Source organism: Malaclemys terrapin, chromosome 5, assembly GCF_027887155.1.
Source record: "Malaclemys terrapin pileata isolate rMalTer1 chromosome 5, rMalTer1.hap1, whole genome shotgun sequence".
In the NCBI taxonomy this organism is placed as follows: Eukaryota; Metazoa; Chordata; order Testudines; family Emydidae; genus Malaclemys; species Malaclemys terrapin.
In genome coordinates this window covers 60,994,373-61,132,886 of record NC_071509.1, presented here as the reverse complement: position 1 = coordinate 61,132,886, position 138,514 = coordinate 60,994,373, and the positions used below count along the sequence as shown (strand labels likewise).

Sequence of the window (138,514 nt, the reverse complement as noted above, 5' to 3'; positions counted from 1 at the left end):
GGCTGTATAATTATGAACTTTTCTTTGTTATAACTGGTTCACATGTGTCATAACTATAAAGGGAAGGGTAACAGCCCTCCTGTGTACAATACTATAAAATCCCTCCTGGCCAGAGAATCCAAAATCCTTTTACCTGTAAAGGGTTAAGAAGCTCAGGTAACCTGGCTGACATCTGACCCAAAGGACCAATAAGGGGACAAGATACTTTCAAATCTTGGTGGGGGGAAGGCTTTTATTTGTGCTCTTTGTTTTGGGAGTTGTTCGCTCTTGGAACTGAGAGGGACCAGACATCAATCCAGGCACTCCAAATCTTTCTGAACAAGTCTCTCATATTTCAAACTTGTAAGTAAACAGCCAGGCAAGGCATGTTAGTTTTTATCTTTGTTTTCTCAACTTGTAAATGTACCTTTTGCTAGAGTGTTTATCTCTGTTTGCTGTAACTTTGAATCTAAGGCTAGAGGGGATTCCTCTGGGCTCTTTGTTTGATTACCCTGTAAAGTTATTTTCCATCCTGATTTTACAGAAATAATTTTTACCTTTTTCTTTAATTAAAAGCCTTCTTTTTAAGAACCTGATTGATTTTTCCTTGTTTTTAAGATCCAAGGGGGTTGTATCTTGATCCACCAGGAGTTGGTGGGAGAAAAAAGGGGGATGGTTAATTTCTCCTTGTTTTAAGATCCAAGGGGTTTGGATCTGTATTCACCAGGGAATTGGTGAAAAGTCTCTCAAGGCTACCCAGGGAAGGGAATTAGCATTTGGGAGTGGTGGCAGTGGACCAGATCTAAGCTGGTAGTTAAGCTTAGAAGTTTTCATGCAGGTCCCCACATTTGTACCCTAAAGTTCAAAGTGGGGAAGCAGCCTTGACAACATGTAATAAATAAGGTCCATAAAAGAAAAGTAACAGCGTTAATGCTTAATAGACTACGAAAGTGATGATGTCACACTCCAAGCGGGTAACCATGAGGAAGGGGATTACTTTCCAAACAACTGGTGTTGGGGTATAACTTTGAAAAAGGTCATTTTGTTTCTGTGTAAACACTGTAACTAATTGTTTTAAATAGGTAAGTGAGTGTATGTTACTAATCATTGAACCTTTAAGCAGTGAAAAGACGTGTTGGGATGCCTGCAAAAGAAGAATATTGGCAACAAATATTAGAGCGTCTGATTGCTTTAGTGAGAGTTCTTGTTGGGCAAAATTTAGCATTCTGTGGCCATGGTAGAAATGAAAAATTATACACTCCAGGTAATGGAAACTTTTAAAAATTTGTTGAATACCTAGCTTTGTTTGATCCAGTCATGAAGGATCATCTACGTAAAATAACTGATCATGAAACACCGGTTCATTACTTAGGAAAAAATATGCAGAATGAACTGATTCAAATCCTAGCAAATCCCATTAAAAAGAAAATTGTAGAAGCTGCCCATTTTGCAAAATACTTTTCAATAATACTGGACTGCAGGTGAAGATAATGTTGAAGTGCTCATAAAGGAACATTTTTGTGAAGGAGACGGCCCAAGGAGACGACTGGAGCATTTATGATTGAAACTATTCTACAAGAGCTTGAAACAATGTCATTATCTGTTGAAAACTTACGTGGCCCAGGTTATGATAATGGGAGTAATATAAAGGGTAAAGACAATGGTGTGCAAAGCAGAGTGATGGAAATCAATCCTAGGGCCTTTTTTGTTCCTTGCAGTGTGCATTCTCTGAATTTGGTTGTCAGTGATGCTACTAGATGCTGTTTGGAGGCAAGCAGTTTCTCTGACCTGGTGCAACGTGTTTGTGTTTTTCTCAGGCTCAACACGCCGTTGGGAGATTCTGACTCACCATGTGAATTCTCCAACTGTGAAACCACTTAGTCAGACAAGATGGGAGAGTCACATTGATGCTTTGAAGCCTCTTCGCTATGAACTTCGAAACATTTATGATGCCCTAATTGAAATTTCTGATGATACTACCTTTACTGGATCGTCTGGCAATACGGCACGTTCAGATGCAGAAGCTCTCGCAAATGGCCTTTCCAAGTTCAAATTTGTGACTTCACTTATTTTGTGCTATAATATCCTTTTCGAGATTAACCTCACTAGTAAGCAGCTTCAGGAAAAGAACTTGAACATACATTCTGCTATTCAAAAACTGCAGCAAACTAAAAACATTCTGGAGGAATTCAGAAGTGATGAAGGGTTCAAAAGAACACTGGTAGATTCTCTCGAGCTTGCTAAAGAAATAGACTTTCCGACAAAATTTGAACCAGAGCCAGTTCACACTCGGCAAAAGAAATAGCAGTTTTCGTATGAAGGATGAGACAGAGCTATTCAGAATCCAAAACAAAGGTTCACAGTGAATTTCTATTTTGCGGTCCTTGATACTGCTATTCACTCAGTTGATGAAAGATTTCAACAGATGCAGCAGCTAGAGTCAAAGTATTTGGCTTTCTATATGATATCCACAGCTTGCAGAAGAAAACCGCAAAAGAGATAAGAGAATTTTGTATAAAAATGGAGTTGGCATTGACTCACGAAAATTCAAAAGACGATGCTACAGCTTTGTGTAGTGAGCTTCAGGCTTTTTCAAGATGACTTAAGAAACATTCCACTCCTGAAGAAGTACTGAAGTTTGTTTGTGAAAATAAACTCTCAGACACTTTTCCAAACATTTTTATAACTCTACACATTTTTTTTAACTTTGCTAGTTTCTGTAGCTAGTGGGGAATGTAGCTTGTCAAAGTTAAAATTGATAAAAACATATCTGTGTTCAACAATGGTGCAAGAGAGACTTGCCATGATGTCAATAGAGCATGAAATAGCTGGAAAACTGGTTCTAAAAGAACTAGTGACTGAATTTTCAAAACTTAAAGCAAGAAAAGTCATGTTTTAAGAGCACAGAGTGTTTTTTATTTGGAGTATTTTGTAAATACAGGTTAAAGTTCATTGAAGAGTTTTCTTATTTCTTTCTATATTGGATGTGGTGGTAATGGCAGTTAAAGCAGGATAGCGTAATGGATGATTTTGGATTTGTAATAAAAATTATAATTAACATTTTTAATGCATATGTATTTGAAATCAGACTGAAATATCTAGCTGTTGTGTACAAATCTATTCTGAAAATTTCATGTCTCTATTTTATCTGATCTCAGAAACATTGGTTGGACAGATGGACGGACGGACAAACAGAATAATTAAGCCTCTTGTTTTTAAAAAAAAAACGCTGAAAAAACATTAAAAGGAAAAAGGGGGCAAAATGTTTCTCAGTTTATCAAAAACCTCAGCCTAGATCTGCCCTTGGGGGTGGGGGCACCAATTGCATTTTTCGCCTAGGGCGTCAGTTGCTGGCAGCTAGTCTAGGGCCGCCCCTGCTCCTGGTTGCCACCCTTTCCTGGAACCAACTCTCCTTTTTAAGCTTGCTTCCTCCAGTTGGAGCAGGCTCTGCAGGTATGGCTCTTTGGTAGGGACTGAGCCCAGAGGCACTGGTTAGCCTTCTCCTGATTGGGGTAGGTGGTGTGCTCCAGCACAAAGCTGAATATGGTAAGCCCCTTAAACCTCACATGGTAAGGCTCATTTTCCAGCCCCTGAATCACTTTTATTGTCATCTTCTGAGCTCTCACCAGTATTTCCATGTTATTCTTGAAGTGTGAACACCAGAACTTGATGCCATAGTCTAGTAGTGATCTTACCAGTGCTGTGAATGGAGGCAAGAGCACTTCCCTATTTCTGTTTGCTATTCCCATTTTTATACACCCAAGGAATGCATTAGCCCTTTTTGCCTCAACATTGCACCGAGAGCTCATCTGGAGGCAATTTTCTACCATGACCAATAAGTCCTTCTCTGAGTCACTGCTTTCAAAGACAGTCTCTTCCATCCTGTAGGTATAGCCTGCATTCCTTGTTCCCAGATGTATTATCTTGCATTTGGCTATATTAAAACACATTTTGTTGGATTGTGATAATTTAAATAGGTGATTCAGATTGTTTTGTAATGGTAACCTAGCCTCCTTGTTATTTACGACCCCACCAATGTTTGTATCACCTGTAAACTTTACCAGCAAAGATTTTATATCATCGTCTACATCATTGATAAAAATACTGAATAGTATTGGACCAAGAACCCATCACTGGGTTGTCATAGGTGATAGGATGGAGAGACATGAATTGGGTTGCAATCTCTACAAGTGCAAATGAAGCAGTTTTCCTAGTGAAAAGGATCCCTTCTCATATCCTGTTTTTGAGTCCTGGGTGACTCAGGTTAAGACATGGATGAAGCAGGTTAGGCTGTCACAGTGGGAGAAAAGGAGTAATCATGACATGTAAATTAGGGTGGATACTGTCTTCAGATTATCAGGGGCTATCTGGAATATTTACTTAATTATAGATTATACATGTCATGAATGTGTAATTGCTAGGAGTAGGCTTACACATACGGGGTGGCTGGATGAGTGTGTATCTGATTCATGATAAATATTAGCACAAGGGACCACATATATATTAGTATTATGTTCTATTCTGTTCCATTCTATATAGGTTCTCATGTCACCCTCATCACTGTAGTATCCGAGCACCTTCCAGTACTGCATTAAGCATCGTGACTATGACTTGTCACATGTTGTTCACAATATCAGAAGTGGGTGATTGTATCTGGAGATTTGGAAACAATACATAATTATTGGAGCGTCACAGCACATAGGCTGTGCGCCTCCCCATATATTAGTACTACAGCCTAGCACTTAGCCAACACTTTACAAATATTAACAAATGACTCAGTTAAACCTTCCTCCACCCATTTAAGGTAGGCAAGTAAATATCCCCATTGTACAGATGGAGAAACAGAGAGGTCAAGAGAGTCGCCCAATGGCACAGGGTAATTGGATTAGTATTCCGGGAGTTCCTGACTTCAACTCTTTCCCTCATTCCTCCAAACTACAATTGGTTAAACTGTTTGTTACCAGTACTTAACAAAAATTCACTATGAATTAGCCCCACTTTTTGGCTAGGGAATCATTTGTGAACCCATCCTGATTCTCTTTGAATGTATTCATTATTCTTACACATTTGGTGAACAGTTCGGAAGACTAAATTTTAGAATCGGAGTTGTTTGCCCCCCCTTCACTTTGACTATTCCATGTTTGCTATTTGTTCCTGGTGCTATGTTAAATTATATGGTATTTATGTTAGGGTGATGGTTAGGATGACAGGTGTTTTTAAACAGGAGAATCAAACTTCTAGAATTAAATTTTAGAATAAAAATGTGTGTAACTTGGGATACACAAACATTTTCTCAGATACCAGCAGTTGTCAAAATATTCACATATAATGAATAACATCATCCCACAAATCACAGTAACAATGTTCACTTGGCATTTGTATTCATGAAAATATACCCAAATCCATTTTTTTTTTTTTTTTACTATTTGACCAGCTCTTCTCTAAACTATGCTGCGTCTCAGGGACTCATGCGTCCCACATAAATCTGGACAATGGTTTCAACCAGGTAAAAGAGAGTTGTATCTAAAGGAGGAGGAAGCTATAGATATAGGCACATTATATTCTATAGGTCATTCCTTCTGTTGACTTCAGTAGGCTTTGGATCAAGCCCAGTTAGCACACTGTAGCATTTTATCCCAAATACATTCCATTGGCTGCTGTGTACTATTCTGTATAATGAGCAGCTGGCAATAACCATTGTTTTATAAATCAATTACATAGAATCGGATGTGTACAAGCTGCTTTAACAACATGTAAGAAGACATGATTCCACCTCCCAGTAACTTACAGAGCTAAGGGCTAGATTGTACTAGCTTTAAGTGCCTGTGCACAAGTGGAAGGGAGTGTAAGACATCATCTTATTCTCTTGCATGGGATACTTATTCCACTAGTTGCAGCCCAAGAGGGAAGCAGGAGGAGGTGGGAAAAGGTCAGGGACTTGGCTCTGCACCCTCAATGCACTGGCCAGAGTAATGAACGCTGCACCAGTTGAGGCCTGTCATAGTTTTCTACTTCCCTGGAGCAGAGAACAGCTCAGAGGTACAGTCTGCTTCCCTAGCTGTTCCTTTCCTGGAGCAGCACAACTATACGTGACACCCTTTTCCAGAGCAGATTGTAAAGTTATAATCCAGCCTTAAATTATACAGATAAATAAGGGCCATGAACAAAAGTGGGGACAGACAGAATGAAGAGAAGATCACCATTGTAAGGCTAAGTCAGCAGGATGATGTGATTGCTGTCTATAAATATACTAGGGATAAATACTAGTGAGGGTAAATAGCTATTTAAGATAAAGGACATGTTGGCACACGAAAAAATGGGTATAATCTGACCAAGAACAAATTCAGGCTGGGAATTAGAAGAATGTTTTTAACTATCAGAGGGGCGAGGCTCTGAAACAGCCTCCCAGTACTAGTTGTGGGGGCAAACAATTAGTTTTAAGAGAGAACTGGACAAATTTAAGAGTCCAATTGTCTGACAGGGTTGCTTGTGATGTTAGGGTGTAGGGCTCAGGCTCACTTCCAGTTTTTGTCATTATATGCCTAAAAGCTCATGCTTCAGGATTTTTGCTGTTCACCTAATTGGGATTTCCCCCTAACTCCCCAACATATCCTTTGGGGGTTTTTTTAATGTCCTTCCTCTGGCCAGAGCTGAAGATGGGACACCAGACAGGGAGGGCCACACCAGACAGGAAGGGCCAGGTCTGTGAGGTGGCACCAAGCATTCTCTCGCTTAGGTGCTTGGCTGGCTGGTTCACACTCAGGGTCTAACTGATCCACAGCTGTGGGGTTGGGAAGGAATTTTTCCCCATGTCAAATTGGCAGTGACCTTTGGGGTGTTTCACCTTCCTCTGCAGCATGTGGGTGTGGATCACTGGCCAGGATTATCTGGGTAGATCTCACTTAATCATTTCCCTATCTCTGCAAGGAGTACAGAGCACTAGTGTACTTGGTCCCTGCTTTCTCTGCCTGTGATGCGTTGTAGTCTAGTCTCCTGTGGGCTATAATACTTTGGTCTAATTTCCCTTGTTGGGTTTAGTGTGTGGGTGCCATGTGGTGTTGGTAGCCTGTGATATGCAAGAGGTCAGATTAGATGATCTGGGCTTAAATGCTATCTTGGCCAAGATGTTCCAAAGCAATTTATGATTTTGGTTGCCTCAGTTTTTGAGGCATGATTTTCAGAGTGCTCAGCAGTCTATGAGAGTCAAGCCCCATTTAAAGTGTCTCCAGCTGAGCACAAAAAGTTGAGGCAATCATGACTTTGTTTCAGTGGGACCTATGGAATGAAACTTGCTCCCCTTGGCATGGGTCTCAGCCCATCCCATCTCGCTTTATATATTCTTTTTGCATTTAGACCCATGATTTTTTTTAAAAATTACTATTCTGGTCTCCTTACCTTTGTGTGTATGCATTTACATTTGGCTTGCACTAACAATTTCCTCCTATGGAGAACTATATGAAATATGCTTTGATGAGGATCCCAATAAGCATCTTGTATCTTCTGGGCTCAGCTGTGCAGTGAAACCAAGCCACTAACCTAAGCACCCTAGTCTCTTCTCTGCCTGTTGGTAGGACATGTGGTACATCAAAGTGTATTGTTGAAAGGAACCCCACCAAAATGAATCTGGTAAGGATAAGTGCTAATTACTCATGTAGTTTTTCAGGCCAGTGTCACCATGCACATAGTTTATTTACAGAAGTGGAATGCAGAGAAGAGCTTGGATCAGATTTTCAGATGTACTGAACTCCTGGAGCAAGTGGCTGCAGCCAAAAGGTCAAGAGTGTGTGTCAACAAATTTTAAGGGATTGTGAATGGCCTTGACATGCAAAAAGTTTAAATTATAGGTTCCAACAAGGTTGGAAAACTGTAGCCAAGTTTGAGCCCTTCAGTTCCCACAGTAGAGTCCAAAATTCTGATGACTATTCAGGCATGTTTTATAACATGTTGTTTTACAATACAATGTTTCGGTAGGTTTAATTGTTAATATCCATTGAGAGGAAGCAAGTTCCCTGTGCAAGGGGCTCATTCAATTTTTGACACCACCTCCCACTGCGACCCTGGTCGAGTTACCTAGACAAAACTTTTCAAACTGGGTGGCCTAGAGTTAGGCACCTAGTTCTATAAGGGCTTGATCCTGTGCAGATTGAAGTCAATGGCAAACCTTTCACTGACTTTAATGGTGCAGGATCAGGCCTTAAGTGCTGAGTACCCGTAGCTTTCACTGATTTCTGCTTAATGCCAGTTGCAGGATTTGGTCCACAAAAAAGAGAACATCCATAGCAGTTTAAAATGCCTTTTTTGTCACTTATCTTTTATTGAGCTCGCTAACGTGCAGTGGTTTCTTTATCCAATGGTGAGGCGTGTGCAATAGTAATGAGACAAAAACTGATGCACTTTTGAGTACAGATACTCTATAGTGATCTGCATACTTTATAGAGGTACCTACAATCATTAGTCTCTTAGAAATCTTGGCTGTCTATCTTACTCAAAAGCAATCGATACCACACCTCACAGGAAAAGAAAAATATATGTTTGGAATCCAAGTAGCCATAATCCCTTGGGTAATGCTGGGCCTACGTACACCCATAAAAGGAGTATTATGCTGAAGCAGGCAAGATTATACAAAAAAGAAAATATTGTGTAACTGGGTCACCAGATTTGACGGTCTGATGGCACCATCTTTACCTATAGAATGCTGCAGGCTGTCCCATGTAGGGATCTGTGAAGTTAGCATGTCATAACACAAATGACTGGATGACTTGGAGTATGTCCATGTATTCACTACTATGCATTAGCAGATCGCATTGCTGTGGAATGCAGACTACTAGAGTGCAGTGTGTTAATGCCTTGCCATACTGGGATAAAGTAACCAGGTGAAGCAATTCGCTTTGCTGATCTTTTGTTGTGTGTTTGTGCCTTTTATGGATGACTGAATAACCTTTGGACAACCTGAGTTGTAGTATGATCAAACTATTATCATCATATAGTGATATCAGAACTGTGTCTTAACATTCGGGTAATGCCGCTAACTGCATAAAAATAGTTGATACGGAAGCCTTGTACATACAGGAGCCACTAAAAGTTGCTCTTATGTCAGAGAGTGATACTGTGTTTAATCAATGCTCCTCGGTCATCTGTCCGGTGGGAAATGTTGATAGGTTGGGAATTTTTGGGTGTTTCATGATTAATGTGATGTTCTTATGTTCAGGGACCAAACGGAAAAGCTAAGAACAATAAATTAAGGTTGGGTGAAACTGCAGCGTTTCAGGTTCTCACTTCAATAAGAAAAAAAAATGTGTTTCAGAAACACTGCCAGGTGGTGTTTCCAAAATGAAATGTGCAATTTATACACTGTCACTCAGATATTGTTCATAACTTTGCAGTATGGTTGACTGCCTATTACAGAAGTACACGTTGCTTACAGTTGTTTAGAAATGTGATCAGAAATAGCACAAAGATAGTAATCATATACAATTACACATCTCTTATCTGTGGAGCCTGCAAATTCACTGTCTGTGCTCGAGAAATACTTAGTGAATATTATTAGCTCTGTGCTGTCACCATTACATGTATTACTGTTATAGCCTTCTCAGAATAATCAGACAAACTCTTCCGTTATTGTCATGCTTACTGAAGGTACTGAAATGCAGGTAGAGTCAGGTTAAGGATCCTGGCATCCCTTTATCTCTGTACTTTTAGTGGCAGAATGGGTGCAGATTAGGACCTTGCATTAGCAACACATGGGGTACGTCTACACTTACCGGAGGGTCCGGCAGCAGGCAATCGAAGTTCTGGGATCGATCCCGGAAGTGTTCGCTGTTGACGCCGGTACTCCAGCTCGGCGAGAGGAGTACGCGGCATCGACGGGGGAGCCTCCCTGTCGCGTTTGGACCCGCAGTAAGTTTGGACTAAGATACTTCGAATTCAGCTACATTATTAACGTAGCTGAATTTGCGTACCTTAGTCCAAAGTGGGGGGTGAGTGGGGACCAGGTGTCATGACCATGCCCAGGTTCCATCATTGTCATTCTCTCTTAGCAGGGCTTGTGACATTGGATCCCTGTTACTACTGCATTCTAAAAGTTTGTTTGTTCATTGTTTTGAGCAACTTTGAGCATAATATGCCCACTTTATGGTCTTTACAGCCCCTTAAGAAGTAGTACATAGATTTAACAGATTGTAACGCCAGAGGGGACCTGTAGCACAGTGGCCTTTTTCTGCATCCCAAGCACCCCTTTGTGGGTGGAGTTGCCTCGGTGGCCATCAAACCTCTATTTCCCCTTCATGCAGACCCCCATAAGAACTCATTGTCCCCACTGATCTTCCCAAACTCAATCCTTTAATTCACTCTTCACCAGTTTGCCTCAGGCTGGTAACAGAGTTTATCAAAAATAGAACTCAAAAGTCCAAAACAACACAAAGTTTTCAGTTCATCTTCCCTCCTATTCAGAGGCTTTAGCTAGCTAGGGCCCTATGCTCCTCATAGCTGCCCCTTCCATCTGCCCCCAGCTTACAAGACTGTCTACCTTTGGCAGAAATAACTATTCTCTCAATCACACCCCAGCTGCAGCTCCCTGCTGTCTTTTATATTGGAAGCACCTGATTTATCTCAGGTGGGTATCATCTTGTAATGAGGGCTTACATAGGCCTGGGCTCTGCTGGGCATAGGCAAGCCACCTTGTTACAGGGCCAGTTTGATCATTTAGTTTTAAATTCCTGCACAATACGGGCTATATGAGTTCCTTGAATTAATTCCTGTTTGATCGAAAGCATATCTATATCACCTCTATACAAATTGTTCCAACAAGCCAGCCCTTAACCTTCTCTTTGATAAGCTAAATAGATTGAACTTCTTGAATTTTTCACTATAAGACAGATTTTTTGATCTGTTAAGCAATCTTGCGGCCCTTCTCTGAACCCTTTCCAATTTATCAGCATTTTTCCTGAACAGTGACACCAGAATTGGACACAGTAGCCATTGTACCAGTTCCAAATACCAAGGTACTAGAACTTTTTCACTCCTACTCCATCTTCCCCTGTTTATGCATTTAAGGATTGCATTTGCCTTTTTGGCTGCAGCATCGCACTGAGGGCTTGTGTTCAGCTGATTATCCACCATGACCTCAGTCTTTTTCAGAATTACTGCTTCCCAGGATAAAGTCCCCCCCTTCTGTAAATCTGACCTGCATTCTTTGTTCCTAGATGTGATTTCATATTTAGTTGTACACGTTGTTTGCTGACACCTAATTTACCATGTGATCCATGTAGTTTGTTGTCTTTGTCAATCCCTGTCATTGGGCCAGGCTTTGTCCTATGTCCAAAGCATGCACTGCTACACCCAATCTTTTGCAAGGCTGTTTATTTTTCTAAAGAGAAGTTAGTGAACAATCAGAAAAACCATCTTAACTCAATCTTTGGCTCCAGGCTGCCCCTCCCAAGCATCTCTGGGCCTGGCACTTCTGCTCCTGGCAGCTTCCCAGGGTTTGTCTACAATTATTGTGCTGTAGTACTTATGCCAACAGGAGGCCTGCTGAACCTTTAGCCCACTTGTTAGGGCACTCACCTGGGAAGTAGGAGACCTGGCTTCCAATTCCTGCCCCAAATCAGGCAGAGTGGGGATTTGAACTTGTGTTTTCCACATCCCAGCCAAGTACTCAAACTATTCATTATTCAGTATTAGTAGGGCCTTGTATACATCATGATTTTCATATTTTTTTTTTTTTAGAAAATTCATGACAGTGTAAATGATAAAGTATTGAATTTCACGGATTTTGCATGGAATTAATTTTACAAGTACTGCTACTGAATTTCTAGGACGGAATTAAATTTAGAAGTAACCTTAGTCAATTTTGACTAGTTACTTGTAAAATTAATTCCATCCTTAAAATTGACTAGCTAAAATAATTATTGTATTAAAGACTTTGTAGCCATTTTTCTTAAAGGAGGAGGGAAAAAAACAAAGAAAAGATCACAGTTTGGGGGCATTTTCATAGTTTCCATGCCTTCCAGAAATTTAGACAGGGCACTGATTGTAAAGGAAGTAGCACACCCCTCTCCCCCTTTTTGTGTGGTTGAGTGTGCACACAGCACACTTACTGGATCAGGCCCAGATGAGGAAATCAGTGTGTGAATCCCACTAGGGCTTAGGTGTGAATTAGTTGCTGAGCAGCTTGGTGGTGTCAGGACTTAGATTTGCACATGCCCACTGACAGAAATGTAGGGGACTTTACCAGCAGAAAGGTAGGCATCTATAGGGTCAAGCAGCAGCCAGGCAGTGGTTTCATGAATGCTAGTGGTGCCTAGATGTTAGATTCAGGCACCTAAGGCTATGCCTATACTGCAATTAAAAACATGAGGCTGGCCTGTGCTCTCTGACAGGCTAAGTGTCTGTTTAATTTCCAATGTAGATATTCAGGCTTGGGCTGGAGCCTGGGTTCTAGGGCTCTCTGAGGTAAGAGAGTCCCAGAGCAGGGGCACCGGAACAGGGGGGCCAAGGGGCAATGGCCTTCCACTTTTTGCCATGGTACTGGTCTCCAAGGCCACACCCGCAGGCCAGAAGCCAGAGCCAGGTTGGGGTAAGAGCCACATGGGCAGATGCAGGGAGCCCTGGACCCTCCTCCAGCCCTGGGCTGGGGGGGGGGGCAGAGACACAGGCCGGGGGCTGCTCTTGCGTACCCCCACCCCAGTCAGGTGAAGAAGCCTGGGTTCCCTGGCCTGGCTCCAGCTTTGGCTTGGGTCAGACATGCAGGGGAAGCAGAGGGGCAGGGATGGGGACATGGAGGTGGTGGGGCCTCGTGGCCCTCCCCCCACTTTTAGGAAGAATCCATCGCCGCTGCACTATCCCAAGTCCCCCAAGTCAGATGGCCTGGGCCAATCGCAGATTTGTCATTGCACTGTAGAAATACCCTCAATGGGCATTTAGGCACCTAAGTCCCCCTTGTGAATCTAGCCCCACAACTCAGAGGAATGTCTACAGGTACCAAGCGACAACAACAAAAGTTAATGGGCCAAATTCATAGGTTTAACTCCATAAGTGTCAGTGGAGTTATACAAGGGATGATTTTGGCATAACGTGGTTCAAGGGGTCATACAGGGGAAGTACATGTGGTGACTGAAAGATGAAAGGTTGGAACAGTTGACTTGGCTGAGCTGGCAGCAAGCTGCCTAGCTTTCCCCATCTTCTTGTAAATAAGCAATAGTTGCTACACACCTAAAGGATATGGCAGCATTATTTCATTCAGGAAGATTTCTCTCCTTTTTCTGTCTGAGTTGTCTGACTTTACATTGGTGTCTCACATGAGTCTGACTTGGCAAACCCTATGGAGAATCAGGAGCAACAAACACTCACCAGCCCTCCCAGATGGTGCAGTCGCAGACAGCTCTGAAACCTCCTCAGGCAGCAAAGGCAACAGCACAAGTGAGTTATGTGGCAGCAGTTCACACCTGCTTTTCCCAGTCTGATCCAACAGCTCCCAACTGACTGACTGCTCCTTTCTCACATGAGCTGCCTTCAGTCACCAGAGCCTTCTTCCCCAGTCCCTGTGACTTCACTCCCAGCTGTTCCAGACAGGCACTCTGCCTCTTACATAGGGTTGTGCTACTAGGTATGTTTGCACAGAGTCTAGCACACTGGGCCCACTCTCACCTGGGTGTGTAGGCACTGCTGTAATACAGTTAATACTCATACACATAGATGTGTGCTGGTGTACTTTGAGATGCTCAGGCAATGCATGGCTGCCCACTGCCCTGTTTGGCTCATGTACCTATGCTCGTCTATGCTTCCTGTGGTGGCTCTTTTGGCTCCGTGGATCCATGAGTCACAATGGATGCTGGGTCTAGAGAAACCAAGCTGGGGTCAGTGACTTATTTGGTACAGGTATAGGGCCAAAGTCTTTACTGGTGTAAAGTGTCACTGCATCACATTTCAGCACCAGCCCAGCCACCCCGGCTACATTGTAGCGAGCTCGGGCGGGGGGAGGCAGCCGCAGAAGGTGGTGGAGGGGTCGCTGCTGCCCCCGCAGGCCGGGCGGACTGCGCGCCCCAGCCAAGCCCTCAGGACCCCGGGGAGGCTGGGCCCAGCCAGTGGCTCAGGCTTCCCTCACAGGTGGGGACCCCCTGGCCACTGGGGGACCCTTCCTGCAGCCCCGTCGCCCTGTGTGGCTCAGAACCTGGCGCTGCAGGAGCTGTTTCCAGAGGGGACAGACAGGCCGGGGAACATGCTCGGCAGCAGCATAAAGGAGGCTGCGGCGCAGGGCGGGGAGTGTGGCATGTGCCGGGGCTGCAGGGACCCGCGCTGCCCTGGTCACTGCTGAGCGTCCGAAGCCCCTGCTAGGCAGAGGCTGCTGGGTGAGTGGGGAGCAGGGGTCACAGAGGCTGCAGGGCAAGGGGGGGTGCAGAGGCTGCAGGGCGAGTGGGGAGCGGGGGTCACAGAGGCTGCAGGGCAAGGGGGGGTGCAGAGGCTGCAGGGTGAGTGGGGAGCGGGGGTCACAGAGGCTGCAGGGCAAGGGGGGGTGCAGAGGCTGCAGGGTGAGTGGGGAGCGGGGGTCACAGAGGCTGCAGGGCAAGGGGGGGTGCAGAGGCTGCAGGGTGAGTGGGGAGCGGGGGTCACAGAGGCTGCAGGGCAAGGGGTGGTGCAGGGAAGCACTTAGCAACCCCCAACCAAGATCTGAGCAGGAGGGAGGAGGGGAAATGCGGGGTGCTCAGAGGAGGGGGCAGAGTTGGGACAGGGACTTTGGGGAAGGGGTTGGAATGGGGATGGGGAAGGGGCAGGGTTGGGGCAGGGCCAGGGGTGGGGAAGGGGTGGAGTTGGGGCAGGGTCAGGGCCCCCATGGAGTGTCCTATTTTTTTCAGTGTTGAAATATGGTAACCCTATTGGTCCCTGCTCCCCTCTGTAATATTGCCTGTGTCCTGAACCTATTCTCAGTGTTGCCCACAAGGCTGGGAGTTGTGCCTTGGACACTGCAGTAGCTGAGTGAAAGATGGTTTGAGCCCTCTCACTATGAGCAGCGGTAGTTAGGGTCACTGACAACTACCAGATCCCAGGCTGCTTAGTCAAAATCTCCTTCTTTGAGAAAGTAACGGATTTATTAGATAAGGGAAATGCGGTGGACCTAATATACCTGGATTTCAGTAAAGCGTTTGATACTGTACCCCATGAGGAATTATTGGTTAAACTGAAAAACATGGGGATCGATATGAAAATCCAGAAGTGGATAAGGAATTGGTTACTGGGGAGAATGCAGCGGGTTGTATTAAAGGGTGAACTGTCAGGTTGGAGGGAGGTTACTAGTGGAGTGCCTCAAGGTTCGGTTTTGGGACCCATTTTATTTAATCTATTTATAACTGACCTCGGAACCGATTGCAGGAGTGGGCTGATAAAATTTGCGGATGATACGAAGGTGGGAGGCGTTGTAAATTCGGAGGAGGACAGGGATATCCTGCAGGGAGACTTGAATGAGCTTGTGAATTGGAGTATCAGAAATAAGATGAAATTTAATCGTGAAAAGTGTAAGGTGATGCATTTGGGGATGACTAATAACAATTTTAGTTACAAGATGGGGACGCATTGGTTAGAAGTTACAGAAGAGGAGAAGGACCTAGGGGTTCTTGTAGACCGCAGGATGACTATGAGTCGACAATGTGACGTGGCGGTGAAAAAAGCCAATGCAGTCTTGGGATGCATTAGGCGAGGTATATCTAGTAGGGATAAGGAGGTCCTGCTTCCGTTGTACAAGGCGCTGGTGAGACCTCATTTGGAGTACTGTGTGCAGTTCTGGTCTCCCATGTTTAAAAAAGATGAACTCAAACTGGAATGGGTGCAGAGAAGGGCCACTAGGATGATCAGAGGAATGGAAAAGCTGTCGTACGAAAGGAGACTAGAGGAGCTTGGGTTGTTTAGTCTGACAAAGCGAAGGCTGAGAGGGGATATGATTGCTATCTTTAAATATATTAGAGGGATTAATACAAGGGAGGGAGAAGAATTATTCCAGCTTAGTACTAACGTGGATACCAGAACGAATGGATACAAACTGGCCGTGGGGAAGTTCAGACTTGAAATTAGACGAAGGTTTCTGACCGTCAGAGGGGTGAAATATTGGAATGGCCTACCGAGGGAAACGGTGGGGGCGACGGACCTGTCTGGTTTTAAGATAAAGTTAGATAAGTTTATGGAGGGAATGGTTTAATGGTAAAACATAGTAGTCAAGGAAAGCCAAGCAATGGTGGGTAAATAGTATAATGGCTAACGGGGTCGGGCTGGAGACTCTTGCCTATATGCTTGGGGTCTTACTGATCGCCACATTTGGGGTCGGGAAGGAATTTTCCTCCAGGGCAGATTGGCTGAGCCTCTGGAGGTTTTTCGCCTTCCTCCGCAGCATGGGGCAGGGATCTCTAGCAGGAGGGTCTCTGCCGATTGAAGTCACTAAAAACAGGATTGGGGACTTCAACAGCAGAGTCCAGGGAAGGGGTAGGGACGGTTTTATGGCCTGCAGCATGCAGGGGGTCAGACCAGATGATCATAATGGTCCCTTCTGACCTTAAAGTCTATGAGTCTATGAGTCCTGCAGATCCCACATTACACAGTGAGAATAAGGGCAGCCACAGATCACAGCAGCATTTCCTTCCCCAGGGGTACTGAGAGCCATTGAACCAAACTGTATATGAAGGAAACCACTTCAAGCCAGGGGGTGCAGCAGCTTCCTCAGCACCTACCTCTTCTGCTGCTCTGCTCCCTCCTCATGCAGCCTCTGGGGATCCCTCCTTCCCTCCCACTCTTTTGTTCCCGGGCCTCTCCCCCACCCCCGCACACCCCACCCCTGGGCTCTGCTTCCCTTGGTTGCAGCCGAGCGAGAGCCCGGGTTCTACACTCGGTGCAGCACCTCGGGACTGCGGCTCAGTGCACGCCCAGCGGCCGGGCTCGGGGCAGCGATGGGGGCTCTGCAGCTGGCTCAGGACGGGGACCGGCTGCTATACTGGGGGGCCGGAGTTGTCAGTCTGCTCTTCGCGCTGCTGGCAGCCTTCACGTTCCGCCTGCTGCTGGATTACCTGGGGAAGTGGAAGGCACTGAAGTCGATTCCAGGGGTCAGCCCCTGTTACCCTCTGCTGGGAAATACTGTGTTCTTGGTGCGCAAAGGGGAAGGTAACGGCTGCCCAGAGACATAGCGGTAGCTGTCTGCAAAGCTAGGGTGACCAGATGTCCCGATTTTATAGGGACAATCCTGATATTTGGGGCTTTTTTTAATATGGGCTTCTATTACCCCCCATCCCCTGTCCCGATTTTTCACACTTGCTGTCTGGTCGCCCTACTGCAAACCCATCTCCCTCCTGGAGCTGCTGCCTGAAGCACCCTCTCTCCAGGGTGACCACAATGCCCTGGGGAATCAGCCTCGGCCACAGGGCGTACAGCGGTGTAGACATTTGTTAGGTGCTCGGGAAGTGGCTGGGGATTTCCTGGGGCTGTATAAGAAGGAGCTGGACTGGCCCCATCACTAATTATTGTTGTAGAATAACAGAGTAGGAATGAGCTGTTTTTATGTTAAAGACTTTTCCCCCAAGTTGAAAACAAAAACAAAACAGTTCAATACTTGGCATCCTGCTGCATTTCTAGATCCGGGCAAAACAGCCAGGCAGTATTACTGAGACTCTACTTCAATCAACCAAAACCCCCCAGAAACCAATGACAAGTCTTTATGGTTCCTGAGGTATTCCCCCCCCCTCGCTATTTCCAAAGAGTTTATAATTTGATTATAATTTGTTTCTTGAAAACAAGCTCTTAATTGTGATGTCCTGTCCCTTTAACTCCACAGTGAGATAGTAAAAATATCAATGTGCATGGATTTCTGTGCTTATTGTACCTGTGCAAATATGGGCTTTTGTGCTGTATTATTGAGCCTTGATTTTTTAACAAAAGGGATCTTTCAGGTAAGTTATACCTGAAGTGGAATGAAGGAAAAGGGTTATTTAGTTGCTTTAGCTTTGCTGCAGGGTGGGTGTGGTGGTTGTGCTGAGGAAGACAATACTATAAATGTACAGGGCCAGTTTCTGTCATAAAACTTAGAAACAGTCAACTATTTTTGGAAGAACAGGCATGATTGTGACAGAGGGCTGTTTGTAGATACAAAACATTCTATGCATTCTATGATCCATTCTATGCATCTGAAGAAGTAGGCTGTAGTCCACGAAAGCTTATGCTCAAATAAATTTGTTAGTCTCTAAGGCTACGTCTACACTACGGTGGGGGGGATCGATTTCAGATACGCAAATTCAGCTACGGGAATAGCGTAGCTGAATTCGATGTATCTGATCCGACTTACCCCGCTGTGAGGACGGTGGCAAAACGACTGCTGCGGCTCCCCCGTTGACGGTGCTTACTGCTACCTGGGCTGGTGGAGTACGTGCGTAGATTCAGGGGATCGATTATCGCGTCCTGATGAGACAGATAAATCGATCCCCGAGAGATCGATTTCTACCCACCGATCCGGGCGGGTAGTGAAGGCAAGCCCTAAGGTGCCACAAGTACTCCTGATCTTTTTGCGAATACAGACTAACATGGCTGCTACTCTGAAAACAATGAGGAGTACTTGTGGCACCTTAAAGACTAACAAATTTATTTGGGCATAAACTTTCGCATCTGATGAACTGGGTTTTAGCCCACGAAAGCTTACGTCCAAATAAATCTGTAAGGATGGCACATACACAGTGTGGTCACACAAAGGAGCTGTGAGGAGATGGAAGATGCTGTTCCGGTCGCACACAGGAGCTGTGAGAGACTCAAGCATGCTCAGTGAAAAAGGAATCTTCAGAGATTTTTAGCTGTTAAGATCTAGCAAGTCTCTACCGAACAAGTACAAAACGTTTTTTTCCTAAGGCTAAAAATGATCAAATTAGTGGGATGGCACAAGCAGGACCGGCTCTAGATTTTTGCCCCCACCCCCAGCAAAAAAAAAAAAAAAAAGACTGCCCCTCCCCCCCCTTTTTGTGGCTTTTACACATGTTTGCACGTTGCAATGTTTTTGTTGGTTTGGTTTGGTTTGTTTTTTTTGACTGGGTGCGGTACTGATGCAGCATTGGGCAACGACTGCATCTGAATCTGCTTAAGCTGGGTGTATCTGCCTGAATTTCTTATTGAGACAGAGGAGCTGAAAAGCCCCATGGGCCACTAGAGCGCCTGAGTAATTTGTGCCGCTTGTAATATGTGTGGAGGGGAAATACAGAATAGAGATGACATTTCAAGAGGCTTAAATCACCGCATGCTTTGCTGCCCCGGTGTCACGTCTGGATCTCTTGAAGGAAGGCTATGGGGTTGTGCAGCCCCGATCGGAGAGAGCCCTTGGCTTTCCTGGGCATGCTCTGTATTTCAGTCTTACTAGGAGCTGGGCTGCCGCTTCTGAGCGCATTCTGCTACTTTCGCTCATTTAAAATGAGCCTGACGTTCCCCAAATCATTAACTGAAATGGGTAAGGAGCGTGCTGGAGAATTGCCTGCTGTCTGACGGGTGCTAATTCTGACACTGCCACTTGATCAAAGGGTCAGGTCATTATCTTTAAAAAGTTGTGCCCGAATGAAAGGATTTCTCCTGGCTCAGATTTGTTTCCAAGGGGGTAGGGGAGGGAGAGAAGAAGGGGAAAGCCAGGCTAACCCTTGAAGGGGTATTTCATGGCACTGTCTCCCTGAGCCCCACCGGCTGTACTGCAGCGCAGGGTTACCTGGCTGGTGGCACTGACGGTGTTATTGGCCACTGGGGGCTTCCTGCCTGGCCCTGGTAAGTTCTCGGCGGCTTTCTCGTTGTTCCTCGGGGGATTCAGGCTGTAGGGCTTTAGGAACGTGAAGTTGCTCTTGGTGGACTCTGGGGCCAGGCAGACTTTGTAGCAGTAACCCGGAGGGCCACTGCCCGCCATGTCCAGGCAGTTGTTTGACACTTTGTTGCCTGAGGAGAGCTGGGGCTTGATGTTGGAATTTTTGAAGACGTCTGCCGGAATGCCACCCCTGGAAATGTGTGCCCCAAGCACGTGCTTGCTTTGCTGGTGCCTAGAGCCGGTCCTGGGCACAAGGTACATTCCTGACACACAGTCCACTCCCCTGCATGGAGGTGTTAAGGCATTTAAAAGTAAAGGTCTCAAGAATTTTTTTAACATAAGCAAAACAACAACATATTTTTTAAAAAAGAACAGGAGTATTTATGGCACCTTAGCGACTAACAAATTTATTAGAGCATAAGCTTTTGTGGGCTACAGCCCACTTCTTTGGATGTAGCCCATGAAAGCTTATGCTCTAATAAATTTGTTAGGCCTGGTCTACACTACGACTTTAATTCGGATTTATCAGCTTTAATTCGAATTAACCCTGTAACCGTCCACACAACGACGCCATTTAATTCGATGTAAAGGGCCCTTTAAATCGATTTCTGTACTCCACCCCAACGAGCGGAGTAGCGCCAAAATCGATTTTAGCAATTCGAATTAGGGTTAGTGTGGCCGCAATTCGATGGTATTGGCCTCCGGGAGCTATCCCACAGTGCATCATTGTGACCGCTCTGGACAGCAATCCGAACTCGGATGCACTGGCCAGGTAGACAGGAAAAGCCCCGCGAACATTTGAACTTCATTTCCTGTTTGCCCAGCATGGAGAGCACAGGTGACCACAGATACCTCATCAGCACAGGTAACCATGCAGGCTGATAATCGAAAAAGAGCACCAGCATGGACCGTGAGGGAGGTACTGGATCTGATCGCTGTATGGGGAGAGGATTCAGTGCTTGCAGAACTTCGTTCTAAAAGACGAAATGCAAAAACTTTTGAAAAAATTTCCAAGGGCATGATGGAGAGAGGCCACAATAGGGACTCTGAGCAGTGCCGCGTGAAGGTCAAGGAGCTCAGACAAGCCTATCAAAAAACAAAGGAGGCAAACGGTCGCTCCGGGTCAGAGCCGCGGACATGCCGCTACTACGCCGAGCTGCATGCAATTCTAGGGGGGGCTGCCACCACTACCCCACCTTTGTTCGTGGATTCTGGGTCGGGGATAGTCTCGACGCCTGAGGATTCTGCCGATGGGGTAGAGGAGGAGGAGGAGGAGGATGAGCTTGCAGAGAGCACACAGCACTCCATTCTCCCCAACAGCCAGGATCTTTTTCTCACCCTGACTGAAGTACCCTCCCAAGCCTCCCAAGCCAGTACCCAAGACTCTGACCCCATGGAAGGGACCTCAGGTGAGTTTACCTTTTAAAATATAAAACTTGTTTTAAAAGCAAACGGTTTTTAATGATTACTTTGCCTGACTTTGCATTCGCGGTCAGTTCAGCTACTGGAAAAGTCTGTAGCTACTGGAAAAGTCTGTTAACGTGTCTGGGGATGGAGCGGAAATCCTCCAGGGACATCTCCATGAAGCTCTCCTGGAGGTACTCCGAAAGCCTTGCCAGAAGGTTTCTGGGCAGTGCATCCTTATTCCCTCCTCCATGGTAGGACACTTGACCACGCCATGCTTGCAGCAAGTAATCTGGTATCATTGCCTGACAAAGCCTAGCAGCGTATGGTCCCGGTGTTTGCTGGCATTCAAGCAACATCCGTTCTTTATCTTGTTGTGTAATCCTCAGGAGAGTGATATCACTCCTGGTAACCTGGTTGAAATACGGGAACTTAATTAAGGGGACAGAGGTGGCCGTTCCTACTGGGCTGTTTGCCTGTGGCGGAAAATAAATCCTTCCCTGCAGTTAGCCAAGCGCAGATGGGAAATTGGCCCTGAAGTTTTCCGCGTTTGGCTAGCAGGGTTCTTCCCTGTTACCAGCCACGCGGTGGGGGGAGGGTACCGTGATCATCCCAGAGAATTCATGGCGAGGGGGGGGGTCGGCGGCGGGGGGGTGGGTAGTTTGGTGCCTGCAGGGATCTTCCCTGATACCAGCCATGCGGTGGGGGGAGGGGTACCGTGATCATCCCAGAGAATTCATGGCGGGGGGGGGGTTAGTTTGTTTTCTGGTGCTGCTGAATGTTAACAGAAAAACCGCAGCACTCTACTTGCCTGAAGGGGCCCAGACAAGCCCCCCCACACTGCCCCCCCCCCAACTGGCTGAGATTGGCCAGGCTTCTGCAGCACTCTACAGGCTATGCTTGGTATGTGGGAAAGGAGGGTGCAGAAGCTGTAAAACAATGGCTTACCATGGCCGCATGCAAGCCGAATTCTGTTGCCCAGACCTGTGATCTCTAGCAGCAAAGCCACAAGCACTCAGCATTAAGAGGCAAAATGCGACCTTGCACAGAAATCACATGTGCTATGTAATGTGAACAGTGTTGGTCACCGTGAAAGAGTATAAGCATTGTTCTGCAAAATGTAGCTTTTAAAACAATTCTCTCTTTTTTCCCCTCCCTACAGCAGCTGCAAATTCCTCAAGCCTCCCTCCTCCATCCCGAAGGTTATCACAGATAAGGCGTCGTAAGAAGAAGACGCGGGAGGACATGTTTTCTGAAATTATGCAATCCAGCAGGAGTGACAGAGCTCATCTGAATGAGTGGAAGGAAACAGTTTCAAAGTATAGGAAAGAAGTCAGTGAACGTGAGGAGAGGAGGGACCAACGTGAGGAGAGGAGGGACCAACGTGAGGAGAGGAGAGACGATCGAGATGAGAGATGGCGGCAGGAAGACCAGAGGATGAAGGATGCAACGCTGGGGCTGCTCCGGCGTCTGGTGGAGGTTCAGGAACGGCTGCTGGAAAACAGACTGCCGCTTCAGCCCCTGTTCCACCCTCCCCCCTCCCCATGTTCCGTATCCTCCTCACCCAGACGTGTAAGAACGCGGGGGGGGAGGCTCCGTACACCTTCCCATTCCACCCCAGTAGACAGCCCAAGCAAAAGGCTGTCATTTTTTTAACCTTTTCTTTGTGGCTTTTTCCTTCCCAGCAATCCTCCTCCCAAATACCACCCGGGTTCCCTCCCTCTTTTTCTAATCTATTAATAAAGAATAAATGATTTTTAAATGATAGTGACTTTATTTGGTTTGAAAGAAAGCTGGGGGAAGGGGCAGGGTGGGTTCCTTACAGAAAATCAGTCAGTAAAGGGGGAGGGTTTTCATGAAGGAGAAACAAACAGATATTTCACACGGTAGCCTGGCCAGCCATGAAACTGGTTTTCAAAGCTTCTCTGATGCACAGCGCTTCATGGTGTGATCTTCTAATCGCCCTGGTGTCTGGCTGCGCGTAATCAGCAGCCAGGCGATTTGCCTCAGCCTCCCACCCCGCCATAAAGGTCTCCCCCTTACTTTCACAGAGATTGTGGAGCACACAGCAAGCAGAAATAACAATGGGGAGATTTCTTTGGCTGAGGTCAGAGCGAGTCAATAATGAACGCCAGCGACCTTTTAAACGGCCAAATGCACATTCTACCACCATTCTGCACTTGCTTAGCCTGTAGTTAAACAGCTCCTGACTCCTGTCCAGGCTGCCTGTGTATGGCTTCATAAGCCATGGCATTAAGGGGTAGGCTGGGTCCCCAAGAATAACTATGGGCATTTCAACATCCCCAACGGTTATTTTCTGGTCCGGAAAGTAAGTCCCTTGCTGCAGCCCTTTAAACAGAGTAGTGTTCCTGAAGACGCGAGCGTCATGAACCCTTCCCGCCCAGCCCGCGTTGATGTTGGTGAAACGTCCCTTGTGATCCACAAGTGCTTGCAGCACCATTGAAAAGTACCCCTTGCGGTTTATGTACTCGGTGGCTTGGTGCTCCGGTGCCAAGATAGGGATATGGGTTCCGTCTATTGCCCCACCACAGTTAGGGAATCCCATTGCAGCAAAACCATCCACTATAGCCTGCACATTTCCCAGAGTCACTAACTTTCGTAGCAGCACCTGAGTGATTGCTTTGGCTACTTGCATCACAGCAGCCCCCACCGTAGATTTGCCCACTCCAAATTGATTCCCGACTGACCGGTAGCTGTCTGGCGTTGCAAGCTTCCACAGGGCTATCGCCACGCGCTTCTCAACTGTGAGGGCTGCTCTCATCTTGGTATTCTGGCATTTCAGGGCAGGGGAAAGCAAGTCACAAAGTTCCATGAAAGTGCCCTTACGCATGCGAAAGTTCCGCAGCCACTGGGAATCGTCCCAGACCTGCAACACTATGCGGTCCCACCAGTCTGTGCTTGTTTCCCTTGCCCAGAATCGGCGTTCCATGGATAGAATCTGCCCCATTAACAACATGATCTCCAAAGCACCGGGGCCTGTGGTTTCACTGAATTCTGTGTCCGTGTCCGTGTCCATGTCCTCATCATGCTTGTCGCTGCGCTGCCGCCGCCGCTGCCTCCTCGCCTCGTTTTTCTGGTCCTGGCTGAGCATAAACTCCACAAGAACGCGCGAGGTGTTTGCAATATTCATGAGTGCTGTCTTGACCTCAGCGGGCTCCATGCTTGCCGTGGTATGGAGTCTGCAGTGTTCACCCACCCAGGAAAAAAGGCGCGAAAATGGTTGTCTGCCGTCCGTTGCTTTCATGCAGGGAGGGAGGGAGGGAGGGAGTGAGGCTGTACCCAGAACCACCTGCGACGATGTTTTTTGTCCCATCAGGCACTGGGATCTTAACCCACAATCCCAATGGGCGCAGGAGACTGCGGGAACTATGGGATAGCTATGGAATTGCTACCCACAGTGCAACGGTGCAGAAATCGACGCTAGCCCCGGTACTTGGACGCACACCACCGAATTACTGTGCTAGTGTGGCCGCACTCATTTCGACTTTATACAACCTGTTTCTCAAATCCGAATTATCTAAATTCGGATTAATCCCGTAGTGTAGACATACCCTTAGTCTCTAAGGTGCCACAAGTACTCCTGTTCTTCTTGTGGATACAGACTAACACGACTGCTACTCTGAAACATATTTTTACTTAGCCTTGTTCCTGAAAACAACTGAATGGTTTTGGCTGAAATTTGGCTTGTGGTGAGCACCTGGCATGGAAAATTGCAACCCAAACTGTTAAAGTTTGGCAAAATTATAAGCAACTAAAAATGAGGCCGTATAGTGGAAAGTGTCAGGCAACGTTAATAATAGGTGGTGACCCTCTGGTCTTTTGTGTAGAAATTTCTCTTGAATGTGGACTCTAGCATTATTGTGGAATAAGAACATAAGAACATAAGAAAGGCTGTACCGGGTCAGACCAAAGGTCCATCTAACCCAGTATCCTGTCTACCGACAGTGGCCAATGCCAGGTGCCCCAGAGGGAGTGAACCTAACAGGCAATGATCAAGTGATCTCTCTCCTGCCATCCATCTCCACCCTCTGACAGACAGAGGCTACGGACACCATTCCTTACCCGTACTGGTTAATAGCCATTAATGGACTTAACCACCATGAATTTATCTAGTTCTCTTTTAAACTCTGTTATAGTCCTAGCCTTCGCAACCTCCTCAGGTAAGGAGTTCCACAAGTTGACTGTGCGCTGCGTGAAGAAGAACTTCATTTTATTTGTTTTAAACCTGCTGCATGAATGATTTATTAATCTGCACAATCTGCACAATCTCATTTCCCCTTTTATCTAAGATGCTCTTGGAGCCATTTTAGAGGGTCTCAGTTAAGGTCTTTAAAGTCAATCAGTAGAGGTTCTCTTGTACTTAATAGATGATCCTTACCCCGCAAGGATTTATATTCCATCTATCATGTTGTTCAGAAAAATTAATCAGTGTGAGGATGGGCTTGTGCTAATGCACTGGGCTGGGAATCCGGAGAAATGAATTAAATTCCTAGCTTTGCCATAGACTTCCTATGTGACCTTGGGCAAGTCACATAATCTCTTTGTGTGTCAGATCCCCATCTATAAAAGGGGGATAAAAATATTTCCTTTATACTCTTTCATTTGTCCCTTCTATTTAGGTTGCAAGGTACCTGTGTCTGTACAGTGCTTATCACAATCTCGACTGGGACCCCTAAGTGCTACTATAATCAAAATAATAAATAAGTGCAAAACATACTTGGTTTGTCACAGTAGCAAAACTAACACTGCAGTGAACTCATGATCAATTACATGATTACAAAAGTTTTAGTTTTGGCCTATTCAAATTGATTTTTTCCACCCCACAGATTTCTTTAATCAAATAGTACACATCTTCAAAGAATACAGGAATCTACCCCTGCTAAAACTTTGGATAGGACCATTGCCTTTTGTGATTTTATATCATCCAGATGCTGTGGAGGTGAGTGTTCCTATCTCATGTTTAATAGATTTGTTTGTATAAGTCATACAATTTATGACAGTTATTCTCTAATTTGAAAGTTTGTGTTTGTTTCATCTCCAGATTTTATAGTAAACATTAAAAATGGCTGGTCATGAAGGACACATGCCAGTCACCAAACTTCTTGTTACATCTAGAGCTTAGGCTTCATGCTGGTCTCCTCCTCCCTGCCTGCCTGCCCTCCCTCCCTACTTTAGTGCAGATGTTTTATAACTCTAGGCACTCAGGGGAGCACAGGGACTGCATGTCAGATGCTCCTCCCAGTGGTATGTTGCATGAGCTAAAGGGATGACACAAATCATTCCCAGTCAGTGCAACTGAGACACAATACCCCTGGTGTTCTCTCTGCCGGAGTGAGTACCATCCCCTTTGCTCTGGCAGGTGCAAATAGTGCAGTCTAGCCCTGCATGGTTTGTAGTTCGCTTAGAGATAAATGCAAAATTTCTTCTTCTGTGTCTTTACATTGATTAAAAATACTTCTGTGATTCTCAACTAAGTGAGAGGAAATGTTGATCCAGGTTTTGGACTGTGGAAAACCTTAAACTTCACTTCGCATTATCAACATAACAGGTTCTGAATGCAGATACTGTGTTAATGATCCACTAGTTTAAAACATCAGTGTTGTGCTATTATCTTCGAGGTACAGTTGTTTTTTTATTATCAAGTGATATACGGGTGAGATACATTTTATTGTATTTATTAAATAAAGTGCATACAAAGAAATCTCTCAACAGGACTTGAGGACTGATGGAAATGATATAATTTGCATCAATCTGATAAAACTGAGAAAAGTGTTTTAATTAAAACCATAGGCATTATTTTATAAAGGAGGATGCATTATTTAAGGCAACTCTGTTGTTCAGGTATCTCTTCTGCCACTGATTATCAGGACACTTGTTTATGTATTTCAGTATATAAAATCTGCCCACTACATCAGCCTCTAGGTGTGTATGTAATTCAGTCTTTAAATATATGCCCAAGTAATTCGGTCTTTAAATATATGCTCCTAGGGGTGAAATATATGCTCCAATGTCACCCCTAGGAGCCCCTTCTACCCTATGCCATGGACTGGAGAAAATCTGCCTCTTCAGTATGCTCCCCCATTCCTCCTGACCCCATGGAAATGCCTCTGGGGATATATCAGTTCTGTGGACTTAAGAGGGGTAGTTGAATAAGCTGCTGGGGGAGTCCCTGGAAGCACAGCACCGGCTTAAACCTGCAGAATTCCTATAGAAATCTACTAGTCCAACTAAAAATCCAGGAGGCTGACAAAATGACTTACCTTACTGGTAATAAGAGTCTGTGTTTGTCCCTGACCCTTTCCCAAGAAAGCAATCAATTTTTTGCCTCTGAAAAGACTCTTCTTCACAAACTTGTGGTTATCGCTCTCAGCTCCGCTTCAGAGACTGACCTCCCTTGTCTGGGAAGATGTTGCTGCCTTGGTGTAAACCATCCAACCAGAAATCAAGTTATCTTCACAACCCGATGGGCTAGAAACTTAACTTTAAAAATGAAAGCTTAGATTCTTCACAAGATGGTGTCATTCCCCAAGAAAGACTCCTACTCTAGTTGGGCAAAGATTGTAGATGTATTACATAAATAATTATATTCTGTGTCTCATGTTTAATATTACTGTTAAGTAGATGTACTTTTACCAGTTACATGAGAGAGACAGAACCTCTGCTGCAGTTCAGGTTGTCAGTCCAAATATCCAGCTTACCTTTGGCCTGGGAGATATTGCAATATATTAAAAAGGAATGTCACATTCATACTATTGACTATTACAATCCATTGGAACATTTTCCTGCTCTTACAGTGTAGTATCAAAGTGATGTACTTTTATTTTGATAAATATTTCCTTGTTAATGATCTCTCCTGTACCTCCAGGGTTTGTAAAGTTGACTGAGCAATACAAAGCTATCTTTGATTGTAAATGGGTGTTCAAGTTTATAGGAGAGCAGTCATAGCTTTGAATATATTTTGCAAATACCCTCCTCCTAAAAAATGGAATGAGTATACAGTGTTATAGTGTTACCAACTTCTTCTTTTAAAGAGATATTTCCCCTCTGTCTTTTCTCCTGCTGGTAGGTTGTTCTAAACAGTTCAAAGCACATAGAAAAATCTTTTCCGTACAAATTTCTACATCCATGGCTTGGCACAGGACTTCTAACAAGGTATCGTAATATATAAATAGAGTCATGTACCTTTAAAGTTATGCAAAGTTTAATTCTAAGATATATATATTTACTGCCTAGATTAGAATGTGTTATATTTTATTTGCTAATAAGCAGATAAAAGCATAATTATGGTCTGAATATTAGAATCTAAAGTACGGATGCCCAAAAAGCAGCTTTAGGCCCGTATTGCTGGCAGGGCCATAAAATGGGGTCCTCCTGCTACCATCTGGAGTCTAGAAATGATGAGTTCTTGAAAGGATCGTGCGCTGTGAGGACTGTAAATGGGACTTTAGAGCAAACGATGTAGCAAGACCTCACTCGGATGCACCGAGCTCGAGTTTTCATAATTGATAGAAAGAACTTTTAATTCCTCAGCAAAAGAATATCAGTCAATTATAATCCAGCAATATCAAATATTCTCCCCACACAAATGACACATTTAGTCTCATTGATGTAGCCCTCAGCTGTCCTCAGACTCAACTTCATGAACTTCAAGGCGAGCCATGTGCAAGGGCACCCACTCGAGGCTCCCAACTCCTCTCCCATCACTTTTTCGTGTCTCTCTCCTTCCTGATGGGGTTTTTCTAGGCTGCACATTTCCCTGCCTATACTGTGATATTCCCAGCAAGCCAGACTGTCTGAACAGGCCAGTGTCTGTGTTTTGCTTTTTCTCCAAAGGCTATAGACAGTTTAATTGCACACAGTTATAAGTTCCCACACAGCTCTTTCTAAGCAGGCACATTTATTTTTAAGGTGAAAGGATTACAGGGAAAACATATTAAAAAGAATAAAAGAACCTACACACATGCTGGAAAGCTTACCAAAGATGACAGCCATCACGCTCTACTCCAGCAGGGGCTTTGGTATGAGTCAGTCCTTCCAATCCACCAAAGGGTTTTTCTGTAGTTACAAGTTCATTACAGCTTTTGCTCAGAACAAGCACACCCATGCATAGGTTCATCTTTCCTTTACACCGCTTGGTCCTTTGATCTTGGGATTCTGGGATTAGGGAATCACCTGATGGTAGTCCTGTCCTTAGGGTGCAGTTGCATAACCATGGGTGGGGTGGGGGTGTGTGTGTGAAATTTGCTTTCACTTCCCTCTAGATATTTCCCAGGAAATCCATTTCACTGGTATTATCCCAAAAATCCATTTTTGTGTGCCACTTTGTTCAATATAGTCATTTGATCATCCAAGCCCACAACCATTCATTTAATGCAATGGACCCTAAAGATATGTAAACTTAATTCAATAAGGTCTCCCAAGTATATTGCGGGAAATTGCCATATCTGTCACACTTGGGTTAAACTAAAGTATTTCAGTCCTCAGGAGACTAAACTGTTGTGTGCTACAGGCAGAGAACAAGAAAGACTAAGGTGCTACCAATATCCAAGGCCCTTGCAATGGCAGGGAATTGATTAGGTAAGCTACGCACAAATGATCTTGGTTGGTGATCCACACACTGTGCTGTTGAGGATGGCAAAAAATGCCCAAGTACCCTTCCCATCTGACTTGGTGATTCTTTCCTGACCCCAGATCTGGTGATCAGTTTGACCCTGAGCCTGTGTGCAAGATACACCAGCCATAGTCTGAGAGAGAGGATTTTCTGTACCACTCAGAGCAGTGGTCCACCCTGTCTGGTGTGCTGTCTCCAGTAGTGGCCAATCCTTAATGTTTCAGAGGAAGGTGAACCCCAGACGTGAAAGTAAGCCGGTCCGGTCCTGTACTGCGTATACAGCCGACCGTACCGGCAGGGGGCAGCTTCCCCGCCTGGCAATTTAAAAGGGCCCTGGGCTCCAGGCAGTAGCCAGAGCCCCTGGCCCTTTAAATCGCCACCAGAGCCCCGCTGCCGGAGCCCTTGGGTAGTGGCCGTGAGGCCCAGGGATCTGGCGGTGATTTAAAAGGCCTTGGGCCCTTTAAATCACCGCTGGAGCCCCAGGGTCCTTTAAATCGCGATTTAAAGGGCCCAGGGATCTAAAGGCCTTGCCCCTTCCAGTTGAGGCTCCTCCCCCTGCTCAGGATCCTGTCCCTGCTACCAGTAAGTCCCTTAATTTACTTTCACCCCTGGTGAACCCACACCGTCCCCCCACAAGAAATCCCCCAATTGTGCAATGGGGAAAAAATTCCTCCCTGATGCTTACAGGTGACTGGCTGAAACCCCGAAGAATGAGTTTTGATTATAACCATTGTCTTAACACAGAGCTGTAAATGAGCATGCTAAGGGCAATGCAGACACACCTGTTCTCCCCATCATCCATGAAGAAAAGGGACAAAGGGTGGGATTCATAAATTCACAGATTCTGAGCTCTTAGAACCTCATTGTTCTTAGAACTTAAGTGCAGCTGCTGGGGTGTAATGAAAAGTAAGCTTGCAGACAGAATCTGACTCACAGTCAGCTTGGATTTATGTGCTATATCAAATACATAAACACACCACCTTTATCCATTATGCACACTTATCACCTCTGCTGAAGGGATAGTCTCCTATTATTATGAATCATGATTATTAGGGGAATGCCAAGGGACCAACCAATATCTGGGCCCCTTTTTGCTAGGCACCATACACATTCACAGCAGTAGATACTCCCTTCCCTGAAGAGCTTACAGTATAAGTAGACAAGACAGACACATGGTGAGGGAAAGGGATATGAGACACAAGCGAAGTGAATAATGTGGAAGCACAAATGTCATAGTAGAGCTATGATTTTTTCTGAAGGGGGGTAGGAGGAGTTTCACACAACAGAAAAGGCAGGAAAGGAGAGTGATGAGAGGGATAGAGCAGATGAGAAGAGGGAAGGGAGGAAGGTATATGGGGCAAGTCAGATGTGGAGGGAAGCTGAGGTATAGAGACTTTGGCTGTTTGCTCCAGTCCCTTCCCCCAGTCAGCACAAGGCAAAGAAAGTCCAGTCAAAGCTGTGGAAAATATTATCAGTGTTCATGGGTGCCTGCTTCAGTTGCTTCTACTGCTGCTCTGCTAGCTTTGGCCTCTGGCTGGCTCCTCTCTGCTGTTTTTGCCCCAGAGGACATGTGTCTGGGGAGGGAAGGCACCTAATGTCCACTGTGGATGTCTCCCCTGTACAGTTCTGGGGATGTCATTCATTTGGGAGGGCTGGCCCTGGCTAGGCCCAGGGCTGCTCAGAGGTGGGGGGCAAGTGGGGCAATTTGCCCCAAGCCCCACAGGGGCCCCACAAGCCCTGACCAAGAATCCCTTTCCTGGCTAGAGGCGCCTTTTTACTTACCCGGTAGCGGTCTGGGTCTTCGGCGGCATTTTGGCGGCGGGGGGCCCTTCAGTCGCTCCGGGTCTTTGGTGGCATTTCAGCGGCGGGTCCTTCAGTGCTGCTGTTACCGAAAGGTACCGGGTTTGCCGCAATTGGTAATGCTGCCGCAGGGGGTGGCCGTGGTTTAGGGCAATACATGGGGGGGGGGATATCCTCCCAATAATCAGCCTTGTGAGGGGCAGAAGCTTTTGGGAATAGAGGGGCATGAATTTGTACCTTCTTTAAGCGACGATGAGCCTTATCGTCCCACAAAAACCAATAGTCCATTTGCCCTGGTGCTTGGTTTTCCAGTGTCAGGTGCAAGTGGATTAAATGGGTAGGAATATTAAAGGAGCCATACTCGGGCCATGCAGTCCCCAGGGCTGGCCAATCCTGGGTACAAAGTTGTAAAAAAACACGTTTTTGACATCCCTTTTTGAACACCGGGTAAGGGCCATTTGCTTAACATATAATTCAAAGGACTATTCTTAGAGGAACAGGAGTACTTGTGGCACCTTAGAGACTAACAAATTTATTTCAGCATAAGCTTTCGTGGGCTGCAGCTCACTTCTTCAGATGCATAGAATGGAACACACAGACAGAAGATACAGAGAACATGAAAAGGTGGAAGTACGCATACCAATTGTAAGAGGCCAATCAATTGAGATGAGCTATCAGTAGCAGCAGAAGAAAAAACTTTGAAGTGATAATCAAGATGACCCATAGAAGGTGTGAGGAGAACTTAACATGGGGGGAAAAAAATTCAATGAGTGTAATGACCCAACCATTCCCAGTCTCTGTTTAGACCTAAGTTAATTGTGTCTAATTTGCATATTAATTCGAGTTCAGCAGACTCTCTCTGGAGTCTGTTTTTGAAGTTTTTTTGTTGCAAAACTGACACCTGAACTCGAATTAATATGCAAATTAGACATCTCTATTGATTGGCCTCTTACAATTACAAGTACTCCTGTTCTTTTTGCGGATACAGACTAACATGGCTGCTACTTTGAAACCTATTCTTAGAGGGTTTAACCAGAGACCCACCCATCTGCTTGCTGACACTCTAACAGAGAATTACACAGAGAACAGAGGGAATTATGGCCTAATAGGATCCTATTACAGGGATTTTTACTAATATTGACCGCTACAGGGGATGGGACAGAAGGATCCCAATTCGACCTCAGAGCTTCATCGCACGCGATGGCTTTCACTCTGAGGAATTACGAATGAGAGGCTCAGTTCCGTCCACATACTTAACGCCCAAATGTATAAGACAGAAATTTATTAACCGGTTAACCAGAACAGAACCAGACCAGAACCAGATAGTGTCTCCTTATCCTATTAGGACTCACCTTATCGGAACACGAACCCTAGGGGCCGCGGTGAAGCAGAGAAAAGGGGCGAAACACCCCGTTGGCGCCGTTCCCTGTTCGCTGCAGCCATCCGAAGTCCAATGTCCGAGCTAGGAGGGTCCTGGCGGAGTCGCCAGTAACTGTCACCGAAATATCGGGTCCACCTAGCTGAGAGCCAATTACAGCCAGATAGGGATAAGGAAGAGTTGCTTTATTTTGCAGAAGAAAGGAGAGCTTTGCACCTTGGTACAAAGACTTTGTCTTACACACATTTTACAGATCTTTTATACACATTCAGACAAAGGCCCTTGCCATGTTAACACTTAATTGGTGGTTGTCAGAGCCATGCTTTTGCTATCTGGTTAGTGAAAACTGGCTTGGGACCAGCTTTAACTACCTTAAGACCTTGAAAGGGAAGACAGTTGAAAAATTTAGGCTACTGGGTACTTAAGGTGTTTGCTTCCCCCTAATGGCCGCTGGCTAACATAACAGCTACTAGCTGTTAAGGCGGGGTACTAGTAACTTTTACACTGCCAAAGACGCAGAGCGACTGAAGGACCTGCCACTGCACACTCGGAGTGCTGCCTGGTTAGTATGTCTGCTCCCCCGCTTTACCCCAGGCCCCCTGAATCCTCTGGGTGGCCCTGGCTAGGCCCCACTTTACTCCTCCCCCAGTGCAATAGTACCTACTTATGCTATTCTGGAAGCACAAGTCTAAAATAGGTATCTGCCATTTCTGATCTTTTGTAAATATTTTGGTGATTTTTCCCCATAATTTTTTGCTATTTAGAGACTCAGAATGAACTAACACTGTGGCTGGATCTCAGCAGGCTGCATTCCTGACTTTGACTCTATAGACAAAGGAGGGTCAGTTCAAGAAAATGATCAGTTTGGGGACATTTAAAAATAGGAGATTTTGGGGGAGGTGCAGTTGTGAGCTCCCTGCTCAAAACAGGAAGATGCTGTGTTCCCAGCTGAAACTATCTGAGGCCTGGTCTACACTATGAGTTTAATTCAAATTTAGCAGCGTTAAATTGAATTAATCCTTCCACCCGTCCACACAACGAAACCATTTATTTCGAAATAAAGGGCTCTTAAAATAGATTTCTGTACTCCTCCCCGATGAGCGGAGTAGCGCCAAAATCGATATTGTCATTTCAAATTAGGGTTAGTGTGGCCGCAATTCGATGGTATTGGCCTCCGGGAGCTATCCCACAGTGCACCAATGTGACCGCTCTGGACAGCAATCTGAACTCGGATGCACTGGCTAGGTAGACAGGAAAAGCCCCACGAACATTTGAATTTCATTTCCTGTGTGCCCAGCACAGGAAAGCATAGGTGACCACAGAGAGCTCATCAGCACAGATAACCATGCAGGCCAATAATTGAAAAAGAGCACCAGCATGGACCATACAGGAGGTACTGGATCTGATCGCTATATGGGGAGAGGATTCAGTGCTAGCAGAACTTCGTTCGAAAAGATGAAATGCCAAAACTTTTGAAAAAATCTCCAAGGGCATGATGTAGAGAGGCCACAATAGGGACTCAGAGCAGTGCCGCGTGAAAGTCAAGGAGCTCAGACAAGCCTATCAAAAAACAAAGGAGGCAAACAGTCGCTCTGGGTCAGAGCCGTAGACATGCCGCTTCTACGCTGAGCTGCATGCAATTGTAGGGGGGGCCACCACCACTACCCCACCTCTGACCGTGGGTTCCAAGGCGGGGGTAATCTCATCAGCCACACCTGAGGATTCTGCGGACGGGGAAGAGGAGGAGGAGGAGGAGGAGGAGGAGGATGAGCTCGCGGAGAGCACACAGCACTCCATTCTCCCCAACAGCCAGGATCTTTTTCTCAGCCTGACTGAAGTACCCTCCCAAGCCAGTACCCAAGACCATGACCGCATGGAAGGGACCTCAGGTAAGTTTACCTTTTAAAATATAAAACATGGTTTAAAAGCAAGTGTTTTTTAATGATTAATTTGCCCTGAGGACTTGGGATGCATTCGCGGCCAGTACAGCTACTGGAAAAGTCTGTTAACGTGTCTGGGGATGGAGCGGAAATCCTCCATGAAGCTTTCTTGGAGGTACTCCAAAAGCCTTTGCAGAAGGTTTCTGGGCAGTGCAGCCTTATTCCGTCCTCCATGGTAGGACACTTGATCACGCCATGCTAGTAGCAAGTAATCTGGTATCATTGCATGGCAAAGCCTGGCAGCGTATGGTCCCGGTGTTTGCTGGCATTCAAGCAACATCCATTCTTTATCTTGCTGTGTAATCCTCAGGAGAGTGATATCAGTCATGGTAACCTGGTTGAAATACAGGAATTTAATTAAGGGGACAGAGGTGGCCATTCCTACTGGGCTGTTTGCCTGCAGCTGAAAATAAATCCTTCCCTGCAGTTAGCCAAGTGGGGGGGGGGGGGACGGGAGAGGGGAATTGGCACTGAGCTTTTCGCCTTTGGCTAGCAGGGATCTTCCCTGATACCAGCCACGCGGTGGGGGGAGGGGTACAGTGATCATCCCAGAGAATTGGATGGGCCGGGGGGGGGGGGGGGGGGATTAGTTTGTTTTCTGCTGCTGAAGGTTAGCAGGAAAACCGCAGCAGTCAACGGGCTTTGCTTGGTATGTGGGAAAGGAGGGTGCAGAAGCTGAAAGACAATGGCTTACCATGGCCGCATGCAAGCCGAATTCTGTTGCCCGGACCTGCATCTGTGATCTCTAACACCAAAGCCACAGGCACTCAATATTAAGATGGAAAATGCGACCTTGTACTGAAATCACATGTGCTATGTAATGTGAATAGTGTTGTTCACCGTGAAAGAGTATAAGCATTGTTCTGTAAAATGTATCTTTTTAATAACTTCTCTCCTTTTTTCCATCCCTCCAGCAGCTGCAAATTTTTCAAGCCTCCCTCCTCCGTCCCGAAGGCTATCTCAGATAAGGCAGCGGAGAAAAAGGACGCGAGACGAGATGTTCTCGGAAATAATGGAATGCACCCGCAATGAAAGATCTCATTTGAATGAGTGGAAGGACATGGTTTCTAAGTACAGGAAAGATGCCAGTGAACGTGAGGTAATGAGGGACGCTCGAGATGCGAAGTGGCAGGCTGCAACGCTGGGGCTGCTGCATGATCAAACGGACATGCTCCGGCATCTGGTGGAGCTTCAGGAACGGCAGCAGGATAACAGAGTGCCGCGGCAGCCGCTGTATAACCTCCCTCCCCCCTCACCATGTTCCATAGCCTCCTCACCCAGACGTGTAAGAACGCGGGGGCGGGGGAGGCTCCGTGCACCCTCCCACTCCACCCCAGTGGACAGCCCAACCAAAAGGCTGTCATTATATTGAATTTTTTCAGTGGCCTTTTACTTCCCTCCTATCCTCCTACCAAACCTCACCCGGATTACCTTGTCGGTTCTCTCCCTATGTTTATAACCAATTAATAATGAATACATGATTTTTAAACGATAGTGACTTTATTTCCTTTAAAAGCAAGCTGTGATTTAAGGGGGGAGGGTGGTTTGCTTACAGGGAATGAGTCAATCAAGGGGGCGGGTTTTCAACAAACAGAACTTTCATACCATAGCCTGGCCAGTCATGAAACTGGTTTTCAAAGCATCTCTGATGCGCAGTGCTTCCTGGTGTGATCTTCTAATCGCCTTGGTGTCTGGCTGCGCATAATCAGCAGCCAGGCGATTTGCCTCAGCCTCCCACCCCGCCATAAAGGTCTCCCCCTTACTCTCCCAGAGATTGTGGAGCACACAGCAAGCAGCAACAACAATGGGGATATTGGTTTGGCTGAGGTCTGACCGAGTCAGTAACGAGCGCCAGCGACCTTTTAAACGGCCAAACGAACATTCTACCACCATTCTGCACTTGCTCAGCCTGTAGTTGAACAGCTCCTGATTCCTGTCCAGGCTGCCTGTGTATGGCTTCATGAGCCATGGCATTAAGGGGTAGGCTGGGTCCCCAAGGATAACTATAGGCATTTCAACATCCCCAACAGTTATTTTCTAGTCCGGGAAGTAAGTCCCTTGCTGCAGCCGTCTAAACAGAGTTTAAACAGAGCCATTTAAACTGAGGACACGAGTGTCATGAACCCTTCCCGGCCAGCCCACGTTGATGTTGGTGAAACGTCCCTTATGATCCACAAGTGCTTGCAGCACCATTGAAAAGTACCCCTTGCGGTTTATGTACTGTGTACCCTGGTGCTCCGGTGCCAAGATAGGGATATGGGTTCCATCTATCACCCCACCACAGTTAGGGAATCCCATTGCAGCAAAGCCATCCACTATGACCTGCACATTTCCCAGAGTCACTACCTTTCGTAGCAGCAGCTCAGTGATTGCTTTGGCTACTTGCATCACAGCAGCCCCCACAGTAGATTTGCCCACTCCAAATTGATTCCTGACTGACCGGTAGTTGTCTGGCGTTGCAAGCTTCCACAGGGCTATCGCCACTCGCTTCTCAACTGTGAGGGCTGCTCTCATCTTGGTATTCTGGTGCTTCAGGGCAAGGGAAAGCAAGTCACAAAGTTCCATGAACGTGCCCTTACGGATGCGAAAGTTTCGCAGCCACTGGGAATCGTCCCACACCTGCAACACTATGCGGTCCCACCAGTCTGTGCTTGTTTCCCAGGCCCAGAATCGGTGTTCCACAGCTATAACCTGCCCCATTAACAGCATGGTCTCCAAAGCACCGGGGCCCGCGGTTTGATAGAATTCCATGTCCATGTCCTCATCACTCTCGCCACCGCGCTGCCATCGCCTACTCCTTGCCGCCTGGTTTTGCAGGTTCTGGTTCAGCATAAACTGCACAATAATGCGCGAGATGTTTATAATGGTCATGACTGCTGTCTTGAACTGAGCGGGCTCCATGCTTGCCGTGATATGGCGTCTGCACTGTTCACCCAGGAAAAAGGCGTGAAATGGTTGTCTGCTGTTGCTTCCCTGGAGAGGGGGGAGGATGTACCCAGAACCGCCCACGACAATGTTTTTGGCCCCATCAGGCATTGGGATCTCAACCCAGAATTCCAATGGGCGGAGGAGACTGCGGGAACTATGGGATAGCTATGGGATAGCTACCCACAGTGCAACGCTCTGGAAATCGACGCTAGCCCCGGTACATGGACGCACACCGCCGAATTAATGTGCTTAGTGTGGTCACATACATTCGACTTTATACAATCTGTTTCCAAAATTCGAATTATATAAATTCAGATTAATCCCGTAGTGTAGACATACCCTGAGACACAGGCTAGGACTCCTCTTAAGATTGCAGCAGGGATTCAGCATAAGGAGCAGACAGGCTAGAGTAGCTAAGGAGAGAAGGCCCACTGACTCCTTTGGCCAGGCTGTGTTGTGATGGTGCAATATTAAGCACATCCATACCTCAAAGACTAGCAGTAGTTGGGAGAGGGGACTGGAGAAGCATCAGTGACACCCCACTAGACACCCCAGCAGAGGGGGAAGGTGGAGTAGACTTGGCTCACCCCAGAATGAGCCAGATGGCTTGGGAGGCTGGGACCAAGCACCCTGAAAGAGCTTTATGGGAAGAGGGAGAGTAGTTGGTCTCACTGCAATAGAAACAGCTATTTGCAGGGGACAGGGACCACAGAAATGTATACTTGGCCAGTCTCCGTCCCATTACCTTAACAGCTCTGTGGGAGATGAATCCTCTTCTCTGAGAAATGTTTGGTAAATGATACCGATGTAATAAATTGGACATTAAGCAGTAACTATCCCTAACCCTCACTTTTCTACATAGTGGAAAAATGAGAGAAGCCACCATTTACAGTTCTCAGTGAAGGTGGGCTTAGCCAGAGCTGGGTTGCTAAATATTTAACAAGGGCTTTTTATTTACCCTTCTCCTCATCCACTTACAGCTCAAGTGCCTTCTCAGTCAGCCCTTGCCTTAGGATAACTTTTTGTTCACAGTATTTGTCTTGCAGCAGCTACAGTTAGCACCAAGCTGTTAGGAGCACTGTGTGATTAGAAGAATTTTGTAGCAAAATGTACTTCCACTTTGCCCCTTATAGTGAGTGGTGCTGGCTGCAACTACCGACATTAATTTATGTATAAAAAATGTTACAAGTCATTAGAGCCACTCTTTACTGTCATCAGTGAAGATGGACTGACAAAGACTACATTGTCCACTGGCAACATTTGAAAAGATTAGCTCTAAGAATCTATCTACCAGTTTTAACTACTCTGGTGAAAGTAATTGTATATTCACTGAGCAGTTCCACAAACAATTCATTGTTTCTTTTTTGGTGAGGTTTTTTATACTTAATTTCCAACTCTTTATTTTGTAGCACTGGAGATAAGTGGCATTCCAGAAGGAAAATGATAACTCCCACGTTCCACTTCACAATCTTAGCTAATTTTCTAGAAGTTATGAACGAACAAGCCAATATTTTGGTTGATAAACTTGAAAAGCACGTTGACAAAGAGCCCTTTGATTGCTTTCTAGACATCACTCTCTGTGCACTGGATATAATCTGTGGTAAGTCCTGGTGATGATTCAACAGTTGCTATAAAAGTGCTGTAAATGATGAGGAGACTACAGCTGTCCACAATGCTACAGTTTCATTTGTTGAGATAATTGACAAAAAAGTACTGGTCTTCCACAACTACTTTTGTATTATCAATAATGAACACATCTTTTCTGTTTTAATTATGTTTGTATCTATCTGAACAATCAAACATTGTGTTATGGGGTGGAACAGGAATATGGAATCTAACCTGAGGGAGAGTTAAAGGAACAGGAATATTAGGGCTAGTCTCACAAAGAGACTACACATTCTAAAAAAAGAGAAACGCCATGAGATGAGGATGTAAATGGCTGCAATGCTTTCATGCAACACCTGGCCGTATGTTCTCAATGTACTTCTGGCTTTCCACCCAGCTAACGTATTCTTAATACGTTTCTCTTTTCTCTTTCTAGAAACTGCGATGGGCAAGAATGTCGGTGCACAGAACAATAGGGATTCTGAATATGTCCGTGCTATTTATAGGTAAGTGTAGCTCTTTCAAGTCTGTCTTATAGTTTTGTTGATGTAGGATTGAGAATGCCAATGCCAGCTATAGCACCTCAAATTTTTCTAAAGCAAAATCCGGTAGGACAACCAGGCCTGCACAAGAGCAACAGTTCACCTACGCACAAGGCCCGCTGTGCAAGTTAGGTCTTTCATTGCCCATGTGTGGGGATTGGGGAGTGTATATAGAGGTAGAGTGGCAGGAGGATGGTAGAACCTATGCAAGCTGTATGTGCACAGATGAGACCTCTGTAATGGCTCCACAAGGCCAGCTGCTATAATGTGTGAACATGTTGCAGTTGCAAATCAGCCCTTCCATAGCTAATATTGGATGGACTAGTCACCATAGTTCCTTTGAGCCTTCTTTGGGGCGGAAGCAGAGGAGCGGGGACACTGAATCTACATAGCACATTGGGCCCAACTCACTGTTGTTTTGCACCTTGTATACACATTTACAGAGTGCAAAGTGAGTGTGAAATGGTGTCAGGTTAGAATGGTAATGTTTTTCACTCGTCGTGTGTTAGTGTAAAAGACTACAGGAGGTGCAACACAATAGTGAAGTAAGAATAAATTAGTCACACCCTAGCAGTGTAAAGTGACCTTACATTGAGTGTAAGTGTAATTTATTCTAATTCCAAGGCCCCTTTTTTTTGCCACAGCAGTATAAAAGCGCGTTAATGACCATAGAATCAGACCATACGGGTCTACATCAGATTATATTAGAACAAGCATTGCATTGGTAATACAATTATTTGTTTTGTGACTGATCCTATTGGAACGCAGATTAATATTGTGGACTTCAGTAGAGTTATTCCAGATTTACATAAGTGTGACCAAGAGAAAAAGTTGGCCCTAGGTTTTTTTTTCATATTGGCAAACTTCTTGGATTAATACTGATTTGTATGGGAAAATAGATTTCACTGGACAGAAGCATTTCTATAAATAAAAATGTGAAAAGTATTATAGCCGATACTGAGCATTATAATTAATTAAAAGTGGATTGAGGGCATCCCTAAAGATTAGACAAAATGGTTTATGTCTGCTACGTCAAGTAGTACTTGCATCATTCTGTCCAGGACCAGGAAATTTGTGAATGTGGTGACAGGAAATTTAGACTTTATTAGGCTCTTGTGGACATGTTGTGAATATGTTTTTAGAAATAAATATTATAATGCTATTTTTGTTACCCTAGGATGAGTGACCTCATTCACCATAGACAGAAGTCTCCTTGGCTTTGGTCTAACTTGATGTACCCTATGTTCCAAGAAGGAAGGGAACAAACTAGAAACCTCAAGATCCTTCACAGTTTTACTGACAATGTAACCCGTTATTCCTTTTTTCTACTGTGTTCCCATCAATAAGGAGAAATAATTTAGTAAATATAGAGATTCCAAATTGTGAAAGTGGTGACAGAGAATCAGCCATTGGGAACATCACCTTATCTGTGGTACATATATAATAGGAGATCTGAATGTTTATGATAATCAGTCCCTAAAGAAGTCCTCTGAAGAGGAGAGAATGTGACTTAGAACTTGTTGCTTGAGTGTTGGTTTTAGCCAATGGGTCACCCTCACATGGTAAGAGTATAACTTAGTTGTAACTGGTGGTAAAAAAAAAAAAATCACATAGAATCATTCTAATTGCTTTAACATGCAACGTTCTGAACATTTTACAATAATCAGATCTCTACACCCTAAGGCCTGTAACAGCTAAAATATTTTAAAATGGCATTCTGCTTTGTTCTGGTGCTTTGCCCAGTACTTAAATATTTCAGTTCAGATCTGAATTTTGAGAAAATGATAGAAATTTAGACTGCATGGAAAACTTAAAAATAAAAACCCCAATGAATACACTTTAGCAAGGAAAAAATACATGGAGATGACCTATTTTTTTATAAAAGTCCACTATTTTCTCTTAATTTTAAATCCATAGAAGTAACATCTGATTTTAATTCATTTTCTCGAGCTACAATGGTGTGCTTAACATGGGTTACCATTCAAATCCTTTCTTTCTACTACAGACACGGTATTGAAGACTCAGAAATGAAGGACAATCAAAGCAAAGAGCCAGCATGGACTTAAAAACTCAGATTCTACATGATTCACAACCCTGACCTGTGCAAACTCAGTGTACAATAGGAAAACAAATACTAAGGGAAATACTAAGGGGGTGGGTATAGATGTTGCTTAATATCACCAACCAGTGCATAGTATGGAGTCAGCGGTAGAGTCAGTCTTTAAATATCTGGGATAAAAGTTATTTTAAAGTACGTGTATTTTAAAATACGTGTATTTAAAGCAGTGGCCACACACTTAGATTGTGGTATCTAAACTGTGGAAAAAATAATATATTGATTTATTTATATTTAAGGTTATTGCAGAAAAAGCCCATGAAATAGAGAATGACACACAACAGAAAGATGACTTCGATGACAACTGCGAACAAAGTGCGCCCAAAAGGAGAAGGGCTTTTCTTGATATGCTTCTCAGTACAACTGATGATGAAGGGAACAAACTGAGCTACATGGATATTCGAGAGGAAGTGGATACTTTCATGTTTGAGGTACTCCATCTAAACTGAATGGTCCCAATCTCTTCCCACAATGAATCTCTTTATACTTCTAATCGTTTTTGTCAGCTGTCTTTGGACCCTTTCCATTACACTTATATTGGTTGGGATACAGGATGACTGGAAATGCTCACACTGGGTGTGGTTCCCTGCCGTACTGCTCCAGTTTTTTGCTGCTGTAACTCCGTACTCCCAGAGGCAATGGAATTAATTGTACTGTGGTTGCTATTACTCTATGGCATAATTAGAGTACATTTGATTAAAATTAAACTACTTGTACTAAAATCTGTTGCTAGTGAACATTCTCTTGTTTTCTTTAGCATATAGTACCTGAATGGCTGAGTTTTATGTTTGTAATATATAATCTTAGCAAAATTAAATTGCTTTGCCCTCTTCTGGTAATTGATGGTAATACTGTATATTTTGTCATGGGATAGTAAAGATAGTGAGTAACTAAAAAGTCAGGTATATTTACATTTCATTATAAAGCGGTGAAGAAAGGCAAATGCCCTTCCAACAGTTGACTGAGGAAAAAATAGTGACTTTAAGATTGCTATACAGTGTTTAAATTATTGTGACTGTCGAGAGAGATTTAGTGGGTCAACAAGTTTATGACTATAAGGAAGCAATAGTAAACCTCTTCCTCATAGAGACTGAATGTAGAGGAAGACCCTTAACCGAGCCAACATAGAAAAGCTAAGTAATAGAAGAGGGCTGGCTTCTGCTTATTAATTATTATGATTTGTTTTAGATTTTTTCTTATCTTAGTCTCCATCCATTCTATTACATAACTGGTTATTTCTTGTTCAGTCTTGGGTACCAAATTGTTACATGATTCATATAGTCTTACTTTTTCTTCTGTATCTATACAGTTAGACTACACCACTATAATATCCCGTATAATATCCCTAATTCTTTGTATATATTTATCTTCATGTGCATGAGGATAATGGAGATCTGAACATCTGAGTAAATCTGTACTCTTAGGGGCATGATACAACAGCTGCTGCTATGAACTGGGCCATCTACTTACTTGGATGCCATCCTGAAGCCCAGAAGAAAGTTCACAGAGAATTGGATGAAGTGTTTGGTAAGTGTCTACTCTTTTCTTGGATGTGGGTGTAAGATTGCATGGTACAGTATATGGTTTACATATTCATTTCTGTGTAGAGGTTTAAAAAGGCAAATAAACCACAGTACTGCCACTGTATGTGCTGTAACTCTTATGTGGCGATATCAATGTCACTAGGACTTGGTTGGATGCTAAGGGAGTTGTAACAGATTTCAGTACTTAGATTGTAAACTTTTTTGGGCAAAAACCATCTCTTATATATTTGTACAGTGCCTAGCACAATGGGGTCCTAGTCCATAACTGGGGCTCTTCAATGCTATCTCAATACTAATAATAGTTTAAGGACATCACAAGAATGAAAATTGAGATAAATGATTCAAACTCATAAGCACAGTGGTGCAGTTGTAGTTTGGTCATCATTTAGAATCATAGAATCATAGAATATCAGAGTTGGAAGGGACCTCAAGAGGTCATCTAGTCCAACCCCCTGCTCAAAGCAGGACCAATTCCCAGCTAAATCATCCCAGCCAGGGCTTTGTCAAGCCGGGCCTTAAAAACCTCCAAGGAAGGAGACTCCACCACCTCCCTAGGTAACGCATTCCAGTGTTTCACCACCCTCCTAGTGAAATAGTTTTTCCTGATATCCAACCTGGACCTCCCCCACCGCAACTTGAGACCATTGCTCCTTGTTCTGTCATCTGCCACCACTGAGAACAGCCGAGCTCCATCCTCTTTGGAACCCCCCTTCAGGTAGTTGAAGGCTGCTATCAAATCCCCCCTCATTCTTCTCTTCTGGAGACTAAACAATCCCAGTTCTCTCAGCCTCTCCTCATAAGTCATGTGCTCCAGACCCCTAATCATTTTTGTTGCCCTCCGCTGGACTCTTTCCAATTTTTCCACATCCTTCTTGTAGTGTGGGGACCAAAACTGGAAACTGGACAAGTTTTTTATCCCACGAAAGCTTATGCCCAAATAAATTGGTTAGTCCCTAAGGTGCCACATGGACTCCTTGTTGTTTTTGCTGATACAGAGGCCTGGTCTACACTGGGGGGGGGGGTGTCGATGTAAGATACGCAACTTCAGCTACAGGAATACCGTAGTTGAAGTCGACATATCTTATTCTGACTTACCTCCCGTCCTCACGGCGCGGGATCGACAGCCGCGGCTCCCCTGTCGACTCCGCTACCGCTGCTCACTCTGGTGGAGTTCCAGAGTCGACGGGGAGCGCGCTCGGGGATCGATATATCGACGCGATATATCGATTCCCGATAAATCGATCGCTACCCGCTGATACGGCGGGTAGTCTGGACGTACCCAGACTAACACAGCTACCACTCTGAAACTTATAACCATCTTATCTTTTAGGTGTCTGCAAATTGGGGGAGGGATAGCTCAGTGGTTTGAGCATTGGCCTACTAAACCCAGGATTATGAGTTAAATTCTTGAGGGGGCCATTTAGGGATCTGGGGCAAAAATCTGTCTGGGGATTGGTCCCCCTTTGAGCAGGGGGTTGGACTAGATGACCTCCTGAGGTCACTTCCAACCCTGATATTCTATGATTGCTTAATTATTTGCTCCATTATCTTTCTGGATACTGAAAAGGATATATCCTTTCTGTTTAGATTGCAAGCAGGGGAGTGGATCTTCCTTTGTGTCTGTAGAGTGCTTTTCAGATTAAGGCCATGATTTCTGTTGGGACTCCTAAATGCTACTGTAATCAAAATAATAAATAAGTGCAAACAAACCAGCTTTGTTAAAGTAGCAAATGTAATACTACAGTGAATTTATAATCAGTTAATCACAGAAGTTCTGGTTTTGGCCCATTCAAACAGATTTTCTCTTCCAGATTTCTTTAAGCAAATGATGCAATACTATGAAGATTTCAGGAATCAACCACTGTTAAAACTTTGGTTAGGACCATTGCCTTTTCTGTTTTTATATCACCCAGATACTGTCGAGGTGAGTATTCCTGTCTCGTTTTTAATAAATCTGTTTGTACAAGTCATGCAATTGTAGCACAAAACATGTCAGAAATTCCCTTAGTGTAATTTATCAATCAGGAGTGTCAAAATATTTGAACTGATGTAATTTCAAGGTTCAAAGGCAACAATTTGTGAACCGGTGCTAATACATTTTCAATATAAAGAGCAAATTGCCAAGGAAAATTCCAGTATAAAAATTTAAGAAATGTATTTAATGTTTTTGCCATGAGTGGGTCTCTTTCCCCTTTATTTCTATGTGTACTGTATGTGCCGCTGACTGAAGCTTATGTACATGTCAGTGGAAGACAGGACCCCTAAAATGTAAACTGCAATACTGAGATAATCTTGTTTCACTTTTTTTTGTTTTGTTTCCTCTTTGCTTGAGTGAGCAAATCTGAGCACATTCAGGGATTTAACTAATCATTATAGTTATTCCCTAATTTAAAATTTTAAGTTGCTTTATCTCCAGAATTTACAGAAAAGATTGCAAATAGCTGGCCATGCAGCACTGACACCAGTCTTAAAAACTTCTTGATGGGTCTAGAGTCTAGGCTTCATGCTGGTCCGCCCCCAGCTTCCCTTTACACAGGGGCATTATAACTCTAGGTGTAACCCACACACCTCTTGGGTGTGGTGTTCTGTCCCATTTAGTGGCACCGAGACCACTTAGAGAAAGATATTAATAAGTCTGCTCTACAGACTTAGCTAAGAGCCATATGGCTTTTAGCTCATGCAGTAGAGGCTCATGCACTAAACTCCAGAGGTCCCAGATACGATCCTGCCCACCAACGACCGGGGTCTGTCTGTGTTACGTAGGCAGGTAGTGGAGCACAGGGACTGCATGCCAGATGCTCCTCCTAGGAGTATGTTGCGTGAGCTAAAGGGATGACACAAATCACTCCATGTCAATGCAACTGAGACACAATACTCCTGGTGTTCTCACTGCAGGGGTGTGAGTACCATCCCCTTTACTATGGCAGCATGCAAATAGTGCAGTCTAGCCCTGAATGGTTTGTAGTTTGCTTGGAGATAAATGCAAAATTTCTTCTTGTATGTCTTTACATTGATTAAAAATACTTCTGTGATTCTGTGATTTAGTTGGGGATTGATCCTGCTTTGAGCAGGGGGTTGGACTGAGGTCCCTTCCAACCCTGATATTCTATTATTCTTGACTAAGTGAGAGGAAATATTTATCCAGGTTTTGGACTGTGGAAAACCTTGAACTTCACTTTGCATTATCAACATAACAGGTTCTGAATGCAGAACTGTGTTAAGGATCCACTAGTTTTCAAATGTCAGTGTTGTGCTATCATCTTTGATGTACAGTTGTTCTTATTAGCAAGTGATATATGGGTGAGATACATTGCACTTTATTAAATAAATAAAATAAATACAAAGAAATCTCTGTACAGGACTTGAGTATGGACAGTCTATCTCAGCGGTTCTCAACAGAGAGTCCGCAAACCCTTTCAAGGGGGCTGTGGGGCCCTGCGACTAAAACCGAGAGTCCAAGCCCCAGCACGTCCCACAGGGCTGAAGCCAGGACCCACAGGGTTAAAGCCCCAATCACCGGTGCCCTCCGCGGGGCTGAAGCCAGGATCAGTGGGGCTAAATCCCAGAGCCCTGCCCCACAGTGCTCCCCATGCAGCAGAAGCCCTGAGCCCCTGGGCAGAGTTGGGAGGCACAGGGGTGTTGCCCCTGCCCCCCAAACTACACTGCAAGAGCAGCGCAGTCACGGAGCAGCTTCACACACCCCCTCCACCTCCTTCTCTCCTCATCCCCTGGCCAGGTCAGAGGTGGGAAGACAGAACTGGGCAGTGCGGGACACCTGCTGCTCTGGCCGGTGCCATGGAGCAGGCAGCCATGGCATTCCCTTGTCTCCTGCTGGTGCAGGGGGTTGAAGCTGCTCCTCTGCTCCCAGCCCGCTTTGCTCACGCAGCCAGTAAGAGTCACCCGGGTTGGGGGACCCAGCTCCATGGCTGGCAGAGCCCTTGGAGAACAGAGAGGCTCCAGGGGAGCCCTCCCAGCACACAACCCCTAGCTACCCCCCGGCCTGCACCCTGAGCTACTCCTCTGCCTGCACACAGCCCTTAGGTATCCCTTTCCCTGCACCCTGAACTGTTTTCAAACTTTTTGAGCTGAGTCCCCCACCTTTGAGTTATAACACTGGTCTACAATTTTTGAGAAGTCATCTGCTTCAAAGATAAAATGTGCTATTTATTATGTATTTTGATGTGCTGAATTCAAATATGACAATTAAAACAACTGATTGGCTACTGTTTCTAAGATATTTAAGTTTTTACATTTTATGTCTATGTATATTGTGTAGATAGTAGAGTTTTAATCATAAATTGTAAACCTAGGTATTTTCATGTGTTTATGGTTGCTTTACATGATAATATTTCACCTGTCCTGTTTATGGAACACTTTAAAAATCAGCAAAAGGGTTATATAAATAAAATTTATTATGAAACAAAAGGCAAAAAACTATTATGTACATAGTTTAGTCCTATTCAGTGTCTACTCGGCGCTTCTTGGCTTGTCTCTTGTATTCATTAAATGGAGCATCTCTTCTCACTGTCCAGCAATAGTCTGCAAGCATTGATGGGCTCCATTTGCCCTGATAGTGTTTCTCCATTGTTGCAATGTCCTGGTGAAATCGCTCGCCGTGCTCGTCGCTCACTGCTCCGCAGTTCGGTGGAAAAAAATCTAGATGAGAGTGCAAAAAATGAATCTTTAGTGACATGTTGCAACCAAGGCTTTTGTATGCCTTGAGGAGGTTTTCCACCAACAACCTGTAGTTGTCTGCCTTGTTGTTTCCAAGAAAATTGATTGCCACTAACTGGAAGGCTTTCCATGCCGTCTTTTCCTTGCCACGCAGTGCATGGTCAAATGCATCATCTCGAAGACAACAAAGACACCTTCCTTTATCTTAGCTTCACTTAAGCTTGGAAATTTTCCACGGAGGTACTTGAAAACTGCTTGTGTTTTGTCAATGGCCTTGACAAAGTTCTTCATCAGACCCAGCTTGATGTGTAAGGGTGGTAACAAAATCTTCCTTGATTCAACAAGTGGTGGATGCTGAACACTTTTCCTCCCAGGCTCCAATGACTGTTGGAGTGGCCAATCTTTCTTGATGTAGTGGGAATCTCTTGCACGACTATCCCATTCGCAGAGAAAACAGCAGTACTATGTGTATCCAGTCTGCAGACCAAGCAAGAGAGCAACAACCTTCGAATCGCCACAAAGCTGCCACTGATGTTGGTCATAGTTTATGCACCTCAAAAGTTGTTTCATGTTGTCATAGGTTTCCTTCATATGGACTGCATGACCAACTGGAATTGATGGCAAAACATTGCCATTATGCAGTAAAACAGCTTTAAGACTCGTCTTCGATGAATCAATGAACAGTCTCCACTCATCTGGATCGTGAACGATGTTGAGGGCTGCCATCACACCATCGATGTTGTTGCAGGCTACAAGATCACCTTCCATGAAGAAGAATGGGACAAGATCCTTTTGACAGTCACGGAACATGGAAACCCTAACATCACCTGCCAGGAGATTCCACTGCTGTAGTCTGGAGCCCAACAGCTCTGCCTTACTCTTGGGTAGTTCCAAATCCCTGACAAGGTCATTCAGTTCACCTTGTGTTATGAGGTGTGGTTCAGAGGAGGAGGATGGGAGAAAATGTGGGTCCTGTGACAGTGATGGTTCAGGACCAGAAGTTTCATCCTCTTCCTCTTCCTCATCTGACTCAAGTGAGAATGATTCTGGTGCATCAGGAACCGGCAATCCTTCTCCGTGGAGTACTGGGCGTACTGATGGAATGTTTGGATAATGCACAGTCCACTTTTTTTTCTTTGACACACCTTTCCCAACTGGAGGCACCATGCAGAAGTAACAATTGCTGGTATGATCTGTTGGCTCTCTCCAAATCATTGGCACTGCAAAAGGCATAGATTTCCTTTTCCTGTTCAAGCACTGGCAAAGATTTGTTGCACAAGTGTTGTGGCATATGTGTGGGGCCCACCTCTTGTCCTGATCTCCAATTTTGCAGCCAAAATAAAGATGATAGGCTTTCTTAACCATAGTGGTTATACTGCGCTTTTCTGATGCAATAGTCACTTCACCACAAACATAACTTCTGCTATCTGCACTGTTCACACAAGTACGAGGCATCTCTGCTCACTTTGGCTAAACAGAAATGTGTCCCTTTGCAAAATCAAACACTGACAAATAAGAGAGCATGACACTGTATGATTTCTAGAGCTGATATAGGGCAATTTGTTCAGCAGAGTGATGTAAGCTTCGTTACGATTGCATCATCCATGACTTCTAGGAATAACATGATGTAATTTATATCATGTATGACGCAATACATGATACCAGCTTCAGATTGCATCATTCATTGTTTTGCCTAAAAAGCAAGTACTGTCCAAACCCAGTCATAGATTTATTCATAGATCCAGTCAAAGATGTATTTTAGTCATTTCTGGTTTAAATTGAGATCCCTTCCTTCCGCCATTCCCAAGTCAAGGGTCGTATATACTGACTCAATAGCATATCTTGAAAACTAGAGCCAATCAACAATTTTAAGCATCATTTTCGTTCTCAGCGACCCAGAATTAGTAAAGTTTGACTACATTTATTTCAGAAGCATTTTGGCTGTAGAACAGTGTAATTTTTGGTTGCACCCCCCCCCTGTGATGGGTTGGATCACAGAAACCCCTTTGGGAACTGCCAACTGATGTGCCAAGACTACTTCTGCCCCTGCTTTCCCTGCCAGCTTGGGACTCCAGCACCCTGTCTTGTTGAGCCAGACACACCAGTCTGCTCCAACACAGACCCAGGGTCTGAACCACATGCTCCAAAGCTGCAGATTTAATTGAAAGCCAATTAAGAAGTGTTCCTGTCTTTAACGCTCAGATGTCCAACTCCCAATGAGGTCCAAACCCCCAAATAAATCCGTTTTACCCTGTATAAAGCTTGTACAGGGTAAACTCATGAATTGTTTGCCCTCTATAACACTGATAGAGAGGTATGCACAGCTGTTTGCCCCCCTCCCCAGGTAGTAATACATACTCTGGGTTAATTAATAAGTAAAAAATGATGTTATTAAATACAGAAAGTAGGATTTAAGTGGTTAACCTCACCCTTAGAGGAATTCCAGTAAGCTTCCTTTTACAGACTAGCCTCCTTCTAGTCTGGGTCCAGCAATCACTCACGCCCCCTGTAGTTACTGTCATTTATTCCAGTTTCTTTCAGGTATCCTTGGGGGTGGAGAGGCTATCTTTTTAGCCAGCTGAAGACAAAATGGAGGGGCCTCCCACGGGTTTAAATAGACTTTCTCTTGTGGGTGGAGACCCCCTCCTCTCTCCGATGCAAACTCCAGCTACAAGATGGAGTTTTGGAGTCACATGGGCCAGTCACAGAATTTACATGTGCTTTTTACATATCCAGACTAACATGGCTACCCCTCTGATACTTCAGAACTTACAGGTAGCAGCCATGGCTCACATGCTAGCTTGAACGTCCTCATGTAGACTTCTTATGTGGATTGGAGCCTTCCAAGATCCATTGTCCATTAATTGCTTCTTGATTGGGCACTTAACTTGCATATCCCTTTCTCAAGAAGCTGACCAAATGCTTTACTAAGGCTACTTAAAAATCAAGCAAGTACACAGCCAATATTCATAACTTTGAATACAAAAATGATACATGCATTTGTAAGCAGAGTCAGGATGAGCTCTACGCTGACATCTGGTGGTGAATTATGGCGAGTGTGGAGAAGAACTCCAGGGGCTGATCTTGTTTGCATAGGCACACCCACTCGCCTGGCAGGAAACAACAGCAACTCAAAGTGGTTACTTTGGCTGGTGTGGGATCCCCAAGTTCTCTGTTATTGGGGCAGGAAGAATAAAGTTTTGTTACCCTGATTCTGTGAATCAAGGGCAGTGAACCTGTTGTATGACAGAAGGACTGAGTGAGTCATTCACCATTACCTAAGTAGCACTTGCTTGACAAGGGGCATGGGTTACAAAACCCAGTGAAGGGAGAGAGGATGGGGACAGGTATTTGTACCTGATGGTATGGGCCCTCTCTGAGGGGTTGAAACACCAATTGCACTACCTCCTCTCTCCACTGTTGAATATCAGAGCTAACTTTGATTCCATTAGAAGTCTAGTTACAGACTGCTGAGCTGCATTCACTTTGGGCCAATGGTGCACTAGGGCTCCCCTACTATGAGCTGAAATCACTAAGAGCTGAAATCACAAAAGAGCTGAGATCACTGAGGCTGTGTTAACTAGTGGGGAAGCCTGAAGCTATATTGCTAAGCGGCTGGCGGAGCAGCTAGCAGAGTGGAGCCTTGCGGAATGGTTGGAGTGGAGCTGAGCGACTCACAGGTTGGTGAGTGGAGCGGAGCGGCTGGAGGAGCAGCTAGCAGAGCAGAGCAGAGCGGAGCCTTGTGGGAGCGGCCCAAGGGACGGCTGAAGTGGAGCAGAGCTGAGCGGCTCACAGGTCGGTGAGCAGAGTGGAGCAGCTGCCAGAGCAGTTCGTGGGACGGCAGGAGCAGCTCACGGGACAGCTGGTGGAGTGGAGCGGCTCATGGTGAAGGCTGCGGCAGAACCCCGTCGGCCTCGGATCACGTAAGGTGCCCCTTAACGCCCTGTGTGCGCCCCCCTCCCCCGAACTCTGGGGCTGCGCTGACCAGGGACAGAGACTTTGGGGGGTTGTTGGACTTTTGGGACTTTGGTGATCCTTGGGTTGCTGGTTTCAAGAACCCAAGGGAAAGGACACAGCCCAACTTGCTGGGGTGGGTTTTTTGCTCATGGTTTGTGTTATGAATCCTGTTTGTGGTGTTTTTTCCAATTTAATGCTGATGTCATTTACCTCATGTTATTAAACATTTTCTGTTACACTCAGACTCCGTGCTTGCGAGAGGGGAAGTATTGCCTCTTAGAGGCACCCAGGGGGTGATATGTAATTGTCCCAGGTCACTGGGTGGGGGCTCGAGCCGGTTTTGCATTGCGTTATTGAAACGGAACCCCTAGATACAGAACCCGGCCCTTGTTGCTGCCAACTTAGATGGGCAGAAGGGTTACACATACAAATAGGGTGAATATATTCAGTAGATCATAACCTTTACATAGATATGTTACATGGCATATGTAGCATAAAACATATTCCTATTATGTCATATATATATTCACAAGCATATTTCCATAAAGCCTTATGAGGGGGCATCGTCACACCCCCATTTCCGCACAACCCAGACAGGCTAGGTGGCCTGCTGAGGTGAGTCGAGGTGGACGTGGCGCTCCCTCCATAGACCCCGCCGTGCAGAGCTGGCTCAAGCCCTGCTGGCCCCTGCCCACCCAAAATAGAAGTCAAACTACTCTTATGCCTGACCCACCCACCCCGGCCCAGAGCCCCACGTCCCCCACTTCCCCACTGGACCCTGGAGTTTTTATAGCATGTTGTGGGGAGGCCTCAGAAAGAAAAAGGTTGAGAACCCTTGGTCTATCTCATGGAAATAATGTAATTTACACATAAATTAAATTAAAACTGAAAAAAAATGTGTTTAATTAAAACAATAGGCATTATTTTGTAAAGGAGGGTGTGTAATTAAACCAGCCTTAAGGGATCTCTGTTGTTCAGGTATCTCTTCTGTCACTATCAGGACACTTGTTTATGTATTTCAGTGTATAAAATGTACCCACTACCATCAGCCTCTAGGTATGTATGCAATTCAGTCTCCAAGCGTACATACCAACATTTCAAGCTAATACAATGCTACCCATAGGATCCCATTCTGCCCTGTGCCATGGACAGGAGTAAAACTGCCTCTAGAGCCACTCTTGCACTTTTGCAGTTACATTAATGACAATCCAGCCAAAAAATGGGGCTACCATTTCATTCCTCTGACCTTTTAACTGCTATTACAATATATGTTCATGTCCAATTTTCTTTATTTTGTACTACAATAATCATTTCAAAATGAAAATCTGAAATATTACACTCCGAAAATGACAAAATAGGACGTTTTGACATTGTCAGAAGTTGTTTAATACATTTTCCCCTCCAGAATAATATTTCAGTGAAATCAACATGATTTTCTGAAGCATTTCAGTTGTACTGGAACTGCATTTTTGAACAGAAAATGTTTCCATCAAAGTTTTCAGACTAGCTTTATTGACTGAGCCATTTGTGTCATAGTTTTGGCCATACCTTGCAAGTGTCCTCTTACAAAATAGAATGAGTGAGCAATTTTACTAACTTCTTCTAAAGAGAGATTTCCCCTCCCTCTTTTCTTCTTTTGGTAGGTTATTCTAAGCAGTTTGAAACACATAGAAAAATCCTATCTATACAAATTTCTGCATCCATGGCTTGGCACAGGACTTCTAACAAGGTATAATAATATACAAATAGAGTCATGTACCTTTAAAGTTATGCAAAGTTTAATTTTAAGTTATAATGTATATGGAGTGCCTTAAGACTATAATGTTACATTTTATTTGCAAAAAGGCAGAATAATAACTTAGTTATGGTATAAATATTGGAATAAAAAACGCAGATGCCCAAAGAGCCATGTGTGTCCTGTAGTATTCTAAAACGGGGTCTCTCTGCCACAATCAGGAACCCAGAAAAAACAGCAGTTCTTGAAAAGGTCATGTGATGTGAAGAATGTGAATGGGACTTTAGAGCAAATGATGTAGCAAGACCATGTACAGAGCTCGAGTTTTCATAATTGATAGAAACAACTTTCAATTCTTCAACAAAAAATATCAGCCAATTATAATCCAGCAAAATCAGTTAGTATCCCCACACAAATGATACAAGTACTCTTAGTGTTCCAGCTCCCAGCTGTGCTCAGACTCACCTTCATGAACTTCAATGGGAGCCATGTGCCCGCTGTTTGCACCCCTCAAGAAGGGGCTGCCGGGCCAAACCTAAGCCGTGCTGCACTCCCATGATTGGGTTGCACTGCCACTCATTGAAATTTTGTTTGTATTAGTTGCCTGTTTTGCTGCTAAATGTAACCTAAAAAAGTGTATGTGTAGACACCATGCTAAGTTAAAGTGACAGTAATTCAGTTGTGCATACCATGCAAAGAACTTCTTGGGACACACCTGCTGGTTACTGCCTTAGATTAAAGGATTCATATTTAAAACTGACGCAGCTGAACTAACCCATCCTAGCTCTAACCCTCAAGATCTATGATACTGAAAACCCCTAGAAAGACTCTAAACAATTTTTTTTTATATTTTAACAGAGGTAATTCATGCCCAGAATGAGTGTGGACTATACCCCTTGTTTACTGCTAATTGATCAGAAGAGATTGTCCTATCTACATGTGCAGTATAAGGGGTAATACATACTACCTCCTGGAAAGTGCTCTTTCATAAATTCGTTTATCTTTTTATGGTCATGAGCCAAATTCCCTTATTTCCATTGAAATCAGTGAGGTCCAAGTCAACGCTATATGTGATGTAATTTCTCAATATGGCTACATACATGAACAATATTAATCATCAAAAACTCCCACGGTATTTGAAAGTAAATGTTTATAAGTGGCATTGTTAACTGTATTTTGGCAGAGATCACTTGTCATTTCAAAACAAAAAAAATCAAAGTATTTCATTCTCAAAATGGAACATTTCAGGTAGGTCAGAACTTTCCCCCCCGGTTTTATTTTGAAACAAAATTCTGGTGAAATCCACCCAATTTTGCAAATTGTTTCAATTTTGACAAACTGCAGATTCTGACAGAATATGGTTCTGTCAAAACTTCTTGATTTAGGACCCTTTAGCACCGGAGTGGGCAAACTTTTTGGCCCGAGGGCCACATCGGGGTTGCGCAGCTGTATGGAGGGCTGGGTAGGGAAGGCTGTGCCTCCCCAAACAGCCTGCCCCTCGCCCCCTATCCGCCCCCTCCCACTTCCTGTCCCCTGACTGCCCCCCTCAGAACTCCCGACCCATCCAAACCCCCCTGCTCCTTGTTCCCTAACCGCCCCCTCCCTGGGCCCCTGCCCCCTATCCAAACCCCCTGCTCCCTGTCCCCTGACTGCCCAGACCCCTAATCACCTCCCCACCCCCTGACAGCCCCCCCGGGACTCCTACCCCCTATCCATCCGCCCTCTGCTCCTCGTCTCCTGACCACCCCCTCCCATGATCCCCTGTCCAACTGTCCCCCGAGATCCCACCCCTTTATCCAACCCTCCCTGCTCCCTGCCTGCACTCCTGACCCCTATCCACATCCCCACCCCCTGACTGGCCCCCCGGGACTCTCACTCCCAACCCTCCCTGTTCCTCATCCCCTGACTGCCCCCCCAGAACCTCCGCCCCATCCAACCGCCCCCTCCTCCCTGACTGCCCCCCAGAATCCCCTGCTCCCTTAGCCAACAACCCCGCTCTCCGCCCCCTTACCAGCAGCAGGAGCTCGCAGCCGCGACACCTGGCCAGAGCCAGCTGCGCTGCCAACGCTACCCAGATAAACCCAATACCCTTATAACAAGGCCTTCAGCCCCACCTTTGGACCCTGTTATCCTCACACCTTTCTCTCAGGGCTCTGTAATCCTTGTCCCCTTCTCTGGACTCATGTCCATTATCTTTGGCCCCAGCAGAGGACATAGACACAGGGGGAGCTGATTTAAACACATGCCTGCTGTGATGGCTTCATTGTTCTGGCAGCAAACAAGAAATCAAAACTGAAGTGAGGCTCAGCACTGGGAAGGACAAGTGCAGAGCACCCAAATATTTAAAGGAACAGGACATCGCAGTGCTGCCTTCTACAGTGGCTGGTAGGGGAACCCAGGCCCTCCCAGTACACTAGGGTTCCCTCACAGGGATCATATAACCAGTCACCAAGATCTGCTCCTTCAGACTACTTGCTTCTGCTTCCTTAGGCTTCTTGTTACCATGACTGTTCTTAGGCCTTCTCTTAGCCAACCTTTCTCCGTTTTTTACCACTGGAGCCTGCTCCACTCCTAGTGGTTGCTTCATCTCTCTTGGCTGCTTGCCAGCCTTCTCCCTTGATGCAAAGGTCTCAAGGCTAACTTTCCCACACCCTGGTTTCCCCCTCACAAGCTGTGTATTCCCAGAGAGTGACTAGACTTCCTCCCAGCAGTCCTCTTCTGCTTTAAACTTCTTCCTTTATATTAAGGACTCATCCCTCCCTATCTGGGCTTCTTCATCAGTTAAACCTGGCCCAATCTCTAGGTATAGCCAGATAGGATGGCTGGCCTCTCAGGCCCAGGTTAATCCTTTCTGGGTCTGTGTGGGATACATACCCCTTCACACTTCCCAAGTGTCACTAGAGGGATTTTGGGTGCAAATGAAGCTCTTCTATGAGAGCACTCTTCTCCCCCCCCGCCCCCCACCTTTCACCAGTAGAGAGAGTGAATAGCTCTTTGCTCTCTGGAGTTTCTGTCCATAGGGCTTAGATTAGGAAGAATGTGGCTTGCTCAAAACGTTGCTGGGACATGGAACAGTCTGTCAAAGGGAACACAATAAGGTGAAAGCATTTAAGGCTGATGTTTCTGAGAACTCATACCCATTTGCCTCATTGTTTCTTTGTGTTCCCCCATCTATCTGTCTCCATCGGTTCTCTCATGTCTTATATGTAGATTGTAAGATTCTTGGGGCAGGGACCATATTTTTGTTCTGCCTTTGTACAGTATCTAGAACAATGGTCTATGACTAGGGCTCCTTGGCATTATGATAATATTGCTAGTAATAATAATAGTCACAGGGCAGTGGTGCTGGAACACTTTTTTAATAGTGGGGGTGCTGAAAGCCAGCTCCTTTACCCCTGTCTGCCCCCTCCCCCCGCCCCCAGAGCTGGGGCCAGGAGCAGAGCCGTGTCTCTTAGAGGGGGGACCCAGACAGGGGTAAGGGGGCCAAGGCTGGGACCACAGCTGGGGGTGGATGCGGGGCCAGCAGCAGAGGAGCCCTGGGCACGGAGCTGGGAGCCTGCACGCAGGTCTGGGAGCAGCACCCCAGGAGCGGGGCCAGCAGCCGGATCCTGCATGGGGGGGCCAGAAGCGGAGACCCGGGCATGGGGCCAGAACCTCGCATGTGGGGCTGGGAGCGGAGCTCTGCGTAAAACCTGGGGGTGCTGCAGCACCCCCTGCATCTCTAGTTCCCACGCCTATGTCATAGGGTCCATTTCTTTTGATTGTATCAGGTGAGCATACAAACACTTAACAGACACTATATATTCCTCAACAAATATATAGCTTCAATTCATATACATAATAATAATCACTTGTCTCTTATATGTCAATTTTCAAGTGCCTTTATAAAGGAGGATACATTTTATTATCCTCATTTTACAGACTAGGAAACTGAGATATAGAGAGATGATGTGGCTTTCCCAAGTCACACTTGAGCAGGTCAGTGGCCAACCCTGGAACAGAATCCATTGCTCCTGTCTCCTTGCCCAAAGTGCTGAATAACACTGCCTACCTTCAGGTTTGCAGAGTGGCTTAGATTCAGAGCAGGTAGCACCAAACTGGCAGCTCATTCTCAACCTCTGATGCCCAAATCCAGGACAACAGTGCACATGTTGCGCACTCTGCTGCATGGGAGTGGAGTAGTAGGAATCCTCCCCAAGTCTTTGGAGCTGCAGAGCAGCTCCTTAGCTAATATGGTAGCATTACATTAATTATTATGTACTTTGCAGCCAACTAGACTTACCTTCTGAAGAAGATGTCTGAATTCAGTCAGACGCTGGTGCCCTGCCCTGAAGAGCTTGCAATGTCTACACTTCAAACTGTAGATGTAAATTCTAGCTTGAGGAGACATACCCAAGCTATTTCAAGTGCAGCCACGGTGTTTCTGAATGATAGGAGGGGTTAGCTGCACCAAGTATGTATCCATCCAAGATGCTAGGTACATACCTGGGGTGGCTAGTGTAGCCAGTGGAGCTAGCTTTAGCATTTTATTTTACTCAGAAGTTACACAAAAGAATCTAAAGGCCCGTATCCTGTAAGACATGAGCTTAAACTTTTAGCATAAGGCTTTGAGGCCTGTGAACTCTGGCACAGATCACCCTGAGTTTTGGGGAACTGGGAAAGGTATGTTTAAAGGGGACGTTTATACCAGGTAACCACAAGAACATTGAATTGATACTAGGTTTTGATATTTTAGGATAAAATGTTGGCACATGTTTAACTACGAATTTGCCTTGGCAATGAACTGATGTATATGATAATTAGTTGAAATCATTAATATACTAACCTACAGGATAAAGATACCCCAACATTATTAGGGTGAGGAAGTTAAATATGGACAAGGGAGGCTGGGCATTTGAATGAAAATTTGTGACCGCCCCTAGGCTCTATAAGAGGCCAGACCACCATGTAAGAGGGAGATCTGGACCATCGGACAAGTTTGGCATGCCAGGGACAGGGCTGGACCTTTGTCACTTACTACCAAATTCCCAAGGAAGGTTGTGACTATATGAACATATAGGTGAAGAATGGGTGCAAGATATCACCTTAAGTCTGAATTTTTGATATCTTTTTATGTGGTTTGGAGCTTTTCTGTCTTTACTAATTGTGCTAATAAAAGTGGTTAAAGTTTTGCTCTGCCCTTAGTGTGAGTGTCTCCATTGTGCATACTGGGATTCCCAACCAGGTACTGAACTTAATAACCTTGATTCTATTGTGCCTGATTCTGGGACTAGAACCCTACAGTCCCCCAGCTCTTTAAATCAGAATTAATTGGAAATCAATAATAATTGATAATCACTAAAGAATCAGGCAACACTAACCACTTGCACTGCCATGGTTATGCTATTTTTATTGTGGTAGCTCGATCAGAGCTAGTGTGGGGATATCTCCTTGAGCTGGAATTCACACCTCCAGCTCAAAGTGTAGCATACCCTACATGGACAAGACAGACACAGCGAAAGGGATATCACACACACTATCATGTTAGTTTCCTATTTTGGGGTGAGTGTGTATGGGATGGTGGTGGTGGTTAATGATATATTGCTAAATGGGGAGATAAGAGAAGGGAGAAAGGTGAGGGGAAGAGGGAAAGAAGTAAAATGTGGGGCAGATGTGGCATGAGGTTGAAGTGAAGAGAACGTGAGAGGAGGAGGAGATGTTTGGAGCAAACAGCCAGACAGCACAGGTCAGAGAAAGTCCAGTCAAAGCAGTGGAAATATTATCAGTTTTATGGATCCCTGTTAAACTGCTTTTGCAGGTGCTCTGCCAGATTCATTCTCTGACTGGTTCTGACTTGCAGTTTCTTTCTCAGAGGACACATGGCTGGAGGGAGGGGAGACACCATTAGTCCTGGTGACCCCAAAATTAGGGAGGTGTCTCTCTTACACAATTCTACATCTGGCGAGTTCTTGGGTGACTGGGTGAGGGAGGAGCCTGGATGGGCCCCATTTCCCCCCTCTCTATCCTACTGTGCATAGAATCAGAGAAATGTAGGGCTCTAAGTGACCTCAAGAGGTCATCTAGCCCTTCCTCCTACACTGAGGAAGGATTAAGTATATCTAGGGCTGTCCGTGACAGGCGTTCATCTACTGTATTCTTAAAAACCTCCAGTGATGGGGATTCAACAACCTCCCTAGGTAACCTATTCCCTACTTAACTATCCTTATAGCTAGAAAGCTTTTTGCTAATATCTAGTCTAAATCTCCTTTTCTGCAAACTAAGCTGATTACTTCTTGTCCGACCCTTGGTGGATATGGAGGAAACTTGATCACTGTCCTTATTATAACAACCTATTACATATTTGAAGAGTGTTATTAAGTCCTCCCTCAGCCTTCTCTTTTCTTGTCTAAACATGGCCAGTTCTTTCAACCTTTCTGCATAGATCATGCTTCTAAACATTTTATCAGTTTTGTTGCTCTTCTCTGGGCTCTCTACAATTTGTCCACATGTGTAGTGCCCAAAACTGGACACCGTGCTCCAGCTGAGGCCTCACCAATGCCAAGTAGAGCAGAACAATTATTTCCCATGTCTTACATATGACACTTGTTAATAAATCCCAGAATGACACTTGCTTCTTTTGTGACAGTACTTGCTTACACTGCTTTTGCAAGCACCTGTCTAACATGTATCTGCCATTTCAGATATTTTCTAATTATGTTGATGATTTTGTTCATATTTTTTGCTGTTTTAGAATCTTGGACTGAACTAAGACTGTGGCTATATCACATAGCATGAGAATGATTTCATAGCAATGCTGTGTTCCGGATTTCCACTATAGAAAAGGGAGGGTCAGGTTCAAGGAAATACTCTGTTTGGAATCACTTAAAAATTGGAAGGAAGTTTAGGGGGTTCTGGGAGTTCTGCTAAAAACAAGCATGTGCTGTACTGATGCTATTTGAGACACAGCCTAGGTCTACTCTTAAGATTGCAAAATGAGCAGACAGGCTGCTGAGTAGCTAAATGGAGAAGTCCCACTGGCTCATTTGGCCAGCCTGTTATTATGATCAGACAAGATCAAGCACATCCATACCTCAAACTCCAGCAAGGAAGGGACTGGAGAAGCATCATTAGACACTCTAGCAAACAGAGCAGTGGAGTAGACCTGATCCACTCCAGAGTGAACTGGATGGCTTGGGAGGCTGGGATCAAGTATCCCAAAAGAGCTCCGTGGGAAGAGGAGAAACTATTTGGACTCACTGCAATGGAAACAGCTACTTGTGTGCTGATTCCCTGCAGGGGGGAGGGACCACAGAAACATATACTTGCCCAGTATCTGTCCCACCACCTTAACAGATCTGTGGCAGATGAATCCTCTTCTCTGAGTAATAGCTGGAAGATGATACTGATGCCAAAAACTAGATCCATATTAGGCTATAACTATCTCTAACCCTCACTTTTCTACACAGTGGAAAAATGAGAACAGCCACCATTTATGATTATCAGTGAAGATGGTCTTAGCCAGGCTGGGATACCAAATATTTAATAAAGGGCTTTTTATTTACCCTTCTCCTCACCCACTTCCACCCCAAGTGCCTTCTCAGTCAGCCCTTGCCTTAATGTAACTTTGTTCACAGTATTTGTCTTGCAGCAGCTACAGTTAGCAGCAAGCTGTCAGTAGTACTGTATGATTAGAAGAGTTTTGTACTAAAACGTACTTCCACTTTGCCCGATATGTTGAGTGGTGCTGGCTGCAACTACTGACATTAATTTATGTATGAAAAATGTTACAAATCATTAGAGCTAGTCATCAATGTCATTAATGAAGATGGGCTGGCCAAGCAAGGGGGAGTGTAGCTTCGTGGTTTTAGCATTGGCCTGCTAAACTCAGGGTTGTGAGTTCAATACTTGAAAGGGCCATTTAGGGATCTGGAGCAAAAAAAATAGTTGGGGATTAATCCTGCTTTGAGAAGGGGTTTGGACTAGTTGACCTCCTAAGGGTCCCTTCTAAGCCTGATATTCTATGATTGGCTATTGGCAACCTTCTAAAATTTTAGCTTTAAGAATCTATCTACAAGTTGTAACTACTCAAGAGTTTCATTATTTCCTTTTTGATGAGTTGTTTATACTTAATTTTCAGTGCTTTATTTTGTAGCACTGGAGATAAGTGGCGTTCCAGAAGGAAAATGATAACACCCACATTCCATTTCACAATCTTAGCTGATTTTCTAGAAGTTATAAATGAACAAGCCAATATTTTGGTTGATAAACTTGAAAAGCACGTTGACAAAGAGCCCTTTGATTGCTTTCTAGACATCACTCTCTGTGCCCTGGATATAATCTGTGGTAAGTCCTGGTGATGATTCAGCAGTTGCTATAAACATGATGTAAATGATAAGGAGACTTAAAAGTAGAGAAGTTACAATGCTGCAATTTAATTAGTTGAGATAACTGACAAAAAGGCCCTGCCTGTCTTGTAACAATACTTCTGTATTATCTACCCTGAATGCATCTTTTCTATTTTAATTATTTTTTTATCTGTCTTAACAATCAAATATTGTGTTATGAGAATCCTTTATCCATGGGGTAAAACAGGGATATGGAATGTAAACTGAGGGAGAATTAAAGGAATAGGGGTAATAGGGCTAGACTCACAAAGAGAGTACACATTCTAAAAAAAGAGAAATGCCATAAGATGAGGATGTAAATGGCTTCAATGCTTTCATGCAACACGTGGCAGTATATTGTCAATGAATTTAATTTTTCACCCAGTTAACTTTATGAAATTTTTCTTTTATTTTTTTCTAGAAACTGCGATGGGCAAGAATGTGGGTGCACAGAACAATGGGGATTCTGAATATGTCCGTGCTGTTTATAAGTGAGTGTAGACCTGCACAAGGCCTTCTGTGCCACCTAAGTCCTCCCTTGCTTATTTGTGGGGATGAGGGAGGCTGTATATGGAGGTAGAGTATCAGGACGATGGTAGAACCTGTGTAAGCTGTCCATGCACAGATGAGACCTCTATAACGGCTGCACAAGGCCAGCTGCTCCAAGCTGTGAACAGGTTTCAGTTGCAGTTCAACCTCTCCATGGCTAATGTTGGCTGGAATAGTCACCACTCTTTTGAGCCTTCTCTGGGGGGTGGGACACTGAATCCCACATTGGGCCCAATTCACTGTTGGTTTGCACCTTGTACAATAATTCCCACTGGTGCAAAGTGGGAGTGAAATGCTATCTGATTAGAATGGTAATGTTTTGTACCCAGGATGAATTACTGTTAAAAAACAAACAAACAAACAAACAAAAATCAACCAGACCAAAAAACAAAAAACCTACACAAGGTGCAGTGCTACAGTGCATGACTTCAGTGGAGTTGCATGTTGCATATGTCAACATAAAATATGGTCTAATGTGGAGTTAAAGTACCTTATTCTCATTTGCACTAAAGTCCCTTTATACTACTTTAGTAGCATAAAGTGGGTGCATCTTTAATTTACTCTTGCTTCCAGGCTCCTTTATGCTGCCAGAGATAAATGAGTATCAGATCCTAAGAGGTTATATAAGATTATATTTGAACAACCCTCAGTTACATGATAGCTATGAGCCATCTGTGATGTGATGTGTCTGTGGAAAAAGGCAAATCAAATACTAGGATATATTGGGCAAGGCATTTCTACTAGAGATAAAGAAGTGTTAATACTATTGACAAGGCACTGGTAAGATCTCATTTGGGATAGTGTGTACAGTTCTGTTAATCTATATTCAAGAAAGATTATTTCAGACTGGAACAGGTGCAGAGAAGAGCTAATAGGATGATCAGGGGAATGGAAAGTCTATCTTTTATGAGAGGCGACAGGAAGAGTTTGTCTTGTTTAGCTTAGCAAAAAGAAGGCTTGGAGAGGATATGATTGGTCTCCTTACTCTGAAGCATCAGAGATGGCCACAGCTAGAAATGGGATATTGGAAAGGGAACATAAGAACATAAGAAAGGCCATACTGGGTCAGACCAAAGGTCCATCTAGCCCAGTATCCTGTCTACCGACAGTGGCCAATGCCAGGTGCCCCAGAGGGAGTGAACCTAACAGGCAATGATCAAGTGATCTCTCTCCTGCCATCCATCTCCATCCTCTGACAGACAGAGGCTAGGGACACCATTCCTTATCCATCCTGGCTAATAGCCATTAATGGACTTAACCACCATGAATTTATCCAGTTCTCTTTTAACTCTGTTATAGTCCTAGCCTTCGCAACCTCCTCAGGTAAGGAGTTCCACAAGTTGACTGTGCGCTGCGTGAAGAAGAACTTCCTTTTATTTGTTTTAAACCTGCTGCCTATTAATTTTATTTGATGACCCCTAGTTCTAGGGAGGGCCAGTGCTCTGAGGCGGCACTCAGCATTCTGTCTCGCAGGTGCTTGGCTGAATGGTTTTTGCTCACATGCTCAGGGTCTAACTGATCACCATATATGGGGTCAGCAAGGAATTTTCCCCAAGTCAGATTGGCAGTGACCTTGGATGGTTTTTGCCTTCCTCTGCAGTGTGTGGGGGCAGGTCACATGCCAGGATTATCTGGGTATTCCTCATTTATTCATTTCCCTGCTATTGCATGGGCCTTTGGCACTGGTACACCTCAATACCTACTATTCTCTGTGGCGCATAATAGTCTAGTCTCCTCTGGGCTGTAATACTTTGGTCTCATTTCCATTGCTGAGTTTAGTGTGTGAATGGTGGAGGTGGCCTGTGATATACAGGAAGTCAATCTAAATGATATGGTGGTCCCTTCTGGCCTTAAATTCTATGACAATGATTTTTTTTGTGACTGACTCTTAGGTTTTCTAAACTATTTGAAGCTATGTTTGCAAAACTATTTGAAGCTATGTTGGCCCAAACCCCTCATAGGGCAAGGCTAATAGTTCTGTTCCATAATTTCTATTAAGTCACAATTGTGTACATGTCTCACTGAAAAATTGTCCTGGCAGAATTTCTTTCCATAGTTTGTTTATCAGATGGCATTGCTTATGCTTCTGAATTGTGGAGAGGTTGAAATCAGAGGAAAGGTCATGTAAATTGTTAGATTTAATTAAAAACCTCCTCAACCTTTTGTTCTCAGCATACCCACTGACATCAGAGTTACTGCATAATTATACCTGGGTGAGAGAAAATGGGGGCACACATTCCTTTTTCATAGTGACAAACTTCTTTGATTAATACTGATTTTAGATGGGAATAGATTTCATTTGTGCGGCAGAGGGCAATGCCAGTGCTTCCCCTTTTGGCACAGCGAGGTCCTGCAGGCACACTTCCCTCAGTTCCATTTACAGGAGTTCAGAAGAAACTCACTTGCCTCTGGCGTCTTTAAACATTTCCTCTTCACCTGGGCTCAGATTTATTTAGTTTATATAGCTTCCCCAAAAGCTATGGGGTCTTAACAGCTCTCTCCCTTACGGCTGAGGTTTTCTATCAAGCTGCTCCCTTTGGGGTACATGAGGCCCACAGTGCCCTTATTGGTCTGAAGAAATATGCACAGCCCAGCTGTTGCTTTCAACCAGCTTCTCCTTCACCTAGTCCCTTTCTCCAGTTAGTCCCTAGTCTCCAAGGGTTCAGCAGGTCACCTTGTCCTGCTGGTGTCTCCCTCTTCTGAGGGAGGAGGCAGCGGCATAGATACAGCTCTCTTTCCCTGAGCTGGTTCTGGATGGTTGGGAGAGAGGAGCCTTACCCCACCTTCTCTGCAAGGCTCCTGGTTCTGGCCCCTCAAAGGAATAGAAGCACAGGTTTTTCTCACATACAGACTATTCTCCTTGAACCACTTCCTCTCTCCCTATATCTGCCTTATGTCACTTTCCTTGGGTACCAAACCTTAAAAGGGCCCCACCATGGAACGGGGTGGGATGATCTTTAGGCCCTACTACCCTTAAGGGGACAAACCACTCCTGTCACAATCTGATAGAAGCATTTCTGTCCATAGACACATGAAAAATAAGATAGATGATACTGAGCATTGTAATTAATAATAAAAAGTGGATTGATGGCATCCCTAAGGACTAGACAAAATGATTGTGTCTGCAACATCAGATGGTACTTACATCATCGTGTTCAGAACCAGGAAATTTAGACACTCTTAGGCTCCTGTGGATGTGTTGGGGATATTTTTCAGAAATAACTATAATTTAATGTTATTTTTGTTACCCTAGGATGAGTGATGTCCTTCATCAGAGACAGAGGTGTCCTTGGCTTTGGCCTGACTTTATGTACTATATGTTCCAAGAAGGAAGGGAACATAATAGAAGTCTCAAGATTCTTCACAGTTTTACTGACAATGTAACCTGTTATTCCTTTTTTATTGTGTCCCAGTCAATGGAGAGAAATACTGTAGTAAATATAGAGATTTCAGATTGTGCATTTGGTGGCTGGGCATTCAACCATTGGAAACATCACCTTATCTGAGAGATGTGTCTGGGATAGGAAAACAGAATGTTTATGATGTTCAGGCCATAAAGGAATGCCCTGAAGGGAAAGATGCAATAACTTAGAATCTATTGTTTTCAGCTAATGGGTAACCCTTACATGGGAATAGTATAACCATTTATATTAGTATACTTTAGTTGGGGGAGGAAGGGAAGCCATAGAAAATTATCTTAATTCCCTTAATGAACAGCTTAAAATAATCTAGCACTTCACCATTAGTCTTGTAACAGCTGTAAAAATCACAGCTGTTGCAAATGCCAAGACTCACTCTTTATTATTCCATGCTTTAAATAAAGAGTTTAAAAACTGCCCTACCTTTATTTTTAAATCTGTTTTAATCAAGCAATACAAACTGATAAATACCTAAAGACCAGATTCTGTAGTGACAGGAAGTTGAGTTAATGGAAACTGTGCACCCATATCTGAGACCAGAATTTGCCCTTTAAAGAAGAAAGTTCAGTCACAGGGCCTGATTTTCCTCTCACTTAGAGCCAGTCCCTATGCACATTGTCTCCAGTGGTGCAGGAATCACCCTTAAATCACTGTAGCTCCATTGCAGTCAATGGAGATACACCAGTGAAAAGACCAGGAGAATTAGGTACCACATCTGAATGAGATTCTTCATCCGTTTGGTGCTGATTTGCATTCTATGCAATGCCACATTACTATACAGTATTGTGATGTTGCCTGCTAGTGCAGCAGCACTGTGCTGAGACTCAGAAATGAAGAACAATCAAAGCAAGGAGTCAACAAAGTGTTCCTGTCTGTAGCACTAGGTGCATACTCATAAGTAGCCTGTTTGTGAAAAAGCAGGACATAAAACCTCAGAATATATATGATTCACTGCATGGATGACTGCAAACTCAGCATGCAATAGGGAAACAAGTACTAAGGGGATGGGATAAGTCCCTTTCTACCACCAACCAATGCATAGTATAGAGCAGGGTTGGGCAAACTTTTTGGGCCAAGGGTCACATCTGGGTGGGGAAATTGTATGCAGGGCCGGGGCAGGGATGCAGTGTGCAGGAAAGGGCTCAGGGCAAGGGATTGGGGCAGAGGAGGGGTGCGGAGTGCATGAGGGGGCTCAGGGAAGGGGGTTGGGGTGCAGGAGGGGTGTGGAGTGCGGGAGGGGGCTCAGGTCAGGGGTTAGGGTTCAGGACGGGTGTGGGGAGCAGCAGGGGGCTCAGGGCATGTAGTTGGGGTGTAGGAGGGGTGCAAGGTGCAGGCAGGGGGCTTAGTGCAGGGAGATGGGGGATGGGGTGCAGGAGGGGTTCGGGCTCCGGCCCGGCGCCGCTTACCTAAAGTGGCTCCGGGGTGGCAGCGGCATGCACCAGGGCCAGGGCAGGTTCTCTGCATGCCTGCCCTAGCCCCATGCCACACCACTCCAGGAAGCGCTGCGGCCCTGGGGGAGGGGAGGCGGAGGGCTCCGCATGTGCTTCCCTTGCTGCGCCTTCAGGTACCTTCCCCGAAGCTCCCCTTGGCTGCAGTTCCCCATTCCCGGCCAATGGGAGCTGCGGGGGGTGGTGCCTGGAGGCAAGGGCAACGCACGGAGCCCTCTGCCCCCCCCACCTCGGGGCCTCAGGGACGTGGTGCTGGCTGCTTCTGAGAGCAGTGTGGGGCCCCACGGTGCCATGGGAGGCAAGCCCGCGGGCCGGATCCAAAGCTCTGAGGGGCCAGATCCGGCCCACGGGCCATAGTTTGCCTACCCCTGGTATAGAGCCAGGGATACAGTGAATTTTTAAATATGTGGGATAAAAATTATTTTAAAGTGCATACAAACAGGGGCCACACATCATTAGATTGTGGAATTTAAGCCATGAACTATATATACATTTTTATATTAAAGGTTATTGCAGAAAAATCCTATGAAATAAAGATACACAAACAACATAAAATTGACTTTGAAGGCAAATGTGAACAAACTGGGTCCAAAAAGAGAAGAGCTTTTCTTGATATGCTTCTGAATGCAACTGATGACAAAGGAAACAGACTGAGCTACATGGATATTCAAGAGGAAGTGGATACTTTCATGTTTGAGGTACCCCAAGGAGCTGTAGACTTTCAGAGCTTGAGATCTGTTACAGAACTGAAGTTTTCCTCTTACTGGAACAGAAGCTTTACTTTTATGATTCAGTCATAACTGTAATAGTGTCGGAGCAATGTAAGAAGAGCTTGATGCACACATAGCAGTATAGAATCTCATTCTTCAGAACAAAAAGTATATCCAGAGCAAGAAATCTTCAATATTGTGAGTTGCAATGTTGTGGTGGAAAGTTGCACATTTCCAAATCAAGATTGAAGTCCATTGGCAGAACTATGTGCCCAGTCCTGCAAACCATGGCACATTTGAGCAGTCCCCACGCACACCAATAGTCCAATGACTACTGTGGAGCTACTGCCAGGGGCCAGGGTTTGCAGGCCTGGACCTGTAGGTCCTCATTCAAAGCCTATCCAAGTCAAAGGGAGTCTTTCCATTGACTTGAATGGACTTTGGATCAGGCTCTTAGTGAGGAAGCTGTATAATACCTACCTAGACTAGATAGATATATACCTAGAAATATAGCAACTGCTGCACCTGATATGAATGATCCTAATCTCTTCTCTCATTGAAATCTCTCCATGCTACTAATCACATTGTTAGCTGTCTTTAGTCCCTTTCCATTACTGTTATATCCATTGTGACACAGGATTACTGGAAATGATCACACTGGGCCTGATTCACTGCTGTATTGCTCGTTTTCTGCTGGTGCAACTCTTTACTCCCAGAGGCAGTGGAATTAATTGTACCATGGTCGCTATTAATCTGGGGCTCGATTACAGCAAATTTGATTAAAATTAAGATATTGACAAAATCTGTTGCTAGTGAACATTCCCTTGATTTTGTTAGCCTACAGTACCTGACTGGATCAGTTTTATGTTTATAACATATAATTGTAGGAAAATTATATTCCTATGCCCTCTTGTGGTAATTGATGGTAATACTGTATTTACAATCCCATGATGAAAAAGATAGTGAGTAACTTTGTATAATTATATTTCATTGTAAAGCAGTGAAGTAAGGTAAATGCCCCTCCAACAATGGACTGTGGGGAAAAATAGTGATTTTAAGATTACTATATAGTGTTTAAATTATTGTGACTGTCCAGAGAGATTTAATGGATCAACCAGCTAATGTCTAAAAGGAAGCAATAGCAAACCTCTTCTTCAGAGTCTGAATGCAGAGGAAGACCCTTCACCCGGTCAACATAGACTAGCTAAGTAATAGAAGAGGAATGGCAAAGAGACTTCTGCTTGTTAACATTATAATTCTCCCCCTCATTTTAGTCTCCATCCATCATATTACACAACTGGTTTTTTCCTGTTCAATCTTAGGTATCGGATTTTTACATGGATTCATATATTCTTAGCTTTTCTTCTGTATCTGTACAGTTAGGCTACATCACTAAAATGTCCCTAATTCCTTGAATATATTTAATTTCATATGCATGAGGATAATGCAGATCTGAAATCTGTACCTCTAGGGGCATGATACAACAGCTGCTGCTATGAACTGGGCCATCTACTTACTTGGATGTCATCCGGAAGCCCAAAAGAAAGTTCACAGAGAATTGGATGAAGTGTTTGGTTAGTTTCTATCCTTTGCTTCTTTGTTGGTGTAAGTTTGCACTGACAGTGTATGGTTTGATAGTCATTTCTATCTTTCCATTTCTTTTGGGCAGGGACCATCTCTTTGTTGTATCTTTGTACAGTGCCTATCACAATGGAATCCTGGTCCATGACTTGAGCTCCTAGGTGCTACTGCAATACAAATAATCAGTAGGGCTCCATGTCTGTCCCAGAAGTCACGGATTCCATGATTTTCCACGACCTCCATGACTTCTGCAGTGGCTGGTGTGGCTGACTCCCAGGGCCACCCAGGCAGCTGGCTTTGGGGCCAACTGCTCAGGCGGCCCTGGGGACAGCCACTCCCGCCCCAGCAGTGGCCGGAGCAGCTGGCTCCGGGGACTGCCTGAGCAGTGGTCCTGCAGGTGGCGGGAGATGAGGCGGGTGGGTGGCCCCGGGGCAGCCGGAGCTTGGTAGCCCCCGACAGCTGGTGCTGCTGGCCCCTGCTCTCCCTGAGAAGTGGCCCCCCAGTCTCCCCCCAAAGCAGCGTCCCATCCTCCCAGCTAAGATTTAGTCAGGGGTATATAGTAAAAGTCACAGACAGGTCATGGGCCATGTGTGATGTTCCCCTCTGGTGTTATCTGGACTGGTGATTTGCTAGGTCACTCCAGTCCTTGACTGTGGGAGCCAGCCTACCCTGCTCTGCTGTCAGAACCCCCACTCCTGGGCTGTTCACGCACAGCCTCTGGCATGTAAGCTACTCCTTGGATTGTGCAACCGAATGACACTAGCCCATATCTCCGGTCCCAGACACAACCCTAGGAACCTCCATCTTGCAGTGTCCAGTTATGCCCGTTGGACGCTGCAAACTTATATGAGTTTGTCAATTTAACAAAGAAATTGATATGCACCAGGCTTGTTATCCCAAGGGGAGTCTCTGACATACTTCAAACCAAACACACTGCTTCAGGTAGAATAAACAAACAGATTTATTAACTACAAAGGTAGACTTTAAGTGATTATAAGTCACAGCATAACAAGTCAGATCTGGTCAAATTAAATAAAAGCAAAATGCATTCTAAGCTGATCTTAACACTTTCACTGTCCTTACAAACTTAGATGCTTCTCACCACAGGCTGGCTGATTGCTCTTCAGCCAGGCTCTCCCCTTTGATCAGCACTTCAGTCGCTTGGTGTGGTATCTGTAGATGTAGGTGGAAGAGAGAGGAAGACAAACGTCTCTCCCTTTTACCATGTTCTTTCTTCCCTCTTGGCTTTGCGCCCTCCCCCCCCCCTTCAGAGTCAGGTGAGCATTACCTCATCGCAGTCCCAAACTGACCAAATTGGGAAGGGGGGGTGACTCACTCGAGAGTCCAACAGATCCTTTGTTGTTGCCTAAGCCAGTGTCCTTTGTTCCTGTGAGGCTGGGCTGGGTTTGTCCCATACATGCCCTTATGAGGTATGAACTTTTTGCCTGGGCTTATTTTAAGCCATGAAGACACATTTTCAGCCTCATAATTGTATACATGAAATTACAACCTATAACATTACTATAATAACAATTACTATAACGTCACTATAACAACAATGCTCAGTGCATCATGAGCCTTCCGAAGACACCCGACATGACAAACTTTGCATTGGATACCACACAATCATTTTACAAGGATGAACATGGGGGTGCTGGGTGTTTCCCCAAGGTACAAAGCATTACACCGTGAATTTGTGTTTATTGCATGTGACCTGTCCGTGACTTTTGCTAAAAATACCCAGGATTAAATTGTAGCCTTAATAATAAATAATAATGGTAGTTGAAGAAAATCACAAGAATAAATATTTAGACAAATGATTCAAACCCATAAGTGTAACCCACAGCCCTAAAAGGGAGATATCTCTTTAAGAGATCTGTAGAGGGGAGGAATGAGTTGTGTCTGGGTCATTGGTGCTAGGCAGATGCACAATTAACTCTCCACACTCAGAAGTTTCTGGAATTGTGGGTGGTAATTTTGGGTATGCTCAATAGGTTCCCTGTTACTAGACTCAAACTCCATGAGGGCTAGTAGTCACGGCAGCTGCTTTACAAAAGGCCCCGTGCCTTGTGTGGGTTGGCAGAAGCTGAGCCACAGGAGCTGAAAGCAGGCTATGTTCATTAATTCTGAAGTATTTTGCAGCAGGTTTTTTTAATCTGTATACTTAAAGTGAGTGCTCAGTTAATTAGTTAGCTGACTAGCTAACATGGCCGGCATATGACCCCCCCACCCCTCTGGGGATGCTAGCCATGCAGCCCTGCCCCTTCTACCTGAGGTCCCGCCCCTATCACCCCTCCCATCCGCCACAGCACTGAGCTCCCCCACCTCCACAGCTGAAGGGGCCCCAGCCACCCCCAACACCAGCTTGGGGAAAGGGCAGAGCATGGGCAGGGCCAGGACTTGGCTTAGGGGAGTCTTAGCCTCCCCGGCCTATTATACCCACGCCCATGCTAGCTAACTGAGTGATTGCAGTAGAGGAAAAGGAACAGTCTGCATGGATTCCGGTTGGAGGTTTCTGCAAGCAAGAGGAAAGAAGTTATTGCTGCAGTGCTTCTAAATCAGTAGCCTGTAACTGAGACTCAGGTGAACTCAACCTTAGCTTTTGGAACTCTTGACTTTCTTATCACTGTCTTTCTGTGGGTACTGACCTGTTTAGATTTAATTTGTTTTCTTTATTTTTGTTTATGTATAACTGCGAAGATCATGTATATGGATTATAAAGGAGCCATGTTATGTTATAGAAATTAAGTTGTTATTATGACTATTATTATTATGTTTTTGTCTTTATAAAGTTGGTACTTAACTTAATTCTTAAGTCCTTTTATTCTTTTTGGACTTGAATGTGGGGAGGTTGATCTTGTGCAATCCTTGCTGAAAATCCTCAGTGACTGAATTCTAGGTCTCCAGGTGCTTTTCTATGGGAGTTGGGTTCTTTTAGGCACTGGAGAAGGGCAATGATATAAACTCTAGCCCATTCAAAGGTTACATAAGCCCAGTGGTGGAGTTGTAGTTTTGTCAGCATTTAAGAGAGTTGGGAGCCCCTTAAGATAGAATCATAGAATATCAGGGTTGGAAGGGACTTCAGGAGGTCATCTAGTTCAGCCCCCTGCTCAAAGCAGGACCAATCCCCAACTAAATCTCTAAATGGCCCCCTCAAGGATTGAACTCACAACCCTGGATTTAGCAGGCCACTGCTCAAAGCTTGTGTCTTTAGTCTGATTAGGACAGTTGTTTCTCACACCCCTGTTGTGATTCTAATCAGGGAACTCTGACCAGCCTGTCACAATGGATGACTTGAAGAAGCTCCGATATCTTGAGTGTGTTGTTAAAGAAGCCCTTCGTCTCTTCCCTTCTGTTCCATCCTTTGCCCGGACCACAAGTGAAGATTGCCATATTAGTAAGTAGTAGTATTTATTTATTATTATTTTTTATTTTCACAGTGTGTAGGAGCCCCTGCTATGTATCAGGACCCATTTAGGCTAGGTACTGTACAAAGAAAGTACAAAAAGATGTTCTTTGTCCCAAAGGACTTACAATCTACATATTAGACAAGGGAGAACAGATGGATACAGACAGACCAATGTGGAGTACAAGAAAGCAATAAGACCCTATTGGTTAGCAGGTTAGGCTCTTATGTCAGCACAACAGCAGTCTAGACATTGTCAAGTTTTTGAAGGGCTCGCTGCAAAAGAGAGTTTTGAAGGAGGACGATGAGTTAGTTTTGTGGATGTTTACGGGTAGTAGATCTCAGCCTTGTCTGTATTCATCATTTTTAACTATGAGAAGTATCTGCTGTCAAGGTGTTGTACAAGTAAAGAACTGTTTTTGTGCTTTGTATCCATTTACAGGAAGCCACTTATTTCACTGGCATGTTGATTCTTTTTTTGCAGAAGGATTTAAGATACCAAAAGGTACACAGGTAGTCGTTGTTACTTATGCACTGCACAGAGATCCAGAGGTTTTCCCAGACCCGGAGGAATTCAGGCCTGAGCGATTCTTCCCTGAGAATTCTAGTGGAAGGCATCCATATGCATATGTGCCCTTCTCTGCTGGATCCAGAAACTGCATTGGTACGTAGTTGATAAAAGCCGAAGCGTAATAGGCCTCTGTCGGGAGGGTGACACTGACCCTTAACGAAGGAAGAGATTAGTGCACTTAAGACTGGTTAGTTGACCTCCCCTCCCCATTAGACTTAAAAGAGGGTACTTGGGCCCTAGAAGGAAGGAGACCTGGTGAGCCAGAGACATGGAGTATCAAAGCTTGAGAGGAGTCAGAGACAGGAAGCAACAGGAAAGAGCTGTCAAGCGTTGCTTGGGAGAGCTACAGAAGACCTGGTAGATACAGCTGAGTTCTGAGGACAGCTGGAACAGAACTGCTGGTGAGAACTGACTGAAGTTGGGATCCTGATAAGCAGAAGGCTTGGGCATTGGCCCCTAGGCAAAAAGGAAAGATCCAGCTTCTCCTTGGATCAGGAGAAGCTGAGCCTGGAAGCAAGAGGGTGGACTCTGGAGGGATGTTCCCTGAGCAGGGGTGGGGCTCCCAGACAGGGAGACCTGGGGAATAGAACGCTGCGGGGAGCTCTCTTGTGGGACACCTGACTTGGGGGAGCCATGGGAAGAATCATGAGACTGGTCACTCTCTGGTGCATTGCCTGGAGAACGGGCCCTGGATCAGGGGCCAAAGGGTCTGGGAAGACAGTGCTGCTGTTGACTCCCAGGTGAGTAACCTGGAGGTGTTGTCCATGAAGAGGGGAATGGAAAAATAGTTGCACCTTTATATGTTTACTGTGGGTTTGTCAAGAATGGTTTTTCTACAAGGCTTTTGGGGGAATGAATGCACTAGTATAAATTACTCTGAGAGGCGGGCTTTGTATTGGACACTGAAAGACTGTTTCCTGGGTAAACAAAAAGGGGAAACAGAGGCAGTGGTACCTGTCATGCTGTAGCCTGCTGCTGGAGGGTGCTGTGTAGCGTGCCCCAGGCAGGGTTGCCCCTTGATAGCCTTCATACTTGGTTATTGAACTTACCACTAAGTCTGGTTAGATGAAGTTACCTTTGCTGCAGTACCCACAGCAGAGCTTATGCATTCAAATGTCAGTGTCAATCCTGCGTGCTTAATAACTGAGGCAGAGCAATTCTTACTGATACCTCATTCTTCAGACTGATGTCATATTTACATTTTCTTTCTTCCCATGGGGTTCTTCAGAGTACACTTTGTTTCCTCCTTACTGGGACTTGATCCACATGTAACTCAGTGTCATGCTAACATCCATTCTGGCTCAAAAGGGCTGGACATGGTTCCCTTCAGACTTCAGAGTCACTGAGGCTAGGTCTACACTACCCGCCTGAATCGGCGGGTAGAAATCGATCTTTCGGGGATCGAATTATTGCGTCTCGTTGGGACGCGACAATCGATCCCTGAATCGACACTCTTACTCCACCAGTGGAGGTGGGAGTTAGCACCATCGATGGGGAGCCGCGGAGGTCGATTTTGCCACCGTCCTCACAGCGGGGTAAGTCGGCTCCGATACGTTGAATTCAGCTACGCTATTTGCGTAGCTGTATTTGCGTATCTTAAATCGACCCCCCCCTGTAGTGAAGACCTGCCCTGAGAGACACCTCAACAGCTCACTAGGGAACAGCATGAGGCACTCTTTTTCTCCCTCCCCATGGGATACATTTGCTGGCGATACTATGATCCCAACCACCGGTGGACTGCAGGCTGGAGGGGAAAATTTAAGACCCCCCCCCCTTTGGTCTTCTGCAGTAACTGCTGGGGTGGTCACTGAGCTCCTAAAACTTGTAAGCTGTTCAGGGAAGGGACTGTGTCTGCACTTGTTTTTCTGAAGCACCTAACAAAGTTGTAAAAAGAAGAACAGGAGTACTTGTGGCACCTTAGAGACTAACAAATTTATTAGAGCATAAGCTTTCGTGGACTACAGCCCACTTCTTCGGATGCATATAGAATGGAACATATAATGAGGAGATATATATACACACATACAGAGAGCATAAACAGGTGGGAGTTGTCTTACTAACTCTGAGAGGCCAATTAATTAAGAGAAAAAAAAAAAAAAAAAAAAAAAAAACTTTTGAAGTGATAATCAAGCTAGCCGAGTACAGACAGTGTGATAAGAAGTGTGAGAGTACTTACAAGGGGAGATAGTCAACGTTTGTAATGGCTCAGCCATTCCCAGTCCTTATTCAAACCGGAGTTGATTGTGTCTAGTTTGCATATCAATTCTAGCTCTGCAGTCTCTCTTTGGAGTCTGTTTTTGAAGTTTTTCTGTTGTAATATAGCCACCCGCAGGTCTGTCACTGAATGACCAGACAGGTTAAAGTGTTCTCCCACTGGTTTTTGAGTATTTTGATTCCTGATGTCAGATTTGTGTCCATTAATTCTTTTGCGTAGAGACTGTCCGGTTTGGCCAATGTACATGGCAGAGGGGCATTGCTGGCACATGATGGCATAGATCACATTGGTAGATGTGCAGGTGAACGAGCCCCTGATGGTATGGCTGATGTGATTAGGTCCTATGATGATGTCACTTGAATAGATATGTGGACAGAGTTGGCATCGGGGTTTGTTACAAGGATAGGTTCCTGGGTTAGTGGTTTTGTTCAGTGATGTGTGGTTGCTGGTGAGTATTTGCTTTAGGTTGGGGGGTTGTCTGTAAGCGAGGACAGGTCTGTCTCCCAAGATCTGTGAGAGTAAAGGATCATCTTTCAGGATAGGTTGTAGATCTCTGATGATGCGCTGGAGAGGTTTTAGTTGGGGGCTGAAGGTGACAGCTAGTGGTGTTCTGTTATTTTCTTTGTTGGGCCTGTCTTGTAGGAGGTGACTTCTGGGTACTCGTCTGGCTCTGTCAATCTGTTTTTTCACTTCAGCAGGTGGGTATTGTAGTTTTAAGAATGCTTGATAGAGATCTTGTAGGTGCTTGTCTCTATCCGAGGGATTGGAGCAAATGCGGTTATATCTTAGAGCTTGGCTGTAGACAATGGATCGTGTGGTGTGTCCTGGATGGAAGCTGGAGGCATGTAGGTAAGTGTAGCGGTCAGTAGGTTTCCGGTATAGGGTGGTATTGATGTGACCATCGCTTATTAGCACAGTAGTGTCCAGGAAATGGACCGCTTGTGTGGATTGATCTAGGCTGAGGTTGATGGTGGGATGGAAATTATTGAAATCATGGTGAAATTCCTCAAGGGCTTCTTTTCCATGGGTCCAGATGATGAAGATGTCATCAATGTAGCGCAAGTAGAGTAGGGGCGTTAGGGGACGAGAGCTAAGGAAGCGTTGTTCTAAGTCAGCCATAAAAATGTTGGCATATTGTGGGGCCATGCGGGTACCCATAGCAGTGCCGCTGACTTGAAGGTATATATTGTCCCCAAATGTGAAATAGTTGTGGGTGAGGACAAAATCACAAAGTTCAGCCACCAGGTTAGCTGTGACATTATCAGGGATACTGTTCCTGATAGCTTGTAGTCCATCTTTGTGTGGAATATTGGTGTAGAGGGCTTCTACGTCCATAGTGGCCAGGATGGTGTTTTCTGGAAGATCACCGATGGATTGTAGTTTCCTCAGGAAGTCAGTGGTGTCTCGAAGATAGCTGGGAGTGCTGGTAGCGTAGGGTCTTAGGACAGAGTCTACATAACCAGACAAGCCTGATGTTAGGGTGCCAATGCCTGAGATGATGGGGCGTCCAGGATATCCAGGTTTATGGATCTTGGGTAGCAAATAGAATACCCCTGGTCGGGGTTCTAGGCATGTGTCTGTACGGATTTGTTCCTGTGCTTTGTCAGGGAGTTTTTTTAGCAGATGGTGTAGTTTCTTTAGGTAATCCTCAGTGGGATCAGAGGATAATGGCCTGTAGAATGTGGTGTTAGAGAGCTGTCTAGCAGCCTCCTGGTCATATTCCAATTTATTCATGATGACGACAGCACCTCCTTTGTCAGCCTTTTTGATTATGATGTCAGGGTTGTTTCTGAGGCTGTAGATGGCGTTGTGTTCAGCATGGCTGAGGTTATGTGGCAAGTGATGTTGCTTTTCCACAATTTCAGCCTTTGCACGTCGACGGAAGCAATCTATGTAGAAATCCAGTCTGTTGTTTCGACCGTCCGGAGGAGTCCATGCAGAATCCTTTTTTTTGTAGTGCTGGTAGGGAGGATTCTGTGGGTTAGTATGCTGTTCAGAGGTATGTTGGAAATATTCTTTGAGTCGGAGACGTCGAAAGTAGGATTCTAGGTCACCGCAGAACTGTATCATATTCATGGGTCTGGAGGGACAAAAGGAGAGGCCCCGAGATAGGACAGACTCTTCTGCTGGGCTAAGAGTATAGCTGGAAAGATTAACAATATTGCTGGGTGGGTTAAGGGAACTACTGTTCTGGCTGCTTGTGGCATGTAGCAGTTTAGATAGTTTAGTGTCCTTTTTCCTTTGTAGAGAGGCAAAGTTTGTCTTGTAAATGGCTTGTCTAGTTTTTGTAAAGTCTATCCATGAGGAAGTTTGTGTGGAAGGTTGGTTTCTTATGAGAGTATCCAGTTCTGAGAGCTCATTCTTAATCTTTCCCTGTTTGCTGTATAGGATGCTGATCAGGTGGTTTCGCAGTTTCTTTGAGAGTGTGTGACACAGTCTCTCAGCATAGTCTGTGTGATATGTAGATTGTAATGGATTTTTTACCTTTAGTCCTTTTGGTATGATGTCCATCTGCTTGCATTTGGAAAGGAAGATGATGTCTGTCTGTATCTGTACGAGTTTTTTCATGAGGTTGATGGATTTCCATTCCATACGGCTAAATGCAGTGCCTTGCATAATGACAAGTTTCAGAGTAACAGCCGTGTTAGTCTGTATCCGCAAAAAGAAGAACAGGAGTACTTGTGGCACCTTAGAGACTAACAAATTTATTAGAGCATAAGCTTTCGTGGACTACAGCCCACTTCTTCGGATGCATATAGAATGGAACATATAATGAGGAGATATATATACACACATACAGAGAGCATAAACAGGTGGGAGTTGTCTTACTAACTCTGAGAGGCCAATTAATTAAGAGAAAAAAAAAAAAAAAAAAAAAAAAACTTTTGAAGTGATAATCAAGCTAGCCGAGTACAGACAGTGTGATAAGAAGTGTGAGAGTACTTACAAGGGGAGATAGTCAACGTTTGTAATGGCTCAGCCATTCCCAGTCCTTATTCAAACCGGAGTTGATTGTGTCTAGTTTGCATATCAATTCTAGCTCTGCAGTCTCTCTTTGGAGTCTGTTTTTGAAGTTTTTCTGTTGTAATATAGCCACCCGCAGGTCTGTCACTGAATGACCAGACAGGTTAAAGTGTTCTCCCACTGGTTTTTGAGTATTTTGATTCCTGATGTCAGATTTGTGTCCATTAATTCTTTTGCGTAGAGACTGTCCGGTTTGGCCAATGTACATGGCAGAGGGGCATTGCTGGCACATGATGGCATAGATCACATTGGTAGATGTGCAGGTGAACGAGCCCCTGATGGTATGGCTGATGTGATTAGGTCCTATGATGATGTCACTTGAATAGATATGTGGACAGAGTTGGCATCGGGGTTTGTTACAAGGATAGGTTCCTGGGTTAGTGGTTTTGTTCAGTGATGTGTGGTTGCTGGTGAGTATTTGCTTTAGGTTGGGGGGTTGTCTGTAAGCGAGGACAGGTCTGTCTCCCAAGATCTGTGAGAGTAAAGGATCATCTTTCAGGATAGGTTGTAGATCTCTGATGATGCGCTGGAGAGGTTTTAGTTGGGGGCTGAAGGTGACAGCTAGTGGTGTTCTGTTATTTTCTTTGTTGGGCCTGTCTTGTAGGAGGTGACTTCTGGGTACTCGTCTGGCTCTGTCAATCTGTTTTTTCACTTCAGCAGGTGGGTATTGTAGTTTTAAGAATGCTTGATAGAGATCTTGTAGGTGCTTGTCTCTATCCGAGGGATTGGAGCAAATGCGGTTATATCTTAGAGCTTGGCTGTAGACAATGGATCGTGTGGTGTGTCCTGGATGGAAGCTGGAGGCATGTAGGTAAGTGTAGCGGTCAGTAGGTTTCCGGTATAGGGTGGTATTGATGTGACCATCGCTTATTAGCACAGTAGTGTCCAGGAAATGGACCGCTTGTGTGGATTGATCTAGGCTGAGGTTGATGGTGGGATGGAAATTATTGAAATCATGGTGAAATTCCTCAAGGGCTTCTTTTCCATGGGTCCAGATGATGAAGATGTCATCAATGTAGCGCAAGTAGAGTAGGGGCGTTAGGGGACGAGAGCTAAGGAAGCGTTGTTCTAAGTCAGCCATAAAAATGTTGGCATATTGTGGGGCCATGCGGGTACCCATAGCAGTGCCGCTGACTTGAAGGTATATATTGTCCCCAAATGTGAAATAGTTGTGGGTGAGGACAAAATCACAAAGTTCAGCCACCAGGTTAGCTGTGACATTATCAGGGATACTGTTCCTGATAGCTTGTAGTCCATCTTTGTGTGGAATATTGGTGTAGAGGGCTTCTACGTCCATAGTGGCCAGGATGGTGTTTTCTGGAAGATCACCGATGGATTGTAGTTTCCTCAGGAAGTCAGTGGTGTCTCGAAGATAGCTGGGAGTGCTGGTAGCGTAGGGTCTTAGGACAGAGTCTACATAACCAGACAAGCCTGATGTTAGGGTGCCAATGCCTTAGCTTCCTTAGCTCTCGTCCCCTAACGCCCCTACTCTACTTGCGCTACATTGATGACATCTTCATCATCTGGACCCATGGAAAAGAAGCCCTTGAGGAATTTCACCATGATTTCAATAATTTCCATCCCACCATCAACCTCAGCCTAGATCAATCCACACAAGCGGTCCATTTCCTGGACACTACTGTGCTAATAAGCGATGGTCACATCAATACCACCCTATACCGGAAACCTACTGACCGCTACACTTACCTACATGCCTCCAGCTTCCATCCAGGACACACCACACGATCCATTGTCTACAGCCAAGCTCTAAGATATAACCGCATTTGCTCCAATCCCTCGGATAGAGACAAGCACCTACAAGATCTCTATCAAGCATTCTTAAAACTACAATACCCACCTGCTGAAGTGAAAAAACAGATTGACAGAGCCAGACGAGTACCCAGAAGTCACCTCCTACAAGACAGGCCCAACAAAGAAAATAACAGAACACCACTAGCTGTCACCTTCAGCCCCCAACTAAAACCTCTCCAGCGCATCATCAGAGATCTACAACCTATCCTGAAAGATGATCCTTTACTCTCACAGATCTTGGGAGACAGACCTGTCCTCGCTTACAGACAACCCCCCAACCTAAAGCAAATACTCACCAGCAACCACACATCACTGAACAAAACCACTAACCCAGGAACCTATCCTTGTAACAAACCCCGATGCCAACTCTGTCCACATATCTATTCAAGTGACATCATCATAGGACCTAATCACATCAGCCATACCATCAGGGGCTCGTTCACCTGCACATCTACCAATGTGATCTATGCCATCATGTGCCAGCAATGCCCCTCTGCCATGTACATTGGCCAAACCGGACAGTCTCTACGCAAAAGAATTAATGGACACAAATCTGACATCAGGAATCAAAATACTCAAAAACCAGTGGGAGAACACTTTAACCTGTCTGGTCATTCAGTGACAGACCTGCGGGTGGCTATATTACAACAGAAAAACTTCAAAAACAGACTCCAAAGAGAGACTGCAGAGCTAGAATTGATATGCAAACTAGACACAATCAACTCCGGTTTGAATAAGGACTGGGAATGGCTGAGCCATTACAAACGTTGACTATCTCCCCTTGTAAGTACTCTCACACTTCTTATCACACTGTCTGTACTCGGCTAGCTTGATTATCACTTCAAAAGTTTTTTTTTTTTTTTTTTTTCTCTTAATTAATTGGCCTCTCAGAGTTAGTAAGACAACTCCCACCTGTTTATGCTCTCTGTATGTGTGTATATATATCTCCTCATTATATGTTCCATTCTATATGCATCCGAAGAAGTGGGCTGTAGTCCACGAAAGCTTATGCTCTAATAAATTTGTTAGTCTCTAAGGTGCCACAAGTACTCCTGTTCTTCTTTTTGCGGATACAGACTAACACGGCTGTTACTCTGAAACTTAACAAAGTTGTGTATATTCAAAAATAAACAACTTTTGGAGAATTGTATGTGTTATATAGTTGGTGTGACATCAAAGGAGCTGTCCCTTTATGGATCCTTAGTCCGGAGGCACTATTCTACCACATTAACTATGAATGGTGCAGAGTATTGAGAAGGCGGCAAATTTCTGTTCTGATCTGATTTCATTTTCAGGATTTCATTCCATTTTGAATGGGTTGGTCTCAATGCCAGAAGCACCACTGTAGGCAGAGCTCTCAGCAACAGCTGTTGCGACTCTTCTGTCAGCAATGCAAAATTATAGTCGACATTCTCGGGGATCCAAATACAAATGAAGTTAATTTAAAAAAAATAAACCCAAAACAAACTAACAAAGCCAAAGATTACTCTTTATTCTTGATCAGATTGTTGTGCATTGAAAGAGGGAACTAACTTATCATAATCAGGCTAATTATTGTTTCTAGTGCACCCAAATTGTTGTAGGTGTTTTCCAGGCATAAAGATTCCTGCCTAGGCAGCTTGCAGTCTGAACAGACAATGTACAGAGAAGGGGTTGAGGGAAGGGAGAGAGACACTGTCAGAGTTCAGGGCAACTGCACACATTTTTTCCCCTTATGACCTATTCTAGGCTGCCAGCTCCTCAGCCATCACATCTCTGGGGTGGAGACTCATGACTCTCTCCCTCCTGACCAGGGTTTTTCCAGGTTGCAGAGTTCCCTGCCTACTGTGAATTTCCCAGCAACTTGGACTACCTAAGCAGAGCTGCTTTGATTTTCTCCTCAGAGACTATAAACAGCAAAATGACCCACCGTTATAAGTTATCACACAGCTATTTCTAAGCAAGCACACTTTTTCTTAAGGTAAAAGCATTACAGACAAAACATATTAAAAACAAAGAAAGAACCTACACATGTGCTAAAAAACTTATCAAAGATTATCCCCATCTCCTCAAGGGCTCTGGTTGATGTCAGTCCTTCCAACCCTTCCCTAAGGATTGGGGCCCTTTCCGTGGACAACAGGTCCTGTCTGTTTGCTGTATCAGAAAGAAGGCCCTGAGTCAGTTTAAATTCAGACTATTTATCCAAAAGTCCTTTCTTTGTCTGTTGGCCTCTGGAGAACCCAGTCTGAACTAGTATATGCGGGCCTCTCCAGGTGGTGGTAACTCACTGGAGGCTTTCCTATCTGAGTGAATTTGCCTTATCACCTTGCAACTGTTCTTAGTTCCTGGAGGGGCTGTGGTTACCTCTCCTGTGGAATTACATACAATCCCTGGCCCAGAATGATACATACACTTAATATAGTAACATCTCCTAAAGATATTGCAGGAAACTGCCATATCTCTCACAGACAGCACAACACAACTTTTAAAATCCTCTGCCTCTTTCTGTATAATCTTTGGCTAACTGTCTGGTCTGTGACCCTTGTCAATTTGCTTGGTTCCTTTTCCTTTTTAATTCTATTTCCCACCCCCCTCCACTTTTCTCTTAAACCTTTGAATATTTGTTTAATTTATCCCCTCCCTATTTCACGAGCACACTCTACTTTTAGGATAAAATCGAAATCAACAAAGCTCTGTCTTTTTCCTTCTATCTGTGCTCTTCCTCTTCCTGCCATCCATGTGCTGTGATCCTGGAGCTAAGCCCTTCTCCTCCTCCTCCTCATTTAGGCCTATATGTGACATAACAGGGTCACATTTTGTATTAGCTTTTCCTCCATGATATAGGGCCAACTTTAAGCTCCTCTTGCTCTGAGGCCATGAATATTTTAAAGCTGATTCTTTCCTGCTGTAGATATGGAAGGAAACAGATCTATCACAAATCCCATTCTTGGTAACATTTGTACTATCCTGAATTTGGCCCATATTGTAATCTTTGACTACAGATACACAGTTATTCCCTGCTGCATTTTGTGGGAAATCTTTAAGTGTAATTATGACGGCTGTTAGTACTAAACTACTATTGTTTATATTCCAATATAACCTGAAGGCCAACGCTTTGCACAGATGGAAGAGAAAGCTGTTCTAGCCATCATCCTACGGCGCTTTTGGGTGGAGACAAGTCAAAAGAGAGAAGAACTTGGTTTGGTCTCAGAACTAATTCTTCGCCCAAATAAGGGCATATGGATCCAGCTGAAGAGGAGAAGAGAGTGTGTGTCAGAAGAAGAAAGCTCACAATGATTTTAGATCCTAAAACATGTGCTCAGCAGTATCCTGTAGTTCACTGATCTTTGATGACACAAAAAGATTTAACAGAACTGTAAATATATCAAAATATTTCAGAATCTCTAGGCCTTTTGCACTATAAATATTTATCTCAGGATATGATCTTTCCCTCCCATTCAGATGGCAGGATGTCTCAGAAAGTAGCGTTGACATTCCAACATCTTATATCCATACTAACCATTGTCTTGGCACTTTACATCACTTTCTCTGAGACTGCCATTCATGTTGCTCCATGAAATGGTCAGCTGACTGACTTCTCACCTTGAGGAAAAATTGCAGGACATGTCCAGCTTCCACTCTCCCAAGGGTGAGGGTATGAAGGTGGTCTTCCATCTATAGTCTCTTAATTGTCAACACAAGGTACTGTTACAGTCTTCATTAGAATATTTTAGGTGGACAACTCCATAGCTTATGTGAGAGAAATCAGACAACTATAGTTCTTGCATGGAACTGTAGCCTTGACAGGCTAAATGTAGAAAACTTTATGTGAATTTGGAGCTACCTGAAAAGAATGAGCCGGATCCTCAGCTGGTGTGAATCAACTTAGCTCTATGGTTTACATTGTTGCTGTGTGAGTTTTCACCAGCTCAGGATCTGTTTCAGTATATTTAGTGATTATTCATCCAACGTTGTTTTTTGTTGTTATTGAGTTCATTCTGCAATTTATGGCATGTCCCAAACTCTCCTCTCACTTAAAGCAGAGCAGTTTTACTGGCTTCAATAGAGTTATCTCTGTGTGAATGAGGGGAGAATTTCACAAATGACTTCCAGTGTGTCTATTGAAGGGAGAGAAATATATTTCCCAAAATGTATGCGTTTTTCACAGTTATCTTTGAATGTTATTGCGGCCTTGATTGTTGGATTAATTTGTAACGTAACTTATACAGTATGATATAATACATTCAGCTAACAGTCAAATCTGGTTGAGATTTATGTAAACCTCTGTACTTTAAATGATACTGATGTCCTTTACAAATGGTTATAAATTATTAGAATGGATTTTTTGTTCAGTTTCTGGCACTTGGCTCACAAAAGCAATCAGTAGATGGGCTTCTTTCCTTAGGAGAAGAAGAAAATTGAGGTGGCCTGGATGCTGAGCTACCTCCATTAATAGAGCAGTTACACCAGCACAAGATGAATCTGTGTTTGCCTGGCCTGTGCACAAAATGAGAATTTTGGTTCCCAGCACAAATAATTGTAACAATTTGACATTCAGGGTCAAAGTCTGCTATGAGATCCAACTCCTGGTCCAAATCCTACTTGAGTCAGTTGGTGCTACATCTAGTAATTGAGAATAGAATTTGACCCACAGCCATAAATTGCTGCTATTCTCACAGGGTGGACAAAGAGCTGACACAGAAGTGAAATATCGTGGCAGTTTATGATGATTGTGTACTGTGGGGCTGGGCAGAAAGCTCTTCTTTCTCTCTCCAACTCCATGCAGCACAAACCTGATTGGCTGTGGGGGGAGTGCTCCTCAAAAACAAGGACACCGAATTAACTCAAAAAAGAAGGATACCAAATTAACTCTGAAAGGGTTTGAGCAATGAGCAGACAGGAGGTGGGATGGTTCATCAGACTGGGAAGATTTAGAGAAAGAATAAAGAAGAGCAGCAGTATCCCTGAGCTGGGGCAGAGAGAGAGAGAGAGAGAGAGACTGAACCTGGAGCTGCTTGAAGGGGAGCCAATTGCTTGCAAAAGGGGACTCTCATAAATGCACAGCCTGGAGTTCACAGGACAGCTGAGACCACTATTCTGAGCTCACAGGTTGGACTGGCCCAAAGGGAAGAGGGTGGGAGTGCATTGGCATGGGGCTGAGAGTCTGTGTGTGTCTAGCCAGCCAGTGGGGGAGGAGCTGTGGCTCTATCAGGGCAAGAAAGTCTGTATAACCCCTGCTAGAGATCCTGACTTAGGTCTACTCCTGGTTTGCTTGTGTTAGATAAGTGTTGTTCTATTAAGTGTAGTTCATATTCCAGGGGTTAACTCTGATCCCTGTAGGAGAGAGGGTTGGTGTTTGTGCAGAGGTGTGTGGCTGGGACCTGGGACCCCTCTTCCAATTGTTGGAATCCCCCACCTTACAATACTTTCATATAGGAAATATTGGTAATGTATTTAATATACCTAACCTTGGTCTATTTTTAGCTATCTGCACAATATACATTATTTTTCAATAAAGATTTTATTAGTTGAAGATATTTTTAAACGGAAGAAATATTACACAGTGTACGTTTCCATGTGAAAACATAGTGGTGATGTTACAAAATGGAGAGATTAAAAATGCAAAAGAGGGACACTTAATACGTTGTTGCCCTACAGTGTTGTGAATTTGTTTATAAAACATTGAATTTGCTATTTGTTTATAAAATGTTGAACATTGCTCCCTAGATCAATAAAACAATATATTCTTAAATAATCTGTTTGTACTGTGACAGTTAATGCAATGATTTTTAATATTTTTCTAATTACAAAAGTCTTTGAGAAATGCAAATACAAGTACATACATACTGTGTATATGGGTGTGCAAACCAGGAATTGAAAGATGTCCATGAAAGACTCAGAGAAGATTAATTGTTTCTAATATGAAATTCAGAGGTCACATCCTAGAGCTGGTCGAATAATTCAAAAAGTGGCTTGTAAATTTCATGAACAAAAATAGCAAGTTCAGCTTGCTGTTGTATTCAGACAGGTGCTGAGGTTTTGTGAAAATGTTAATATCTGAATAGTTGAAATTTTAATGCTTTTAGCACAAATCGTCATTCTTTCAAAAATTTGTGCCAGAAATACTTTATTCACACTGTTTATTATTTTATGTTTAAAAGTTTTAGTCACCCGGTCAGGAACAGGAAACAATACTGCATGGCTTATATGACCAATCACACACCAAAAACAGAGACCAGTAAATAGCTAAACTGCACAATGCTTGGGATGAAATTTGTACACAGAAATTATTCACTGAATACCTGTGACACAGAATTCCATTTAGTCAATTCAAAGGTTTGTAAACTAGAAAAAGGTGTTGCAGTGGCTTAGTGCTTGCAGCCATTGCCTCAGCTTCCCTCTTGCTGGTTGGGTAGTTTAGCCATCCAGCCAAACCAAAAACTCCACCCGTTCCATGTTAACAAGGTAAAAAAATAAATTTTTCTCAGTCTTTACCTAGGGTGCAAGCTTTTTTCTCCTCATGGTGGAACTGGACATGATGGGAAGAAACTTGGGCAGCTAAATATGCAGATGCCCATTCCAGGCCTCAAGCCCACTCTGCCTCTTTGCCCAAGGCTGTTCCTTCACCTTGTTGAAACTTTCTCCCGTACTGGGCTTCCAATACAAAATTCTCAGTCAACAATATTTCCACTGATAGATAAATCCAACAGTTCTCTTCCTAGGCTTTCACAGGGCCACCCAGTGCCTCTCTTGGGTTCTTTATCCTTTTGTCTGGGAGTGGAGCAAGGCAGAGCTCCTGCTCCTTCCACATATCTCCTTGTTCTGACGAAAAAGGAGCTTATTTGTATTCTGGCCCCGTTTCCCAGCATTTTTATCTATGGTACTTGTATAACTCCCATTACAATAGTATCTGAATGCCTTACAATCTTTTAATCTATTTATCCTCACATACCCCTGGGAAGCAGGAAAGTACTGTTATTCTCATTTTATGGATGGGGACTGATGCACAGAGAGGCTAACGGCTAGATCCACAAAGGGATTTAGGTGCCTAACTTCCATGTAAGACACTTAAATCCAAAAGTGAGCTCCTCAAAACCACTGCGAGGGTTCTGCTAACCCTGTAGGTGCCTAAACTCCCTAGACACTTAACTTTCTGCAGGTGAGCATTCAGAGTGCTGCCTCAGTCCTGATGCCCAGCATATAGCTCATGCCCAAGCCCTAGCAGAATTCTGAAACTCATTCCCACACCTATCTTGTCTGGGGGCCCCCAGTTTGGTAGGTGTCTCAGAGCATGCCAACCGGATTGGGCTCTACACAAAGCACAACCAGAAGAAGTGGTACCACTGACCCAGCGTGTGGGAGGCTGTTGGTCAAATCCCTCCTCTGCCTGATTCATTAGGCCAGAGGGTAAGAGCAATAATCATTCTATAAACCAAAGGTTAGGACAGCCAAGACCAAACAGAGAGACTGTGGCAGAGTAGGCTACTGTTAATAGGCTATTTCTTCCCATAGCCTACAATCCAATGGTCCCTCTGGGATGTACAGCCTCCAGAATGCCATTGTTTTGGGTGAAACAGAATAGTGCTGCACAGCTGTGGTCTGTTCGTAAAATGTCACGTGTCTCGTTACAGGGGTAGATTAGCGAAGGAAAGGAAAGGCACTGGGCACAGAGATAGTAGAAACAGTATCAACCACAGGAAGAAATGAAAAGGTCCCAATGCAGAAGAAGCCAATAGTAAGGAAGTGGTTAAGAAAGAGGATGTTGGGAGGCATAACAAGTGAGAAAAACTGTAGGGAAAATTGAGTTTGGAGACACAGGTGGGGTAGCTGATGGAGAGCCTTTTGAAAATTAGGAATTTGAATATATGTTAGAGACAGCAGACTGCAGTCCCCCTAACTGAAAAGAGTATTGGTTTCCACTTGCTAAATGCAGCACTTCAGGAATTTGTGATAAAAGGAAAGAAACATCAGACTTGAGTCTCTCCTCAATTACACCAGATTTACACCAGTGTAACTCACTTGGGCTTGAGTCACCGTTTCACTAACACACAAATGATATAATTGTAAGATTCATACTTATATAAGTGAGGAGAGATCAGGCCTATTTCCTGGGGCATGGGCAAGGAGGGAAGAATAGGACAGAGGAAGGGGGATTCTTTTTTGCCTATGCCCTGAAGATTTCCTTAAACATAAATCTTCACTAGTTTGTGCAGGGCTCCACATTAAGTAGAAGAAGATTTGACTATTGTAAAACAGGGATTAGACATTTATTAAAAACAAAGGGTCAGATCCTCAGCAGGTGTAAACTGCTGTAGCTACATTGACTTCACTGGAGTGCTACCACTTTACACTAGCTAAGGATCTGGCCCAAAGACAGAAACAATGTTGACATTGTGAGTACCCATTAAAAGTAAATATTCAAGTCAGGCAAACATTGCATGCAAAATATTTAACACAACTGGAAGTGCTGGTTTTTACCCTAGCAGAGCACAGGCATTATCCAACCAGCCAGAACTACTCACACATGTGCAGCTATTGTGCTTTCAGGTAAATAACTTCCATTATTTTAATTGCTATCAAGTAAAAGACTGGCAGTATCCACTACACAATGCATGTTGATCTGGTTATGGGTTGTGTTATATTGCTGACATAAACATTCATTTGCTGCTCCTAAAATTTGCAGCATAAAATTTTTAGAAGTGAAGAATTTAAGATTCATTTTGTAAGATTTCATATTTTGCTAAAATACTAAGGATGAATGCAATGCCTACATGGTTGCTAGCAGCTGTTTAGATTAAAAACCATTTGGAAATAAATGACTAGCAGGAGATGGTCATATTGGTAATACTGAAATGTATAATTAGCAAGCCAGTTTGGCTCTCAGTTTAATCAAGTGAAAATCCAGGGTAACTCCATTGGAGAGCTGAGCAGAGTTTGTAAATGTAATTCATTCTTGCAGTCATAAACATCGTATGAAACTTCTGCTGCTAATACATGCTATTGTATATACCAGCACGGTCATTCCAATTGTATCCTATGACTTTGCATGTTATTTAAATGACTGTCTGACAGCACATAAATCACCCAATAATGTGTAGCTCTACCACTCTTCAAGATTAATTGCATCACATGTTAATTATATCCTAAAGAAACATTTTGATGTACTTATTTTTTAGGATGGCTTGGATTTATCAGACCTTTAATTTCATTTTCTTATTCACTTCAGTTTCCAGTGGTAAGTTTATGCATACTTTCTAAAATGTGCACACAGAGTAATATAATTCTTTTTAAAAAGTAAGAGTAAGGGGAATAATATGTATGACAGTTTAAATACTTGCATGCAAACGGAGGGTCCTAGATTCTGATACTCTTACCCCACATTGAGTAGTACCCTATTCAATGAGCAATCCCCTTGAATACCACTTGAAATCATGTTAATAAAGATTGTACAGCCTGGCCTGATTCTACTCTGTTACACTGATGTAAATCAGGAGTAACTCCAGTATAACTCTATTATGAACCAGTGCAAGTGAGATTAGAATCAGACCAAGTATATCTAGCCCAGAACATTAGGGCCAAGATTCTTGCTTCAACTGAAGAGTGCATAGCACAATTCCTGTGGGTAGGGGGTCTAAGCCACCTCTTTTGCTCCCATGATCATGGGCTGACTTTCCTCCTGGCCAGTCACCCAGTGTAAGTTAGAGCAATGTAAAGCTGCTGTAACTTGTGCTGGCTGTCAAGGGGTCTGCATAGCAGGAGCAGGAGATTGCTGTGGCTTTCCAGGGTGTGAGGAAGCTACAGACAAGTCTCCTTTCCCCTGGCCACTCCCCAGTGCTAGCAGGTAGGGGGAAGGGTACAGTTTAAGAACGGTTCAGCCAAGCAGCCATATTGAAGAGAGAAACTTGGCCTAAAAAATCAGCAACATACATTTAAAAAGCTTCAGTCTTACACATTTCTTTTCTGTGACACTATTATGCTTTTTGAAAAAAAATAGCTGAGGAAACAGTTCAGTAGCATCCTTATAACATCTGCTTATTATTAAATGGAAAAGTCTATTGTAAGAAGTCTGAATAACTCTAAAACCATTTATCTTACTGTGCATTATGGTTCTGTTGAAATAGCTGAAAGGTAGCAATCAGAGGAAAGTAAAACTCTTGTGTACATTTTTCAATGTCAGCATATGTTAATGATTTACTTCATTTGATTGGCAAACATTCCATCATGTTTCCACAATGAGCACTATGCCAATAAGTTAGGAGAAATATCAACTACAGTTTTATGCTTCCTAATGAATTATCTATTTTCACACAGGATGGAGTTAGCTAATAGAGTATTTAACAAGAACAGACTGACAGATTCATCTAACATTTTTAAATAAATGTATTATTTGGAGTGGAAGCTCTAGAAAACTAAAGACTTTGCACTTTGTCAAAAGGTTCTGGAAGCAATGCCCCCTACTATATTAGAGCACCCCAAAATCAGAATACTAAATTCTTAACTTCTTCTGTAGTCTTACAAAAAGGTAAATAAGTTACTGAGCATCTGAATCATCAGATAATTTGTACTATTTTAAAAATGTATTTACTATGTTAAATGTTTCAAATTGTAGCAAATGGCATTCCTTTTGTTGTCACGATTAAAGCTTATGCAAATAAGTTCTAGGGATAATAATGCATTTTGATATTTTGAGAAAACTAGTAAATACACACACACACACACACACACATAGTCACATTCTGTATTTATAAAATGCTTTTTTGCATAAACAAAGAGATACACTTATTTTTTGACAAATTGTGAAAACCTTGCAAATAACCAAAATAGCTTGGATCCTAACCCATTGAATTCTTTTAAAATATGTATTTTCACTGATATGCCTAAAATATATTCTATAATAATTTGTATTAATGGGTCCTACATTTAATATGTTAGGGGATAAAAATGGTTTTAAAGTCCTGGAAAGGGTTAAGCTTTAAAGAGTTTAACTGTGATGAACATTTTTAAAAGGGTTAAACTTAAATTTATTTAATTTTTTTATTTTGTTTAAGTGTTTTGGACATGGTTTTCAATTCAGTGCGAAGGCTGTCAAATAACAGAGTAATCAATAACAGTAATCAATTTAGTAAATATATTTCACCGGAATTTCCTCCCAGTCCATATAGAATAGAATAATTTCCCTTTATCCATTTTTTCTTTTAATAGTAGAACTGCATCCTGAGCAAAACTCTCTTATATATACACATGGATATACATAGCAACACTTCTTAACACTCCAGAGGGCAAAACAACTAGCAGCATAGTGTATGCATCTCTAAACCTGCATCGTGTGTGTTTTAAAACTGAGGGCAGGTCTATGGTAGAAGCACTACATTGGCGCCGCTGCACTGCTGTAGTGCTTCTGGTGAAGATGCTATATGCTGACAGGGAGAGTGCTTTCCTGTCAGCATAATTACTCCACCTCCATGAGAGGCAGAAGCTATGTCAGTGGGAAAGCATTTCCTGCCAACCTAGCGCCAGTGTAGACAATGCTTAGGTTGATCTAACTTGCATCGCACAGGGGTATGTTTTTTCACACCCCCAGTAACGTAAGTTAGATAGACTTAAGCGGTAGTGTAGACCTGCCCTCAGATTTAGCACCTACCCCTTCTTTGAAACATATGAACAGTTCACTACAGCCATTATTGTATCATTCACATATACAAGCTATGTGGATGTGTTTTCTGTAGGAGCATTAATACATGCTTGATGATGTGTGCCTAAATTTGAGATTATATTATCGCTCTTTAGGTTCTCTACAGTTCCTAAACTTTTACTTTTTCACTTCGCTTCAAGTTCAGTATTTAATTTTGTGTTTAGAGAGTGTTTTGTTCCTTGGTATAAAGCAGGTAAAGCTAGATTCTGGATGGATTAAGAGGAAATAGAGGGTCCATCAAAAGTTGGAGCCCACTGGAGTTATGCAGATTTCCACTACCTGAGAATCTGGCTCCGGGACCCTGCCTTAGTCCTCATCTGGTCAACATAGTGTGAGATTTACCACCTGCAGTAACACAAACTAATGCATTTCACTATTCTATATCAGAATGTATAACTCAGATCTATGAAAATATATACTTCCAAGGAGGAGATGTGTCTACAGTTTTCACACCAAACCTTGATTACTGTCGAATAGTGTGTACTTACCATCCTAGGTGTCTGTTGTTCACCTATCTTCCAGCAACGTGGACTAAAGATCCTGCCAAAAGGTAACATACCATGTCTCTGTAACAGAAGCAGATTTGTCTGTGCTACAGATGTGTAATGTATTTTAGGCATTCAGCACCACTCCATCGATGTAATATTATTACATAGGAAATGCTGAAATGTGCTTAAAGGAAGAACACAATGGTGGCTCTCACAGTAGAAGAACAGGTTGCTTTGGGTAACACACTCACATTTCTTTAGACATGATCATCTAAAGCAGCATTTCCCAAACCTTTGGAAGCTGAACTTTCCCTTCAGGAAAGGAAACCACTTGTGCACTCCTTCAGATCTGCTGTGTGTTGTTAAAGGCATACTCATCTTACTGTATACATCTTCTTTAGATACTCCCTTCCCATATCTAACCCATCATGTGTCCCTGCCCAGTGGGGGGTGTGTCACACTCAGGGATATAGCAAAAAGGATTATGGTTAGACCCCACCATACAGAATGAGTTATTCTAGAGGTATTTTGCCTCCATGAGCCACATGGCCTCCTGGAGTCCCCACATGAATAGTAATTGCTGCCAAAAATGGAGCATTGACTACACAGCATGATCCAGCCCTAAGATTTCAAATCTGGAAGCATTTGGTGCCAAGATATAATGATGCTGGGGAATTTGGGAATGCCTAGATTTCCTTACCCCAGAACACCCTTTATGCTGGAAGGGGTCAGGAAGGGCTAGGTTAGGGGACTCCATAACTGCTGCCTTAAGGCAGTTTTAATTCTTCTTGTACCAGAATGGGATAAAATGGGGCTGAGGAGCTGGCCCTGAAAGCACATTTTGCTCTTTGAGAATAGAAACATAACACTGAACACAAGCTATTTCCCTTGCGTTTGGGCTTTGGCGGTTAATTTTACCTAACACTGCTTTTTAAATACAGGTTTACCTGCTTCTTGAAAGACAGTGATACTGAAATATTGCCAAAGGTGGGCATGGCAGGTGCAATCTCTGGACATTCCTTAAAACAATGTAACACACAAATCAGGGGTAAGATATGGTTATTCATCTACTGTGCAATTAAATCTATTTTACACCGTGTGATACACATCAAATATTGCAAAGAGCTAGAATGGACTAAAAGAGGAACCAGAAAGATAACCATGGTGGATAATCACTTCATGGGAACTCTTTTCAATAACAACTGACAATTCCTTTCCTAGCTTCTTTTTGAATCCCATCTCCCTGACTTCTAGATTCCCAACAACAAGGTAGCAAGGAAATCCTATTAGTACAACCTTATTCTTCCACTTGATTTAATCACAAGGTGGAGCATTCTGCACTTCTGTGCTGTAGCTCTCCAGATTATTCTCAAATATATCTTGCTTCTCCATCTGAGTGCTCTACTGGCATTTTTACTCCATCCAGTTGCTTATGAGATATTTGGCAATGCATGCCCTATAGCTCTATGGAGAATATGTCAGTCAAAACAGAAGCACACAGTATTGGCTCTCTGTTGTTGCTGTGTGATGCTCCCACCTTGATGATGCCCTTTGATAATTCATTACTGAGTTAATCTTTAAATATTTAACCCAGTCTGGGAGTCAGCGTGCCATATCTAAGACATATCAATGGATGCGTGTTTTAAATCCATTATTAAAACTTCTTCATACCATCATCAAGATGTCACCAAGCTGAGACCAGTGCTCAGCAGAACAGATTTGGCATGATTGATAAATGCTTTCGCGGCACATGCGAGATTATATTTTTTGCAATTATTTCTTTTAAGAACCCCTTGCTGATATTGGGCCAAGCAGAGTCTGGCCAAACAGGGCACAACTCTGTTTTCTTCATTGGAGAGATGCCTGCTTACATCAAGGTTAAATGGGGCCTATTATATACCACTAGGCTGCAGCTTATTCAAAATTCAGCATCTCACTTCTTACAGGCACTTATCTGATAGAGCATTCACTACTATCTTGAAGTCCTTTTTTGTTGAATTATGTACTGATGCCAGAGTTATTTAACTCATATTCATAGTTCTAAATTGCTTTTGCCAAGTCTAATAGATTTTGCTATAAGGACATTTTTCCTGCTGTTCCTTCTAATTAATGCCTCTGGAGTTATTCTGGAATCAGGATAGTGTAGTTCAAATCAAAATCTGGCCCTTTCTATTCATGATAAGGAAACAGCTCTGGCTAGCTGACAAATGTGTTGGGTGAATACAACACAGTGCCCCAAAATGTAAAAAGTAAAACCTCCATCTACTGGGGGAAGATTTATTTCAATTTCTTTGGTCCAAATTCTCCCTTTGGATGCATGTGAACAACTCCTATGGACTCCAACGGGAGTTGGCTATTGTGTCTGAGGACAGAATTTGCCTGTTAAAAGTGCTGGTTTATGCTTTGTGAATTTTGAAAGTAGAAAGACAAACTCTGATGTATCAATGTGAGCTGCCTCATGGCTGAAATCCCATCATGGTGACTCAGTGATCTGACTGTCCTCAGCTCTCTCCTCTTGCAAAGACACAGATGCATCTTTAAGACCAGATTCTGCCACTCTTACTTGTATCAAGTAGCACTTGACTCTGTCTGCAATCCCAGTGTTATGAATGGGGCTATGTACAAAGTAAGGTGCTACTCAAGTGTATAAGAGCAGCAGAATCAAGTGAGTAAGGTTGCTTCATGTGAACTGCTGTATCTTTGGCACTTCCAATACCGAATGTCTTCAGAATAGTAGTTTGTTTGTATTCCCCAGCTTGCAGCATGGATGTCCATACAGGATTGGATATGCAAGGAACAAATTATAATATAACTACTGCTGACAGCTATCAACAGTGTCAAAAGAGATGCACCAATGACTACAACTGTCTATTTTTTACATATGCTACAGGAGCATTTCACAGTGCAGACTTTCGGTAAATAACATTTTGACTCTTCTAACTGAACAGCAGTATGGCTTAGCACTGTAATTCAAAGACAAAATTTAAGAAAAGGGAAGCTAAGGAAATAGCATTTACATTGCATTGTTCTCTTTGAAATGTAGAAATTAATCACAAATATATCCTTTTCCTATTCAAATCAGGTCTAGACTTATTGGTAGGAAAAGGTCTGTAGTGGTTTAACTTGGATTTGTTCCTGGATGCAAAGGAAAGCTTGGTATTACAGTACTGGAGAGTCTAAAATGCAGGGCAGATGTAAAGATTTCAAGTGATATTGGCTATCATTCTCTAGTTAATTACAAATTATTGCCACCCCTCTTTTTCAGTGTTCCCATCTGTGAAATGGGGATAATGATACTTCATTCTCTTGTAAAGTATTCTGAGATCTCTGGATGACAAGTGCTAGATAAGAGAGAGGTGTTGTTGTTGTTAAAATTGTTAAATTCTAATCTTATTACTAGAGTATTTTGTTTTATTTAATAGAAAAAGCAATTGAGGAAGCTGTGTCCCTGATCCTTCACTAAGCTCCATCTGCACAGCACCTGAACATTGTCCCACTGACCTCAGTGGTTAAAGGGATCCACATGCATTCAGCTCAGTGCAAGATCAGGAACCTATGATGAATTTTAAAATTATTATTGATTACTATTATATTATTGCCATTATTGTTACTATGATTAAAGTTTATGCTATTGTTTCTTTGCTGGTATATTTAAAAATGTAAGTTAAGTTTCAATGATAATAATACAACTTCTGATGCTCTACAGAAAACTTTGACAAATATTCTATTCCTATCCTATTACTCTATATTTGAACAGCACAATAAGTTCCTGTTCTTGGTTGTTCCTTAGGCATTGTTACAGGTCAGGGCAACTGCACCTATATTCCTCCCTGTGGTCCACCAAGGTCACCCACTCTAGGTGCCTTCTCCTCCTCTGTCCTCTTGAGTAGCAACCTGCACCACTCACACTCCTCACTGGGGTTTTTCCAGGATGCACAGTTCCATGCCTACACTGTGATATTCCCAGCAAGCCAGACTGCTTAAGCAGACCAGTGTCCGTACTTTGCTTCCTCTCCAGAGGCTATGAACAGAGTAATTGCAAGCAGTTACAAGTTATCACACAGCTTTTTTCTAAGCTAGCACATTTATTTGTAAGGTAAAAGCATTACAGAAAAAACATAATAAAAGAACTTATACACGTGCTAAAAAGCTTACCAGCGGTCACCCATTAGTTTTATGGGGATCTAGAAGACCAAGTCCTTCCAACCTTGATGCAAGGGGTTGAGGTCCCCCGTTGGACAAAAGGTCCTATCCATTTTCTGGATCAGAAGGAAGGCCCCAAGTCAGTTTAAACTCAGGTTATTTATCCAAAAATTCATTTTTGTCTGGCACAATTTCAATATAATCCTCTGAACTCCCAAGCCTCATATCACATCTCTCTCCTAGAAAGGTTACATACAATCCTGGCCCACAAAAATACATAAACTTTGCATTTAATACAATAAGTTTTTTCAAGGATATCGCAGGAAATTGCCATGTTTGTCACAGACACTACCATAATAAAAATAATTACTAATAATCAAATTGCATTATTAGCAAATATCTTCTGTATTTTTCTGCCCCATCACATATTTTGAGAAATTTACATGAAAGTTGGACCTTTTAAATATAATGTTTTATTGCTTTCATTTCCCAACACAATATGTCAGTGTGTTAATTTGCCAACTTACATTTTTAAGGCAATATTATACCAGATACTTAATAGAGACAATAATAATTTTCTGCTAACAGGAATATTGTGTCAAGTATCAGAGGGGTAGCCATGTTATTCTGAATCTGTAAAAGCAACAGAGGGTCCTGTGGCACCTTTAAGACTAACAGAAGTATTGGAGCATAAGCTTTCGTGGGTGAATGCCCACTTCATCAGACGCAAGAGATATTGTGCTGTTTAATTAGTTCATGCTTGTAAAATGCTACTATATAAAGTGCTAAGGTTCCCCAATGGACACCATATCCTGCAGTAGCTGTGGGTCTGTAGCTCTCAATTTCCCCATTTATTAGGCTTAAAGTCCCTTGCAAACTTTTAAAATGGTGACAATTTTGACCAGGTATCTGGGCTCCGCTTCTTCCCCAGTATTTGGCTGACTATTCTTCCTCTCCTTCCCATACATTTCATTTAAAATGCACCATAAAGAATCCTGTTATTAATCTTCCCCAAAATCCCAGGGAAGGCTCAGTGCATAGTGGTGAATCAGGGTGAATGGGGTCACTTATTGCTGAGGACTGGAAAACTCTGGTTAGTGCTCTATAAAGTGATTATAAAACAGGGTACCATGAACTGGGACCTGAGAAGTTACATGATTAGTACTTGTACTGTGTTTGTGGAGGGAGGGATAGCTCAGTGGTTTGAGCATTGGCCTGCTAAACCCAGGGTTGTGAGTTCAGTCCTTGAGGGGGGCCACTTAGGGATCTGGGGCAAAATCAGTACTTGGTCCTGCTGGTGAAGGCAGGGGGCTGGACTTGATGACCTTTCAAATTCTAAGAGATAGGATATCTCCATTTGTGCTGTGATCCTGTCAGATCTTACAAGCTAAACAGGGTTTAGCTAATCAGTTGTTGTAGGGGAGGCTCTGCCAAACCCCTTACTGCCTGTTGTGTACTGTGCTGGTGCAAGAGCAGAGAGCTACCTTGCGCAGGGAGACTTCTCCAAGGGCCATTTCTGCCAAGTTTAAGTCCACTCAAGCAGCACAAAGTTGATTTCCTGGATTGAAGAATCTGGTTTGTTGTCCTACTAAATGTGTTTTTTTCCCCCACATTCAGTAACAAATGCTTCTTGAAAAATAGCAGAATGGGAACACCAACCAGTATAAGACTGCTTAATAATGTTGTATCTGGATTTTCATTAAAACCCTGCCAACTTTCTCAAACAGGTAACTATTTACATCTCTATTGATTTAACTTAGATTGAAAGGAAATGGAATAACAAGATATTCTGTATAGACCTCATGTGTACAAGTGTTATATGTACAACATAAAAAGACAGTAGTATCAACTCATTCCATTTTTGGAACCTGTAGGTAGTAGCCTATGTCAGTAAACTTCAAATTACAGGTTCTGACTCTTTTAACTTTCCTCTCTTATCATCGCTGTGGGAAATGCCTTTGGAGATGAAGATCTCAAAATTTTGTTTTTGTGTTTTACTTTTGTATCATACATACAAAAATTGTAAGATAAAATTCCAAAAAAGTCAGAAGATCAGGAAAAGACTAAAGTGTGCTGCTTCAAATTATGTGCAGTGTATACACTTGGGGCTTGGCAACACTACTGCTTAAGTCAATGTAACTTACGTCACTCAATGGTGTGAAAAAGCTACCTCCTGAGCGACGCAAGTTGTATTGATTTAAAGCAGTGTCCACACCACGCTATGTAGGCAGGAGCTGCTCTCTCTCGACATAGCTTCTGCCTCTCATTGAGGTGGAGTAAATATGCCGATGGGAGAGGACTCTCCCGTTGGCATAGTGCATCTTCACCAGATGCGCTACAGAGGTGCAGCTGCGCCGATGTAGCGCGGAAGTGTAGACTAGCTCTTAAAGATCTTTAAAGCAAGCATAAAACTGACCAGAGAATAAGTTTTCTGTAAAATGTGGGAATCCTGTTGCTAAGCCTAATGTATGATTTGAGCCTGTTCTTACTATCCAGGCAAAATTCTCAGGACTGTAGGCTCAGATTCTGGGTATTATTCCCTCCTGTACTTAATTGTAACATCCTGCTTCATCCTTTTCTTATCTTTCTCATCCTCCTTATATTGTCTGGCATTCTCCTATCTTAGTTGTGACATTTTTCTTCTTCATGCATTATCTTAGTTCACAGATTCATAGACTCCAAGGCCGGAAGAGATCTCTGTGATCATCTCTCCTGTATAACACAGGCCATAGAACTTCCTTCACTAGAAATCTCTTCCAATAACTGTAGCGCCATTTTGTATTTCTTGATCTTTCTTTTATTTGTCCTTTTCTGCATTAGAGTGTCTTATCAGACTCTGCTAGTCCCATTATAGAAATATTCTCAGGAAATGATCTCAAAAATAGTGTAATCCAACTCTTTACAATATTAATATGAGCAATGATGACACCTGCTCACTAAGTACAGCAGATAATGAAGAGGAAGTGGGATAGGGGTGTGAATAAGGGAGAAGATGTTAAGAGGTATCAGTGCCCATACCAGCCATAAAGCAGAAGCAACTAAGGAATGGCTTTTCACATTGTCCAGTTTTAGTTTATATTAGATAGACACACACATGGATATGGAAGAAATTCCATTGACATTTAGTGAATCACACTGACTGGTTTTGGCCATCATAGATGGGAGGCTAAAATATATGGCAATATAATGTGTTTTTAAGTATGAGAAAAAATTTAGATCAATTTGAAATCTTATCAAAAGAATTGCATGAGTTACAGTAGTTGTGATATCACAAGCTGAAATCAAACTACTAAATACATTTGAAAAATATTAGGGCTGTCAAGCGATTAAAAAAATGAATCGTGATTAATCACGTGATTAATCGTGCTGTTAAACAATAGCATACCATTTATTTTAAATATTTTTGGATGTTTACTACATTTTCAAATATATTAATTTCAATTACAACACAGGAAATAATGCTGTCTGCTTCTTGTTTACAATGTTACCTGAAAGTGAGAACAGGCATTCACACGGCACTATTGTAGCTGGCATTCCAAGATATTTATGATTCAACCACCACTCCAGAGGATATGCTTCCATGCCGATGATGGGTTCTGCTTGATAACGATCCAAAGCAGTGTGGACTGACGCATGTTCATTTTCATCATCTGAGTCAGATGCCACCAGAAGAAGGTTGATTTTCTTTTTGGGTGGTTTGGGTTCTGTAGTTTCCGTATCAGAGGGTTGCTTTTTTAAGACTTCTAAAAGCATGCTCCACACCACATCCCTCTCAGATTTTGGAAGGCACTTCAGATTCTTAAACCTTGGGTCAAGTGTTGTAGCTATTTTTAGAAATCTCACATTGGTACCTTCTTTGCATTTTGTCAAATCTGCTGTGAAAATGTTCTTAAAACTAACATGCTGGGTCATTGTCCAAGTCTGCTATAACATGAAATGTATGCAGGTAAAACAGAGCAGAAGACATACAATTCTCCCCCCAAGGAGTACAGTTACAAATTTAATTGATGCATTATTTTTTTAACGAGCATCATCAGCATGGAAGCATGTCATCTGGACTGGGGGCCGAAGCATGAAGGGGCATAGAAATGTTTAGCATATCTGACATGTAAATACCTTGCAGCGCTGGTTACAAAAGTGCCATGCGAACGCCTGTTTTCACTTTCAGGTGACATTGTAAGTAAGAAGCAGGCAGCGGTATCTCTTGTCAATGTAAACAAACTTATTTGTCTTAGCAATTGGCAGAATAAGAAGTAGGACTTAGTGGACTCGGAGGCTCTAAAGTTTTACACTGTTTTGTTTTTAAGTGCAGTTATGTAACAAAAAAAATCTGCATTTGTAAGTTACACTTTCACAATAAAGAGATTGCACTTCAGTACTTGTATGAGGTGAATTGAAAAAGACTATTTCTTTTGTTTATCATTTTTACAGTGCATATATTTTTAATAAAATATAATAATATAAAGTGAGCAGCCCTAAAATATTTGTCTTTTTTCTTTTGCTTCTTGAAATAAATGAGAAAAGAAAGAAGGAATGAAGGAGCACAAAGGGAGATCTTTTTTTAAGATGTTCATAAAAATATGATTTCTTATTAAAATCTTATGACTTATAAAATCTTCAAACACAGAGGAAAACTAATAAGGCTTGTATATAAATGCATCTCAACATTCTGATATCAGAAATTACTAGAGTTTAGATATTTTTTTTCTTCTTTTATACAGATTGTCGTATGGACATTTTTCAACAAATAACATTTTCAGGAATTGATCTTACAAGTGTTTTCACTCCCGATAGCTTTGTATGTCGAACGATTTGTACTTATTATCCAAACTGCTTATTCTTTACATTTTTTACCAGGGAATGGAAAGTAGAAACACAAAGGTGAATATGACAGTTAATTTTTAAAATTCTAATTAGAAGCATTAAAAATTCTTATGTCCATTTTTAATAACAAACAATAAAAGTTCTACTAATATAGCTGTGGGAATGCTCACTAAAGTACAGCTTTACAAATGTTTTATTCATATGTGTATGGTATCAAAGGGGACATTTAATCTCTCAAAGGGCCAAATTCTTTCCTCCGATGTGCACAGGGGTCTGTTATTGAAATTGCATATCTAGAGGCACATACCATAAAAGTTAATCAGAAAATACATATCAAAGAGGGAATAAACTTTCAATTCTCCTAAATAATCAAAAGATGAATCCTTATTAAACTTTTAAAACAAGTATCTGAAGCTCAGGCTCTGAACCCCTCTCTCTTGGCTTCAGATCCCAAGCTCCATCCTAAGCCACAACTTCAAAGCACTGTCTACACAGCTATTTATAGAGCACTAGTACAAGCCCCACTAGTCTGAGTCCAGGCTGGGCAAATTTCTGCTGTGGGCTGTGTAGACATACCCATAAAGTCTTATGTGGAAAGAATGTTGAGGTCATAGGCGACAACTTCCTCAGTTCCTGGGGGGTGCTTGACCCTAGCTTTGCCTGAGGCCCTGCCTGCACTACACCCCTTCTTCCAAGCCTTCCCCCATGCCTGCCTCTTCCTGCCCCTGACACTGATCAGCTGCCCATGGTGTGCGGAAGGCACTGGAAGGAAGAGGGAAGAGCTGATCAGCGGGGCCGTCAGCTGGCAGGAGGCGCTGGAGGGGGGAAGAGAGGGCAGCACTGATCGGCGGGGCCACTTTTATATCTAGCACCTTAGATGTCGAATCATGAAACCTTAGCATTCTCTTAATGTCTTTTTATATGGAATTATTTTTGCAGAAATGTAAAACAATACAGATAAGGAGCTTCACTTGCTAGGACTTGGAAGCGCTGCTGCTTTTCAAAACCTTGGTAATAACAGGCCAGATCCTCACCTGGTACAGTGCGGTGTATGCCAATTTACACAATGTCTAATTTCCCTAGAGCCAGATTGTGCAATTTACAGTTTGAGCTACACTGCAGGGCATTTAGTTTGGGAGATCTGTGTTAGGACATGTTCAGTGACTTAATACTATTTTTAATTTTTCTTTTAGAAATCTTTGTTTCCTTAAGACCTCAAGAACTGGGGTACCAGATGCACCTGTAGAAAGGGAAAATGCTATGTCCGGTTTTAGTCTTCTAAACTGCAAAAGATCTTTTCCTGGTAACGCATGCATTACAATAAAAACCCACATCAATTTAAAATGATTAATTTTAATAAGCAATAGAAAATTAGTCTGAGAATGGAACACCAGTGCAGGGAACATGTTGATTTATTGACATATGCAATGTTAATGCCTTACAGCCTGCCATTCCCGCACTTACACGGACACAAACTTTTTGGGAGATGAATTGAATGTTACCTATGTTAAAGGACACAAAGCTTGTCAGCAAGTTTGCACAGACACAATCCGCTGCCAGTTTTTTACTTATTTTCCACTCCAAGAATCATGCAACAAGGAAGGGTAAGATAATTTTTTGTATGTTTTAAAGTTTGCCGAAGAAGTCATACAGCAAGTATATTAGGTAAAAAATTATAATTTAATCTGTATATTCATTTGATCTACAGTAAATGCAAATGCTACTTGAGAATGTCCTCAAATGGATCCCCAACTGGAATAGTATATGAGAAAGGAAGGATCTCTGGCTACACATTAAGGTTATGTAAAAGAAAAGCCAGCACTGGTAAGCAAAATTTCACTTAATAAAGCTGTGCAAAGTTAATGGGCAAAATTCCACAATGGTGTATAGCTCCATTAACATCAATATGAGTAAACCTAATTACCACCATTACTCACATAAATGGTATCTTTTTCCATGAATAGTCCCACAAGGTGTTACTCCACAAGAGTAAGAGTGGCAGAATTTAGTGGTAAATAATGTGCATGGTCTTAAAACAATAGATTTACACTGAGATCATACTCATAAAGGGATCAGAATTCAGTAGGTGTCACTCTTCCTCTTAGTACTTAGCTGATGCTCCAGACTTGGCTGAAATTCCACTGGTGGGTGAAATGTTTCCGACATATAGTTCATGTATCATTTGCAGAACACTTTCAGATCTTTTGGGATGCAAACTGCTAAATAAAGCTGTAAAGGCTTTTAATTCTTTCCATAGTGTGTATGCAACCACCTAAACCAGATGACAGAGTTGTCGGAGGGACAGATTCTTTCCCTGGTGAATGGCCATGGCAAGTGAGCTTGCAAGTCAAGTTATCTACTCAGAGACATCTCTGTGGAGGGTCAATTATCAGCAATCAGTGGATTCTAACAGCTGCGCATTGCATTGATAAGTGAGTACTACTCATAAAGGAATGAAATAGGGTAAGATTTTTCTGACACCATGTGAGGTCTCAGGTAACACCTGTCTTTCACAAAAAATAAATATAAATAGTAAAAATGAGGAGTAGGGAGGAAGCAACTATTTTAATGAAAACTTAAGATGAGATTTTTAAAGCAGAAAATTCTGGTTTCCACAACAACTGGAGCTCAGCACTATTGTCCCGTATGAGAAGACACTTCCTGTACCAATATTTGCAGACATTTATAATGTCTTTTAAAACCCCACAGACTGAAATTTCTCAGGCTTGTTTTCAGCTCAAAGGTGAATTTCACTGGAAAATGTTGTCAAGTTTTGTGTGGCCACTGTACAGTGAGTGTGAAAAAAAATGTATTTTTCACCAAGTTATCCCCCCCCCCCCAAGGATGTTGTGTTCTGAGGGCTTTTGTTGAAGACAAAATCTGTCAAAGACTTGGACATGAATGGAGATTAGTGTCTTTGACATGTTTAAGAAAGTTTGCCTACAGATAAAGTGTTGAATAATTGCATACAGTGTTGAACATGAGTTGTATGCTAATCTCTGGGATTGCTCTAATCTGTTCTAATCTATGACAGCTGGTTATAGCCCCTGGCATCTTGTTGCCAGTTGAAAATAGCTAGAATACAGCAGCACTGTATCCATGCACTCTTCTTCCCACAGAACATCTCCCAAGGCTGACAGTGAGACATAGGAACTAGCTCTTTGCTAATTGAGGACTCTGCCATGCTAGGGGAACTCTCAGCTGGCAAGATCTGGTCAATTTCAATTCTGTTTGCCTGGAGTAGTGTCAAGAGTCTGGAGCACCTCAGAGATTCTGCCGTACTCTGTTTAAAAGGTCCTGGAAACAGGGCCGGCTCTAGGCACCAGCAAACCAAGCATGTGCTTGGGGCGGCACATTTTCAAGGGTGGCATTCTGGCCGTCTCATTTTTTGTTTTGGGCAAGCAAAAGCTAGAGCCGGCCCTGGCAGCAGCAGCACGTCGCCCTGGGGCCACTGTGGTTCGCGCTGCAGGGGAGCAGTGCCCGCACCTTGTGGCTGGGCCGGGCAGGCTCTTAGTGGGGGACACTCGGGCTGGGGGCTGCCCCTCAGGGCACACAGAGCCGCCTGCAGATGCTGCAGGGCGGCTGCTCCCCCAGCACTGCAGCCGGGGCTGGGCGAAGTGACCCGAGCCACCCAGGGACTGCGGCAGGGTGGCCAGAAGCAGCAGCGGGGCCATAGAGGGCGGGGCGCTGCCGTGCGGGGCCCGCATCCCACTCTCTGGGGCTCCGCTCCACTCCCTCTAGGGCTACCCTGCCCCGGCTCCTCAGCCCCCTGCCGGGGCAGTCTCCCAGCTCTGCCCTCCCAAGTCCCGGCTGGGCTGAGGCGTGGCCCAGGAGCTCCGCTGCTTACCCCGACCCTGCCAGCGCTGGACTGGCTGGAGGCGAGGGGGGAGCGGGCCGAGTCAGCACTGGTGGGGGGGAGCCCAACGCTGGGGCGGCAGGAGGTGCGGGGGCGAGCCCAGGGGCGGGGGGGGGGCAGGGGCGGCCAAAAATTTTTTTGCTTGGGACGGCAAAAAAACTAGAGCCGGCCCTGCCTGGAAACAGGGACTTACACTGGAACTAATCTCTAGAGTATAATTACTAGGATGTTACATTTGAAATGCTTCAATTTAAGTGACTAAAACTTCTTTGTATGAATCAGTTATTTTTATGTTCTAATTATTAGTGATTTATAAAACTACCATGGAATTTAGTGTGGCCAGCAAGTACTGAATGCTAGAGTGCATAGACACATACAATACATACCTTTAATGGTTGACAAGTTTGTGAGTACACATGAAGCCATTAATATTTTGGAGACCAGATATACATAACTGACATTCAGCTGCTCCCTTCTCCTCATTGTGTTGTCTACATTTTAAAAAAGCAGCTCATCCTGTCAGTTACTGATGAAAGTGCTGTCTCTGGATGCTGCCCCCAGTGCTGTGGGAACCATGCTGAACATGAAGGAGATGACAGGTGACAGGCCCAAAAGAAGGAGAGCATTGATCCAGTAACATGGCTACCTTTAGTCACATGGACCTCAGAATCAGGCACCTTACTCTGCCAGTAGTCTTACCTAAGGGTGTCAAACTCTGGCCCAGAGTGACAAGTCCAATAGTGTAAAGATTATCTTTACATGCATGTTATCAAAAGTTTATTTATAGGAGTAGAATCTTACCAATATTTTAGAAGAGAAAAGGGCACCCTATTAAAAGAAAAATAGCTTTATTCTGTTGATGGAAAATTAGCTAACTGATATTTGTCAGTTCACATATAAACTTTCTGTAGCAAATCAATTTAAGATAATTTATATTACTTAATTTATGCACTTACTGAACTTTTAACAATGACTTAATAGTATAATACTGAAATCAAATAATCTCATACAAAGTCACTAGTATATGCACTCCTATGAAATTTGAATCTAGAGAAATGAACTGGAATTTTTCATATAGCTCTATGTAATTACATTTTCTCCTCTACATTTACAGCAAAAATTTTTGTGGTAAGAGTCCTCTTTATATTAGATAAGTCCTTGAATATACTTTACTGGAATTTACATTTCCAATTCTATTTTGGCTAATAAAAAATGGCACACTGAAGTCAATGAAAAGACTCACATTGACTTCAGTGTGGCTTGGATCAGGCCCTTAGAAAGGAAAATAAGGAGAGAAGAGACTAAAAAGAGACCAGAAGGGAGAGATAGAAAGAAGATGAAAAAGGATCAGAAAGAATGGGAATATAAAGGAGAGAGAAAGCTGATGTGAAGATGGGAATATAAATGAGAAGTGGAACAGGAGACATGCAAAGCAGAGGAGAGGGAAAAGCCGAATCTCTTTTTAGTTTGACACTATGAAAATGCAGCAATGGAAAGAAAGGCATCAGTGCTTGCTTCTGTTCACCCAAGGGTAACTGAAAACATTGGCACCTGCAAACAATATAAAATAGTGAAATTCTCTGAACCTGAGATTGCTTGTTTGTCTTTTTCCTTTAGTCTCGAGAATCCCAACATTTGGCGTGTTTATGCTGGCATTTTAAAACTATCAGAAATAAATGAGGATACACCTGTCTTCAAAGTCCAAGAGATTATTATTCACCCTCAATATGTGATCGCAGAAACTGGATATGACATCGCCTTAATGAAACTTGATAAGCCTATGAATTTTACTAGTACATAGAATATTATATTATAATAAAATTATTTCTCTAAATTTGGAAGCTTCGTAGGGTGACCTAATGGCAGGTCTCAGCACTGCTGTGCATGAAGCTAGGGTTCCTTTACTCAAATATACAGCTTGTGGGTTCTCAGGGGAGTAAGAAGCTGGGAATGGGCGACAGGGGATGGATCACTTGATGATTACCTGTTCTGTTCCTTCCCTCTGGGGCACATTGGCCACTGTCAGAGGACAGGATACTGGGCTAGATGGACTTTTGGTCTGACCCAGTATGGCCGTTCTTATGAGACTCATCCTGTCCACGCTGGACAGGAACATGGTGGCACTGTACAGTCTGGAGGGAGAAGCCTATGGAGAAGAATAGCATCAGGGCTTCAATGGGGACACAAAGAACCTTAAAGTTAAATCTTTCTTCAAACTAAACTAATATTTTAAATTAAATTTTAGATTTACAAAGTCCCATATGCTTGCCATCAAAAGAAGAAACAAACACAATTTATACCAACTGCCAGGTGATCGGATGGGGTTACACAAAAGAACAAGGTACAGACAAATATTTAACCCATGAATACCTATATTTTCAAGGACCATGTCATGCTGATACCTGTGAACAGGAACTGAGGTTTCACTTTACATGTAAGGCAGTCATTTGCTCACTATTTTACTTATATGAGCTCCCAGAATGAGTGTGCATGAATAAGACTATTCCTAAACAAGGACCCTTTAGATTTATACATATACATCTTCTAGAAGCCTTACTGATGTTACAACTGGGAGTGCAATTTACTCCTTGTGTTGTGTCACTTCACATTGTATTCTCAGTGAATTCCCAACAAATCACAAATATACGTCACATACACTGATGGAAATGTGATAATGAGGTAAATGATGCCAATTTGTTGGTCCATAGGATATCCATCCATTCCATAGTGTATCCATATACCTGTTCTACATCTAGGGCCTGGTCCTTCAAATGTTTACACATTTTAATAATTTTTCTTACATGGGGCTAGATTGCGAACCCCTTACTCATCCTAGTGAACAGTTATTCACATGAATATTTCCCCATACCATTGTGAGGAGATGGTTCACAGTCTAGCCTATTGAGTCAAGGCACTTTAGCAAACCTCCATATCATGGCAGGAAATAGGGTGAGGGATAATATCTTAAATAAGTGGCTCTCAGAACATAATTATGATGGGTGTGAAACTCTTGTAGAACCCAGAGTGAGGGGAAAAGAGCTGATTGGCTGGCTGAGCTGTCAGTCACCCAGAGAGATGGGGAGGATCTTCTCTTCCTATCAAATGATTCTGGATAAGGGAGCCCTTTGTAAAACTCCCCAGCTTCCAGTTGAGACTGGGAGTTGCATAAGGAAGGGTCAGCTGGAGGAACCTGGGCCCGCTGGAGTTATGTTACAGAATATATTCCTTTAAACAATTATTTAAAAAAAATTGAGCTTTTTTTTTTTTTTTTTTTTTTTTTAAAGAACCCTTCTGAACTGGGTCTTGCTACTTATTGGACAACCTTGCTGCTGCACTTTGCCAGAATTATATAGGTATGGCTGAGACCTCACTGAAAATCAGGTCCTTTTTTTTAATTCACTGATCTACAGCTAAATAAAACGGAGTAAATTTTTTGCTAAAAAAAATTCACTTTGGGTTGAAATTGCCAAAGAAGAAGGTGTTGGTATCAAAGTAGAAGTTTCCAAAAAGTTATAGGCATATGATATGAATGTGTGATTCTGATATCACTTATTCAAATTTTACATATTGTAACTCTTTTGATTTTTATTAGCTGCACATTCTTCTTTCAATTCTTATACATTGGCGTATATATGATCAGATTCAGGGCTAGAGTATTTTTAAAGAAAATTCTGTCATGATCTTTGTTATAGTTATTGCAATCAGGCAACCACTATAATATAACCCCAGCATTGCCCCCAATTCTTTTAATCTCCATTATAAAAAGTGAGTATCAAAGACTTATTAAACAATTCTAAGTTTATTGACTAAAATCACAAGAGGTTACTCACAAAGACCCTAATTCTGTGATTTAAGAAATGAAAATGCTTGAGAATACAACCTTGATCTGAAATGCATGATTTTAGTATGTAAAGTACAGAAATCCAGTATAATTTTTTAGTTTCTAGCTGTTCGTTAATCTAGACAACAATATGTAGCTAGAATAGATATTTCCCTCTCAGTCTGTCTAAAGAGCAAGCCCAGAAACAAAAAGATTGAGCTTTGTTTTGTTTGTATAGCCCTGTACCTTGCTTTTGAACAATAACATATTAAAATCTTATATGTTCTAATATTACATAGGGATCGCTCCTTCACCCACCTTCCTACTCTGATTTGAGAACTAATGTTTAATGTGAAATTTGATGAATTTACATAAATAAAATAGTCATTAGATTAGAAGGAATCTAACGTTGTCAGTTTTAATGCATGCACATATCTGCATGTGTTTAAATAGCTGGGGTCTGAGCACCACAGTTGTTGCAGCTGGGGAATCTAGATGCTACTGAAATACAAATACATAATTATTAATAATATGCAGTGCTCACAGCTACTTGCAAAAACAGGACTACAGTCTGCAAGTGACCCTCTCCTGAAATCCTCAGGGAACAGTGGATTCACAGTTAGCTACATAGGGAGTTCTGAGGATTGCACATTAGCCAGTTGCCCACATGGTGTGTTGATGCAAATATGGAAAACAGGGTAGATATTAATATGGTGCATAACTGCATTGTCGGCATGGGTGTCACTGAGTGCAGCATCCACAGTGAGTAGCCGGTGATAACAGGTGCCTCAATCCAGCATCTTAGCTGCAATATTGGGGAGGTGAGGAGGAACCCACACGTACTCAGTGGGGACAGACAATATGCCGTGTGTAAAGGACATTAAGCAGTACCAGAGCAAGCAGCATGGTAAATTCAAGATATAGCCATGCCACACACCATAGCCGGTTGCATCACACTTAGAGGCCACACTAATAGTGACCAGGGGCAGCCTAGTATGTGGCTAGACAGGCAACCAGAGGCACCTATAAATGGTGACATGTAACACCTATACTTCACCTTTATCCCTTCTCCCATGGGGGCTGATGATGTACCTTAACTTGCCATCCCGTGCCGGCTCTGCAACAATCCATGGCATTACTCTGGATTTACACTGTGTTGTCTGAGCAGAATCTGGCCCACTTGCAAGTTCATGTTGAGTTGGTTCTTGTTCAGTGTGCCCTCTTTGTAATAACTTTATGTTGGGATTCCTAAAGTTTTATTTTCCTTGTTTTGATACAACTGACACTTCTGTGATCTTAGCCATGTGTTGTGTTGCTTATAGATCAAGTGCAAGATATTCTTCAGAAGGCTACTATTCCTCTAATATCAAATGAAGAATGCCAGACAAGATACCAGCACGACAGAATAACCGACAAGATGATATGTGCTGGTTATAGAGAAGGTGGAAAGGATGCTTGTAAGGTAATGGGACAATAAGTGCACAATCATGCATTCTAATCACTGGCTACAATCTTGTAGTAACACTTTAAAAATAGCATCAGCTATTAAGAAATAGATGGGTGCATGGATATATACATGGCTATAACATAAATTCTCACTTGTATCTGCCAAAAGCATATATAAGTGAGACAAAGATGGAACCCTTTTCAGCTAACACGCAGGGACAATAATGCACCTGCTTTTTTGGCACAGTAGCGGTGGGGAGGAGATGGTTTCCCTAACAGAGGACAAACCAGATAGAAAGCTTATGTTACATTTGATCTTAGTCAAAAGGCTGAGGACAAAGAGATGTTAAGATCAAGATCACAAGATAAAAGCCTGCAAATTGGCATCTTTTTTCCTCTCACTAGCATATAAAGGAGAGGAAACCCTAATTAGAAATACAAATGTGTATTTTCATTAGGCTTTAAACAAGAAGATGTAGATGTTGGTTGGAACTCTGCTGGATAGTGTTAAGTAGAAATTTGTCTAACTGAATGAAAAATATGTAGAAGTTAACTTTCCTGAAACACATGAGCCTGATACAAACTCCTGTAGCCCAGATCTTCAAAGGCATTTAGGTGCCTACCTCCCATTGAAATGAGTTGGAATTAAGCACCTAATAACTTTGCGGATCTGGGCCTGTGTTATGCAGTGCAATTCCATGGAAACAGATGGATTTAGAATGGTCTGAAATGGGAGTAATGTTGTGGTGAATCCGGCCCTTCTTTGTAAAAGAAATACTAACCAAAACCATCTTTTGCACATCCTGTCTTTTTCTTCTGTGATACAGGGAGACTCAGGTGGGCCATTATCATGCAAACATGAGGAAATCTGGTATGTGGTGGGCATTACCAGCTGGGGTGAAGGATGCGCTCGTCCAGAACAACCAGGTGTTTTTACAAAAGTGGCGGAATATGCAGACTGGATTCTAGAAAAAACCATGTAGCATAAGAAAATTCTTGAAAATATTTGGATACCTAAATCATAGCATGAAACAATCCTGAAATCAATTTTGTGACACATGTTGAAATACAGTAAATTGTGGTCTTCTTTAATCTAAAGCACAGCAGATAGGTTTAGTAAGGCAGAAATGCAAGAATGAACTGATTTACAATTGTATGTAATAAAAAGAGTAATAAAAATAAAATTCTGTTTTATAGTCACTGATCTGGAATAATAAAGACTATGTTCTAAACTGTTGATTTCCACATGCATACCAATAATCATTCCACTGGATCTGGTCCCTCTCCCACTGAAGTCAGTGAGAAGATTTGCCTTTCTCATCAGTGAGAGAAGGATCTCAGCCTGTAGCATAAGAAAGAGGTGAATGGACACAGATACATTCTGGGTTTAGAAAAAAGCATAAACAATTCAGGACAGTCTTGGCTGATGCTGCCTCTACAAAGTTCAATAGTCATTAGCCTCAGGCTGGGATTCAATATCAAAACATTTTTCAGCTCCTTTCTTGGGATTTTCATGGGCTCTGTTTGGTGACAAGATGGTTATTTACCATTGGTGATGTGGGAAGGTTAATAGGATAGGGGATCATTATTAGTGGAATATGTATTCTCCTGAAGTAACATTTAGATTATTACAAGGAAGGAGGGCACACAATTTCAATAATTGTTTAGTAAACTTCATACAAAGGTTTTTCTATACTGCCCATCCCTGTAGCAGCTAAACGCTGCACAAGCAAATTTTTACATTGTGTTTTTTATATTTACTTTAGACTTATTTCTTCAACTTTTTTGTTTTTTTTTATGATGGACGAGAAGGGAATCTAGTCAGATCTCTTGTTGCTCCTTCAGGGAGTGGGGTATTTATGCATCTTAACATTAGTACCTCTATTTTTTAATGTTCTGTAACTTTGCCTGAAAGTTGCCTCGATGGCTACTTCCAAGACTGAAATCTGAAATAGGATTTCAGATTTTTATGGGGTGGTAAACACAACAACAGCTTTCACTTTTCTTGAATTGGTGCTGACCATGGTTTATTCTCCTCCACACTTATAGACTAATTGCTGGTTGGAGCAGAACTTATAAGAACCACCATACTGGGTCAGACCAATGGTCCATCTAGCTCAGTATCCTGTCTTCTGACAGTGACTAGTGCCAGATGCTTCAGAGGGAATGAACAGAACAGGACAATTATTGATTGATCCAATCCCAGCATCCGGCAGTCAGAGGCTTAGGGAGACACAGAGCATGGGATTGCATCCCTGACCATCCTGGCTAGTAGCCATTGATGGACCTATCCTCCATTAACTCATCTAATTCTTTTTTGAACCCAGTTATATTTTTGGTCTTCACAACATCTCCTGACAGTGAGTTCCACAAGCTGTGAAGAAGTACTGACTTTTGTTTGTTTTAAACAGCTACCTATCAATTTAATTGGGTGACCCCTGGTTCTTACGTTATGTGAAGGGGTGAATAACACTTCCTTATTCACTTTCACTATTTACTATTTGCTGCTCTCCATTCTGAAAAGTGACCGTTTTTTCCTACCCTTTATTTTCTGTTTTTTAATCTAGTTACTGATCCATTAGAGGATCTTCCCTCTTATCCCATGACAGCTTTCTTTGCTTAACAGCTTTTGGTGAGGGACCTTGTCAAAGGCTTTCTGAAAGTCCAAGTACACTATATCCACCAGATCACCCTTGTCCACATACTTGCTGACACCCTCAAAGAATTCTAATAGATTGGTGAGGCATTATTTCTGTTTACAAAAGCTGTGTTGATTCTTCTTCAACAAATCATATTCATCGATGTGACTGATAATTCTGTTCTTTACTATAGTTTCAGCCAATTTGCCTGGTACTGGTTAGGCTTACCGGCCTGAAATTGTATGGATAGTCTCTGGAGACTTTTTAAAAATTCTGTATCACATTAGTTATCTTCTAGTTATCTGGTACAGAGTCTGATTTAAGTGACCGGTTACATACCATAGTTAGTAGTTCTGCAATTTCATTTATGAATTCCTTTAGAACTCTTGGTTGAATACCATCTGGACCTGGTGACCTGGTGATTTATCTTCATGCCATTGGACTTCTGGATGGTTTGTGGAGACCAGCTAAAGCTCAGTCAATAGCAATTAAATTTACATGACCAAGTGCTGACACGGTACTATTTACATGAGGTAAGGCCATCATGGTCTGTGATTTGGAGGGTGTGTGAGTAGCAAGGGATGGAAATAGGTGATCTGTCTGAGGGAGGAGTCAAGTATCACTCCATTCAGAGACATCCTACGTTATTATATCCTTAGCACAATATATTGTACTGTGCAGATCTCTAGCTTATCATCGCTTGAATCCTGGTTGCTTTATCTTTAAAACATCGAGATTGCTTTTCTCCTTTTCACAAATATATTTTGTGTGACAGATAACAGATGTATTTCACTGCCAGTATCACAGCAAACTACTGTGAGGAGACTAGGCAGCAAGAAAATATTATTTTTAAATGTTGTAAGGTGAAATATCCCTCACTTAATGAGAGGGAAATTGCTGTACAAATTATCATTACACCATGAAAAGTGCTCTTTGGATAACACTTGTAAATTACAATCACTGCTATTATACTGATCCTACCATTTAGTGATTAGAATAGGGAACTGGGAGTCAAGGCTATTGGGTTTTCTCACAGATTCTGCAAATAACTTGTCTTGGCCATGTCTACTCTACAAACTTTGGTTGAGGCAAGTTATGTTGGCATAAAGCTGCCGCAGTTAGTATATCACTTGTGCGCATGCATACTTGGCTCCTTGTACTGGCACTGCATGTACTCACCAGGAGTGCTTGTGTCCATGCACAGTGAGGTGCACCGTGGGTAGGTATCCCAGTGTGCAACTTGCCATTGTCCAGCACACTCTCTTTTGGGAAATTTGGGCAATGCATGGTAGGGTAGAAACAAATTGTGCAGGGGTGACTGGGAGTGAAGGGTCAAGTTCCCATTGTGTAACTTTCTCCATCCCATAATTTTTGCACCTTTTAAAATAATCCCACAAACCCTTATGGCACTTTTCACTGTCTGACAGAAGCATGGAGGCTGCACAGCTCTTCCCTGTTGTCATGAGTGTTGCAAACACAGGATGTATGATCCTACAGTACATTTAGAGCTGCAAGAAGAACTGCAGCAGTGAGGAATATGAAGATTTTGTGGAGGACAGATTGCTGTGAGACATAGCAAAAACCAATTCAAGGTTGTAGGAGGTGTTTATGGAGCAGCTGCAGATGGTGGAAAGCTGCTTCTGGTCCCAAAAAATGAGCATTGACTGGTAGGGACTGCATCATAATGCAGGTTTGAGACAACAAGCAGTAGTGGTGGAACTTTCAGATACGAAAGGTCACTTTTCTGGATCTGTGTGCCAAGCTTGCCCCACCCCTCCAGCACAGAGATACCAGACTGAGAGATGCACTGACAGTTGAGAAGTGATTCCACTGTGGAAGCTTGCAATGCCGAATTGCTACTGGAAATCCTTTTGGAGTTGGAAAATCCACAGTTGGGGCTGTTGTCATGTGTGTCGGGTCATTAATTGTTTTCTACTATGCAGGATTGTGACTTTCGGCAATGTGCAGGACATACTGGATGGATTTGCAGTAATGAGGTTCCTGTACTGCAGTGGGGTGATAGATTGCATGCATACCTGTATTTTAGCACCAGCCCACTTTACCACAGAGTACATCAAAAGAAAGGGCTACTTTTCTATAGTTATCCAAGTATTGGTGGATCACTAGGGATGCTTCATTGACATCAGTGTTGGCTGGTCAGGGAAGATGCATGATGCTTGTATCTTTAAGAACACAGGACTGTTCAGAAAACTGCAAGCAGGGTCATTCTTTCCCAACTGGCAGATTACTACTGGCAATATTGAAATGCAAGTAGTGATCCTGGGGGGACTCAGCCTACTCCTTGGTCGCTAGCTCATGAAGCCATACACAGAGCATCTTGACAGCACCATGGAAAGATTCAAACTACTGGCTTAATAGTTGCAGAATGACAACTGAATGTGCTTTTTGGAAGATGTAAGGGATACTGGCATTGTTTACTCACAAGATTGGATCTCTGTGAGAAAAAAAATCCCAATTGTTATAGCTGCCTGCTGTGTCCTGCATAAAATCTGTGAGCCAATGGGAGAAAAGCTGTTGCTGGGGTGGAAGTGGAGGTGAAGTGGGCAGTTGCACACAACAAGGGAGAACTGTTAGGTATACTTGCCAAGCTGGGCAATCAGAAAAAAAGCATTTAAAATGTGCAGAGTTATTAAGGTGGGGAGTTGGCTTCTGGTCTCCCTGAACCCTGGGTAGTGGAATTCATAACTGTGACAAGAACAGTGACAGGTATTGTGGGACAGCTGCTGGAGGACTGTTAAAACCGACATAGGTAATGAAATTACCTCAATACGTCAATCACTATTCAACAGTGTTTGGGGAGGTGGTGTTCCTGTGTCACCATAAGAGGGCACATACAGCAGCAGGAGACAAATTTAAATGCACAACTAGGTCAATAAAAGGCAGCTTACATCGACTAACTGTGTAATGTAAACCAGGCCTAAAGTTACTTAACTTCTCTGGTCCTTGATTTGCCTATGTGTAAAGAGATTGGTATCCTTTTTCATGTTTGGTATCCTCTTTACTCTTAGAGTAGTCTTACTGAAATCAATGAGACTACTCATGAAGTAGGGTACTAATCAAAGCCAGTAAAGGTATCAAAATCTGGCTCTCAATTCATGCTTTATAGTGTCTTGAGATCCTCAGTTTAAGTGCTTTACCTCAGCTTTGTGGTAGATTGTGACGTAGAGTGCACAACCGTGCAAAGGCGGGTTCTTACTCCCTTGGACTCTCCTGTGCATGCTCGGCATGCTCGTAGTCCGTCATAGTCTAGCCCACAGTTTGCTTAGCTGTGTGGGCTAGACTATCCAAGTTTACCCATGAATTTAAAATCAAAGTCTTGGGTTAAATTGTGTCTTAGGCTACACCCCCGTTGCAGGAAGTAAGAGGAAGTGAGAACCTCCCTTACACTGTTGAATGACATGGCTATGTGCATGCTTATTCCCTTGCCAGAACTGAGGAAAGACCACAGCTGTGGTGCTAATCCCCCACTTGCTGGGCAGCATGGCAGGGGGACCATTTCAGATTTTGGTAGTGAGAGGGACGACACATCTTTAACTGTGATTTCAGGTGCTACTTAGAAAACTCTAGGGTAGTTTTTTTGTGTGCAGATAACGTAAAAATTAGCTGACAGGAGCACTATATTAATTCCTATCTAAAGAAAGAAAAAATATATGCAAACATCAATTAAAGCATATTTTAAAAAGCATATTTTGAAATGCAAGCTGCTTGTTGCTGCTGCTGCTTATTTTCACTCAGTTTTTGCTCCAGCTATAACAAAACATTTGCTTTTTCAGCTTGAGAAACTAGGAATAAAATTAATTTATGGCTAAAATTTGCTGAACATTCAAATGAGCACATAAAAGAAGCAAATTCCATTCTCTGGGGGCATTTGTGTGAAAGAGCCAGAATTGGAGACAACTCTTCAATCAAAAGGAGAATCTTTGGAAACTCTGCTTTCAGACAATAATTCTCCATGCAGATAACTAGTAGTGGTGCAGGCAGAGGAAGAGGCAGAAATACAGAAAAGTCAATACACTAAAGGAACAAGAATTCCAACAACTTCTGTCAGAAAATGAAAAGCCTCAGACAAATTTAGATCAGCAATTTGAGATATCTCAGCAAGCTCTTGCTGTAGAGATGCAGAGATTTCTATGCTAATTTCTTTTTAAAATGAAGAACTTGCTGAGTGCTTAGCCACAGTTGCAGAGTTCATATAGACAGCAGAGTGAATAAGATGAATGTTAGCAAAGACTCTTTGTAAATCAAAACCCAGATGAACCTTTGTGGAGGATTGACTGAGCTGAGTGGTTTCCAAATGAAACCTGAAAAATAGAAGTTACAGTCAAAGAGACTAATTTATTCTTCTATTAATGTGCGAAGGATTTATGAGTGCAACCTCAAGTTACATTTGTGGGAGTTATGTACGTTAATCGGAGAATACCCCCACCCCCAAACTAAGTTTCTGTGATTAAATTGACACTTGTGTCACCTCCTAAATCTCCCAGAGTTAACATTTTTCTGACTACAGTAGATCTGCACCCTTGTTATGACAAAAATGTCTTTCTGGCAGTAAACAATGTTATGTAGTGGACACTTCTAAAATAACATTGCTCTCAAAAAGGAACATTCATAATGGCCTCTAGTCATGCTGAAAACACAAGCAATTCAGTGGGTGCAACTAATAAAGATCCAGCAATTTTAACCAGGTGAAAGAATTGCTTTAGCACCAGTTATGTTGCACTCCCATCATCACTACTTACTATTTGTATTGTGATGAGTCCTAATGCCTCCAGTCAGGGATGGGCCTCAATTGTTCTTTGCCACTCTCCCCTTCTGGTGCATCCAGCAAATTAATTCTCCTCCAAGGTCTTTCTAAAATGCACTCCTTTTAGCTAACCCTCCACTAGCCTATTCTACTTGCAGGCCACCCTTCATAATAATGTAAATGATACATTATTTTAGCAAGAGATATGAACCATACAGAAACAACCTACTTCCCTTCACAGTTATATTAAATGCCTTTCCCTACCATTGTTGGTACCTTATCTAATTCAGGGCTCTATTATAGCTTGCTGAAGGCTGACCCACATTGGGGAGGGAAACAGGTGCACCCTCAGAGCTTTGATGCCTGGAGGCATTATAAGAAAATGATCTATAGTAAAGATCAAAAGAAATGTACTGCCTGACTCTCTCTCTCTCTCCTTTTGCAGAAGTTCATTGAGGGGAGGGAATGATAAGGTTGCTTATTTATTCAGCTGAAAAATCTGGCCATTATTCAAGAATGGTGAATTCATATGCTGGTGAGCTATAGCTTTCTTTTGTTCAGAAACTAACAGCTTCTATAGAAAGCTATAGTTACAGCTTTCTTTTAATTCTTTTGTTCTTTTGGCTAGCTAGGTTCATATATAGCCCTCCATCAGTTTAATAGCTGAGTTTGCCTTAAACAACTGCCTCTGCCCAGAGAGAACACAGAGGGAGATATTAAAAAGTGGAAATGAAATAAGACTGATGCTTTGGGATTTAATGTGGTTTAAAATTATTATAATCAGGATTTTCTCATTTTACAAGCTAAAGGTTTAATGTTTTTAAAGGAAATCTTTTTGGGATGCTGTTTGTGATTTACAATAGAAAATGACTATTCTGTTGAGATGAATGCTGTGCATCAAATGTTTGAAAGCACGGGACTGGGTAGAACAAAAATTATTTGTGAGGCAGTTTTTTACAGTGGAAGGATTTGCCCAATTAAATTGAAATGTGGATTCTCAATCCTTGCCTAGTTTCCACTCTGTAGGGAGAATCCATTAGCTGATTTAATTTGTAAAAAATCTTTATTATACACTATTTCAAGTTCACTTCCCTTCCAATGGAGGGCTATGTGAGTTTGGCTCTCTTGGACAATAACATACTAGAAACAGGATATTAAATATTCATGCTCCAGCATCTACTTGAATAATAAGCGGATAGATTTTTCCTGTGATTTTTATGTTGTGAATGAAGTTGTAGTTTCTTTGAAAAAGCTATTACTGTTTGTCAGTAGTAATGAGTATAAAATTAAATTTGTTTTGTGAGCTGAGCTGGGTTTGGGGGGAACCCCATTAAAAAGAGAGTGAAACCAGCCAGCCACACCACTTCAGACTCATTTGTGTATGTGCAGTATGAAGATATATTGTAAACCAGTAGGGAAAAGGAGAAAACAGAAGCTTCCGCCTGGTACCTGGCTTGCTACCCAATTAAAACAATGTTCTTTTGAAGCCTCAATCAACATGATGACTCCAGACCTGGGATCCAGCCATTGGCTCAAGGTGATTGGGTAAGGAGGGAGTGAATGTGGCTGCATGCCACATGGTGAGTTGCAAAGATATGCCACCTTTATACTTCCCTGATCTTCATGGTTTCCTTAGACTAGGCTAAATAACAGATCTAACTGATGCCTTGCAGCAGCAACCCCTAGGGAATCACTGGAGCACAGCAACTATCCCACATAGCCCGACATCAGGAGCTGGGGTGGTGGCAGGAGCTAGCTGTCATTACCTGCTATTCCACATTAGTGGATTTTTCAGTAGGCCGCTCAGGCCAGTTTTAAGTTTGCTTTGTGCCTCTGTAGCAGTAAAAGTAGCCTTAAGGTAGGAAAGGTCTGCTCCATTGATGATGCTCAGCCCTTCCTAATCCATGCATCCCTTTCACTGCATTGTATTTATATTTCTAGAAATAATACCTTGAGTTTGATTAACAAAGTTTTGATTCTGTTCACCAGTAAGTGGTCAGAGAGTGAAGAATGAACTTGTCAGCATATGCAGAATGGGCTGATGGAGGCATTTAAAAATTATAAACACCACTTTAATGGTAGGAGAAGAGGCGGCATGAATTTCTTCCCTAGAAAGGAGCCCTTGTCCAGGTTACCATAGATATCTGAAAATGTCTAGTTTCTTTGTCATCGTCCACTAGATGCTCAATTAAATTATAGGAAAAGGGAGATTGCTTTTCATATATTCCTAAATAACTTGAAATCATTGTGGCCATACGTCACTAGGTGGCACTTTTGCTCTAATTTGTCTTGCATTTAACAAATGGTGAGAAAAGAGGTACATTATTTTCACATTTTTATAGAGCTTTGTTATAGCAGTTGGTAAAAGTGGCATAGATCTGAGAAGATGATATTTTCCTGCCTATATCTACCATAGAGAAATGACAGTTAATATGTAGCATTTTTATTTGTAGTGCTCACAGGGCTCTAAGATGGTTGGTGTTTGTACCTATTGGAAGCCCGCCCACTGCTAAAGGATCCCCCACCAGCCTAAGGGGAGGATCAACAAGACCTGAAACCCAACTGATTTCGGGGGACAACTAATGAAAGAACAGGGACAGGAGTGCAGTCAGAGGGTCAAAAGAAGGGAACCTGATGGGGACACTGAACAGAGAACCCCAGACAGCGCCCACTGCTCCTCGAAGGCGTCAAGGGAGCCACTGGACACTGCCCAGAGGAACTCTACTCGGATACGTGAATGGAAACAGGCCCCACAGCCAACCTCCTCTCCCTGGTTTTATAGATTGCCGTTTTAGCCAGGGCCAGGAGGAGGTTGACCAGGAGGTCCCGTGACTTTGTGGGGCCACAGATAGGGAGTGCATAGAGAAGGAGGTGAGGGGAAAAGTGCAGCCAGAAATGTAACAGAATATTCGTGAGGAGCCGGAATAGGGGCTGCAACCTGGCACACTCCAAGTAAACATGTGCCAGGGTCTCCCTTACACTGCAGAAAGGGCAGGTGTCTAGGATGGGTAAACCACACCAAATACACGCCCGTGCTCATGGCCCCATGAAGGAGCCGCCAGTTGATATCCCCGGTGGGCCTTGGGACCAGGGTGGAGTATAGGCTGGCCCACCAGGGCTTCTCACCCTCTAGAGGTGGCAGGAGGTCCCGCCACTTTGTGTTGGGGTGGGACACGAGGGTGAGGAAATGAAGGGTGTTGAGCACGAATGTGTATAGGTGTTTCCTTGGCGCGGTTTGGAAACGGACCGGCTGCAGATCGTGCAGCCGGCTCACGGAGAAGGGGCGGGGGGGCTGGTTGGGGCCACAGGGCAGGGGCCCGATGAAAAGGTCCGGAGGGCCCTGGGTGGAGGGTGGGCGGAGCTTGCCCTCGTGCAGGTCGAGGTAGGCCCGAGCAGCGGGCGGCAAAGCAGCCCTCACCTCCTGAAGTACGCGCCGGGGAGTACAAGACCTGGAGATCCCCATACACCGAGTGAGCGTCAGGGGATCCAGCCAGTCTCCCCGGTCGTAATCCAGTAGGTCTCCGACTCTGGTGACTTCTGCCAGGACCAACCTCTGGCACACCGAGGGGGACTCCGCCACCTGCACACAGAGCTGGGGGTTGTGTAGCAGGGGCTCCGCGAGGAGATCTGTCCCCTTGGTGGCCGCCACGGACCTGCTCGCTGAGAACAATTTCCAGGTCCAGAGGAGGTCCTGGTAGAAGACTGGCAGTCTGGAGAGGTCTCGCGGAAGACCTCTCAGATCGAGATAAAGGAGCTGCCAGTCGTATGGTTGGTGTTTGTAGCGGGGTGGTTACCCACTCCAGCCCTGAAAGAGCTTAAAGCAGCCCAGGGAAAAAGACTGCCCCGGGGAGCCAATTGCTAGGCTGATTGGTGAAGCAGCCTCAGCTGGGGCCACGCCCCAATCAGGCCACAGCTGGCCCTATAAAGGAACTGCTAGGCAAGAGCCAGACAGAGAGAGAAGGATCTGGCTGTCTGGTTGCTAAGCAAGGTACTGAGAGTGGAGCAGGGCTGGGGGAAGGCTAGAGGAGTTGGGGAGCTCCAGCCTAGAAAACCCCGAGACTGTGGGCCTAGCTAAAGGGCTACGAAAGGTACTGGGGCTACAGGGGTATAGCCTGGGCATAGGCAGAGGCAGCAGATCCAAACTGTCCTTGCCAATGATGAGTGGCCATTACAGACTGCAGTCTGCCCCAGTGAGTGGGGGGCTAGATGGTGACTGGCAGTAGCTGCTGAGGTGAGGTGGGGATAGGAGGTTGAGGGTTCCCCTGAGTGGGAAGACCCAGATTGGGGGTTGCTGCAGTGGGCAGAACCCCTGGGTAAAGGGCACTGGGGTCTTGGAGGGACATGTGGGCCAGTGACTGGTGAACCACTGGCCAGCAGAGGGCATTCTGGAGCTGGAGAGCTAATTCCCAGGACAGCCAGCAGGAGGTTCTGTGCCGGTGAATCATTGCCTCGCTACAGTGTCATTAGCCATCATTTTCCATATGGTGCAAGTGAGGTACAGAATAGTTTAGAGTCTTGCTCACTGTCACATAGAGAGTCAGGATAGCTCAGTGGTTTGAGCATTGGCCTCCTAAACCCAGGGTTGTGAGTTCAATCATTGAGAGGGCCACTTGGGGATCTGGAGCAAAATCAGTACTTGGTCCTGCTAGTGAAGGCAGGGGGCTGGACTTGATGACCTTTCATGGTCCCTTCCAGTTCTATGGGATGGGACATTGTTGGAATCCAGGCCATCCTGTGCTCTACCCAATTTAGCTGCCTTTCTACTAGCCTGAATGATATTTCACTTTTTTATTAGCTGTACATTACAAGGGTGAAGGTCACTGGGAATTTCCTTGTGCTGCAATGTACCTGTAGACTTAAGACTAAGTACTATGAATTAGTTATAGTTGTTTTTGCAAAGAAGTTAACATAGCAAACTCACTTTACAGTCTATATCTGCACCAACTTTCACCAATGTAGGATGCAGATGAAAGTTTGATAGAGGAGGTGGGGAAGGTACCATGGAAGTGAGTGACTGAAACCTTCCATCAAGTGGGTGCCAGTGTCCCCTTAGAGTATGTGTTTCTGATTAGAAAGACAGGTTGGTTAGATGGTGAGGACATTGGGCACATTAGACACATTTCCTAAGCCAGCAGGCACAACAAATACAATGTATATCGTGTTTAAATCTAATCTAGAAGATTCATTAGTAATATATTTCTTGTTCTCAATACCAAAAACAAGAGCTTCTTTAGCTAGTAACATTTTTTACACTTACCTGTCTTAAAATCTGTTTCTACGTAATTTAGAGATTAAAAACAAATCTGAATGTCAGAACAACTTACGTTTGAAATTTTTAAAATTCAAATACCTCAAGAAAGATGTTCTTTACAGTATTTCCCTCCTCAGGAAGAGAAGGTAAATATGTTGCAATTTTATTGTTAGTTCAGTGTTTCAGAAAGTTACTGGTCCTAGTGAGGATGGCACCATTTACTGCAGATGGAGAAGAGTTTTAGTAGGTGTTGGTGGGATGAGGCGGATAAATTTTCTATAATGTAAACAAACAAGACAATCAAAATTAATAAGATATGGGTCTTTTTCTTTCAATATACACAAACTTTTCAAACTTGAATTATCATTAGTAGAAAAGAACATCAGTTTTATTTTTAGACATTTTTTGCCTAGTCACTCAGTTCATTTTACTTTAAATAACAGTGTTTTACATTTAGGCCACTTTAATTTCTGTCTTTGTTTATTTAAAAACATTCAATTAATTTTTAAACACTAGAAAAGGAAAGTAACCAAGAACAAATGAAAAGGAAGGGAGGGGGAGGAAATGAAAGGTAGGAAGAAAGGATCCAGGCTTAAATGTGACAAATATGCAGGCGTGGGCTAGCAGTCTAGTTGAAGATTCACCTGTGGGAACAGAGGCATCCAAGCAGAAAGCCAACCCAAGGGCTAGGATACAAAGCTGAGTTTTGAGTACCCTTCACCATAAACATAACAGTCAGAGGAAAAAATAACTTTATATCTTGGTGCAAACACACAGTTTAATATGTGTTCAGCCAGGGTCATTTCCCTCCCCCCCCACACAAACCTCCCAGACCCAGAACGGTGCTGGGGAGATAACCCATCATCTCTAGGGGCACTCGGACCCATGTTGGGCTCCCCTTCCCTGTAGGCATGTGGGCTTGAAGAAGAAAAATGGCAGGGAGGAGCCAGACAAATTCAAGCTGCAAGGAGCAGCCCCAGATGCAGCCAGAGTTCCTTCAGTCAGCAAGGATGTCATCAGACTTCTTGTTGCAGTTTTGGCTGGATGTTCTCCCCATGCTGTTGATTGGCTGTTTGCGCCAACTTCCTTTTGCCTCCTTTCTCAAAGTCTCTTCACCTCAATTTCATTTCACCTGCCCCACGTGCCTCCAGTTCTCCCTTCCCTCCTGCCCTCGCCCCCTTTTGGCTTTTTATTTAGCTAATCCTGAACTAAACCCCTACCTTAAGGGTTTAAAAACAAGATAACCATGGCACTAACATGAAGTTTGTCAGTCATCACTCCGTTCACTCTACTTGCCTGTAGTATCTCTTCCCCTGGCATTTGTGTTTTGTCTGTTTAGACTGTAAGCTCTTCAGGGCAGGTACCGTCTACTATTCTACTTGTAGAGTGCCTAGGACAATGGGACCTTGTGCCAAGAGGCTAACCAAGAACTACTATAATACAAATAATAAACTATAGGATAATTAACCTATAAATCTATATCCTGTTATGTTTTATACACAGCTGTGTGCTGCAATGACATATCTTAGCAAGTAGGTAATGTAACAAATGTTTTATATTGCGTTTTACAGTGTATGTATACCATGATGGTAACTCTCATAGCAAGTCTCATGATAAAATCATAGTATTTTGATTTTTTGCTTAAACCCCAAGCTCCTGGATTCATGGGATTAGGTGAGAATTTCAGCTTTCAAGTTATTTATGAATTTTTAAAGTAAGTTTGCAGCCCTCATGTTTGTGGAGAAAATGTTACTCAAGTGCAGCATAAAGGCTGAGAAAGGAGCCCCAAATTTATTATTTAAATAATAAATCATAATTTTTGAGGCCTGACTCATGATTTTTGCATGCTTGGGGTTGGTAATACTTTGTATACCTGATGACCAGAGGGAGAGGAAGTCAGTTTAGATAAAATACAAACTAGACATTCCACCGAAACTCAACCTAAACCAAATCTAACCTGAACCCTTTGCAAGTTTGAAAAAGTTCTTCCCCCTACCAAAACAGACTTCAGTTAGTGGTTTGTCCAATTCTCCATAGACAAATGTCCGCATCACAAAACTTACCACTGCCATTGGGAGCCTTTGGCAGTCCCAGCAGAGGCAATAGGTGAAAGGGCAGTGAGATATTATACTTTCATTCCAGAATGAAGCAGTCCTTCCAGTTCAACATTAGAAATACCTAGATAAATAGATTAAATAGGGCAGGGTAGAAATTTACTGGAAGATGTGAGAGGCAGGCTGATCTTGTGGTTTAGAATGGGATCCAGGGGATCTGGGTTCAATTCCCAGCTGTTACAGACTTCCTGGTTTTCCTCATGCAAGAAACAATCTTTCAGTGCTTCAAGGACTATCTCTTACTATGAGTTTGCATGGGCCTCCATATGCTACTATAACATAAAAATCAATAATTAGTAAAGTATGGCAAAGCTTCACTGCTGATGTCTATGCCACTGGTATTGATGGACAAATGGCTTCTGACAGTCTCTAGATTGTGGTGTCTTATGCTATGTGGTTGTAATGGTTCTGGCCATGTGATATGATCTATTGCAGACAAGGTTCCAGACAGAAAACTAGGCCCATTAAATGCCCCATGTGAATGCAAAGGATACACATCCCAGGGTGAGTCTCAAATGCTTTGTAAATGAGATTTTTTTTAATTTTCAACCAATTGTTTCCAGAGTCTTATTACCGGGAGGTGCACTTGACATCCAATCAGCTTATTTGGTACAGTATCTGATGAAGTCAAAAAGGTAGATTCATAACATGCCTACCATGTACCATTACAGTTGGCTCCAACCAATATCCCAGATTACATACTATAAATTTTGAGGAAGGAAGAGGGGAAGAAGACTAAAAGAGGCAAAGACTGAGACCCAGATGGGGACTTAAGGTTTGGCATAAAGGCCATGAGACCCTGTGTTTTTATATTTGGATTATGCTGGAAGGGGACTGAAGCTGAAAGGTGACCTGGCTAGAAGACTGGGCCATGGAAGCTGCAGGTTGCTGCAGAACCAGAATGGTAGACAAGAGAGGGTGTAACACAATCTCTTCAATTAAGGGTGTGCTCTGGAAATTTATTCCCCCATTGCATTGGGGTTTTTGAAATCTAGATACTAATTTTCTGGCTTAGAGCTCCATTTACTAAAGCACCTCTATACTCTCAGAGTAGTATAAATAGGCCTTAATGTAAATTAGAATCAGGGTGTTCTAGGTAGTGATGTAGTTATATTCTGTAAAGTATTTCTTTGGCAACTACAATCTTTCTTGTACAGATATTTATAGATTAATTTGTTACAACATATGAAATGGAAATAATGGACAAATGCTAAACAGGCTGAAATAGATTTTATACAGTAATATCACGGGTTCATTGCAACTTTATTTTTCAGAAAATAGAATGACAGTCTTCAAGGATACAACCACGTTAACATTCACAATTTCAACTTTGTTGAAGTACAAGAGCAAAATCCTTGAATTCTGGACTTCAGTGAAAAGATGAAATCCATTGCTAAGTAATGGCTTTATTTGTTACAATGTTGTTGCACACTCTTCTTCAGGTGTGGCCAACAACAATTTCTGAGTTGTTGGGATCATTCAATTTTTATATTTTGTTGGCATGTAATTAGGACTTCTGATTTTAGGTTTTAACCAATAAACACTGATAAAACACCCCAGATTAAAAATTAAAATACTTAAATACATAAAAATGTGTTTACCCAATAAGCACCAGAAATGGTTATTCAATTCATGATAACTTCACTCTTTTCCTAGTGCAGGTTGTCTATTCAGGCAATGTCCTCGCTCCCTCCTTGTATCTAAGGGCTTGTCTACACAGAGCGGTAATGCAGATTATAGGGGTATGACTTCTAAAGTGCACTAATGTGTTGCACGTTAACTGGCCCTATAGATCCTGATGCTGTGCACTAAAGTTCCCTAGGGCACTTTCATGTAGTGGTGTTTGAAACAGTACTATGTTGAAGTGCACTAGGAAACAAACACTAAACCGGGGGTTTACTAACTAAATGGAGCTTACAATAAATGAGGTTAGGTGATCTATAATAAAAATAGATCCTATATAGATAATTTGGGAAGTACCAGAAAGTCTTCTCATTACAGTATCAGAGTCCTGAAAACATTTTTTGACATTTATATAGAACTCAAATGGCTAAAAATAAAATAAACCCTGAAAAACATTCTTGCATCTGAAGAAGTGAGGTTCTGACCCACGAAAGCCTTATGCTCCCAATACTTCTGTTAGTCTTAAAGGTGCCACAGGACCCTCTGTTGCTTTTTACAGATTCAGACTAACACGGCTACCCCTCTGATACCTGAAAAACAGAAGCCCTACATTTAGAGTATGAAACTTAAAAGGAATCAACTGCTAATCAAGCCAAGTAAACAGATGTACTAGAGCAATTTGTAGAATGAATGCACAGTTCTGAAGGTTTACTTGTAGTTTTACTTCAAAAGAATAGTTAAGTTCACCTGAATATTACTAAATACAAATGAAAAAATATATAAATTCTGTATCTAATGCATAAACACCCAGATAGATGTTAGTCATATTAGTGTACTTGACAGCCTGCTAGAGGAAGTTAGAGGACATGAAAGAAAATGGAGGTTTTTCCCCCCTTTAAAAATACGTTATAAACATATCTAACAAAATCAGGGAATATTTTTAAAATATTCAAGTTTTTCATCATTTATGATGAAGTTGGTGTGCTTAGCATTTGTACACTGCATTATTTATGAATGTTTAAATGGGTTTTTTTTTTTTGTTTTTGTTTTTTAAATTTGGCATGTTTCAATTGCTACAGTCTCTTGTTAAACGAATATTCAGGAAAAAATTCATTCATTTAGTTTTGTTGTCTGAGTGAATGTGCTTTAACAATCTAAACCTGTTTGCACAACAGATAAGCCATATTTTGAAAACTAAGTGATTCTTTGATCATTCAGAAACCATAAGGCATGCTTGAGACTGCCTTAGTAGGCTTTGTATATTTGTTAAAATATTGTTGTGATAATGTTGGCAAACTTGAGTGTTTAAAGTTAGGCACCTAAATACATGCTCAGAGTTTCAGAAGTGCGAAGCACCCTCCATTACAGTACCAGGGACTTCTATGAGAAGTACAGGATCTTGGTACTTCTGAAAATGCAGCAACTTATTTATGTACCTAAATGTGGACTTAAATTGCTTAGCTTTAAGCATTCAAGTTTGAAAGTTTTGGCCTATGGTTTTAAAAAGCTGTTTTCTCTGATTAACATAGATTGCATCCACATTACAATGGTTTAAAAATAGAAATAACAAAACACTCTCCACAAAAAGCTTTCAAGAGGTCTGTATGGATACTTTCAGCAAGAATACTCGGGTGAATTCACACAGGTATTTGTGGTGCACTTGCTTTTCACAAACATTATTTGTCAATACATTCACTCATACCAATGTTTATGGAAAGTGAACAGAGGGCTTTTGTAGGTCTGCTAAGGCAGTATACAGCTTTTATTTGTATGAACATTTATGAATACTTTTTTTTCTGCGGCCAAGTGAGCTGCCTTGGCATATACATACATTCTTAAATAAGGTGACAAGAACCATGAACTGCAAATGTATCCTCTATAGTTATCTACAAAACCTTTTATGGTTCTGATAAGTGCCAAAAATTTTGAATTCTGACTATTCTCTATTTCCACAGATCCACAAGTCTGCAGGAACCTGACTAATATGTCCTATGCAAGCACTCTCTTAGTCTCATCTGCAGTTAGGGGTTCAGTGATTTTTAGCTTATGCTGTACTTATTAACAGTATCTAAGTAGAAACACAGTACCCACAGATAAAGGTGGACAAGAATTGAGGAGAGTATGATATTTCTAAGGATACCAGATGAAGCCAAGTAGAAAAGATTAAGCAGGATGGGAAGGCTGAAAAAGGTAGCCAAATTCATACTTGGTGTAACAGCTTTGTAGCCAATTGAGTTAAATCTGGGATGAATTGGTCCCAAAGTCTATATTTTCTATTTTTCCTCCAGAAAAGCCTGTTTCTTGCTTTAAAGAGTTGGATTGTTACTCAGCAGTCGAATCCAGTTCTAGTTAGCCCATTAGCTTAGCAAAAAATGCTTTCCTTGTGGGATTTGAATGAATAATTAATATAGATTCCCTGAATTAATTTTAGATTGTTGGCTACAGTGAAATTCAGCGCCTTAAAATAAAATTGGTCTTTTGTACAAAATGCTATATGGGGAATATAGACCAGAAACCTAAGACTAGATGGTATAGTCTTTCTCCCTTGTAGAAGATGAGCAGAAATTTTTCTAAAACGAGAAAAATAGAAGGAAGTGTAAAATGGGCAGAAGTATCAGTTTAAGTAGTTGACCTTTTTACCAGTCAAGGATTCAGGAAAAGGCTGAAGATGAGAAGGGCTTTAAAAAGTTATTAGCTGACTGATGATTTCTATCAGACCAAACTATGAAGGGCAGGAAGCTTTTCCTGGAAGCTCAAACCAAAAGTATTTGTCTGTAACATCTGCTCTACATGTTTCTAGTTCTGGTGCTGTTTGGTAGAAATGATTCTGGAATATACCTTTCCTGCTGCCACCCAAGGAGGCATGGTAAGCACTATTGGTACTGTGCATAAGGGCCTCTAAAGCCATTGTCTTTGGTGAGACATGCTCCATGTCTTGAGACATTGGGTAATATGTGACTAATAAAATAGCGTCTCACTTTTCAGAGATATGACTAGGTTCCTTTAAAAGTCATAGATCCTGATGTTTGATCTTTAGTTTAAATCAGGAATAACTCCACCAAGGTCAATAGAGCTATACTAGTATAGCTGGAGAGTGGAGGATCAGGCATCTGGTGACTACGGTTTGTTTAACAAATGGATGAAGTTGAAAGCTTCCAGTACTATGAGCATCTCTGTGCTGAGGAGTAAAGTGTTACTGAAGTCACAGTTCCAGAATGGAGTATAAATTGTAGGCTGACTGGAACCACTCACCACCTGTCATAGGGGGCCCTCTCTAGTGAGGGCACATAGCCTGAGTGTAGACAAGGCACAAAGTGCAGATAGAGTTGCTATTGGAATGTGTGTGTTAGCAAAAAAACCCACCAAAACAGTTAAGTGGAAGGTGCAGGTGCTCAGCACATCTGACAGTCAGGTGCTAAATGTTGAACTCTTGTCCTAGGACACTTACATTCCTGGGTTGAAATTCCACAGAGCGCACACACTTTCCCACTGTATATTGTAAACAGTTACAAGAATATGAATACCCAAATTTTGATGCTTAAACTAAAAACCTTTCAGTCTTTTGGCTTGTCCTATATATAAAAGTTTCCCTTGATTTCTGGATCGTTGCCCTCTAACTTCAGAGATCCTTTTCATAGTGCCATAAATTTACAAGGTGCTTTATAAACACAGGCTAAGCCACTTTATCTACTAGATGAATTTACAAGCAAAGTACAGCAGCACAGAGGTACTGGTGAGGGAGGACTGAATAAGGGTTCTGCTACTTTTATGAGTACCTGGGAAGATCGGAGTTTAATTTGACCCAAAAGGAAAGAAGATAGAGACTGGATAGTGGAAATGAAAAGTCTCACTACTGCAAATAGAAAGACTAGTCATTCCAATGAACTTTAAATATACACACAAGATGAAAATATGTGGCTGAAAGGAAGTTTGATGAAAGAGCTTACCTACACAGATAAAATATTGATAAGAAAGGGAGGAAACTGAAAGACTAAACATATTCTAACAGTAAGAGTGCAGGAATCAAATAAGGCAGGGAAGAAAGGAAAATGACATGCTATCATCTGGAGTTAAATTGTTCCATAAATACAATCAGGAAAAGAGAGAGGATACCAAGGGCCCAGTTCCATCAGGTCCTGAACACTGCACAGAATTGGTCTGTAATTGAGGGAAATGAACAGATAATGGTGCTAGTGGGCACTGTGTGACAACTTCAGATGAGGCAAGATCCAGGACCTGACTACTTACAACTACTGTCTTGCTTTTTGCCAGAGTAGGGGCGTTTAATGCTAGTATCCTGGTTTCATTTCAACGTTGGGCTCTGATTACACATTATCCCCATCTACATTTTTCTAGCAGTTTCATTTAGAGAAGCTTTTCTCGCCTTTCCATCTTAAAGGTGGCTGTGACGCATTATTAGAGAATGGTTGCTAGTGGCTTTCCACCCAACCGTTAGCTGCATTTCAGATGCAGGTGAAGTGGTCCATGCACACTTAGGGACAAATCCCAGTCCCATTAACTTCAAATGTGGCAAGATTTGACACACGGGACCTGATTCACTTGTACATTGTCTCTTTTATATTGCTCCAGCAATGTAGAAGTGACATTCACACTAAGGCTCCTTTATACTGTCAGGGACTAAAGAGTATGGCACAGAATCATACTCCTTGTCTTTTAAGTGTTTGGAGATGCATATGTATAGGAGGCCCTATATATATGACCATTTTTATTTGTCCATAATTTTACCAATTGTCTTTCTCTTCTCATGAACTTTCAGTGTTTAATTAGTTGGCAGAGCTTCTGCTTTTCTTTTGACCTTGTATGTGTTGGCTGGGATTTAAAGGATGTTCCTTTAGCTGAATAAGTATTTGTGAGATGGTACAGTACATTTAAATGCAAGCAATATTTCAAAGACTTAAAGTTGTGAATTAAATCTTTTCCACTTATGAAACTGCGGGTCTCCCCAGATGCAAGTTTTTTAAAAAAATTCTGCATTTTCACAGTCTAATTTGTCTTTTGAAAATAGAAAGCTTACATTAGTAGCAGGGTACTTAGTTACAATCAGCCAGCAGCTTTTATTTCACAAATGGTGGATTCACAAAACGGTTATTGTATAAAAATAGAGTAGGCTTTAAAAGTGGGTGCTAAGGAAACATATTAAATATACTGTCAGTATTAATTCAAAGTTCAGAAAATATACTTTATGCATCTAAGTTAGAATCCCAGCTAGGTTTTTTATGCATACTTAAAAGGAACCATGACTTCATGTCTTTGCAGGTGTGCTCATTGTCTGAACATTATCCAAGGTATTACCAATAGGGGTAGATGAAGCCTTCAGGCATGTAATGGAAAACATATCTAAAGAATGGAGGGTAAAAATCAATATTTTTCATTTTAAGAATGAATTTCACCTATGGCTTTACTGCACCAAAGGTTGGAGCAGGAAAGCAGACTATTCTTTTTGGAAATGTACAAAAATTAAGTTTTCTTTACACCACCCTTTTCAGATGTACACTACATATGTTGGAAAAGCTCAACCAATGGATTGGGCAGAGAAACAAGATCCTCATTCCTGATAGTTCACAGTTGCTGAACTTTAAAGTTAGAAGAACTATTAGCAGAAGATGGTTTCTAGAGTTCCATCCTTTTAAACTGAGATGTTAAGGAACATATAGTGACAAAGAGACGATAGACTTTCTTAAAGAGCTTCCTTGAAAATGGGCTGGCATTTCCAGCACTATCATAATTTGAGACCCATCATTTGTTTGGTATGTGGGAATTCTCTAGCAATAAAACATACACACTTCTTCTTCACCTATTTACTGTCTTGCTAGAGGTGTTGGCTAATGAGTAGAATCATTGCAAAAAGTCAGGATGATAGTTTTGTTATTGGAGTAGCAAGACATATCTGCATATGTGATATTATTAGGACACTCAACCTTTTTCCTTAGTGCCTCCCAACACATCTTGTTTATAGTGTTTTTTTCTGTCAATATACATTAATATTTTAAATTATGGAGAACACTTTCACTAGCCACAGCACTTGATAGATAGTATTGCAATGTACAGTTTCAGTTTTATCCGTACTGAAGTTCTTGTCATGGATAAGACGTGATCAGTTAACACTGCTTCAAAGATCTGAGTGGTAGCCGTGTTAGTCTGTATTAGCAAAAACAACAAGGAGTCCTTGTGGCACCTTAGACTAACAAGTTTATTTGGGCATAAGCTTTTGTGGGCTAGAACCCACTTCATCAGATGCATGCAGGGCCCCAGTTTTTCCACTTCATGCATCTGATGAAGTGGGTTCTAGCCCACAAAAGCTTATGCCCAAATAAATTTGTTAGTCTCTAAGGTGCCACAAGGACTACTCATTGGTTTTTGTTTCAAAGATGTTAGCCTACATTTCAATAGGGTTTTTAGGTGTTTGACTGAACTAACATAGCTGATAAAAAAAACCCTTCATGCCTTGTGATGGGGTGTACAAACCCCATGTTGGGCCCAGGTAGCCCCGCCCAGCCGGGCCTGCGGAACATGCTCCAGCTGAGGAAAAAGCTTAAAAGCAACTCTGCCCAGAAGAGGGAAAGCCAGGGAGGAAGGCACCACTGCTATAAGGGCCCCTGAACAAGGATGCTGAGGAAGCCTCACTGTGAGGAAGAAGACCACCTGCTGAGACCAGTAGGGGCTGAACGATTAGTTGTCTCCCCTCCCCCTTTTATTTGACTATTTTATATTGGACTTGGAGATTTTGGGGAAGATGCATGGTAGGAAGTGACCCAAAGAGGCAGCTCTGGGGTACTCCAGAGTGCTGGACATTGTTGTCCCTCACAGGGCCCTAGGTCAGGGCCTGGTGGAGTGGAAGGGCCAGGGCTCCCTTACCAACTTCCCTTGTTGCAGAAGGGGCAAAAACTTCCCTGCTAGTAAGGAATGGGTAATGCACTGAAAAACCTTGAGGTGAGGATAAGCTACATACAACGGTGACAGGTTTCAGAGTAGCAGCCGTGTTAGTCTGTATCCGCAAAATGAACAGGAGTACTTGTGGTACCTTAGAGACTAACAAATTTATTAGAGCATAATCTTTCGTGGGCTACTGCCCACTTCTTCGGATGCATATAGAGTGGAACATATATTGAGGAGATATATATACAGAGAGCATGAACAGGTGGGAGTTTTCTTACCAACTCTGAGAGGCCAATTAAGTAAGAGAAAAAAAAACTTTTGAAGTGATAATCAAGATAGCCCAGTACAGACAGTTTGATAAGAAGTGTGAGAATACTTACAAGGGGAGATAGATGTTTGTAATGGCTCAGCCATTCCCAGTCCTTATTCAATCCTGAGTTGATTGTATCTAGTTTGCATATCAATTCCAGCTCAGCAGTCTCTCATTGGAGTCTGTTTTTGAAGTTTTTCTGTTGTAAGATAGCCACCCGCAGGTCTGTCATTGAATGGCCAGACAGGTTAAAGTGTTCTCCCACTGGTTTTTTAATATTATGATTCCTGATGTCAGATTTGTGTCCATTAATTCTGTTGCGTAGAGACTGTCTGGTTTGGCCAATGTACATGGCAGAGGGGCATTGCTGGCACATGATGCCATATCACATTGGTAGATGTGCAGATGAACGAGCCCCTGATGGTATGGCTGATGTGATTAGGTCCTATGATGATGTCACTTGAATAGATATGTGGACAGAGTTGGCATCGGGCTTTGTTACAAGGATAGGTTCCTGGGTCAGTGTTTTTGTTCAGTGATGTGTGGTTGCTGGTGAGTATTTGCTTTAGGTTGGGGGGTTGTCTGTAAGCGAGGACAGGTCTGTCTCCCAAGATCTGTGAGTGTAAAGGATCATCTTTCAGGATAGGTTGTAGATCTCTGATGATGCGCTGGAGAGGTTTTAGTTGAGGGCTGAAGGTGACAGCTAGTGGTGTTCTGCTATTTTCTTTGTTAGGCCTGTCTTGTAGGAGGTGACTTATGTATACAACAGTGAGGAACTTGACTGAAGGGCCTTTCTGAAGGCAAGAAGACTGAAAACTGGGTGTGCTAATCACTAGGCCACCAGGCTCTCTGGGGGCTTGTAGTAGTTCCGGGGTGGGGCTCGTCCCTTCCTGGGGCGCCTGGAAGCCAGGCCGCCCCGCTACAAAGCGAATAACAGTTGAGCTCAGGCCCTTTGTGCAGGGGCTGAGCACACAATTAACAGTTCTGAGCTCAGGCCCTTTGTGCAGGGGCTGAGCACACAATTAACAGTTCTGAGCTCAGGCCCTTTGTGCAGGGACTGAGCACACAATTAACAGTTCTGAGCTCAGGCCCTTTGTGCAGGGGCTGAGCACACAATTAACAGTTCTGAGCTCAGGCCCTTGTGCAGGGGCTGAGCAGACAATTAACAGCTCCGGCCCTGGGTCAGGGCGGGGCAGCAAACCAATAGTCAGTCAGAGGCCCAGGCCTTGTAGCAGGGGCTGGGTCAGTTTGGGTTAGCCCAGGCCCTAGGTCAGGGCAGGGCAGCCAACGGATAGTCTGTCAGGGGCCCAGGCCCCTTGGACAAGGAGGAGGAGAGACTGCCACCCGGCGCGGGGTGGCAGGGGGGAACACAGGCCCGCCCACTCCACTGTGTTCCAGCCCGGGGCCCTATCCGCAGCAGTCCGTCTGCCGCGCAGTCAGTGGGGATCCTGACCGCAACACACTGACATGGGTTCGGGGTCTGCTATCCCCGGGCCACTTCCCATCTCCTCCTCCATGGGTACCTGCTCCTCCTGAGTTCCGTCTGCTGGGTCACAGATCATGGGCTCCTCCGGGCCCCGAGCACCAGGTAGGTCTGTCACTCCCTCTGGGCCCTCGGCGGGGGGAAGCTCAGACTCCTCCTCAGGGTACCGGTCTCTCGGCAGGCTCGGCCAGTTCTCCTCAGGGTACCGGGCTCTCGGCCGGCTCGGCCAGTCCTCCTCTGGATACCGGGCTCTCGGCCGGCTCGGCCAGTCCTCCTCTGGATACCGGGCTCTCGGCCGGCTCGGCCAGTCCTCCTCTGGATACCGGGCTCTCGGCCGGCTCGGCCAGTCCTCCTCTGGATACCGGGCTCTCGGCCGGCTCGGCCAGTCCTCCTCTGGATACCGGGCTCTCGGCCGGCTCAGGTCCGCGGGAGCTCGGGCACCAGCGTCTGTCCTCTCCCGCTGCCGGCCAGCTACTGAGCGCTGGGGCCTGGCCTTTATACTTCCTGTCCCGCCCCTTGACTTCCGGGGGGCGGGGACAGGCCGCGGTGGCTCCGCCCACTCTGGCGGCTTTTCTGGCTCATCCCTTCCTGGGGCGCCTGGAAGCCAGGTCGCCCCGCTACATGGCCCCCCCCTCAAGGCTGGCTCCCGGGTACCGGGGCCAGACCCTTCCATACCTCCTAGGCGGGAAAGGAAGTCGGCGTTTGCGTGGTCTCTCCCAGCCTGATGGCGAACGGTGAAGGCATAAGGTTGCAGCGCTAAGTACCACCGCTGCAGCCGCATATTATGGTCCTTCATGCGGGCCAACCACTGGAGAGCAGAGTGGTCGGTGACCAAGATGAAAGGGGCTCCCAGGAGATAGTACCGCAGGGCGTCACAAGCCCACTTCGCGGCTAGGGCTTCCTTTTCTACCACGGCATAGTTCTTTTCTCGGGGGAAGAGCTTCCGACTGATGTAAAGGACCGGGTGCTCTTCGCCGCCAACCTCTTGGGAGAGGACTGCCCCGAGACCCACCTCCGAAGCGTCGGTTTGCAGGATGAAGGCCTGCTTGAAATCGGGGCTATACAAGACTGGCTCTTGACACAGGCTTGTCTTGAGGGCTTGAAAGGCTTCGTCACACTCACGGGTCCAGACCACTTGCCGGGGGCTTTCCTTCGTTAAGAGTCCCGTCAAGGGGGCTGCGATAGCCGCAAAGTGGGGAATGAAGCGTCGATAATACCCCGCTAGCCCCAGAAACTGGCGTACTTGCCGTTTCGTGGTGGGCGGGGGGCAGGTCGCAATGGCCTGCACTTTGTCCACCAGTGGTTTCACCTGGCCGTGCCCGATAGCGTACCCCAGATACTTAGTTTCTTGTCGGCCGATGCAACACTTCTTCGAGTTAGCCGTTAACCCGGCGGCCCGCAAGGACCTCAGGACGGCGGCGACCTGTTCCAGATGGTTTTCCCACTGCGGGCTGTAAATGACTACGTCGTCCAAATAGGCCGCCGCGTAGTCTTGATGGGGTTGGAGGAGGCGGTCCATCAGGCGCTGAAACGTGGCCGGGACTCCGTGGAGGCCGAAGGGCATTTGAGTAAACTGGTATAGGCCCGTAGGGGTGGCGAATGCAGTTTTCTCCCTTGAAGTAGGATCCAGGGGGATTTGCCAATACCCCTTGCTGAGGTCCAGGGTCGTGATGTAACGAGCTCCTCCTAACCGAGCCAACAGCTAGTCTATCTGGGGCATGGGGTAGGCATCGAACTTGGAGATGGCGTTCACACGTCTAAAGTCGATGCAGAACCGTTGGGAGCCGTCGGGCTTCGGTACCAATATGATGGGGCTTCGCCACTCGCTGTGCGAGGGTTCAATCACGCCCAGGTCCAGCATCGCCCGTACTTCCTCATCCATGGCGCCTCTCCGGTGATAAGGCAAGGGTCTGGTCGCGCCGCGAATCACCACCCCTGGCTCCGTTTGAATCCTATGGTACACCAGGGAGGTGGCTCCTGGTTGGGCAGTGAAGGTGACGGAATGCTCGTAGGAGGCACCGGGTTTGCTTGAGTTGTTCCTCCGTCAGGGTCTCCCCAAG

At 43.4% G+C, this 138,514-nt stretch overlaps 2 protein-coding genes across 4 annotated transcripts; both read left to right on the top strand.

Annotated features, from left to right (window-relative positions):
- Window positions 1-16,904: 16,904 nt before the first annotated feature.
- Window positions 16,905-84,400, top strand: LOC128838515 (cytochrome P450 4V2-like). The gene is given in 20 exon segments (XM_054030768.1): window positions 16,905-17,115; window positions 26,023-26,135; window positions 28,263-28,348; window positions 39,263-39,453; window positions 39,895-39,964; window positions 41,178-41,319; window positions 41,321-41,350; window positions 41,352-41,432; window positions 42,356-42,547; window positions 43,541-43,643; window positions 45,472-45,584; window positions 53,935-54,020; window positions 62,158-62,348; window positions 62,811-62,880; window positions 66,192-66,318; window positions 68,312-68,503; window positions 69,987-70,089; window positions 73,359-73,493; window positions 73,987-74,166; window positions 84,210-84,400. Coding segments are annotated over 20 exon segments (2,607 nt in total).
- A 5,167-nt stretch (window positions 84,401-89,567) lies between these two features.
- On the top strand, window positions 89,568-112,572 carry KLKB1 (kallikrein B1). Of its 3 annotated transcripts, none has more exons than XR_008445233.1 (15): window positions 89,568-89,650; window positions 90,280-90,338; window positions 93,183-93,345; window positions 94,225-94,331; window positions 96,039-96,198; window positions 99,044-99,153; window positions 102,148-102,307; window positions 103,444-103,553; window positions 103,695-103,854; window positions 103,959-104,074; window positions 104,508-104,682; window positions 107,724-107,899; window positions 108,352-108,447; window positions 109,391-109,459; window positions 111,249-111,334. XR_008445233.1 is itself a non-coding variant. In XM_054031065.1 (15 exons), the coding sequence occupies exons 1-15, from the start codon at window positions 89,628-89,630 to the stop codon at window positions 112,353-112,355; spliced, it is 1,911 nt and encodes a 636-aa protein (XP_053887040.1). In that variant the 5' UTR covers window positions 89,568-89,627; the 3' UTR covers window positions 112,356-112,572. The 3 variants fall into 3 exon arrangements, 2 of the variants coding, with proteins under 2 accessions (XP_053887040.1, XP_053887041.1); XM_054031065.1 differs by lacking the exon at window positions 109,391-109,459 and adding an exon at window positions 112,200-112,572 and having other exon boundaries at window positions 111,249-111,388; XM_054031066.1 differs by lacking the exons at window positions 102,148-102,307; window positions 103,444-103,553; window positions 103,695-103,854; ... (4 more) ...; window positions 109,391-109,459; window positions 111,249-111,334 and adding an exon at window positions 100,922-101,596.
- The last annotated feature ends 25,942 nt before the right edge of the window (window positions 112,573-138,514 follow it).

Excerpts from the sequence above, each read along its gene's own strand:
- KLKB1 (XM_054031065.1), top strand. The coding sequence starts at position 89,628 with ATGTGCAGCTATTGTGCTTTCAG. Across the intron at positions 89,651-90,279 it reads TGCAGCTATTGTGCTTTCAG|GATGGCTTGGATTTATCAGA; the intron begins GTAAATAACTTC and ends CTTATTTTTTAG. Across the intron at positions 99,154-102,147 it reads CTGCCAACTTTCTCAAACAG|ATTGTCGTATGGACATTTTT; the intron begins GTAACTATTTAC and ends TCTTTTATACAG.